The sequence below is a fragment of the Panthera tigris genome, chromosome A3 (genome assembly GCF_018350195.1).
Source record: "Panthera tigris isolate Pti1 chromosome A3, P.tigris_Pti1_mat1.1, whole genome shotgun sequence".
Taxonomy (NCBI): Eukaryota; Metazoa; Chordata; class Mammalia; order Carnivora; family Felidae; genus Panthera; species Panthera tigris.
In genome coordinates, this window is record NC_056662.1 from 47,932,888 (window position 1) to 48,075,718 (window position 142,831).

At 42.0% G+C, this 142,831-nt stretch overlaps 5 protein-coding genes and 1 long non-coding RNA gene across 16 annotated transcripts; 3 read left to right on the plus strand and 3 right to left on the minus strand.

Moving 5' to 3' along the window:
- Positions 1–4,167: 4,167 nt before the first annotated feature.
- Positions 4,168–8,375, plus strand: LOC102964105 (probable cystatin-15). Of its 2 annotated transcripts, none has more exons than XM_042979749.1 (3): positions 4,168–4,472; positions 7,312–7,419; positions 8,175–8,375. In XM_042979749.1, exons 1-3 carry the CDS (start codon positions 4,278–4,280, stop codon positions 8,253–8,255), a joined length of 384 nt encoding a protein of 127 aa, XP_042835683.1. In that variant the 5' UTR covers positions 4,168–4,277; the 3' UTR covers positions 8,256–8,375. The 2 variants fall into 2 exon arrangements, with proteins under 2 accessions (XP_042835683.1, XP_007096636.1); XM_007096574.2 differs by having other exon boundaries at positions 4,170–4,472; positions 7,309–7,419.
- A 15,578-nt stretch (positions 8,376–23,953) lies between these two features.
- Positions 23,954–34,992, plus strand: LOC102964403 (cystatin-8). Of its 2 annotated transcripts, none has more exons than XM_042979750.1 (4): positions 23,954–24,182; positions 24,394–24,743; positions 28,311–28,424; positions 34,816–34,992. In XM_042979750.1, exons 2-4 carry the CDS (start codon positions 24,513–24,515, stop codon positions 34,897–34,899), a joined length of 429 nt encoding a protein of 142 aa, XP_042835684.1. In that variant the 5' UTR covers positions 23,954–24,182; positions 24,394–24,512; the 3' UTR covers positions 34,900–34,992. The 2 variants fall into 2 exon arrangements, with proteins under 2 accessions (XP_042835684.1, XP_042835685.1); XM_042979751.1 differs by having other exon boundaries at positions 24,440–24,743.
- A 3,096-nt stretch (positions 34,993–38,088) lies between these two features.
- LOC122237000 lies at positions 38,089–63,501 on the minus strand. Of its 3 annotated transcripts, none has more exons than XR_006215191.1 (4): positions 63,488–63,501; positions 62,338–62,399; positions 58,154–58,409; positions 38,089–38,260 (listed from the first exon to the last, which is right to left on the minus strand). It is a non-coding gene; the product is annotated as an uncharacterized LOC122237000 (long non-coding RNA). The 3 variants fall into 3 exon arrangements; XR_006215190.1 differs by lacking the exon at positions 38,089–38,260 and adding an exon at positions 55,086–55,560; XR_006215189.1 differs by lacking the exon at positions 38,089–38,260 and adding an exon at positions 56,439–56,700.
- A 96-nt stretch (positions 63,502–63,597) lies between these two features.
- LOC102964684 (cystatin-13-like) lies at positions 63,598–76,318 on the plus strand. Of its 4 annotated transcripts, XM_042981006.1 has the most exons (5): positions 63,598–63,814; positions 65,627–65,699; positions 66,351–66,684; positions 72,291–72,404; positions 76,143–76,318. In XM_042981006.1, the coding sequence occupies exons 3-5, from the start codon at positions 66,457–66,459 to the stop codon at positions 76,224–76,226; spliced, it is 426 nt and encodes a 141-aa protein (XP_042836940.1). In that variant the 5' UTR covers positions 63,598–63,814; positions 65,627–65,699; positions 66,351–66,456; the 3' UTR covers positions 76,227–76,318. The 4 variants fall into 4 exon arrangements, with proteins under 4 accessions (XP_042836940.1, XP_042836942.1, XP_007096638.1 ...); XM_042981008.1 differs by lacking the exon at positions 65,627–65,699 and having other exon boundaries at positions 66,292–66,684; XM_007096576.2 differs by lacking the exon at positions 65,627–65,699.
- A 5,032-nt stretch (positions 76,319–81,350) lies between these two features.
- LOC102952782 (cystatin-9) lies at positions 81,351–87,719 on the minus strand. Of its 4 annotated transcripts, none has more exons than XR_006215625.1 (4): positions 87,402–87,700; positions 85,542–85,661; positions 84,488–84,657; positions 81,551–81,637 (listed from the first exon to the last, which is right to left on the minus strand). XR_006215625.1 is itself a non-coding variant. In XM_042981010.1 (3 exons), exons 1-3 carry the CDS (start codon positions 87,639–87,641, stop codon positions 81,548–81,550), a joined length of 444 nt encoding a protein of 147 aa, XP_042836944.1. In that variant the 5' UTR covers positions 87,642–87,719; the 3' UTR covers positions 81,351–81,547. The 4 variants fall into 4 exon arrangements, 2 of the variants coding, with proteins under 2 accessions (XP_042836944.1, XP_042836943.1); XR_006215626.1 differs by lacking the exon at positions 81,551–81,637 and adding an exon at positions 82,564–82,651; XM_042981010.1 differs by lacking the exons at positions 84,488–84,657; positions 85,542–85,661 and adding an exon at positions 82,538–82,651 and having other exon boundaries at positions 81,351–81,637; positions 87,402–87,719.
- Positions 87,720–137,093: 49,374 nt separating this feature from the next.
- Positions 137,094–141,373, minus strand: LOC102965167 (cystatin-C). The gene is made up of 3 exons (XM_015544020.2): positions 141,012–141,373; positions 138,271–138,384; positions 137,094–137,445 (listed from the first exon to the last, which is right to left on the minus strand). The coding sequence occupies exons 1-3, from the start codon at positions 141,255–141,257 to the stop codon at positions 137,362–137,364; spliced, it is 444 nt and encodes a 147-aa protein (XP_015399506.2). The 5' UTR covers positions 141,258–141,373; the 3' UTR covers positions 137,094–137,361.
- Between the last annotated feature and the right edge of the window lie 1,458 nt (positions 141,374–142,831).

Consider the following 142,831-nt stretch of genomic DNA (forward strand, 5'->3'; position numbering starts at 1 on the left):
GAATTGATCATCCTTATTATTCTTACGTTGACTGTTGGTGCACAGTGTTGAGTCAATCAGACTCTCCAACTCATGGGAGGCTGCCGTCGTGGTTCTTTCAGGGCCCCCACTGGTTGGTTGGTATATTTATTCATTCAGTCATCCATTAATATAACCATCCATCCATCCATCCATCCATTCTTTCATTCATTCTCCAATCTCTCCATGCTCTCATCTATTCCACTCAAAAAGAATGCAGACAATTTTGTGAGGGAACATCCACCTGTATCTTCTTTATTTCAGCTCTGGGGGAAGGCTCACAACGGGGTGGTCCTTCCGAAGAGGGGCCATATCTCATTACAGGGATAGGAGGTGAGTGAGTGAAGCTGACTAAAGGCTTTGCCCTCCATGGACACCAATCAGGACATCTGAGCATGAGCCCCCTGAGGCTTTTCAAGTAGGTTTTCTTCAGAGCCTCTGAGGACAGTTCAGAACATGACACCTCAGTCACCATGTTCCACCTATTCTCTGATATATTGTACCCCCCCCCCTCACAGCCCATACTGGCCTTAAAGGCTGCCAATACCAATCACTACCCCTGGAACAGACATATGGTGATGGACACCTAGCCTGATGAGTAAGTATGTCTTCTGGGATCCTCGTGGGGAGTAGCCCTGAAGGGCTAGAGTGGAGAGAGTGTGGGAGCACCTGGGGGCATGACTGGGACAGAGAGGCAGTGGCAATGACACTTGGAGGAATCCTTCAGAATAGAGGGGTTAGGGATTATCCTACCTACTTTTAGATTTTTAGGGGGTCTAATTTAACTGTGGTTGAAATTCTGTCCCTTTCTTGCTGATGTATTCCCAAGATGAGGCTATAAGCACTCTGGGAAGCTTCACTGGGCACAGCATAAAGATGGTCTGAGTCAGGTTTGGTCCTTTGACCAACCTGTGTATAGAATTTCTGGCATCTCCCCACAATATGATAGGGGCAAATATAAACAAACAAGGTGTGGTCAGCACAGCCAGCATAATACCTGACCTTGGCTTAACATCACTCAGGTTCATAGTGGTCTAGCCATCCATTGATCAGGGGGCTGTGCTGGCTAGGACAGTCAGAGCCTCTCTGAGCACTAATTGGTGCTGCTCACAGGTGCCCCTCATAGGTGAACACCTTTACCTTTGCTCCCATTTCACACTGGGAAGGCCTGGAATCTTGTTCTTTTCAATTATGCTGTGCTTTGAGCTCAGATACACCTTATGTGCACCTGGGGGCTTTGCAAATGTCCCTGTATTAGTGCCATGTCTCCCAGCAGACCCAGCCACTGGGTTATTTTAAACCCTGCACAGGGGCACCTGGGTGGCTCAAATGGTTAAGCATCCAACTTTGGCTCAGGTTATAATCTCATGGTTCATGAGTTCAAGCCCTGCATTGGGCTCTGTGTTGACATCACGAACCTTCGTGATGTCCAAAGGAGCCTTCTTTGGATTTTGTCTCTCTCTCTCTCTCTCTCTCTCTCTCTCTCAAAAATAAATAAATAAATAAATAAACAAAAAAAAATAAGCCTTGCACTGATGATTCTAATGAGCTTCCTATTGGACACAAAGGTGTGAGTGCAGGTTTGTGATTCTGACTGTGGCCTCCTGTAGCTCTCAAAAAGTATGGGACTAGAAACATAGCCGTTTGAGAACTGAAGGTCACAGCTTTGCTTGAATATGAAAGTTACAACAGTTCTATTCTTGGGCCACCTCTTCTTATGGCCTCCAGATTGGTAAAGCCACACCCAGGTCTAGGAGAACAATCAAACCCTGATCCAATAACTGACAGACCCCACCAGGTAAAAATCAGAAAATATATACAAAAATTTAAGAATACATTGATTTTTGATTATTGTTCAGAGTTTAGCTAAACTATTCCAGAGTACTGCAGCCTTGGCATCCACTTTGTGTGGCCAAGGAGACTGAGGGTTCCTAAAAGTGACACTAACCTTTCATATAAGCACAAGCATGTGCCCTAGAGTCAAAAGCAAATGGAAGCACCGGAAGTGACTTCCCGTACAGCCCTTGTGAGCAACAGTCTCCCCTGCCTCCAGAGCCTCCCCTTTGTGTGCCATTACATAAGACCCTTATGAGGTTTACCAGGACCCTGCTCTTAAGAGTTGAATTGCCCAATCTGGCCCTATCCTAAGAACCCCAAAGCATTCTACCCAGTAAAGCCATGTGCTCCAGATCTTTTGGCTCCATCTGTATTGTGCCTTGACCTCCCCATGTGGCCGCTTCATCTTGCTGAGTGCCTCCCCCAGGACCTGTGAGTGATAGTCATCTATTTCAACTTCTCCCATGGTCCCTTGCTGAACTGTGACTTACCATGCCTTACTCTGTGCTCCCCTTTGGTGTTATTTTGACAAATTAATAACAATTATATAGAACATTCACCACCAACTAATAACATATATTCTTCAGCTAATAGAATACTGATCCAAATTGAACATATTCTGATCCATAAAGCAAATCTCAATGAATTTGAAAGAATTGATATTATATGGAATAATTTCTCTGGCTGCAGTGGTGTTAAGATTGAAATTAAGGAGAAAAATGGTTGTTGAGTCAGTAATCCACCTTTAAATAACACATGGGCTGGAGAAGTAATCTCAGTTCTGATTAGGGCATATTATCAAAGGAAATGATTAAAACTTATGATGTGACAAGTATGTATGGTGATGCTGGGGTTCAGCTTCAAGGAAAGCAATGGTTCAGACAGGCACATGCTGAAGATGGACGCTAGGATGACTGCTGATCATAGTCTCTCTCTCAAGAATGAGAGGAAGTTATCACAAAAAAGCATAGTTAAAGGAAAGAAGAAATAAATTGATAGAAAGGGTCAATAAATCCAACAGCTGTCCATTCACAGGCCTCATGAAATCCCTGAACCCCAGTAAGAGAGTTCTAGAAGTGAGGCAGTGACAACCCACGTTAGTAATGTAAAGGGGCCTTGTTATAAATCCTGCAGTTCTCAAAAGGTTACACTGGCCACTCTAGTCATCCTGCTGCCAGGAGTAGAGAGGAAGAACCAGTGTCGGGGCCCTGAGCTCCTCGGGGGAGGAAACACTCAGACTCAGACATATTTGGAGGTAGGTTTTAGAGCCCTTGTGATGATTGTCCTTAGATGCCCATACCTCCAACCATATACTGATGTGCAAAAGGGAAGGTGTTCACAAGAGTGTCTGTCATTTTGGCCACACTCCCATCTCTTCCTGGGGTAGCCCCAGTGTGTATTTATGGCCTGTCCCCACAGCTGTGGCCTTGGCCCCGTACCCTCTCTGGGATCATCATCAATATGTTTGTGTCTATTTACTCCATGCCCAAGTGGAAAAATCCTTCCCTTGCATAGTGTCCTCATACATGTGGGCAGCATGTTGTACTTTCCCTGTCTGCTCACTCCCCATTGCTTTGTATGAAGTCAGGCAAGTACCATAGTACCTCTCCTCTGTGAAAAGCCTGACAACAATGGCATGGCAAAAGCCATGGGATGTCAAAGTTTCAGAGCTGTGTGGAAATGCATGTGGGCTGGGGCTGAGCCAGGTCTGCCCTTCCCAGCTCCTGACCCATGTCCATGGCTGCCATCCAGCAGAGACCTGCTCTGGTCTAGTATACCCCCCTTGTCCTGGGCATTCTCTCCACCCATCCCAGGACATTAGAAATCTCTCTCCCCACTGACAAGTACAGTCAGACCTCATGGCAAGTAGGTCAGTAGGTGCCAGAGGTGATGGAAAGGATGGTACCCCAGCCCCAGTGGTCGCCCTTCCCTGTACCCTCCTGATGCCCCCAGGGGTAATAGGTGGCAGCCATGGTCAGAGGTAGACCTGGCTTTTACCTCAAATCCCCAGGACTCAGGGCCTACCAGTGTTCCTAAGTGTTCCTGTGACTTGCCAGTTGTAGGATACACTGCCATGAGAGGAAGAGAGGTGGCTTCAAGGCCCCCAATCAGGGCCTATTTGGGCTGGGCTGGGGCAGGGGGATGTAGCCCTGCAAACAGAGCATCTTTCATGTGTGTCCCTGTGTCCAAGGCTTATGGAACAAAGGAGTGGAGATTGAGAGCTTCTGCTCTGCTTTCTGTTTGTAAAGATGGGAGGGACAAGGCAGGCAGTGAAGGGGAGGAGCTGGACAGAGCACTGGCCAACGGCCAGGGACTCCTTGGGGTAGAGCTGTGTGGGATGCAGAGCTGCAGAGAGTGGGCCCACACCAGCTGTTACCCTGCCATCTGTGTGCTGCTGGCCTCCAGGGCTGACACCAGACAGCATGCTCCTGAAGGCACCTTTGCTTCTGGGGCTCATTACACTGGTGTCTCATGTCTGTAGTTCTGACTTTGTGGACATTAGTAGGAGAGCAAATCACTTTGCCCTGTGTGTGGAGTTTGCAGTGTTCCATTTCAACCAAGTCTATCCAGATGAGTATGCATACAAGTTGCTGTGGGTACGGCGAAGCCAGCGCAAGGTAAGTGCTGTATCCTCCCTCCCTGTGGCTCCATATTCACCTAGAGACCACACTTAGGAGGGGCGAGTCCTGGATCCACAGGGAAGAGCATTCCTAAATGCCCAGATCTGTTTTTGTCTGTTGTATCATCATTTTAATTTGGCAAATATTGGTAAAAAAACACAAGTTCTCATTAGAAGTGTTCCAGGTTTCCAATTTGTTTTCCTTATGAGTGAGGCCCCTGAATAACAAAGGGGAGAAGGAAAGAAGTGAGCAGAAAGCAAGTACTGAAGACAGAGATCCAGCTGCGGAGTGAAAGAGGGAAGAACAGGGGCTGATGAGGCAGCTGAGAGAAGCTAGAGTGGGACAAACAAGCAAGAAACGCTAAGAAAAGCGGTAGATGGGAAACAAAATCCTGAGAAGGAAAGGCATGACAGCAGTTGAGCTGTGAGGCTCCTGTATGAAGCACTGTGGGTCCAAGCCTGGGTGGGAGATGGCAGAGACGACAGGCAGGGATGTGTTCTCATGTGACTGTTATGCTGGTGAGGACAGGCCAACGGCCCCCAAGTTCATAAGTGAAATAGTGGAAAGCTGGGGCAAGAGCTGCACGTGTGGGGGCCCAGGGCTGAGGGGAGGTGAGAGGTATGGGGAGTGGTCAGGGAAGGCATCTAAATGACAGGTACTCCTGGAAGGACCCAGTCACATGGAGGGTGGGGATAAGGAGGGCAGGCAGCTGTGGAGAGGACCCTAGAGAAACAAGCAACAAGTGTCCCTGGGGATGGCCTGAAATTCCAGGGACTGGATTTGCTATGAAAGAGGTGCAGAGAGGCAGGAGTACAGTGGGAAGTGGGACTAGGGGCACCTTTCAGGGCCCCAGGTGAAGACTTGGGATGTTATCCTTGGAGTTCTGGAGACCCATGGAAGGGGTTCTCTCAGAGGCTCCACAGCCACTGGGATGCAGTGATCACTGGGAAATGGAAGAAGTGTTGGCTTCTGTATCTGTTGGAGGTTGATGTGGAGTGCACTGGTATGAGGGTGTGAAAGAGGCTCAAGGACGGACCCTGGGTGTTTTTCCAGAACACATGGGTGTGCAGTGACTCTATCAACTGAAAAGACACAGCAGGTTTGGAGAAGACACAAATAGATCTGGGAATTTAGGATTCCTGAAACAGCCCAGGCAGAAGAAGGTCTTGTGTTATAGAGCCTTAAAAGCGAGAAAGAGGTTGGGTCTGATAGAAACGTGTCATTAGTCTCTGTCGGGAAAACCTTTCCCACTGCTGTTTATTCTTACCATTTTGTGCTTTCTTTGGACAGAATACATACTGCTGTCCAGAACTCATTCTGTCCATGCCCAGATTCTGGTCCCCGCATGAACTGTCCTGAGCCAGGATAGCCTACCATGCCAGCAGGGCTCTGATGGAGAGGGTCTCAACTCTTCACCACATTCCTGAAGACGGCCCATGCACATAGCCCACCAGATTCCTTCACTCTTTCCCATTTCCTTACCTTCCGCCTCTTCCTTAGACAGCAGCCAGCCCTGGACACCTGGAGGCTTCAGGAGCTCCTTGGGCATAGAGACCACAGTTGCTGCTTCAGCCCCTGTGCCCTGTCCCAGCTCAGGGTCTGGCGAACATGCAAGTGGGGCTGGTGGTGCATGAGTGTGTGTGTGCGTGTGTGTGTTGGTGGTGTGTGTCATGTTGATGGTACATGTCTAGGTATGAGTGGGTATCATGTGTCAGCTGTAAGAACTGAGTCTCAAATGAAGTCAGCTTTCTAGACAATTCCAAATCAGTCCACTGAGAGGCAGATTTCTCCTTATGGTGAATTCTGACTATATTTCTATGTTTGAGTTCTTCCTCTTTTTTTTTTGTTTTACTTAAAAATTTTAATGTTTATATTTGAGAGAGAGAGAGACAGGGAGAGAGAGAGAGAGAGAGAGAGAGAGAGAGAGAGAGAGAACAAGTGGGGGTGGGAGGCAGAGAGTGAGACAGAGATACAGAATCCCAAGCAGGCTCCAGGCTCTGAACTGTCAGCACAGAGCCCAACACAGGGCTCAAACCCATGAAGTGGGAGATCATGACCTGAGCTGAAGTTGGACATTTAACTGACTGAGCCAACCAGGTGCTCCTGTTTGAGTTCTTCTTGTGCTTTTGTGGATTTATTTCTATTTAACAAAATAAAATAATAACTTTTAATAATTCCTGATAGAAGCCTAACAAACACATGGAACAACACTGCTTTGTAAATATCCACCTTAATGAACATTAGCAAGAAGAGCCTTTCTGTATAGCCAGTTCCCACATGAAGAGAGGCAGAGCATTCCCAGCCCCCAGGACCCTCTATGTCCCCATCTAGATGCTGTCCCAAAAGGAATGGCAAGCTCTGATGGCTGATCAGTGGACTAACACACCTGTTATCCTACTGTCCAGAGAAGGACTCACTGGTGTTCTCACATTGTGTCTGGCTGATGCTGTGTAGGTGTCCAATGAGAGATGGGTGGTGCTGTCAGTGTTGCTGCAGACCATGCAGGCACCTTGCTGTGCAGTCTTCCATTCTGTGCATTCATGGTGCTGTGAATGTGAGTAAAAGCTACAGGTCATCAGGAAGAGTGCTACAGGGAAGATTCTAGTGCATGTACATATGGACATCTTCTTATAAGAAAAAAGGGAAAATGAAGAGGAAAAGGTGAAATAAAAAATCATTTAAAATTAGAAAAATAAGAGTCATCACACATACATATGTCCTTATTCATTTACATATGCACATTCACAGTTTTTGCCTGTTTTCCTTATGGTTTTCTGTTTTTCTCATTAATGAAAAGTATTTCACTGCAGTTTCTACAATTTGTTCTTAACAGCAGTTTACTTTGATATATTTAATGGAGTTGGAGTTGGGCCAAACCATTTGCTCAAAACAGGATGAAGATCTGGAAAACTGTCCCTTACAAGAAGGCCCGAGAGAGAAAAAGGTTTGAGAATATGATGAACATTCACATAAAGGAGGGTTGATGGGAGGAGGCTTAGGGAAATTGTCAGGGATGGTCATGGGCCAGAATGAGAGTCTGGCTCCTCTCTCCCCAGGTTCCAGAGCTTCCCATTGAAGGGGGATGTGGTCATTCCAGGCAGACAAGAGCTGCTCCTAGAAGGGCAGCGAGCTGAGCCCTGTACTTACAGCTGGCCTCTATAGTAGCCTTCTTGTGTTATCATCTATGAGCTGATCTTATTCAGGAGACTTGGACCCCAGGCATGAGCCTCAGTCAGGATGATGCTCAGCCAGGATGGGTGCTTATCTCGGTACTCCCATCCCAGACTTGGGGGTAGCATCCTTTCAGGGTAGGTTTGCAGCTGCTGCTGAGTGTTGGCAGCACTAGTTGGACCACCTCCTGGGCAGTCTGCTGGCTCCCTAAGAACTCAGGGGGGCGGGGGCGGGTGCTTAAGGCAGCATAATCTGCACTGACAAGACTCTGAAAGGTCTTGTAATGGTCACGTAATGGTCCCACCACATGCCCTCTCAGGAACCCTTGTTCCACATGTGCAGATTCAGCAACCCCTGCCCATTATTCTGGTGGAATCTTAAGCTCCTCAAGTCCTACCCCAGGTCACTGTTTGTTTTTGCTTTTCATCTTTTGTAGTTTTTCATGCACCTTGAACTCCTATTCAGTCCTTCATGCTAAATGTTCTCCATGTGTGAAACTGTTCTAATCTCATAATTACTTTTTTTTAGGTGGACTGCACCTTTGTTGTGGATATCAGACCATGGCTTTCCCAGTTCTCCCTCCTGAACAGCACCTGTGTGCAGAAATAGGCTGGGAAGGGGCCCCTGGCTCCTCATACAAAAGATCCTTTTCCTCCAGAGAGCAACAGTCAGTCTGTATGTAGTCCCAGGTCTGTTCAGCACCAGGAGAATTAAAAGAATCTCAGAGCACTTTTTGGGTCCCTGTCAGTTTTGCACTTTCCTGAATCATTTTTATTTTATAAATGTTGCTGCTGTGACAAGAAGTACAGAATTGATCATCCTTATTATTCTTACATTGGCTATTGGTGCACAGTGTTGAGTCAATCAGACTCCCCAACTCATGGGAGGCTGCCCTCGTGGTTCTTTCAGGGCCCCCACTGGTTGGTTGGTATATTTATTCATTCAGTCATCCATTAATATAACCATCCATCCGTCCTTCCATCCATCCATCCATCCATCCATCCATGTATCCATTTCTTCACTCATTCTCCAATCTCTCCAACCCCTCATCTATTCCACTCAAAAGGAATGCAATTTTGTGAGGGAACATCCACCTGTATCTTCTTTATTTCAGCACTCACAACGGGGTGGTCCTTCTGAAGTGGGGCCATATCTCATCACAGGGATTGGAGGTGGGTGAATGAAGCTGACAAAAGGCTTTGCCCTTCTTGGACACCCATCAGGGCATCTGCACATAAGCCTCACTGACACATAATTAGATCTTCTCCAAAGCCTCTGATGATAGCTCAGAACACAATAGCTCCAGTCTCTATGTCTCACCTGCTCCCTGAGGCCTGTAACCCCCTGCACCACAGGCTGACCTCCATGGCTGTCAATGCCAATCACTACTCCTGGGACAGCCACTGTGGTTACAGACACCCAACCTGATGAGTAAGTCTGTCTTCTGAGATACTCATGGGGATGGCCTGGAGGGGCAGAGTAAAGAGAGTGTGGGAGCACCTGGGGGAATGACTGGGTCAGAGAGGCAGTAACAATACTGCTTGGAGGAATACTTCAGAATGGAGGGGCTGAGCATCTTTCTTCCTTCTTCCTGGGTTTCTAAGGACTCTGATTTGAGTGGCTCCTTGTTGAAAGTCTGCCTGTTTCCTGGCCCATCTATTTTTGTGAAATGGTCATAGGGATGATGTGACAGAATTTTCCAAGACAATTTTGGACAGTTCCATTGGGTATAGCACAAAAATAGTGGTCTGGTTCAGCTTTGGTTCTTTGACACATCTGTGTATAAAGTTTGTGACCTCTCCCACGCCTTGGTAGGGACATACACAAACTTACAAGGGTAAGTCTGTGTGGCCAACAGATAATAGGTCACTATTACCCATCCTTTCTTGAGAGAACTCAGGTTCTGAGGGATTGTGGCTTCACCTGAGGAAGGCCTAGTGTCCTGTTCTTTCTCACTATGTCTATTGTGTCTTCTGATCCATGAAAACCCCTTGGTTTAATTTTACAAATCTCCTAGAGATCAGGCCATACCCACCCTCTCTACTAAAGAAGAATCTTTGTGAACCAAAATCAGAAATACATACAGTCTCCAGGTGATTGGCACTGTGGCCACATTTGGGAAATAGTTCTCTAAGGAACTGAAATATTTAGAAATGTGTGAAATGTAGCTAGTGTATTTTGTTTGTGACCTATGTCTTTCCTCTGGTTCATGCTTTCATAGAATATAGAATTAAAAACATGGCCCCATTCACTCAACTCATGATCACAGGTCATGGTTTGTGCAAGAGTCTTTGGCAAGGTGGGTAAATGTGCCTGCCACCATTGCCTTTGATGAGCACACATTAGTAACTTTTGAATGATACAGCATTATCCAAGGTGAGTCAGCACCAGGAGCAGCCTGTCCTGTGTCAATGTGTCTTAGAGAGACCTCTCCAGATCCAGCCCAGTCATTCATTGTCCCAAAATCAGTAGGGAGTAAAAATATACTTGAAAGTTACAATATAATCACCCATATAGAAACATTGACATGCATTTCAGAAATTCTCTACTTCCACAAACCCAGAATGTTTTATGGGATTTACTGGTTTGAGGGAGCAGAGGTCTTTGGAATATATCTGTGAGACCCCTTCTGAAATGGGGACTTAAACCAAAATCTCAGCACTGAATTCTCTGGGGAAGCTTCAAAGTGAAAAGGGAGGAGGTGAAAGAGAAATAAAGGAACGATGTTCCCTGCAAGGTTGATGTCATGAAATTTAAGTGATGAGATGATCTCTGTTAACCCTCACCACCAGCACCCTTCCCCATTTCCCTGCCAGGGCCCTGGCAGCTAGTCTCATGATTCTCTACTGTGCTTTTCCTAAACTGAGCTCACAGATTGAACCTAGCTCTTTTTACCCATGTTAACTCTTTGATTTCCAAATGCAAAGATCCATAGACATTATCAAAGAAACAAAGGCTCAGAAATACATGTAACTAGTCATTTGTTATCTCCTTTTTGTGATGCTTTCCAAATATTATTGTCAAAGCAAAATCATATACCACAGAAACTGCTGCTGTTTATAAGTTTTCCTGTCCTCTCTTAGGAAGCTACATTGTCAGCCCAGGAATAGCATCAGTGAATCAAAACCAACAAATCAATGTTCTGAAGCATCATATTTGTTAGGCTGAGCACCTCACCTCTGTCTCCAACTGCCCTAGACACAGATGCCATTCCTCAGCATCTGCCCTATGTCTTCCCAGCGTGCTCATAAAGCTGGTATGACCTCTCCTTCCTCTCCAGTCTCCTGGTCATACCCACTTTCAGAATTTAGTCTTTAGATAATGACATCTATTATCTCTGAAACTGTCTATGTATATTTTATGTAGGCCTGTCCTATGGTTACATCGTATGCATTGCTGTCAGATCAAGGTAAAATATTTTCCAAATCATTCAAAGCCTCAATTAGTTCCACATGTTTAAAACACAGAATGTCCATCACTCAGTCAAAAGCAATCATAAAAAAGACAAGACTTGATGGGTAAATCAAGAGCAAAATTCAATAATAGAAACAAAACTGAAAATATACCTAGACAGTGTAGTTATCAGATATGGGGCTTTAATGTGTCCAAGATGAATAGGTTCAGGGGAGAAAGATGGGTAATACCAGCAAAGAAGTAGAAGCTACCATAAAAGAATAAAAGGAAAGTTCTAGAACTGAAAAATATAGTAATGGAAATGAATAATGCAATAGGCAGGTTAACCTCAGATTCAGAGCAGCTACATGAGAGTTAGACAGCAGGGAGGCAGACCTGAACAGATACAAGATGGGAAGCATGAGAAAGGCAAGGTGAAATCTCCCTCATAGAGGAAGAAACACACCATGGGACAGAAGCAATATTGCTGATTCATAGGGGTACACGTACCCAATATTTATAACAGTGCTTTCAACAATAGCCAAATTATGGAAAGAGCCTAAGTCCACCAACTGATGAATGGGTAAAGATGTGGTTTATATATACAATGAAATACTACTTGGAAATAAGAAAGATTGAAATCCTGCCATTTGCCGTAAGGTGGATGAAACTGGAAGGTATTATGCTAAGTGAAATGTCAGTCGGAGAAAAATATCATGTTTTCACTCATATGTGGAACTTGAGAAACTTAACAGAAGACATGGGGGAAAGGAAGGGGAAAAATAGTTACAGAGAGGGAGGGAGGCAAACCATAACAGACTCTTAAATACAGAGAACAAACGGGGGGGCTGATGGGGGGTGGCAAGGGAGAGGGGAAGTTGTTGGGTGATGGCAGTTGTTGGGATGAGCACTGGGTGTTGTATGTAAGAGATGAATCACGAGAAACTACCCCCAAAACCAAGAGCACACTGTATACACTGTATGTTAGCCAACTTGTATTATACTGAATACATATACAGCCAAATTATATTAAAAAAAGAAAAAAATATAAAGCTTGAGTTCTCTAGAACTGACCAAAGACATCAAGCCATTGATTTAAGCAATGTTATAAACCCTAAGCAGGGTATAATAAAAGAAACCCATAACTGAGAATAAAAGAGTTCAAAGTCAAATTTTAGGAGAAAAAAAATCTTAAAATCAGCCAGAGGTAAAAATATCTCTTATTTTCAAACAAACCATTATCGGGCTTTCAGCTGAGCTCAGGAAACAACGAAATGTCAGAAGATGCCATGCACGTGCTAACTGCTGGAGGAAATTAATTATGGACCTAGAATCCCTCAGCCAGCAAAAACCTCTCTCAAAAATGTATACAAAATCAAGTTATTTTAAACGCATAACGGAGTGTAGTTGTTGCCAGTAGAATTGGTCTAAAATAAACACTGGAGGGAATTCTCTGGGAAGAAGGAAAAACAAGTCCAGATGGAAAAATAGTATGGTAGGAAGAAAGGAGGAACACTCAAAAGGAACAATATGTAAATAAATGTAGGTGATATATTGACTGTAAGAAATAATATTGTATTGAATATTGTTAAATACATATAGAATTAGGGGCGCCTGGGTGGCTTGGTTGGTTAAGCGTCCGACTTCGGCTCAGGTCATGATTTCACGGTCCGTGAGTTCGAGCCCCGGGTTGGGCTCTGTGCTGACAGCTCAGAGCCTGGAGCCTGTTTCAGATTCTGTGTCTCCCTCTCTCTCTGCCCCTCCCCTGTTCATGCTCTGTCTCTCTCTGTCTCAAAAATAAATAAAAATTTAAAAAAATTAAAAAAAACACATATAGAATTAGTATACATGAAAATAGCACAAAGGTGGAACAGGAATCAATGCGACTAGGATGATGTAAATGCACTGGAAACCTTAGTTAAAAGTTAGTTGACTGCTGGAAAAGTACAAGAAGGCAAAACAAAGAGGAAACACTTCTAAACATGAACACAGAGATTTTGGAAAAATGAGAATGGATTAAAGTATACTATGTCAACGCTAACCAAAAAAAAATGTCAGTATAACAGTACTAAGATTCCATAAGCCCTAAGACAGCACTTGAAATAAAGGTGGCCAGTTTACTGATGGAAATGTTTATCTACTAGGAATATGTAACAACTCTAAATATGTAGGCGCCTGTCTCAGAATACCCAAAGCACAAACAGAAAGAATAAAAAGGGGAGATAATCAAATCCACAATCATAGCGAGAAGATACAAAACACACCCCACAGGGGCTGATAAAACTCAGCGGACATAGTACATCAGCCATGTTCTAAAGTTCCTATAGAGAGGTACCAACTTGTCCTTTTTGACTTACACTGAACATCACTTACACACTGATCATGCATACATGCTCTTTTCAAGTGCATATGAAACATTTCCAGAATTGATCAATTGTGTATCACAAAGTAAGTCTCAACAAAATTCACAGGCCTGACACTATGCAGATCATTTAATAACCATGGTGAAATTAAGGTGGAAATCAATATGAAAATGCAAGAGACTTCCAGAGATCAGAAGAAGCTTCCCTTGTTTCTGTGGACCCTTCCCATCCTCTCTGCTGGCTCTCTCCTCAAAGTGACCCAGAGATTAAGGGGGATGGATTTGGAGGATTTGTTGCCTACAGAGAAACTTCTGAGGGGATCCCCTCTGAGGAGACTGGATCCAGGCCAGACTCCTAGAAGTAACTTTTCAGGCTGCAGGTAATTATAAAGGCTCCACCTGGAAGGCTTCATGACAGAAGTTGGCCTCGAGTACCAGCCCTTGCACACATTTGCAGTCTTTGATGAGAACTGCAGGCAAGGGCTCACATGCCCCTCCAACCCACAGGGAAGGTGCTCCACCAAGATACTGCTTTGGGGGACCTCCTAATGGAAAAGGCGCACTTGACACTTTTTTTCACTCGGACTCAGTTCTCAATACTTTCTGACTCCTAGCCCTTCCTCCTCACCCTCTCAAGAACTTGGGAGTCCTCTCTGGCTTGCTTGCTTCCTATTCATTCACTAATTTATTGTCTTTTCCCCCACACCTACTCTAGTCCCCTTCCCCTATTCTTAGGCAACCATTCTCATGCCTTTTATGTGTACCTTCACATCGGTATTTTTGAAAAGTGGGTAGTATTGTTTTGTGTCCAAAATAGTTATTTAATTGGGTTGTACGATATATTTTCTTTTGAATTTGACTTTTTCCTTTTAACATTGTATTTTATAAGATCCATTCTTGGGACACCTGGGTGGCTCAGTTGCTTAAGTGACTGACTCTTGATATTGGCTCAGGTCATGATCTCAGGGTTCCTGAGATCAAGACCTGCGCCAGGCTCTGCGCTTACAACGTCGAGTCAGCTTGGGTTTCTCTCTTCCCCTCTCTCTCTACCCCTACCTCTTCCTCTCAAAATTAAGAAATAAACATTTAAAAATAAATAAACAATCCACTCTTCTTTCTCTGTATACATCCAGTCTAGCTTCCAGACCTGAATCATACTTTACCCATCATTCTCCACCTCCAGAGAGCTTCTGAGTTTCCTATCAAATTTGCTGTAGTGAATGTCTTCTTTTAGGTCATTTATGGATATGCTGAGAAATTCCTTGGATTGGTACTCAGGAACAGACTTGCTGCATCTTGGGCTTTGCAAAACCTCAATTTATCCTCCAGAATGGAGGTGCCAGTCCTCATGCTCCCCAGCAGCTCAGGAGCTCGCTTGTGCCCCCGTGATCAGTCTCACCAAGCTTTCTCATTTTTGATAGCCTAGTAGGTGAAAAGGATTAACCTATTTCACTGGTGATACCTATTTTCACTTCTTTGGTTACCAGTGGGTTTGAATATATTTTTATAGTCTCAGTCTGAGATTTCCCCTCGGACAATGCCTAACTCATAACAGTAGCTCATTTCTTAGTCTCAGATTTGTCAAATGTCTTTGACTTTTGTTAATGGTGTCTTTTGTGAAACAGACATGTTAAGTTTTGTGAGTTTTAACCTGGAGTGTGGCATTTCATACTACAGATTATTAATGTATTTTCAGGCCTTTTCACCTCTGCTTGTTTGGGGCCTTCTTGGTCTATCTAATTTTTGTCTTCTTATCTGTCAGGTAAAAAGCTGACCACTTACTTGTTTTCCCCTGCAGCTGTCTCATTTCTTGCTAGGTTTGTGTTAGGCTGTGCTAGGCCTATCGATATTTTCATGACTGTATCTTCTTGTTCTATTTCTTATTTTGTCCATTTTTGTTCCTATATTAGTAGTTCTATACCCCGTTACAAATAACCACACATTTAGCAGCTTAAAACAATACCCATTTATTACCTTATAGTGTCTGTGGGTCAGACTCATCTGGGTCCTCTGTTCAGGGTCTCTGCAGACTGCATCAGTGTTGGCCAAGACTGAGGATTCATCTGAGAGGGGGTCCTCCTCCAAGTTTACATGGTAGTCGGCAGAATCCAGTTCCTGTGGTTGTAGGTCTGAGACTCTCAGCCATTAGAGGCTGCTATCTTCTGTTAACATGGTCTTCTGCTCAACATGTCCATTTGCTCTTTCAAGGCCAACAGGCAAGTGTCTCTGCTTCTTCTTGTCTCTTCTAGATAATTTTTTAAAAAAAAACAGCTTTCATGAGATATAATTCACAGGCCATACAATTCTCTCATTTAACATGTGCAATCCAGTGGCTTTTCCTACATTCGCAAAGTTTTGCATCCATCACCAGAATCAATCTTAGAACATGTTCATCAATGCAAAAAAGAAATGCCATACTCTTTAGGTATTACCCTCCAGTTCCCAATCTCCCTCTGCCCCAGGCCTATCAGCAACTAGCTTTCTGTCTGCGTAGATTTGCCAACTCTGGACATTTCACATAAATGGAATCATACAATATAATGACTCTGCATCTTTCACTTAACCTAATGTTTCCAAGATTCATTCATGCTATAGTATGTAATCAGTACTTCATCCCTTTTTATTGCCTAGTAATATTCTATTGTGTGGATATGCCACATTACATTTTATTCATTTTTTACTTGATGGACATGTGGGTTGTTTCTACCCTTAATCAGTCATAAGTAATGGTGCTGTGTATACATTTTTGTGTGGACATAATTTTTCTCTTGGGTATATACCTAGAAGTAGTAGGGCTGGAACATATGGTAATTCTATTCTTTAATCATTTGAAGAATTGCCAGTCTGTTTTCCAAGTGGTTGTGCCACTTTACATTCCACTAGGAGTGTATGAGGGTTACAATTTCTCCACATCCTTACTAATACTTGAAATAATCCATCCTTTTTATTCTAATCATCCCAGTGGTGTGAAGTGAGCTCATTGTGGCTTTGATTTGCATCTCCCCAATGGTTCATAAAGTTGAACGTCTTTTCATGTGTTTATTGGACATTTGCATATATTCTTTGAAGAAATTTCCATTTAGATATTTTGCCCATATTTTAATTGGGTTATTTGCCTTTGTATTATTGATTTGTGGTAGTTTAAAAAAATATATATTCTAGATTCAGATCTCTTAAGTCATATGTGATATTCAAAATTTTCTGCCATTATGTGGGTTGTCTTCACTTTCTTGGTAGTGGCTCTTGAAATACAAAAGTTTTCCATTTTGATTATGTCCTTTTATACATTTTTTGGGGTGCTTGTACATTTGGTATTGTTTCAGAAAGGATTGCCTAATCAAAAGTCACAAATAGAGGCACCGGGGTGGCTCAGTCAGTTGGGCTGACTCTTGATTTTGGTTCAGGTCATGATACCAGGGTCATGGGATCCAGCCCTGTGTCTGGCTCCACATCCAATCTACTTGGGTTTCACTCTCTCTCTCTGCCCCTGTGCCCTGCTTGCATGCTCTTTCTCTCTCAAACAAACAAAAAAAGGTTTTAATTTAAAAAAAGTTCTCAAAGATGTATACCAATATTTTCTTTTAAGGGTTTTATTGTTTTAGTTTTTACATTTAGGTCTTTAACCCATTCTGAGTTAATTTTTATATATGGTGTGAAGTAGAGTCCAAGTTCATTCTTCATGTGAATACTGGGTTGCCCCAGTACCACTTGTTGAAAAAAATTGTATTTTCCTATTAAATTGTCTTGGGTCCCACGTCTAAAGCCAATGGCTGTAAAAATTAACTGCATATCCATCCTTATGCTAGGACTGAATTTTTCGGATTGTTGTGGCTTTGGAGTAAAATTTGAGATTAGAAAGAGTGAGTTCTCGAAGTTTGTCCTGTTTTTGCAACTTTTTTTTGTCTAGTTTGGGTTCCTTGTATTTTATGGATAATGGGCCCATGGAGTTCTTTACCATCCTGAAAATGAAACTCTTCTCTAGACCCTCTTTTAAAGGACTCATTTGATTGGATCAGCTCTACTCATAATTTCCCCTTGTATTATCTTAAAGGTCAATGACTAAAGATCTTAATTACTTCTGCAAAATGTCTTCCTCTTTGCCATATAACCTACCCTCATCACAGGAATGGTATCTCACATGTTTACATGTTCTACCCACAATCAATGGTAGGGAAGTATACAGAATGTATATACCAGGGGGTATATCTTGGGGGTCATCTTAGAGTTCTGCTTACCATAGTCTGACTTTTTTTTGCCTTAAGCTTTATTTTGTCATTTTTTAAAGACTGATGCTCTAATTTTCTTTTTGCTTCATATTTGCCTATTTTTTCTGTCCTTTTATTTTTATCTTTTCTGTGCCTTCTTGTCTTAAGTGTATCTTTTGTAGATACCATGCTGTGGGTCTTTTTTAAAAAATGTAATCTGTGAATTTCAACATTTTATTTAATGAACTACTTTTATTACTATTATACTACATGTCTTCTCTGCCATTTTAAACACTTCTCTTTTATTGAATATTCTAATTTTATGTTTTTGCCCTCTTAATCTAATTTTCAATGGGTAAATTGAAGTTTCTTCTGCTGGTTCCATTTTATTTTTGTTCTTTTGATTATTGCCCACTTAACTTCAAAGCCGTTTTCATGCTTATTTACTCCTGTGGCTTCCAGTTCCTGCCAAGGTGGTGAACTACCAGAGGCTATTTGGTCCTTCCCAGGATCAATGCTAGAAAGACTATAGAAATGAGAGAAACTGAGATTCCTGTAAACTAGCAAACCATAAGAAAACAAAAACCATGTGAGACTCTTGTGGAGGCTACAGGTTTACTCTTGTTTTATGGTAATCATTATTTACCTTTTCACCACAGAAATTGGCAGCAACCTCCAGGGCTGCAGGTACCAGGGCTGTGGGGTCAAAATAAGACAAGATTCCCTCCAGAAAGAAGAGCTGGTGAAAACCAGTGGGGTCAAGGTCTGCTTCCAGGAAGCTATGTAGCTCATTTCAAATCTGTGGTGCTATAAAGGGATTAAGACTGGTGGGGATGTTGGTTTGGGGTGAATGTATTCTGCATGTAGGATTTTGCAAATGCAATTGAGAACCTTGAAATGGGGAGATTATCCTGGATTATATGGGTAGACCAGTGTAACCACAAAGGTCCTTGTAATGGGGGAGGCAGGAAGCTCAGAATCATACAGACAGAGATATGAAAATGGAAGTAGCAGACGAGATAGATGAGAGGGAGAGAGAGAGAGAGAGAGAGAGAGAAGTTGACAGAGAGAGGTTTGAAGATGCTTCATGGAGGAAGAGACAGTGAACCAAGGGATATAGGCAGACTCTGAGCTGGAAGAGAGAAGGAAATGCATTTCCCTATAGAGTCTCCAGAAGGAATGCAGACCTGCCTGTACTTTGATTTCAGCCCAGTGAAAAGTGTTCTGGACTTCTGACCTCCAGAACTGTAGAACAATAAATCTGTGTTGTTTGTTTTAAGTTGCTCAGTTTGCGGTAATTTGTTACAGCAGCAACAGGAAACTGAAACAGGTGGATTTTATTTTAGGGTGTCTGCCTCCTCTGAAGGTTGCTTCATCACAATTTAAAGGGGAATTCTTCACTTCAGGGATTGCTTAGTGGAGTGGCACAAAGCAGGTGATAGACAAGGCCTCTAGGGTACCTGGACCTTCATGCTCTGGGATGCATCACCTTTCCTTTCATTAAGTTCACCAAATTTAAAGTCCTAATCCAGGTCACCATTCCAGACAGAGATGCTGACACATCTCAAGGGAATGTGAACTTTCTGGCCAAAATAAATAAAAATCTGAGGACTACAATAATTAGGCTAAACCAAATAAAACCACTGTTTTTATAGATCAATATCAGCCAAATATTAGCAATTCCTTGTGGTTCAACTAAATAAGAGTGATTAAACTATTGGCCGTGGACCACATTTGGCTCATTGCCTGTTTTTTTCTTTAAGTTTTATTTATTTGTTTCTGAAAAAGAGAGAGGGAGGAGAGACAGCGAGAGAGCGAGCAGGAAAGGAGTAGGGAGAGGGATAGAGAATCCCAAGCAGGCTCCACACTGTCAGTGCAGAGCCTGACATTAGGCTCAAACTCACAAACTGTGAGATCATGACCTGAGCTGAAATCAAGAGTTGGATGCTTAACTGACTGAGCCACCCAGGTGCCGCCCCCCAACACTGCATGTTTTTATAAATAGTTTTATTGGAACAGAAATACTTATTTATTTATTGGAACAGAGGCATATTGGCTCTGGTGGCTATCAGGCTACAATGGCTCAGTTAAGAAATTCTTAGAGGCTGCATAAAATATTTTCTATTTGCCTCTTTAGAGAAAAAGTGTTCTGGTCCTTGCTCTATAATATACCATTTGAAGCAGAATTGTCAGACAAGATTGCTGAAAAATTTTAAACAAGCAAGATAAAATGATTAAGAAGGTAAAAAAAGGTTTTTGTAATCTGAAAAAAAAATGGGCAAACATTTATTTAAAAAAAAAAGAACTATGTGGAAATAGTAGATATAAAAAAACCCCAAGGGGTGGATAGGTAAAGCAGAGAAACAGATAGGATATTAAGAGGGACACATATAAGAGAGAAATGAATCACGAGGTGGACAAGCTAGCTGGGAAATGCTCTCAGGAGGCAGCAGGAAATGATAACAAAATAATAAAGAGAAAAATGAACTGATGCAAAGGAGAGAAGTAAAAGGGACAACTGCAACAGTGGGAACATAGAAACCCCAAAGGAGACAAAAATAAAAAGGTAGAAATATTTGAAGGAAGAATGGAGACACATTGTCCAAAATTAAAAGGAAGACAAAATACCTCAGGTATAAAGGCTTTATATCAATCAGCTACAGCTGCAGCCTGAAAATCTCAGTAGCCTATAGCAAAGCATTTACTCCTCCCTGACAAGTATGCAGAATCACAAAAACAGCTTGACTATGTTCAGAGAAGCCCAGAATTAAAATTGTCTAGGTAATATCAACATTATGATGGTGTGTGTGTGTGTGTGTGTGTGTGTGTGTGTGTATACTTGTGAGACCAAAGGGTTATGAGAGTTAGAGGCATGATCTTTTACAAAATCAACAACTATAACTATATATTTCTCTAAAACCTACCCTAGAAATACTGCCTTAATTGTGTGGATTTTAGTGTGTATCATTCTGCTGTTTGCAAAGGAATGCTGTGTACTAACTTACTCCTTACCATCATAGCTAACCACAGCAAGTGTCTAGTACACAGTGCATGGGTCTCAGGGCTGACTGCAGCTTGGCTGATTGTTGTCAAGCCTATTCACAGGGTTGCATGTTCACTTGAGCCTGTCTTTTATAACAAGCCCCACAGATATTCCCTCCACCACATCCCATTGGGGTCAGTGTTGTGGCTGGACTGGCCTTTCTGGTACCATTATGACAGAGGGAAACACCTCAGCAAAATCATCAGGGAACTATGAATAACAAGTTTTATTACTCACAAGTCCTGGAGGGCACGTGACACACCTGGTGGCCACACAGCAAGGTCTCAGAGAGACAGAGAGAGAGACAGAGAGAGAGAGAGAGAGAGAACACGCACAGACCTGGGGCTCCACCTTCATTAGAGGCTGAGGGAGAGGTATCCAGGGTTTCATGGGTTCACTCTTTATTAACAAATTTAAAGCAAAACAGGGGAGGTGGAGGGGCACCTGGCTGGCTCAGCTGGAAGAGCATGTGACTCTTGATCTTGGCATTGTGAATTCTAGATTACTTAATAAATTAAAAAAAAAAACTTTAAAAAAAGGAACGGGAAGTGGAGCATGGGAAGGGAGAAGTGGGGTCATTCACATGGTCAGGTATCGAGGTCACTCAAGGCTCTCTGAAAGAAGGACCTTCATGGTGGGGTGGCCTGCTTCCTTATCTAGTTGTTTGCTAGTAGTTGTGTCTGTAGCTGGCAGTGTTTGAGATAGATGTCTTTGAAATGGATGCCTTGGCAACCAAAACTGAAGACAGGCACTCACATTACAATCAATAAGCTTAATGTCAGGCACTTATACTACCTGGTCTAGGAGGTGTGGTGTGGCTCCACTTTAGGATGATGCAGCTAGGCTTGCTTTCATGTGGGTTCTGAACATTGTTCTGGGGCCTGGACTGGGTGTTCCTACATGACATATTCTCAGTCTATGTCCTAGGGCACCCCCTTACCTTGGAAAACGACCAGAGGACAAGTGGATAAAGGCAGTAATCTTCACATCTCACTATAATCCTGACACATGGTCACTTCTGCCTCCACTGCACAGGCCTAAACCAGCCATATGCCCAAATCCACCACAATGGATGGAGAAATAGATTCAATCCACTGTAGGGGGAGGTCCTGAGAAGACAATGGGTGCGGATGAACCTTTCTTAAACAGGAAGGCTTGGAGGACTTCAGTGATGACTCAGTATGTGACACTTGGTAATATAATGCTAAATGAACAAATCTCAGTCCCAGGAGTCTTACATACACTGTGGTAGTTATCCTTTTACAAAGTACAAACCCAAGCAAAGCTAGGCACGTCAGGTGTGCAAATAAAGGCAGGGATGATAAATATGAAATTCAGATAAGGGTCACTTTGGGGGACACTGGGTATTGTGTATTAAAAAAGGAGCACATATTTTCAGATATTGATAACATTCTAGCTCTTGGTTTGGTCAATGGGTCGTGGGCTTTTCATTGCCTCATACAGCCACACATGGACCAATGCCAGGTGTGTCATGAACAAAGGAAAACATCATGTTTAAGCAAACTCTGGGCAACTCCAGTTCATAAGCAAAGAAAAAGACAAGCAAACAAAAAACTCAAATGCACCATAGAGGCAGAGAAAGTCAAACAAGTGTTTTGGATTTGGTTATTAGGAAATGACTGATGGGCATTTAGCGGAGTTACTCTAACAGCCAAGACTCAGTGGGCCCTGGTGTGGTGAGACTTCCTGTGCCAGAGACCCTCTGAAGTGGACTCTCTTTCTGTTGGGCTGTGTCTCTGGGGTTGGTCCTTGACGATGGAGCCCAGTAAGGGCCTTGGGGTACCTCTCAATCTATATGGGCTCCACTGCTGAGGGGCCTCACCCACCCTATTTCCCTGTGTCATGGGAACCATCAGAGATAGGAAAAAGCTTGTCTCCATTTTACAGATATGGGTGTTGGCTTTCAGAGTTATTAGGTCCCTGGCCTGAGGGCTACCATTGGGTAAAATATAAGTGGAATGGAGATCCATGTGCCCTGATCCTTGCAGGCAGCTATTAGTAGGTGGGAGTAGGTAGGGAGTAGGTGAAAGTAGGCAGGAATAGTAGCTGGGAGTAACTGGGAATAGATGGGAGTAGCTGGGAGAGGCACTTTAGATTTGGGTGGGGACAATGACACTTGTGTTGAGATTTGCAGGTGTATGAACTGCTGGATGGAGGTGACGGATGAACATCCAGCAGAGGCAACATCAAGCCCCAGCAAGGATGCTGGGCCTGAGTATGGAGGCAGGGCACTGCTTGGACCTTGGTGAGGTGGGAGGGGCTATTAGAGATGTGGTTGAAGATGTGGGTGCACACAGCTAAAGTGTGATCAAGATGCCTTCACATTTGTTTTATAAAAAAAAATTTTATCTATGAAGAATTGGTTATTTAGTGTTTTGCATCCTGGTTCATGTGCACAGATACACAAGAAACGTAAATGCAGTACACTAGTTTTCAAACCGACTGTGCACTGAAACCCTAGAAACTTTAAAAAATGATGATTTCCTCATCACTGGGCCCTCTCCGAAGATTGATTTTAATGGTGGGAGTGGCCTCGGTACTCCTTAAAATACCCTAAGTGCCTTTAACATGTAGCAAAATTTGAAAATCATTGATATGTTACTAGCACAGAATTAACAGTTTGGCAGTATATACTAACTTTTAATTTGAATAAAGCTTTTGCATCAATTTTCTATCTAGTCTTCTATTATACAGAAATAACTGTGTAATTTCATAAAGATATTGGAAAAGTATTGTCCACTAAGTACTGTTTATAACAGCTGTAAATGAGAAACAAACCAAACAACCATCAACAGGCAGTCAGTTTAAATACAATAGGGTATATTCACACTGCAATGTTTCACATATTTATGCCTGTCTATGATTTCCTATACATTGCCACTTCTCATGGTCAAGAGCCCATCAGTCTTCTGGCTCTGAGACAAATGCCCACCTCTCTGCCCCTGCAGAAACTTGCTGGACATCGACTTGGGATTTTCACAAGAAGCAGAATCTCTAAGAGCTCAGGGTTGCATGCACCCCTTCTGCTAAGGCATGGTCTTGAGCATCAGGTGGGCTGAGTGACCCTCACCTTGGCAATTACAGCAGAATGAAGTGCTATTGGCCCAAACAGAGGGAGTCCAGAGGCCAAAATTTAGGAAGCTGGGGTCACTGCACAAGTGGGCAGGAAACCTCTGGGGGCCCTCACAGCTTGCCTGTTGTATGTGAACTGCCTGCACTGAAAGACAGTGGCAGTGTCACAGGTGCTGGATTACATCACAAAGTGTGACATGCCTGCAAGGGCATGGACAGGGAAGAGTATCAGAAGTGAGGGAGGCCCCTGACCAGGGCCTAGGCACAAACTGAGCACTAGAGAGCCAGGAGAACCACAGGCTGGGGCGTGGGCCATAGCCAACGGCAAAAGGAGGAGGGGGCAGTCACTGGGTACAGCCAGCTGGAGAACACCTAGAGAGTTGGAGCCAGGAAACCTTGGAGCAGCAACATTTTTCACGGTCACATCTTACAGGCCTGAGGTGCAAAAACAGGAGTGGGGGGGTGAAGTGCACAAGGTAGTTGCTGGCATACCTGGGCCTAAGTGTTCTCCATGAACTGCAGACCACACCTGGGGTATAGAGGGCAGAAGGCTGGTGGCAGGGACTATTTACCTGGCTTCTTGTAGGTTTATTTCCTTGGAGACAGGGATAGCCCTAAAGAGTGAACATAATGGCTCTTTCTTGAATGCAGCTGGGCTGATGCTATTGTAAGATCTTTGAATCTTTGGTGGCAGCAGAAATTGCACCCCACCTGCAGCTCCAGCCCTGAGAGGACGAGGAGGCTCACCTGTGTCCCTGGACGGAGGGACTATGACCAGATCCTGGGAGTTCTGCTTCCTACTGATCACCATTTTGGTGGCCCTGGTGGCCAGCACAGATCCAGACAAGAATAAAGTCAAAGTGTTGAGGGAATTAAAAGTTATCAATGCCTCAAATGCCAACGTGAAGCAATGTCTGTGGTTTGCCATGCAAGAATACAACAAAGAGAGTGAGGATAAGTACATCTTCCAGGTGATCAAGACAGTACAAGCCCAGTTGCAGGTAAAGGTGTTCTCTCCCAATATGCATATTTGGTATGGTGGCACAGACTGAAGCCATACTGAAAGAATGGGGTTGCAAGAAAAACAATGATACATGAAAGTTCTAAATATGTGAGTGTTTAAGTACATACTCACTTGCATGTCGCTATAACATCACTGCACTTTCTATATATGCTTATAGTGTTGTTCTAAGTACTTTATGTGTATTTATTCATTTAGACTCTAAACTGCAAATCAAATGTCCATGATTTGCATTTGCTAGTATTGGGAGACAAATTGAGTGCCATGAATATTTTGCAATAATGCTGCTGAAGGCAACATTTCAATCTAAACACATAGCGTGCATTGTGGGGTTGAAAAGAGACATGTGGCACTATTCAATATGTAAGTAATAAAGTCCTTCCTCCTATATTCTATAATTATTTGAATCCAACATTCATTTAGTGGAAGTACAGACATTCTGATTTAGTGTTCAGAAAAATGTATCCCTCCTCACATGACTATGCATGGTCCAAATGCTAGGAAGCATTGCTTACTTGGATTCCATTGAGGGTGACTTGAAACACATGGCCTTGGGGCACCTGGGTGGCTCAGTAAGTTGAGCGTCCAGCTTCAGTTCAGGTCATGATCTCATGGTTTGTGAGTTTGAGCCCTGCGTCGGGCTCTGTGCTGACAGCTCAGAGCCTGGAGCCTACTTCCAATTCTGTGTCTCCCTCTCTCTCTGCTCCTACCCCGCTCGTGCTCTGTCTCTCTCTCTCTCAAAAATAAACATTAAAAAAAAGAAACACATGGCCTTGCCTGCCATGGTTGAGAAAAATCCCCCAAAGCTGGAATTCATCTGACTGTACCATCCTCAGTCTGTGGGTTGATGCTGTGGCTTGTAATTCCACCGTGAAACTTTTGGAAATGAATTGTAAAGATACTTACCAGAGACGTCATTGTTGGCTGAGTTTACTTCATTTTTTATATTCTCCATATGCCATGTTCACTCGCAGGAACTGAGCCAGTTTCTCTGTTGGTACTTCTGACCCTGTCTCTTTGGGACCATGTGAGCCACCAGCCTATATCTCCAGTACACTATGCTGATAGCACTCTGTTTATTGACTGGGTACATGGCATAATTCACCAGGGCACTCCTGCAGCCCTTTGAAATAAAGAATGGATTCTGACTCTTGTAGCTTCCCCAGGCCCCTTAACAGTTGTCTTTCTTTGATATCCATGTAGCACATGCATTCAGCAAGTTTCTCTCAGCCACTTCTATGCTAACTGCTATAGATGGGGAGGTGAGATGGACAGAAATAATCACATTCCCAGGGAGCCAGCATTCCAGTCAGAAAGAAATAGCACTAAACCTGGAATGAAAGCTGGGGCATCTGACCTGGTGGCGTGGTACCTAGGGGTCTGGGGTCAGGGGAAGGCTTCCTTGAACAGACTCTCACCTGAGGAGCTTGTAAATATCTTACTGTACCTGCTGCATCATCACCAATTTAATGAAGATCCATGTGTGAGACCTAGGTCTCAATAGGTATTAAAACCTTCCAAGTAATCCCAATACACAGTCAAGGCTGAGAACCACCTCCCTAGGGTGTGTTTTTGAAGCTAAACCTGAGGGCAGACTAGGAGGGAATCAGGTGAAGGATGCTGGTGGGAAGTGTTTCTGTTTGGGTTTGCCACAGCAGATGCTAGTGCTAGAAGTCAAGTGCAAGTGGTTTATTTGGGAGGCCATCCTGGGAAGCACCAGGAGGTTGGAGGGGAAAGGAGGTGGGGGAAGTGGTCAGTACAGACAGAGTTACTATGCAGGTGACCACTATTTGCCTCTGGACTTGGTCTTCCTGGGGTTTCAGGAGAGGTTGCATAGCCTGCCTTGGAGTTGAGCCACACTATAAGATAGGAGCTTGGTTGCTTACGTATCAATTCCTGTCTGTCATTGGCTAAGAACTACTCTTGGCTTCTCCTGCTGGTCAGGAAGCCTCCAGGCAGGGAACCCTGGGAAGTGACAGTGTGTTTTGGGAACAGCAAGGCAAGGGCCATGGGCACCACTCACAGCATCTGCTGCAGGACAGGAGCAGGGGGGGATGGTGGGAAGGTGCACAGGGTTTGGGAAGATCAATCAGGCATAGAAGGCTGCCATTGGGAAGGAGCATGGCCCACTTCAGCAACTCAAAGGAGCCAGTGTGACTGGTAGGGACCAGACCATGCAGGGTCTTGAAAGCCATGGGCAAAATCTTTTATTCTATCTTAGGAATGCTGAGATGCCAAATAAACATTAGGTCAGGGAGTTCCAGGGATCCATGTGATTAGACTGTTTTTTTTTTTAAGTTTATTTATTTATTTTGAGAGAGAGTGTGTGCACAACTTGCAAGAGTGGGGGAGAGGCAGAGAGAGAGAGAGAGAGAGAGAGAGAGAGAGAGAATCCCAAGCAGGCTCTACCCTGACAGCATGGTGATTATCTTGCCTGATAATTGGATGGTCACTTAGTTCCTCTGCTTAGTTTCCTTCCCTGAAAACAATGGTAGTGACAGCCTCACTGTAGGGGGTTAGTGTGTGGGCATGTGCCAAGCCCCAAGAACAGTGTTATGCAGGGAGCAAGCACTCCGTGAGCATTAGCAAGTGTTAGGACTTGATAAGAAGTGCTGTGGGTGTTTGGGTTTGCCTCCATGGTATTTTTGAGGTTCCCTAAGGACCAACTTCATTCTCAAACCAGCAGCTCTTGATGTTATCTAACCAGCTTCTCCCATGCAGGCTAAAGTCACCTTGTTAATTCTTTGAAATGTAACTAAAACTTAATACCACCTTATTAAAGGCTGCAGATAGCAATGAAGAAAGACACTCCTTTTTTCCTCCTACTATAATCTTTTAAAACCAGATGAAAGTTGATTTAAATGGGCATGATGAGTAGCTTTAACCAGAGTCAGTCATTAATGAGTTCAGTAACTACTGATGCCTTGCTGTAGACCTACTGTTTGTCTGCTTACTAAACACTCAACAGAGAACAATATGACAAACTCCAACAAGCATGACACTTTTAAGGGTTGCTTCCTAAGATGGGGGGAAGCCCTCCAAAGCAGGAGATGTCACCAGAAAACAGACTATGAAGGGAGGTGTGGGAAAGGAATCAGGGAGGGGCATCCAGTGTGGCCACAGGGCCTGTCCTCCTATCTGTTCAGTGTAAACCTGTAACATTTTGGGCTCAAGAGAGCTGATGGTTCTGGTGACTCATCCTTCTCCCCCATCTCATGCAGCATGCCCTGGACTTTGGGACAGAAATGGAATTAGAAAGTCTTGCCTTCAAGGAGGCCCTACACTGAAAAGGAGACTTTTCCCTGAGCATACAGCTCCAGGTAGTGGTTTCCAATGTCTAACTGGTATCAGCATGCAAAGGAATCTAGGCAGTGGATGTCATAGACCTTCCTCTAAAGATATATTTGAGAGAGAAGGGGTAAGGAGTAGGAGATAGGGAGAGAGGATAAGGGGGAGAGCATTTTTTTAAAGATTTTTTTTGGCTAAAACTTTAACAAAGTAAAATAAAAGTTTTTTTGAATAAAATTGCACAATTGCTAATTGACAGGTCACAGATCGTTTGGAATACTTTATTGATGTTGAAATTGCCCGCAGCAATTGCAGAAAGCTTTCAAATGGTACTGAAAACTGTGTCATTCAAGAGAACACCAAACTGGAAAAGGTAGGTGACTAACATTCTGTGATGGTCTTGGCTGCTCTGAGCCCTAGTAAGAAGAACTTGGGGTGCACACACCCTCTCTCTAAGGTCTGGATCACTCCCCAAGTTTTTGTCTAGAGATGGGCAACCTTGTGACTTTTAGAGCAGAGGCAACAGAATGATGGAATGTGGTGGATCCCTCTAAGTCTTTCCCCACCCCTCATCCTAGGGACAAAATGCTGTCAGGATCATTCTTATTGTGAAAGTTTCATCAACTCTGGCCTCCTGGTGCAGAAAAACTTTCCAACACACGTTCACTGAAAGTCTATCCTCTTTGACCAAGATGAGCAACCTAACCATTGGTGGCCCCACAGTTGCTCATCCTTGTGAAGGCACAAAAGGAAACTTGTTCATTCACTTAGCTACTCACCAAAGCTTACTTTGCACCAGGTGCTATTTTGGGTGCTGAAGATTAAGCAGTGACTAGGCCAGACAGTGTTCCCATCCTTCCAGACTTACAGTTGATTCTTGCCAGGGTCAGCCATGATTTCCAGGAAGGTCATAGAAGAGCCCAAAGATCCCCACCAACAGGCTGACCTGACTCAGGAGCTTTTAGCATTAAGCCTGTATTTCTGATCTCAGAGGTGGGGAGAGCCCCAGATTCATGCAAGAGATTGGTGAAGGCCCCAGACCTTCTGCAGGTTTGACCAAGAGGTGTGTCTTTGCCTTTGTTTACACCAGTGGTTCTTTAAGTGAGCAGGCACCAGAATCACCTGGAAGCCTCGATAAACCCAGAAGACTGGGTCTTACTTGCAGAGTTTTGGATTCAGTATGTCTTCAGTAGGTTTGGAGTGGGATCCCAACATTTACATTCTTAACAAGTTTCCAGCCGCTGCTGCTGCTGCTGGCTGTGGGACCATACTTGGAGAACCACTATTTCATGTAGCCATGGAACAGGAAATTGCAAGGGCCCATTAACAAAGTGTACTTCTGCTATGTCTCACTAAAGCTGACACTGTATGCTCAAACTGAACAAATCCAATCATTTCCAGTTAATAGTAGACACCTATCAGGGCAAACATTTAAACAGGGAGTATGTCTTCATGCCATCTGGCTTTTATATTGCTTTTCTTTATCTTTTACTCTTAGTAGAAGTATGGGTGATTCAAATTTATATTCTCTACAGAGCCCATTAGGATTATAGAAAAGTTGTTCCTTTTTTACCTATTTATAGAAAATCTTAGAATTAAGGAGAATTGTCCTCAAGGAGCTCACTTATTTTATCTAAAGCTTCCATGGACCATCCCAAATTTTAAGGTGCATGTTTTTAAGCACACACATTTGTCAATAATGAAAACTATTTTTTTTCTTTCCAAGTCTTTGGAATAACACTGAAGAATAGTAATGCTGGGAAGTTTTTCTTATTCCTGGCTTTGATTATGGTGCTTTCAGTATTTATATCTTATTTTAAATATTATATCAAGTGCTGATTTCTGGAATTCTTCCAATTCCTTCTGCCAAGAGTTATTTTTTTTTAATTAAGAATGTTTCATCTATCAATTATTCTTTCAGTGTCTACCAAGTATATTGAATAATTGTTCTTCTTTGATCCATTAGTGTAATAAAATAATTAATTCACTAATAGTCATTCTTACATGTCTAGAATATGGCCTTTTTTGAAGGGGACTTTATAGCTTGGATTGTCAGTGTTTTTTTCTCCATGTTGACTGACTGCAGGTTGTTCAAAGTGGTGACAATTACATAGGTAACTGATATATAAGCTTGTTCAGGGAATCTCTATCTTCATTATGTCTTCTGGACAATTGCACATGAATATGGCATGGCACACTCCTTATTCCTTTGACCCAGACAGCTTTGCTGAGCTTGGTGTCAATATGCACATTCATCTCTTTCACGTCAAATTTGTAGCTCTCTCTGAATTTTCTGGGGGCACACTTCTTGAAGGTCACTCCGTAGATGTTCTATGAACATGGATGGTGTATTCTCTGGTCACATCATTGATGCCAGAACAGTCTTTCTTCTTGCTGCCTTTCTTTGTGGGAGCTATTCTGTTAGGCCCAGTTTGGAAATGAAGAGCATGATGGATTGTCTGCCTTTGTCTTTTAGAACATGGTGGGATTTGGGGGCGGGGGGAGGAGTTAAGATGGTGAAGTAAGGGGACTGGGATTTTCCTTGTCCCTCAAACATAGCTGTATTGAGATCACATCACCTGGAACACCCAGGAAATAAATCTGCAGAGTGGCAGAAGGATCTCCACAGTTGGACAGCTTGGCAGGGTCAAGTTGTGTGTGTATGTGAGTTGGGGGAGATAAAATGGAAAACTTATGAAGGAGAGGGAACCCTTTCTGTGGAGACACAAAAGGAAGAGAGAGAGGGGTTGTGAAAGTGTGGCATTGAGTTAGCACAAGAGGAAAACCTCTTTGGGCCATAGACCAGGGAGCAAGAAGTACCGAGTGTACTAGTTCTTTTTTGCAAACAGCCTTTAGAACTGTTTCAAAACTCCAAGGTTTTGAAAGTGTGTGACTTTTTCCAGAGTGGATCCATGGCACGTGCTCCTGGGGAAGAGGGAGCTAGCCCTGGAGTACATAGTGTGGATTAACAATCTCCAGGGTGCACGGGAGAGAACAGTCTCCTTCCTGGAGTGCTTTGGCAAGAGGGTTTATTGTCTCCCTAAGGACAGAACCCCTGCAGACGCCAGCCAAAGGCCTTTCATCAGCAGGGTGGAAAGCCTCTACTCCAGAGGAGGGGCGCAGGTCTGCACTATGCCAGGTCCTTTAAGACTTCAGGTTTTGAATCCCAGCTGAATGCCAAGGACAAGCTACAGGAGAATTGTGGCACAGGGCAAGCTCACTGCCCTCGCTATTTTGTGAAGGCTACCTGAACAGCAGGATTGAGACACCTGGTCTGGGAAGGAGAGATTGGGATGATGCCATTTCCCCCCCAACACCAGCAGGGTGGGACTTCGTAGAGCAGCACAGTGGCCCCCGGTGGAGGCAAGACACCAAACACTGCTTCTCTGTGTCTGGCAAATGCTGATTTATTGGGTCAAGACTGAACCAAAGCAGCTGGCCTCTCCTCCAGACCAGCAGAGCCACCAGCCCCAGGCACCAACAGGCAACTCTTTCTTTTCTCCCTTTCTTTCCTCTATCTTCTTTTTTTCTCTTGGAATCAGGCTCATAGTTTCTGATTTTTTTGTCATTTCTTATTTTATATATAAGAAAAATTTTAATATATTGTATATATAATTTTATATATTATATATAGGCTATATATAATATATATAAAATATATTATATATAAATTATATATAATACATATACATAGTACATATAATACATATATAATATTATATATAATATATATAATACATATATATGTATATATACATATATAATATTATATATATATATATATATATATATCTCAGTCTTTTCTATTCTTTTCCATCTTTTCTATTTTCTTCTGCCTTTTTTCTTCCCTTCTCTTTCCTTGAAATCAGTCATAGCTTTTTGATTCTCTGTTTGGTTTTCTTTTCTCCTCTTTCCTTTTTTTGTTTTTATGGGATCAGCCTCACTCTTATTATCCAGAGTTACTTCAACAAATCAAAGCACACACCCTAAAGGTCCAAACACTCCACCACTGCAAGCAAGGAGGAACTGTCCAGAGGACTGACCAGTGGGATACAGTAGCCAAAACACAACAGCAGAGTGCACACAGTATACACCAGAAACACTTCTGGAGTGCCAGGCCCTGAACAGAGTATGACCCCTTTTTCATACAGTAGTACTTTCAGGTGCAGGACACATAACAAGCTTTTAAAAAGTGCCAAAGACAGAAACTTAGCCCAAATGGCAAGACAGAGGAATTATCCCTCAAAGAAAAGTCAAGAAGAAATAACAGCCAAATTATTGCTCATATAACTGAATAAGAATTTAAAACAACAGTCATAAAACAACATATTGGCTTGAAAAAAGCATTGAACGCACCAGAGAAACCCTTGCTGCAGAGATCAGAGACCTAAGAACTAGGCAGGATGAATTAAAAAAAATGCTTTAACTTCAGATGAAAAATAAACTAGATACAGTGACAATGAGGACTGAAGAAGAAGAAGAGAGAATAGATGAAATAGAAAATATGGAAAATAATGAAGCTGAAAAAAAGAGGGAAAGGAAATTACTAGATCATGAGGGGAGAATTAGAGAACTAAGTGATTCCATGAAGCAAAACAACATCTATATCATAGGAGTCCCAGAAGAAGAGGGAGAAAAAGGGACAAAAGGTTTGTTTGAACAAATTGTAGCTGAGAACCTCCCTAATCTGGGGAAGAAAACAGGCACCAAGTCCAAGAGACATAGAGAACTCCCTTCAAAATCAATAGAATATGGTGAGATTCAACATGCTACTTTTTTTATTTAGGAATTTTGATTATATATACATTAAGTACTCTTAAACTTCCCTAATGTTAAAAAATCAGGGGTGCTTGGCTGGCTTAATTGGTAGAGTGTGTGACTCTCGATCTTGGGTTGTGGATTTGAGGCCCTCATTGGGTGTAGAGATTACTTAAAAAAAAAAAAAAGAATCATTTGCAGCATGTGGTGAACACACACACACACACACACACACACACATTCCATGACCTCATCCCAAACCTACTGAATCAGAATTTTCAGATACAGACACTCCACATATTTCATATCACTGGGAATGTCTGAGAAACAGTGCATCAGGGACATTAAATATTTAATATGTAACTGCCTTTAATTTGCTAGTATTTTGTTTTAAGATTTTTGTTTTAGATACATTTGAACTTTTTAGCGTTTATTTTTGAGACAGAGAGCATGAGTGAGGGAGGAGCAGAGAGAGAGAGGGAGACACAGAATCTGAAGTAGGCTCTAGGCTCTGAGCTGTCAGCACAGAGCCCACAAACCATGAGATCATGACCTGAGCTGAAGTCGGATGCCCAATTGACTGAGCCACCCACACACCCCTCCATTATATATTTTTTAATTAAAAATTTTTTAAAATTTAAATTCAAGTTAACATACTAACTGTAGTCTTGGCTTCAGGAGTAGAACCCAGTGATTCATCTCTTACATATGACACCCAGTGTTCATTCTGAAAAGGTACCTTCCTTAAGGCCCATCACCCATTTAACCCATCTTCCCACCCAACACCCCTCCAGCAACCCTCAGCTTTTTCTCTTTATTTAAGAGCTATATTTTAGTTTCAGGATTTTTCTGGTCTGGAATAATAAGAATGAGGGCTCTCCATTTTTTGTGTGTGTGTTCTTATCAATTTAGAGATCATGGGAGCTTTTGGTTCCCAAGATTTGGTATAATTTGTCTATAAAGCCATCTTGGTTTGGTATTTTTTGTCTGGGTTTCTGGGGGAAAAGGCCTCTTTAGTCCTTCTTTGCATGTGTCCAATATTCAGCAGATATCAAGCTTCCCTTCTCTGACTCCTAACAGCTCATTGGGAGTACCTCAATGCTTCCAGGTATTTAGGATGCTCTTTGCTGTTTTTCCAGTATTTCTATATATGTATGATCTCTATCTATCATCTATCTATCTATCTATCTATCTATCATCTATCTATCTATCTATCTTCTATCTATCATCTGTAATCTGTCTATATATCTACTTATCTATCCATCCACCCATTGATCTATCACACACACATAGAATATTCATTTGTTATTTCAATAGTATTTTGAAATGGAGAGAAGAGGGGCACCTGGGTGGCTCAGTCGGTTAAGCGTCTGACTCCGGCTCAGGTCATGATCTCATGGTTTGTGAGTTCGAGCCCCGCGTCAGGCTCTGTGCTGGCACCTCAGAGCCTGGATTCTGTTTCAGATTCTGTGTCTCCCTCTCTCTCTGGCCCTTCCTCTCTCTCTCTCTCTCTCTCTCTCTCTCTCTCTCTCTCTCTCAAAAGTAAATAAACATTAAAAAAATTTGAAATGGAGAGAAGAGCTCTTTGGAATAAAAGATGGTAGGTGCTAGAAACCCTTTAAACTGGTCTTGTTATTAGACAAAAGGCTTGTTATTAGAACAAAAGACATTATTTAATTAAGATAATATATGTTAGTTTATATCTGACATAAAATTGCTTTATTTACATTGTGGAAAATATTAAAGGGAATTAAAATCAATTTTATATCTTATCTCCCAGAAAAACACCATGATTGTTAGTATTTGCTGTGTATCCATGGTTGGTTTGGGAACAGAGACCCTTCCAGGTATCTGCTGTTGGTTAGAAACATCTAGCAGATTCCTGGGAGTATTCCTTGATGGCTGGTGACCTATCCTCTAGCATATTCCTAAGCTAACACCTAGCAACAGGACACTTTTTTTCTTTTTGGCATTACTGATTTTGTTGTGGTTGTGGTCTTTTTCAGAAAGTAATGTGTAGTTTTTTGGTCGGAGCACTCCCCTGGAATGGTGAATTCACGGTGATGAAGAAGCAGTGTGTGGATGCTTAGGGGGTTCTGGAACTCGCCCCTACCACCATCTCTACCTTTCTCTGTAAAGAGAAAAATGGCATGCACTGGTATTACCATTGTGGTTTCCTCATGCATGCCTCTATGCTTGTTTTGGTTCCTAGTTTCCTAGTTTCTTATTAGGTGATGACAAAAGAAGGGTATGTCCAATTCTTTTTTTTTTTTTTTTTTGCCTCAAGAGAGGCCCCTTGACTTTGGCCAGCTTGGTGGCTCACCACCAGGAATAAGTTTGTCCCTGACTACAAAGTTTGGAGTGAAGTATGATTCCATTCTCACTGCAAATCTGAGGAGGGATCCCTTTTTGATTAGGTAACAACTCCTTCCAGAGGTCTTAAGCCAGTGGGTGTTAACTCAGCAGATTCCTTCTGGATACCTCCTTTAACCTGAGGCTCCTTCCTCCTGAGGGTCCTGAGCCCACAGGTCACCTGGGTTGGGAGAAACCCTTTGGAGGAACAGTCTTTCCCTTCAGGGTCTCTGTGAAGTAGGGAATGTGTGTTTTTTCTCATGTAAATGTCAACAGTGGTCATACAGAGAGAGGGGGAGGGCAATAATGCCTTCATAATAAGCTGCATTGTTGTTGTTGTTGTGTGTGTGTAGAGATAGAGAGAGACTGAGAAAGAGGGAGGGAGGGAAAGAGAGAGAGAGATGATTGGGAATGTGGAGAAGGAAATAGGAAAACAGGGATGATAGCAGGAGATGAAATTCTCTTGAAGAAAATCATCATTAAAAATAAGTCTGTCTAGGGGTTCATGGGTAGGCTCAGTTGGTTAAGCATCTAACTCTTGATTTCAGCTCAGGGTATGATCTCACAATTGTGAGATTGAACTCTGCATCAGGCTCTGTGCTGCGCATGGAGCCTGCTTGGGATTCTCTCTCTCCCTCTGCTCCTCACCTGCTTGTGCTCCCTTTCTCAGAATAAATAAATAAACTTAAACAAGTCTGTCCAGTGGGGAATTATTTAATGGGTACTGAGCTTTGCAAGATGAAAGGGTTGTGGAGATTAGTTACAGAATAGGGTGAATATACTTAATACTACTGAACTGCACATTTAAAAAGGGTTAAGATGGTTGGGGCACCTGGGTGGCTGCTCAGTTGGTTAAGCATCTGACTCTTGATTTCTGCTCAGTCTATGATCTCAGAGTTCATGAGATTGAAAGCCCCACATGCAGCCCCACATAGGGTTCTGCGCTGATAGCACTGAGCCTGTTTGAGATTCTCTCTCTTCCTCTCTGCCCCTCCTCTGCTTGTGCTCTCTCTCTCAACTCTCTTTCTCTCAAAACAAATAAACTTTAAAAAAATGGTTAATATGGTAGATTTTATGTGTACTTACCATGATTAAAATTTTTAAAAAATAAGTGTATATGGATGTTTTAACTGTGGTGTTGGGTGTGATTCCAGAGGCCAACTAAATTTCAAATGTGCACATGCACTGGCCAGGCTTCACATCACAGGGCCTGGCAGGTGGTAGGGATTGCAGTATTTCTGCCCCAGAGTGAAAGAGGCCATGAAACTCAAAGGCCATTCCTTTTGTCTCTAGTCCCTGTGTTTTACCTAATGGATGTTTCACATGTGACAAAACATACCATTTGGAGTGGCAGGGGACTCACCTTGCAAAGACCTTGCTCTTCCTCTGGCTGTCTCGGCTCTTCCCTCATCAGCCCCCCATGGTTCTCTTCCAGGCACACCCACCTCCATGCCCACTTTTCTCTGAGGAAGTGCTGCCCTGCTTTCTCTTCCCCTTCTCAATATCCTTATTAGGGTTTGGATCTTAAACATATTTTTGCATTACTTGGATTTACTTATTACAGGACCTACTTATTATAGGACCGTACTTATCCTGATTAAAAAGGGTTCTTTCCTTTAGGCCAGGAGATCTCTATCAAAAATCCCTCCCACCCCCACCCCTCCACCTTGGATACACTGATGGAACACCCCATATGAGAGCAGCAGACCCAGCACCCAGTTTTAGGGGGCTTGCAGGACGGGTCAGCTTACAGCTTTGTGGGTCTCTGCTGTTTGTGGAACAGTGTAAGTACATGTAAGTATCTTAGGAAAGACTGTTTTTGGAACAACATTGTGGAATTGTCTTTTCTTATGGGCAGGTGGGCGAGAAGCACAGGGAATCAGACATCTGGAGTAGGCAGGACCAGAGACGTGCTTTGTGTGCACATGTGCTTATGTGCAGGGGTCTATTTCTAAGTATATTTTAACTAACATTAAAGTTTTATTTAATTTAACCTCATCTCTTTTCAACCTATCTCTCCAAATCTCTTTTATTTCCTCTCTTTGAACATTAAATAAAATGCAAGGCTTTCCTTTGCTGGATTTCGTGTCCTTTTTGCTAAGATGTTATTATTGTGCTCTCTCTCTCTCTCTCCAACACACACACACACACGTTCACTTCCCCTGTGGAGGAGGAGAGGAGTCCCCCAAGCTAGTGCCTGAAGTCTCCACTAGGTTCTACTAAAACTCCACCTGTGGGGCCTGGACCCCAAGCTCTGTCTGTCTGGGTCTGGGACACAGGAGCACTAGGGCCATGGGAGGCCATGGACATCTGGGAAATGGGGCTTAACCAGAAAAGCCACATGGCCTTGGATGCTGCCCAGGATCAGCACTGATTTTGGCAGTGGGGGGGGGGTGTCCCATGCCCATTCTTGCAGGGTGACCAGTCATGGGCATTCTGTGTGTGAGAGCAAGGAATGAATGCATTTAGTCCAATCCTGGGCTGGGTGATTGACACCCCACAAGCTAGTGGGAAATGAGGTCAGAGGCAGGGGCCTGCCAGGACCAGAAGTGAGTGCTCTGGGGACACATGGACAGCAGTGGAAGGGAGCTCAGGGCCTCAGACCTAGGAAAAGGCCAAGTGGGCCATGTGGAGAGTGCAGCCTGGTCTTGCTCTCCATCTCAGAAGATGTGAGCGTTGTCCCAGATCTGTCACTTTCTATTGTAGTACCTTTACCACTGAACCTACTCTTGGTCTGTACACCATGATCTGGGAGAGCATCTGGACTGCCTGGCTCCCAAGGCCTGCTGGAATGGAAGCAAAGTCATTTGCCATGTGAGCCTTCTATGCAGTTGGTACATCTAGATACAGTAGATGTATTTCTAGTGTCTCCAGAGGAGTCAGGGACAGTTGATCAAGACCCAGGGACAGATGGCAGCTGGTGAGAGTGTGGGAAGTGTGGAGGGGCACCATCTCCATTTCCATGCTCTGTGGTGGGGGCTTCATGGGGGTGGGCCTCCTGGCCAAGCTCTGGAAATGGACCCAAGGCTCAGAGAAGAGGCTGGACCTCTTCCCCTCCCCCAGTGCCATGTTCTTTACTCCTTGCTCTTCTCTCGTTCTCTGTTAAAAAAAAATTACCTGAAACTTAGAATAAGCTACAGAGAAGTCAGCACGTGCTTTCCATGCCATTTTGAACATTGTTCGGTGGGTCTAATGGGGATTATTGAGTTATCCAGGGAATGTAACTCTGTTTTATGTTCTGTTCATTATTGAGTAAAGACCAGACTCTGAAGTTATATGTTTACTTGTGGGTCTTTTTGTCCCTGAGAGGTGCAAATGATTACTGTCTAATAGAAAAGTTCACCCCACTGGTTATGGTTTTATTGCTCTCTGAGAAATAAGCTCATTTTGTAACTAACCTAGGAATTCCCCCTTGACATTCTATATTTGTGAGTAAGTGGATCAGGTTTGTAATCTTCTGAAAATTATGTTTTGACACTTCCATGTGACCCTCCCAAAGTTCTCCACATGCCAGACATTGGGTATGTCCCATAGCATTCAGGACCTGCTGCCCTCCCTCTTTGAGTTCCATCCCTCACCAGGTTGACTCAGGGAGACTCTGAAATAGGCCTCCTCACACACCTACCACTTGCCATGGAGGGGAGTAGTGGGACCACTGGATCACTGGGACCACAGTGATAAATAAAAATATTAGTGAGTCAAAAACTGTCCTGATGGATGTAAACACTGGCCCCTTGTTCAGTGGCTTAGAAGCTGTCAGCTGGGAATTCAGAGAAAATGACACCAAGAATGTCATATTTGGCCCTTGCTAAATACCTCCTCCTATCCAGGTAGTTAGGTAAGGTTTCACATTGCCTTTATTGCCCCCCCCCCCCCCCATTGCAGATAGGGACTTTTGGTTTATGAACTTAGGATGCCAGGAGGCAAGAAAATGAGCAGCCTGCTCTTGGAGCAATAGACTTTCCTGTTTTCCGGTTCCAAACTTTTCAGAGTTTTTGTTTGTTTGTTTGTTTCTAACACACATCTGGATTCCCCAGAAACAGAGACATTATGAGTGAACACCAGAGAGCACTGACTGCAAGTCCCATTGGCCTGAAGAGCCATATTTCTTCCCTGCTAACCTGATTCCTAGGGATTTGTCACCTGCACCAACGGTGTAGCTAGACTACCCAGGTGCAGCTGGCAAAACCCCAAATATGACAAAGACTCAGGAACTAGGCCTTGTGCCAGAGATAGGGTGACAAAAACCTCAGGGCCCCATAAAAGCCATTTCTTATTGTCAAATTAGCCACTGACTTTGATTTTGAAAGAGAACCACACTAGTGTATCCCTGTAAGCTGCTGGAAAGCCAGCATTTGCTGAAGCATGGGTCCAGAAAACCACATGTCCAGAGTAGAGATCTGACCAGAGCATGTACATTGAAAATTGCCTTCACACACACACATCATTTTAAAAATAGAATTAAATAAAACAGAAAGGATGGTGCAGGGATGTTCTAGTAAACTAGTAAGTGTCGTTGAGGTAGTTTTCATGAGGGAGAATTTAATGACCCAGAATCTGGCTCCCACTGCAAAAAGAACACATTGCCTTCTTAAAAAGAAGATGAAAAAAGATTAATTAGCTTTTGTGGAAAAAAAAGAAGGGAGAAAAACAAGTTTCCTATGGCAAATGTCAAACTTGTAAAAAAGTGTTTTTTGTTTTTTTTTTGGGAAGATACTGATCTATGCACTGAAAACAAATCAGGGTAAATACATAGTTTATAAGTTTTAGCAGTAAGTGTTAGCAGAATAGAAAAATAGGTAGCATTTACAAACCCATAAGTGGGAAATCCAGAGGAATGCCAACAATACACCCAAACCAAACCCAGGAGATAAAGCATAATAAAGAGGAGCACCAAACTAAGAAAATCAAAATGTGGTTGGAATTTGTAAATTGATAAAATGGAGACTCTTGAATTTTGTAAGAGTATGTTAAAAACAAGAAAACAGGCCCTTATATAACTATAGTTATATAGCCCTTAACTATGGTTTGGGCTCTCCCAGAAATGGAATCTTAAAATGGTCATCAGAAATCTTCTGATCAGCACTAGTAATGCAATCTGACTGCCATCCTCTAATGGAAAGTGGTCTGGTGATAACCAGCCTGTTTGTTTTTGCCCACTGTAACCTCCTTGTTCCTGCTCCTTCCTGCCTATAAAAGTCTTTCATTTTGTACAGTTCCTCTGAGTTCTTTTCTATCTGCTGGATTGGATGCTGCTCGACTCATGAATCACTGAATAAAGCCAATAAGATGTTTAAACTTTACTCAGCTGAATTTTATTTTCTAACAACTGTCACACCTGTAGGATATTCATAAGAGACACATCTACCACAAACTAATCCCAGCATGTTGAAGATTTGTTGATGGGCAAAGAAACCAAAAGAACTAGTAATTAAAGAACAAAGGAGAGAAAATATTAATATCAGGGATAGTAGAATTTAGGCAAAGAGCATTAAGTGGGATGAAGAAGAATTCTTCCCCTGTAAAATTTATTCTAAGATACCAAGAAAATACAAATACACTGTCACTGATGGACACCCAAGTCAAATAGTACAGAAATAATGAAATCACAAATAGAATAGAAGATTGAGAAATCTCTTTCAATAAGTTAGCACATCAAGTAGGGGGAAAATATGAAAAAACTAGATGATATAAATAAAATAATGAGGCCCTTTTGTTTCTGAGGGACATAAAAATTTGGACTTTGCTCTACTCTCTGAGGGAAGAGGAAGGAGAGAGAGAGAAGCCCAGGACTGTGGGGCTTGAGAAAATGGCCAGGAGACCCCAGATGGCACCCGTTCAGGTTGAGGGATAGAAAAGATGGCTCTACTGCTGACTGTGGGTGCTTTGTTCTCCCTGTCGGTTGTCCTTGGAAAATAGCACCTCCATCAAGTGTGCCCAAGGCTCCTGATTTCATGGCAGGGCCTGAAGGTGGCATGTTCCCAGCAACTCCCAGTCTCCCTCTCCATCACCTCCTAGCTCAGCCAGTGCCAATATGTGACTGTTATCATGACACCAACCCCTACCCTTGAGTATTCAAAGGGCCATCAAGGGCACTTGTGCATAACCAGGACCATTTCTCTTCTTATTTAATGCATTTTCTTCACTTTCAAGAGTAGATAATTAGATATTGATTTCTGTAGAGCAAAGGGACATGACAAAAGTCCTCTTTTGCCCTGTTTGCCAGCCTTCCAATGGATGTGCTGGGGGTGGGTCACCTCACTGCCAACAACTTCATCCAGGCCAGTGAGAGGGGCCCTTCAGTCCTCCCCAAGGAATCAGACATCTCCTATGGGCCTATCGGTATGGCTCATCAGGAAGGAGAGGACACTTTCAGTGCCTGAATGGCCCCTCTGTGGGCCTGGTGACATTATTAGTGGTGGGGATAGGACAGCCCCCGCTTTTGTGCTTCCAATCATGCCCAGAGCCATTTTATTCTCTCCCAGGAGGCCCTGCTCACTCCACACCATGACCCAGGAAGTGTTCCCACCCTGGGGTTGGTACCCCCTTGGCAGGGACTTTTCACACACCTTTGTTTTTACTCTTGACCAGGGCTGTTCCCCAGTGACTGACAGTCTTCCAGATCACTGGCTGCATCCCTGGGGGCCTGGCCTGGGCCATAGAGGGATGAGAGCCTAGGAGCCACAGGAGTTGGAAAACAGAGGCAACTGGGAAATGGGGCATGAAAAGAGGACTTGGTGGTCTGGGTTACTACCCTTGGCTGTGGAACCAGGCTTGGTGGTAGGAGGTGGAGGGTGGGTGGAGGCTGCTCCTTTCCCCACAAATGTTTTACCATCTGTGCAGGCAGGCAGTGCCTGGCTACATGGTGACTAGTGCTAGCCAATAGTCTTCTTTCTCAGACATGAGGATATGTGAGCACAAGGAAAATGAGTTTTCAAAGTCATAGCCAGGCCACAGGAGCCTCACTGGCCATGGAAACGAGGTCAAAAATAGGGTTGGCTTTGTTGTCCCCTCATGGATACCAGCATCTCTGAGCCCCAGGCTGCTGAAACCCATAGGGGCAGGGGTACAGTAGGGAGCCAGCTCAGAAGACAGGAGTTCTTGTCCCAAGTTGTCCATTTTAAGGCCTTCACCACATAAGTTGGTCTCAGTTGGCTCACCTTCAACTTGGGAGAATGATATGCCTGCCTGTCTCAGCAGGGTGGTTGACAACTAGGAGAGGGAGTGGGAATGCAGGTACTAGGTCAGCTTCAGTGCACTTCACGTGGTGGCAGGGCTGAGCGTCCCCTGTCTGGCTGTGGGTCTGTTAGGACATTTACATTTGTGGGTCATCAGTAGTCACCACTCAGATCAGGGCAGTGGCCTTGGGGACAGATGATAGAAGTGGCAAGATCTGAGTCCTTGCCTCTGTTGCCTCCTCCCGCTTACTCTAGGCTTTGTCCCACCAAAGAGTTGAAAAATGTTAGTTCTATGCTCTCCTTTATTCCTGAGCTGACATAGAGCTTGATTGTCGCAACTTCGAAGTAGGCCAGGGACAAAAGAGAGACTGCAATGCTCTTGGCCAAAGAACAGAGAGTCCTTGGATTGGCAATAGGGAGGGCTTGAGTTTGGGAGCTTTCCAGCTTTTGTTTAGATACAAGGGCACATCTGTAGCATGCACCCTCTTATCCATGTGAATGGGGATATGAATTTGTGAGCCACTCTTAGAAAAAGAATTGCCAGAGGGTAATGGTCTCATTCCCTGCCCCGCACAGCCTCCCATCTTGGAGACTGTAGTGATGGCCCCCCAGAGCTTCCTGACACAGTGGGCTTACCCCAAGGCATGCGCATGCGTTCAGGTGCCCAGTTTGCTCTGATCTGTTCTGTTGGGAACTCATGGCCTACACCTGACCCCTTTTGCAGTGTGCATACAAAAGAAACTCCTTCAGCGCTCACTCACTCAGCCTCTCCTTTCCACTGGAAAAAGAGAAGGGATGTAGGACTGTTCTCATTGCCAAGATGGGGAGCTTGACCTATGGTGGAACTAGCTTCAATTTGCTTCGTGTTACAGCAAGTTTCACCAATACTAGAAGGCCCTGAGCCAGGCTACAGGTGAGAGAATTGTTCTAAAGTCCCTGGACTTCCTCCTGCCAAAAAGAGATTTTATTTGAAATGAGGGTGATTTCTGCAGAATCCTTCCCAATTCAGGCACCCTTGTAACAAAGCTTAAAGGCACTGCTATAAGAAGAATCAAGTCAGACTATCATAGCTGGAATTATAAGACATAGCTAGAATTATAAGTCAGCTGCTCCAAAGAGAGAGCAGAATGCCAGGAAGGATAGGCAACTTTTCCAAAATGGGATGAGATCCCAGGTGTCCTGACTCCAGGGCTGGTATGTCCTGTGTTTTGCTGGATTGGCAACATCCCTGGCTGTTACTGCTTCAGTAGCTCAGCATGGCCAGTAAACAATGGACAACCTGAAGGAATGGATGATAGGACCACTTTACTTCCCAGGCTCATTTGCTTCTCAAAGTCATTAATCCAAATGTAACAGGGCTCCCTTGAGGCAGAATTTGAAGCCTTAGTTACACAACCTGTTACAAGGGGTCTCTCTCTGGGAAATGGCTAGCATCCATGCCCCTGGGAAGATCTTCAGTTGTACAGGTGAAGAAGACTTAAGGGTGGTCAAAGCAGAGGGAAAGAGGCCTGGAGAGAGAGAGAGACAGAGAGAGAGAGAGAGAGAGAGAGAGAGAAATAAACAACAAAATTCAGTAATGTTACCTGGTCCTATAGCCTGGGTGGTTCCAGAATTTCTGCAAAGAATGGGTTCACCCATAGCAATCTGGGTGGAAGAGGAGTTGGAGGACTTGTCTAGATCTGCTTTCCCACAGTTTATGTAGGAATGAGAAAGGTACAATTGTTCATATCAAGTGGAGAAAATACTGATCGATATAACCATGGAAAAAGGGGCACCAAGACCCTTGGCTTCCACCATAGCCCACCATACTTCTTACTGGACATTTTATAAATGAAAAATATAATAGATGAAATTAAAAAGAAAAAAAAACACTGAATGTATGGGCTCACTATAAGAATGGAGGGCACGGAGAAAATTATACTAAGCTTTAAATAGAATAATAGAGGGGTGCCTAGGTGGCTCAGTCGGTTAAGCTTCAGACTTCAGTTCAGGTCATGATCTCTTGGTTTGTGAGTTTGAGCTCCATGTCAGGCTCTGTGCTGACAGCTCAGAGCCTGGAGCCTGCTTGGGATTCTGTCTGTCTGTCTGTCTCTCTTTGCCCCTCCCCTGCTCATCCTCTGTCTCTCTATGTCTCAAAAATGAATAAAAAACATTAAAAAAAAAAGAATAATAGATACCTGAACAACAGAGAGAATATAGGCTTAAAAAAAAAAAAAAAAAAAAAGAACAGAGCTCAGGGACCTGTATGACCACAAAAAGGTCTCAAATTTGTTTCATCAGAGTCTTAGAAAGGGGGAAAGAGGGCATAAATGAAAAAAAAACTTTAAAATAAAATGGCTGAAAATTTCCTAAATTTAGCTAGAGGCATAACTGTACAAATTCTAGAAACTGAGCAAATCACAAACAGAATAACTCCAACAAAATCTACACAAAAATTGTAACTTAAACTTCTAAAAACTACAGATAAATAAAACAAATCTTTAAACCAGTCAGAGAAAAATGACATTCTAACTATAGAGGAAAACCAATTTGAGGGGCAGCTTATTTCTCATTGGAAACCTTGGAGCAAGAAAGAACTGGTATAAATTTTTTCCATCAAAGCATGTAAACCCAGTATCCTATATACGGTAAAAGAAAATACTTTAGGAATGAAGGGGTAATCAAGGCATTCTCAGATGAATGAAAACAAAGAAAATTTGTTGCCAGGAGACATACACTAAAATTATCACTGAAGAAAGTTCTCTAAACAGAAAAGAAACAGAAGAAGAGAAACCCTTAGGACATCACAAAAGAAAAAAGAACACAGGAAACAAAAATGTAGGTAAATAAATAGGCTTTTCTTCTACTCTTGAGTTTTCTAATTATATTTGGTGGTTGAAGTGAAATCATAACATTGTCTGAAGTGGTTCTAAATATATGTAGAGGAGATACTTAAGATAACATATTAAGTGGGAAGTTAATAAGATATAGAGAAATGTAAAGGTTCCTATACTTCACTTGAACTGGTAAAATGATGGAGCCAGCAACAGTGATAATTATGTGTGTGTGTGTGTGTGTGTGTGTGTGTGTGTGTATATATATATATATATATATAATTACTTCCAGTAACCACTAAAGAAGCTGTCACTTCTTTCGAGATATCACCCCAAAACAAGGCAAATACAAATGAGATTTGAAAACATTTGTCAAGTAATTCATAGGAAGGAAGAATCAATGAAACGGAAAAGAGAGAGAGAGAGGGAGAGAAAGGACAACAGAAAATAAAATAACAGACCTAAGTTTTAACATACTAATAATTACATTAAATTAAATTTAAATAGTCTAAATACACAAATTAAAAGATGGAGACTGGCAGAGTGGATTTCAAAGCATCACTCCAAATGACCTATCAGACAAAGGGTTAGTATCCAAAATCTATCAAGAACTTATCAAACTCAACACCCCAAAAACAAATGATCCAGTGAAGAAATGAGCAAAAGACGTGAATAGACACTTCTCCAAAGAAGACATCCAGATGGCCAGCCGACACATGAAAAAATGCTCAACATCACTCATCATCAGGGAAATACAAATCAAAGCCACAATGAAATATCATCCCACACCTTTCAGAATGGCTAACATTAACTACTCAGACAACAACAGATGTTGGTGAGGATGCAGAGAGAGAAGATCTCTTTTGGACTGCTGGTGGGAATGTAAACTGGTGCAGCCACTCTGGAAAACAGAATGGAGGTTCCTCAAAAAACTAAAAATAGAACTACCCTACGACCCAGCAATTGCACTACTAGGTATTTATCGAAGGGGTACAGGTATGCTGTTTCAAAGGGGCACATGCATCCCAATGTTTATAGCAGCACTATCAACAATAGCCAAAGTATGGAAAGAGGCCAAATGTCCACAAATGGTTGAATAGATAAAGAAGATGTGGTATATATACACAATGGGGTATTACTCAGCAATCAAAAAGAATGAAATCTTGCCATTTGCAACTATGTGGATGGAACTAGAGGGTATTATGCTAAGCGAAATTAGTCAGTTAGAGAAAGACAAATATCATAAGACTTCACTCATATGAGGACTTTAAGACACAGAACAAATGAACATAAGGGAAGGGAAGCAAAAATAATATGAAAACAGGGAGGGGGACAAAACATAAGAGAGTCTTAAATATGGAGAACAGAGGGTTACTGGAAGGGTTGTGGGAGGGGACATGGACTAAATGGGTAAGGGACATACTCCTGAAATCATTGTTGCACTGTATGCTAACTTACTTGGATGTAAATTAAAAAAAAAGAAATTAAATTTAAAAAAAGAAAAAAAAGTAAAAACATCACTCAACTATATGCTGTCCAAAAGAAACTCACTTTGAGTCTAATCATGTAGGAAAGTTGAAAGTAAAGGATGGATAAAATATGTGAGGCAAACATTAAGCAAAGGAAAACAGGACTGGCTATATAAATATCAGAGAAAGTAGACTTCTGAGAAAAAAAAATTAAAAGAGACAGAGAGGGACATAATGTAATGATAAAAAAGTCAAGAAGGTATAACAATCCTAAATGTGCATGCACCACACAACAGAGGTTCAAAATATGTGAAACAAAACTAATAGAACTGAGTAAGAGAAATACCTAATTCCATAATTACAGTTAAAGACTTCAGTTGTCTTTAACTTTGTCAACAATAGATGGAACAAATGATAGAAAAACTATACATAAAATCAGCAAGGATACAGAAGAAACTGACAATTTCCCTGACCAACAGGAATAATCAACATTCATAAACAGCTGACTACACATTCTTTTCAAGCGTCCACAGAACATGTACTGAGATGGACCACATTATGGGCCATAACACACACTTTATAAATTAAAAAAAAAAAAACTTATAAAAAAATCTTATGGGGCACCTGGGTGGCTCATTCTGTTAAATGCCTGACTTTTAATTTCACCTCAGGTCCTCAGATCTCACCGTTTGTGAGTTTGATCCCCACATCAGGCTCTGTGTTGACAGCGCCAAGACTGCTCCAGATTTTATCTTCCTCTCTCTCTGCCTTTCCTCCACTTGGTCTCTATCTCTCTCTCAAAAACAAATTAACAAAAAAGTCTTAAAATCAAACAGAATATGTTTTCTGACCACATGGAATCAAACTAAAAATCAATAACAGGAAGATCACAGGAAAATCTCCAAACACTTGGAGACTAAACAGCACAGTTCCAAATAATTCATGGTCCAAAGAAGAAGTTTCAATGGAAATAAAAAATACATTGAACTGAATTAAAATGAAAATACAACATATTTAAATTGTGAGACACAGCAAAAACTGCTGAGAGGGAAAATTATAGCACTAAATGCATGTATTAGAAAAAAAGAAAACTCACCAATCAATAATGAAAATTCTCACCTAAAGAACCTAGAAAAAGAAGAGCAAAATAAATCCAATACAAGCAAAAGGGAGGGAATAATGAAAAAAATCAATGAAATTGAAAACAAAACAAAACAAAAAACCAACGAAACAGAGTTGCTTGTTTGAAAAGATCAATAAAATTGACTAACTTCTAGCAAGACTGTCTAAAAAGTGAGAAAAGTCACAAATTACTAATAACACAGGGGAAGACAGTATCACTACAGACCCAGTTATAAAAAGAATAAGGGAATGAACAACTTTATTTACATACATTTGACAACTTAGATGAAATGAACCAATTCCTCAAAAAACACAAACTACCAGAACTCAACCAAAAGATATATAGATGGCAAATAAGGTCATGCAATGTGTTCAACATTACTAGCCATTAGGGAAATTGTAATTAAAGTTCAATGAGATACCACTATACATTATCAGAATGGCTGGAGAAAAAAGAGTGACACTGCCAAATACTGCTGAGAAGGCAGAAAAGCTGGGTAATTCCAATCAACATTGCTTGTGGGAACGTAATACTGTAAAGCCCCTCTGGAAAACTGTTTAGCAGTTTCTTTAAAAATTGTGGGGCACCTGGGTGGCTCAGTCGGTTGAGCATTTGACTCTTGATTTCTGCTCAGATAATGATTCCAGGGTGGTGGGACCCATATTCCAGGGTGGTGGGACTCGAGATGTATTGGGCTTCACACTGAGTGTAGAGCCTGCTTAAGGTTCTCTGTTCATCTGCCCACCCCCTTCTCCCTCTGTCTCTAAAATCATAACAAAAAAATTAGATGTGCAATTACCATAAGACCCAACAATTTCACTCCTGGAATTTACCCCAGAAAATGAACTTGTATCCACACAAAGATGTGAATATGAATGTTTATGGCAACTTTATTCATAATAGCCCCAAACTGGAAACCATTCAGACACTTTTCAGTGAATGGCACACCCTTACTATGAATACTGAAGAATAAAAAGGAATAAACTATTGACACAGGTAACCACCTAGAGGAATTTCCAGAGAATTATGATGAGTGAAAAAAATCCCAAAGATTGTATATTGCCTGTTTCCATCATATAATATTCTTAAAGTGACAAAATTACAGAAATAAGGAACAGATTAATGGTTTCCAGGGATTGAGGTGGGGATGGAAGCATGATGAAGTGGTGAAGCTATACAGGCGTCCTTGTGGTGATGGAAATGTTCTGTATTTTGACTGCCTCACTGTCAATATCCTGGTTGTGATGTTGGAGTATAGTTTTGTAAGATGCTACCATTGGAGGAAACTGGGTAAAGGATACACAGAATCTGTGATTATTTCTTACAACTGCAAGTGAACTGGAGTTATCTCAAAATAAATAAGTTTAAGTTTTAAGAAGTTTTTAAAAAAAGTCCCGAGAACTTGGTATTCACTTCTCTCTCCTAACAAAGAACAAGCTCAATAGATTGACAAACCAACAACCCTTCATGGATTCAGAAGAGATTGGAAGATACAGGACAAACTGCTGCCCCCAATATTGGAGAGACCCAGAGGCAAGTACAGGGGGTTATGGTTTACCAGAACAGACACTAGCAGAAACTGCTGCTGGAGCCAGTGTCAGAGAAGGCAAGCCTAAACTTCAGTTGACAAACTGCTAGAGGCTCAGTGAGCACAGCTCTGAGAAAAACTCCAGGGAAGCCCAGGCATTGCAGTTATGAGACGGGTGTCCACACAATATTGTGAGATTGACCACTGGCAATTCAACCTGATTCCCACAGTAAATAGAGAAAATCCCCCTCCTGTTTGAGGCAGGAGGAAGGAAAAGGAACCATTTGAAATACCCGAGTCCTCAGTTCTTTTTTTAAAATAAAAAATAAATTGTAAGTAGTTAATATACAATGCAATATTATTTTCAGAAGTAGAATTCAACGATTCATCACTTACATAAAACACTCAGTGCTCATCACAAGGGCCCTCATTAATACCCATCACCCATCTAGCCCATCTCCCACACACCTCCCTCCACCAACCTTCAGTTTATTCTCTATTGTTAAGAGTATCTTGTAGTGTGTTTCCCTATCTTCTCTTCCTCCCCTTCCCATCTGTTCATCTGTTTTGTTTCTTAAATTTCACATATGAGTGAAATCATATATTTGTCTTTCTCTGATTGACTTACTTCACTTACATAATACATTCTAATTCATCCACACCATGGCAAATGGCAAGATTTCATTTTATTTGATGGCTGAGTAATATTCCATTGTGTATCTATATCTATATCTATCTATATCTATATCTATATCTATATCTATATCTATATCTATATCTATATCTATATCTATCTATATCTATCTATCTATCTATATCTATCTATCTATCTATCTATCTATCTATCTATATATCTATATATCTATATATCTATATATATCACATCTTTATCCACTCAGTCAATGGACACCTGGGCTCTCTTCATAGTTTGGCTATTGTTGATAATGCTGCTACAAACGTTGGAGTGCATGTATCCCTTCAAATCTGTATTTGGGAATCCTTTGGGTAAATACCTAATAGTACAATTGTCAGATCATAGGATAGTGTATTTTTAGTTTTTTGAAGAACACCCATAATGTTTTCCAGAGTGGTTGCACGAGTTTGCATTTCCACCAGCAGTGCAAGAGGTTTCCCCTTTCTCAGCATCCTCACTAACACCTGTGGTTTCTTTTGTTGTTAATTTTATTTATTTTTATTTAAAATTTTAATGATTTTTTAAAACCTTATTTATTGTGCAAAATATCATGGTAAATAATGCAAAAGTATGGCTCAGTGAACAAATTTTTACAAATCCAGCACCTGTGTAACCAACACCTATGGTTAGAAATAGAATATTGCTACCTAATTGCCTAGTGGTTTTGAATTTCACATAAATAGAATTATTCACTATATAGTTTTTTTTAAATATCTGGCTTCTTTTGTTTATTTTGTCTGTACATTCATTCATGTTATAATGTATGGCATGTTTCAGTACTATTCCATTGTTTCCATATACCCACTGTACTTTTCCACTTTCCTTTTGGTGGAAATTTGGATTGATTCCAGCTTTTGGCTCTTTTTTTTTTTTTACATTTTAAAAAATTTGCATTTAATTTTTATTTTAATTTACATCCAAGTTAGTTAGCATATAGTGCAACAATGATTTCAGTAGATTTCTTAATGCTCTTTACCCATTTAGCCCACCCCCGCCCCGCACAACCCCTCCAGCAACCCTCTGTTTTTTCTCCATATTTAAGACTCTCTTATGTTTTGTCCCCCTCCCTGTTTTCATATTATTTTTGCTTCCCTTCCCTTATGTTCATCTGTTCTGTGTCTTAAAGTCCTCATATGAGTGAAGTCTTATGATATTTGTCTTTCTCTAACTGACTAATTTCGCTTAGCATAATACCCTCTAGTTCCATCCACATAGTTGCAAATGGCAAGATTTCATTCTTTTTGATTGCTGAGTAATACCCCATTGTGTATATATACCACATCTTCTTTATCTATTCAACCATTTGTGGACATTTGGCCTCTTTCCATACTTTGGCTATTGTTGATAGTGCTGCTATAAACATTGGGATGCATGTGCCCCTTTGAAACAGCATACCTGTACCCCTTCGATAAATACCTAGTAGTGCAATTGCTGGGTCGTAGGGTAGTTCTATTTTTAGTTTTTTGAGGAACCTCCATTCTGTTTTCCAGAGTGGCTGCACCAGTTTACATTCCCACCAGCAGTCCAAAAGAGATCTTCTCTCTCTGCATCCTCACCAACATCTGTTGTTGTCTGAGTAGTTAACGTTAGCCATTCTGACAGGTGTGAGATGGTATTTCATTGTGGTTTTGATTTGTATTTCCCTGATGATGAGTGATGTTGAGCATTTTTTCATGTGTCGGCTGGCCATCTGGATGTCTTCTTTGGAGAAGTGTCTATTCACGTCTTTTGCTCATTTCTTCACTGGATCATTTGTTTTTGGGGTGTTGAGTTTGATAAGTTCTTGATAGATTTTGGATACTAACCCTTTATCTGATGTGTTGTTTGAAAATATTTTCTCCCATTCCGTTGGTTGCCTTTTGGTTTTGCTGATTGTTTCCTTCACTGTGCAGAAGCTTTTTATTTTGATCAGGTCTCAATAGTTCATTTTTGCTTTTGTTTCCCTTGTCTTTGGAGACGTGTTGAGTAAGAAGTTGCTGCGGGCAAGGCTAAAGAAGTTTTTACCTGCTTTCTCCTCTAGGATTTTGATGGCTTCCTGTCTTATGTTTAGGTCTTTCATCTATTTTGAGTTTATTTTTGTGTATGGTGTAAGAAAGTGGTCTAGGTTCATTTTTCTGTATGTCGCTCTCCAGTTTTCCCAACACCACTTGCTGAAGAGGCTGTCTTTATTCCATTCAATATTATTTCCTGATTTGTCAAAGATTAGTTGGTAATACGATTGCGGATCCATTTCTGGGTTCTCTATTCTGTTCCATCCATCTGAGTGTCTGTGTTCTTGTGCCAGTACCATACTGTCTTGATTACAACTTTATAATACAGCTTGAAGTCCGGGATTGTGATGCCTCCTGCTTTGGTTTTCTTTTTCAAAATTGCTTGGGCTATTCGGGGTCTTTTGCAGTTTCATACAAATTTTAGGATTGTTTGTTCTAGTTCTGTGAAGAATGCTAGTGTTGTTAATTTTAGCCATTCTGACAGGTGCGAGGTGGTGTCTCATTGTGGTTTTGATTTGTATTTCCCTGATGATGTGATGTTGAGTATTTTTTCATGTGTCTGTTAGTCATGTGGATGTCTTCTTTGGAAAAATGTCTATTCATGGCTTCTACCCATTTCTTAACTGGGTTGTTTTTTGGGTGTCAAGTTTGATAAATTCTTTACAGGTTTTAGATACAAACCCTTTATCAGATGTATAGTTTGCAAATATCTTCTCCCGTTATGTAGACTACCTTTTAGTTTTGTTGATTGTTTCCTTTGCTGTGCAGAAGCTTTTTATCTTGATGAAGTCCCAAAAGCTCATGTTTGCTTTCATTTTTATCTTGATGAAGTCCCAAAAGCTCATGTTTGCTTTCATTTCCCTGCCTTCTATGACATGTCTAGTAAGAAGTTGCTCTGGCTGAGGTCAGAGAGGTTGCTGCCTGTGTTGTCCTGTAGGATTTTGATGGTTTCCTGTCTCATATTTAGATCTTTCACCAATTTTAAGTTCCTTTTTGTTTTGATATAAGAAAGTGGTACAGTTTCATTTTTATGCATGTCACTGTCCATTTTTCTCAACATCACTTGTTGAAGAGACTGTCTTTTTTCCATTGGATGTTCTTTCCTGCTTTATCAAAGAAGAGTTGACCATATAGTTTTTTGGGTCCATTTATGGGTTTTTTATTCTGCTCTATTGATCTATGTGTCTATTTTTGTGCCATGCCATATGTCTTGATGATTACAGCTTTGTAAGACAGCTTGGAATCTGGAATTGTGATACCTTCAGTTTTATTTTTCTTTTTCAGGATTTCTTTGTTTATTCAGTGTCTTTTCTGGTTCCATACAAATTTTAGGATTGTTCTATATAGCTCTGCAAAGAATGCTGTTGGTGTTTTGATAGAGGTTGCATTAAATATGTATATTACTTTGGGTAGTATAGTCATTTTAACAATGTTTGTTCTTCTGATCCATGAGAATGGAATGTTTTACCAATTTTTTTGTGTCTTCTTCACTTTCTTTCATAGTCTTTCAATAGTTTTCAGCATATAGATCTTTTGTGTCTTTGGCTAGGTTTATTCCTAGGTATCTTATTGCTTTTAGTGCAGTTGTAAATGGGATTGGTTCCTTGATTTATTTATTTTTCTGCTTTGTTATTGGTGTATATAAATGCAACAGATTTCTGCATGTTGATCTTATATTCTGAGACTTTGCTGAATTCATGTATTCATTCTAGAAACTTTTTGGTGGAGTCTGTCAGGTTTGCAACATAATGTATTATGTCATATGCAAATAGTGGAAGTTTGACTTCTTCCTTGTTGATTTGTATGCCATTTAATTTTTTGTTGTTGTCCTATTGCTGAGGCTAAGACTTCCAGTACTATGTTAAATAGCAGTGGTAAGAATGGATGTGATTGTCTTATTCCTGACCTTAGGGGAAAGGCTCTCAGTTTTTCCCCATTGAGGATGATATTAACTGTGGGTCTTTTGTAGATGGCCTTTTTGGTGTTGAGTTATGTTCCATCTGTCCCTGCTTTGTTGAGAGTTTTTATCAAGAATGGATGCTGTATTTTGTCAAATGCCTTTCTGCATTTATTGACAAGATCATATGGTTCTTATTCTTTCTTTTATTAATGTGGTGCATCATGTACATTGATTTGTGAATATTGAATCAGCCCTACAGCCCAGAGTGAATCATACTTGATCATGGTGAATAATTATTTTAATGTATTGTTGAATTCAATATGCTAGTATCTTGTTGAGAATTTTTACATCCAGATTCATCAAGGATATAGACACAACCAATATCTACAGGCCTATGCCAATATCCCTGATAAGCTCTCTGTCCTTAACCAGGCATTCCCTCAGGGGAAACAAGTTAACCAGGGCTTGGCCTGCTGGGGATATTGTCAGATCCTCATTGACACTGGGAAGGGAACTATACATCTTCTAGCTGGCTTTAGCCATGCTGTCCCCACCTATGTGGGGTGACAACAGGGGAGCCATTTGTGAAGTTCACAGATGAAAGGCACAGGATCACTGAAAAACAGATTTAACCCTGGGACTATAGAGCATTTCCCTCCCCCACACCCACCACTACACTCTTGAAGGCATGTTTACTATAGTTCACTTTACCCAAGACATTGAGTCCGGCTACCAAGAAAAAGTTGGAGTGACATCTCTAAGAGGCAACATGGGAGACCCTGCATCCATCATTCCACAAAGGGCATCAATTAGACAGCTCTCTGTGAACAAAAACACCTCTGGGATCCACTTAAGAAACTTCAACGTCCTGAAACCTGCCAGTACCACACAGGAAGGGTAGGAACACAGCTCTTTCTTACCTGCATCATCTCACACCCATAGCCTGTATGGTTCAGCTGGAAAGGGTTCCCTTTGCTGAGAAAGAACAGTTTAAAAGGCACAAACACATGTAATGACTTCTTAAGTATATGAGAAAATGCTGAGTGCAATCCAGGATACAGCAGCTGTCAAAAGGCCAGCATGAGCTATGCTTAAAAATCAATGTTATCTTCAATATTATCAATATTATCACATCACGAATTTAATTATTTAATAATTTATTCAATTATTATAAAAAGTAATAATGATTTCCACAGCACCTGTTAGACTTGGTTAGGATGGTGGGTGAGCAGAATTAAGTAAAGCCTTTCTAAATTTCTGTTGTTTGAATAGAGGCTAGCATTATTGATAACCTAGTGACAAAACAAAAGGCATATGAAAAATTACATTTCTTTCCTTCTTTTTTTTTTTTTTGGAGGGGCTTAAAAGAACACTTATTTTTACCATGTAGTTCTGGGGCCAGAAGTCCAAAATGGATTGGCAAGGCTGTATCTCTTCTGGAGGCTCTGGGGGAGAATTCATTTGTTTGTCTTTTCCATTTTCTGGAGGTCACCTGCATTTGGCTCTTGGTTGTCTCTCCAATCTCCAAATTCAGCAATGCAGCATCCTTGCACCAACCTTTTCTTCTTTCACATCTGTCTCTGTCACATCCTCACTCGTTCTCTTGCCTCCCACTTTCCCTCATAAGCAGTCTTGTGTTTACGTTGCACCTGCCTGATAATCTTGGATAATTGTCCCTTTCAAGATCTTCATGAGTTATATTTCTTAATACATAAAACCAATAGAAAAGAATTAAAATGAAAAATTTCTAATTACGTTCATGATTAAAGAAAATAAAATAGCTGTGTAAGGATTAAAAGTGTATCCATTAGAGATCATAAAAATGTGAGTGGATTAAATTCCTTCTTCAAAAGCAGATAATTTCATATTTTTTAATGTCCAGAAATATAACATTTACAAGAGATAACTGTCAATCTAAATGACAAAGAAAGATTGTAGGTGAATAGATGGATGAAAATAGGACACAGGAACTAGAATAGATGCTGGTTTAGAAAGTTTTAGAAAATGCAGTGAGGAAGAACTGGTGCAAATACTAGCAAATAGGTTAAAGAAATCTCTTTTTGTATGACTGTTTTTCTGGAGAATCTAAGAGAGTCTGGTGAAAAATATACCCAGTCACTGGACTTGTATAAGTTATCTGAGCAGGTGTGCACCCTACCATCCATGCTTTATGGAAGCCCAGCCCTGACTGTCATGTTTAGAACAGTGTGACTATGCAGGAGACCTTAGAAAATATCTCTTGACAATACTTAATGTCATAAAAGATGACTCATCCTGAAAATGTAGTTAATTCTGAACTTAAATGCACCCCAAATTATATATATGCTTCAAAATAGAGACAGCAGAAGTCAGAAGAACCACCAGATGGCACAGACACATCTCCAATGATAGTGGGTGTCTGTGCAGGTACCTGTCCCAGCAAGTGAGAACACGCAGCCCTGAACCAGAAAGGCCAAAAAGGGAGGCACCCAGGTAGAGCCTGCCACCCTCCTGGAGTGGGTTTGTGGGACCAGGAACCATTTTTCAGGAGGTTCCAGCCCATTGTTGAGGATTGACTGTGGGTTAAAGATAGCAGGTGAAGGAGCAGGAACAGAGCCCAGCCCCCCTTTCCTCAGGAAGGGGATGAGGAACATCCAAAGCCTTGGAAGGTACAAGACACATGTCTGTATTTTGGTCTCTGTCTTGGTTTTTGAGAGCTCCCAGGCCTCACTGAATCCCTAACCTTGACTCAGAACTGTCCTCTTGTTCCTACTTGCTTTCCATTTGGTTCACACTTTCCTCCCTGTTTCTCTTTTCCTCTTCTCTCATTTTCTTTTCCACTTCCTTCTCATCTCTCCACTGGCCTTGATGTGGGAACAAGGTATATGTCAATCACTAAGTCCATGTACAGAAGCTTATCTTCCTGGTTTTGGGAATTTAATGAGTTACATACACTGCTAATGTTCTCTCTCTCTCTCTCTCTCTCTCTCTCTCTCTCTCCCTCTCTCTTTCTCTCTCTGTCACACACACACACACACACACACACACACACATGAGATTTTTCTACAGTGCTTGAGGGAGTTTCTGCTTATTACATTTGCATGCATGGTGACTATGTGATTTTTCAAGAAAATATTTAAGCAATAAATTGGATGTGTGCAAAGAGATATGCACAGAATGATCATTATGCTGCTAATAATACTAGCAATGATTCAGATGACATGTGTTCAGAATAGAGGCTAGACTAAATCAATCATGGGACATTATTCAGCCATCACATGTGGAAAGGTCTTGTTTATGTGATGGGGAAAGAGGGACATGGCAACAGACAACAGACCAATGAACAAATGAATAACATTATTTCCAGTATTCATAAGTGCTAATAGAATGGGTTAGTGGGTTAGAGATTGATTGGCAAGGGGGTAGGAAGGGTGAGGACTACCCGAAACCGGTGTATCATGCAGATACCTGACATTCCATTTGCCCCACATTCAACTGTCATGTTTCCTGCCCAAACCTTCTCCAGTCTCCACCTTAGCTCATGACACACCATCTGCTGCATAAGCCACTTATTATCTAGGGTCATGTTTGACTTTTGATTCTTCTTTTTCCAGGCCTGGTTAGCTCAACCAGCTCATAACTCCAGGCATTACTTGCCCCTTTGTTTGCTTATACTCCAGCAGCAGCCATCTCCTACCAACTGCAATATCCCAACCTTTTCACTGAGAATCAAACCTCTGCCACTGTTGTTTTATTTCAATCAATCATCTCTCATCATACAGAGAATATTTTAAAAATTAGAAATCACCTGGATCAAAGCAAGAATTCCTAAGTCTCTTAATGCAGCATCTTGAGAATTCACCAATATTTGAAGGGTCCTTGTCTAAGAACTTGTCTCTAAATTATCAAGCTCTGAAAGAGAATCTTTACTATGAAGCTGGCAAAATCCTTGCCATTTCCTTGGTTCATGGCGGTCCTTCACCTGGTTTCTTTTCTAAAACCTTGTTTAACTGCCTTGCTTATGGACCAGAAAATACCCAACCAATTTTAGACGATGTTTCAGACTTTGACGTGGCGCAAATGATAATCAGGGTAAATACTGCAACAACTGTGGCTGACTTAAACTCAATAGTAAATGAATGCTATAACTATCTCTAGCTTATTGGATGTCTAAGACTTATAACATCAATAAGTGACAAATACATGTTGGCAAAAGATATACTAGTTTACCATGTAATTAAGAGAGTCCAAGCACACTTTGAAAGTTTTAAGCAGGGTCTGAAAACTCTTGGTGTTTTGGAGAAAATTCAGACTTACCCAGAAGCACTTTATAGCATCTTCTGTCATAAACCTGAGAATCTTTCTGCAGAAATCCTTAGTGATCTTTTTACAGTCCTCACATTATCCAACGTACAGTCTTTGGGGTTTTGGAACAGTTATTTACAGGCCGTTGAGGATGGTAAATCTGCAGTAACAATGGAATACATTCTTATTTTTGCAACTGGTTGCAATTCCATTCCACCTGCTGGATTTAAACCCACTCCTTCAACTGAGTGTCTTCATATGAATTTTCCTGTTGGAAACAAGTGTAATAAATGTTTAGCTCTTCCAATCATGGACTTTGCCATAAAAAACACTCTAAGACTAGAAAAGGAAGAAAGTACTCACTACATTGGACATTAAATGTTTTGAACAAAGGCATCCTTCTTTAAAAGCTGCTATTGATACTTTTTGTTTCAGGAATCTGTCCATAATCATTTTTGAACAAACTTGTCAACTTCTTGGCCCAATAAAATTTATGATATGAACATTAAAAAAAATAGAAATCATACCATGGCAGTCCTCTATAACGCCATATTTAAGCATCTATTGTTTTGTTTTTCAAGTTTTTGGATCATCCAACAGGCAAAGCACAGTTGTGGGAAGAGGGACAAATTAGGATTTGAACAACATATGGTGGGACAGAGGGATAAAGGAGGTAATTGAATAGATGGGGCTGCTAACACCCTTATCCTATGGAGATAGGTTCAAAAGAAGTTCCTGGAAGTTGACGAATCAAAAGAGGTTTGATTATATTTTTAAACTTATACAAGTAACAAGTAGAATATCTATCGATTGATCCATCAATCAGTCCATCCATCAATCGATCCGTCCATCAGTCCATCAATTGATTGATCAATTGATCCATTGATCCATCCATCCATTCATCCATCCATCCATCCATTCATCCATCCATCCATCCAATGAGCAGAAGGGGAAAGATAAAGAGCTAGCATGTGCACCAAACCCTCATCTTTTGTATCAAGAACTCACAATATCTTTTATGAGTCATGTGGAATGGAACTGAGAGGTTAAGAGTGGATTAGGTACTTGCTTTTCTGCATCTTAAGGTCTTCTCTACATTTATTTTTGCTATGGAGCTTTGAAATTTTTATAGAAGTTATTCCACTTTATTATTAGTTCTATTTTATTATTAAGAGCTAGAGCATTATGGAAATAATTAACTTAGAATATGATGTTCCTGTGTATTCCCATACATCAGGCACTGGCCTGTGAATGGTTCAAACCTTAAAATTTCCTTTTCTTTTTTTTTTGAGCTTGACAAATCATGATGTATTCATAACAAATCCAGACCTTTCTCTGCTTAATGTTTTACACCTTGCTTATTTATATAGAGCAGATATCATTCCTTGTTAATACATGCCCATGCTTTGATTGATTTTTTTAGATCTCATTTCATAGATATTACATATATTTTGGTTTATTAAGTTTTTATCATAATTACAGTGTAGTTAACATATAGTGTTATATTGGTATCAGGTGTATTATATAGTGATTCAACAATTTCATACATCACTCAGTGCTCATCACAAGTTCACTCCTTCATCTCCATCATCTGTTTCACCCATCCCTCCACCCACCTCCCCTCTGGTAACTATCAGTTTGTTCTCTGTGGTTAAGAGTCTATTTCTTGATTTCTCTCTCTCTCTCTCATTCATTCTTTCTTTTTTTTCCTTTGCTTGTTTGTTTTGTTTCTCAAATTCCACATATAAGTGAAATTATATGGTATTTGTCTTTCTTTGACAGACTTATTTCACTAAGCATTATACTCTAGCTCCACCCATGTTCTTGCAAATTACAAGATTTTATTCTTTTTTTATGGATGTATTATATATATATACATATATATATGTATATATATATGTATATATATCTCACATCTTCTTTATCCAGTCATATATATATATATATATATATATATATATACACACACGTATATATATGTATATGTATATATATACCTATACCGCACATCACATCTTCTTTATCCAGTCATTTATTGATGGACACCTGGGTTACTTCCATAATTTGGCTATTGTAAATAATGCTGCAATAAATATAGGGGTGCGCATATTCTTTTGAATTAGTATTTTTGTATTCTTTGGGTCAATACCTAGTAGTGTGATTACTAGATTTTAGGGTAGTTCTATTTTTAATTTTTTGAGGAATTTCCACACTGTTTTCCACAGTGCCTGCAGAATATTAAACATTTTATTTAGTAGTCTACTATAGATACATATTTGGGCTGTTTTCCTCATGTCTTTTTTTTTTTTTGATTAGAAACTGTAATACAGTGAATAATTTTCAATTTTGTGCTGATAGTAAAGTATTTCTGTGAGACAATGTCCCAGATTGTGGAACACTGTGCTGAATAATATGTAACTTTTAAATGTTTAACAGTTATTGCTAAATCACTGTTAACAAAGACTGTTTGATTCCTACTCTGTCAGTGCAGATGAAGGTGCTTTATCAACAGGGCATTGTCATTGTGTTTAATTTTCCCCCCATGTATGGGAGAATAGTGACATTTCATTGCTGGGTTAACTTGAATTTTTATTGTTGAAGTTAAACTTATTTCCACATGAGTATCACAGACATATATATTTCCTTTCTGTGATTTGTGTGTTCATGACTTTTTTTCTGAGTTTCCTATTGGATTCTTGTCTTAAAAAATTACTCCTAAAAGCACTTTGATATTATGGAAATTAAAATTTACTGTGTCACATTTGTCAAGTTCTTAGCACTTGTCTTACTTCCTTCCCACTAAGATGACTATAATCAAAAAGACAATAACCAGTTTTGGCAAGGATGCACGGAAATTAGAAACCTTATATGCTGCCGATGGGAATGTAAAATGGTGCACCCACTTTGGAAAACCATCCAGTAGTTCATCAAAAAATTAAATATAGAGTTACAATGCAACCCAATAATTCCATTCTTAGGTATATACTCAAGTGTCCATACAAAAGCTTAGAATAAAGATTCATAACAGTATTATTCATAATAACCAAAAATTGGTGTCAAAAGGAAATTCAATGAATAAGTTTGAAGGTCTAATTGGATTTACTAAATGATTCATGAGTTAGGCATTACCTGTCTAGAAAGTAGAAGGGAACTCTGCTGAGTTAAACAAACAAACAAATAAACAAGTGTTTTTAAAGGTAGAGGGCAATAGAAGAAGAAGAAGAAGAAGAAGAAGAAGAAGAAAGAGGAGGAGGAGGAAGAGGAGGAAGAGAAGAGGCACAGGAAGAAGGGAGAGGGAGATGAAGAAGGGGTAGAGGAGGATGAGGGGTAGGAGAAGAAGAAAGGAATTTATTTGCAAGGAATAAGTTTAAGCAAAGTCGCCCTTCTAAGGAAAAAAAAAAGGGGGCCTATCAGTTAATTTCCTAGTGCTGACCAGGAAATTCCATGTTGACTGGTTAGATTCCATCTCTATGTGGTTGAAACTGTAGTTAGGTTAGGTATTAAGTCTTGGTTTACTTACTTGGGGCCTTAACCTAAGTGATGATATTTGGACCTGTGGTTTTCTTTTTAACAGTAGAAACAATCAAAATGTGCACTAATTGGTGAATAGATCAATGAAATGTGGTGTACACATACAAGAGAATATTACTTGGCAATAAAAAGAAATGAAGTAGCAAGACATGCTATAACATGGATGACTTGAAAAAATGCTAAGTAAAAGAAGCCATGACCAGTAAAAGGTCAGGTATCATATGATTCCATTTATATGAAATGTCCAGAATAGGTAAATCAATAGAGAAAGAGATTAATGGTTGTCTAGGGCTAAAGGGGGTCAAGAGGCTTGGGTGACAGCTTAGTAGTGCTGGGTTTCTTTTTGGGGTAATGAAAATGTAAACTTGATTGTGGGTTTGGACATTAAACTCTGTGAATATGCTACAAACTACTGAATTGTTTACATACATGGATGCATGGTATGGGAATTAGATTTAGATAAAGTTGTTTAGAAGACTACCCTACACATGAGTAGTGAGCCCAGATGCATCCCAGTTGCACTTCGAACACAAGGGACACTTTGAGTGACAAGCACCCAGCTGGGCCTTTCTTCAAATCCTGATGCTGAAGTCATGAGCAAAATGACCTGTGGGTCCACACCCATCACAGCATCATCCACTCTCCCACCCCACAGCCCCTCTTACCTTATGAATACCACCTTCTTCAGAAGATATGGGGTCACAAATGCCTGGGTTCCTGTCCAGACCTATGGCACAGATGTCAGGTATAATGTGGATCAACAGAGGTGGCTACAGAGAGGCCTCACCACAGGCCAGTTGTTTTCTAACAATTGATGTGTGGCCAAGGGGAGAAATGGATTCCTTTTGAGTATATTGTCTGCTTGAATTCTTGGTTCACTTTGAGCCAAGCCAATGGGGAAATTGTCTTTTACTTTTGGATTTTAAAGAGCTTTTTCCATAAAAGAGAATTTAGTCCTTTGCCAAATATGAAACATCTTCCAAATAACTTAGTCTGTGTTCCCATTAATCTCTTGACTCTGTGTACATATGTGTATGCACAACAAAATGTGTGGCCAAATGAGTCGCTCTTTACCATTTTGGTGTCTGGGTTTTATGCATGCTTAGAAAGGTCTCCTCAAATAGAGCACACAGTTGTGTTTGTGTTAACACCTGTTAGCCAGGTGACTCAAGTTTTATGTGCCTAAGATTTCCTGTTTGGAGTTTTAGCTTATATATCTCAGGTATGACCCTCATTATGCTGATTTATATTTTGTTCTGGAAACACAAATATTAATTCCCAGGTTTCTGAATTCTTGGGAGCTCCCTCATTGTCTTTGTAAGCTCTAACTACAGAGTGGGATGGAGGGTGCTCCTCAGTGGAGCCTGGCTTGGGGCCTGAGAATCACTACCAGAAGAGGGAACCCCAACAAGGGGGAGGGAGGCAGAATGGGGAATGCTTATCCGGGACAAGATTAATGATGGAAATATAGCTAATGGGTCTGCTCATTTGTTCATCCTATAGAGGTATGTTATGTGAGCACTGCCATTGCCAAATGATGCCTTCTACTTGGTGTTTCTGGGGCAGCTCCTGGCAAGCCATAGGTACCACCTCTTCAAGGGCCTCTTGGTCCCAGATTCCCTAAGACTGGCAGTGTGGTGCCTCATCCTGCCTCTAGGACTATGGAGTCATATAACAGAATCCTGACAGAAATGGCCATGGAGGTGCTTTAATTCCCAAGGGGTCAATTCCAAAGCCCAGGAATTTAGAAAGCAAGCAGGTATGGAACAGGCAAGATTTCTGCACTAGGGGCAGATACTGGTGGCTCTTACTGACCTTGTGGGCCTCTGAGAGCTGAGTAACCAATCAGAGGTGCCCCACACTTGAACAGCATCAGAGGGGCTGGGCTTACCTCACAAAGGGGTCATAGATGTGACCACCTGGCCAGGGAGTGCAACCAGAGGGCAGAAGCACCCTTGAGCTCAGGTCTGACTGACACCCTGACCAGAGGCATGAACTGAATGTGTTGGGGCTGGAGAGTGGCTCACGAAGGGAGCTGCTTAGAGCTCAAGTCCTCAGGAAGGAGAAAGATACCACCTGTGGGTGAGGACAGCCAGCTTAAGCCTCAGCAAGCAGGAAAGTGGTGAAGAGCTTAGTTCTAAGGTACATCTGGGGTGTAGCTGGTGGGGAAGGACTGTGATGCCTGGGTGGCCTCCAAGTGTGCCCTGGGCAATTCATTCAGATATCATGGAGCAGAGAAACTCATAGGCCAAAGTTGGCTGCTTGAGCAAGTCCCATGTGTATCAAGTCAGTGCAAACCATCAGGTGAAAGGCTAGGAAAGGAAAGGGAGCAGATTAACACACTCCACATATGGAAGAAAGCAGGGGAGATGGAAAGGCCATCTTGCCAGGACCTTGGGCAACTCTCTGCTGCCTCAGGCTCCCCACTGATGGGGTTATGGTGTCCACAGTGGGGGTTTGATCAAAGTTGCACAGCAGGTCAGAAGCACACCCTGGCACTGAGGAGACACACAGGCAGGTCTGCCTGTCACAGCCAGACATCCTGAGGATTTTGTTGGTGGTTCCTAGGGTGAGGACACATGGGGCCAGGATAGCATCATTGTTGTGTGGTTGACATAAGACATCATAAATATTCTGTGTTCCATGGAACTCATGTGTAGTTAGTGTCTGATGGATATCAGGTGTCTTTTCGTTCTGCCATCACATTCTTTGTTCAACTTAGGCAAGATGTACTTACTGCTTGTCTGTGATGAACACAACTTGTGGATTCTGCCTTTGCTTCTGCTGGGGGAGGAAAAATTTCCTGTCTCCTTCAAGATTCTTCTAACCAGACTAAGAACCAAATTGACTTGCAACAAATTGACAGGAGAAAAATAAAATTTAATTTCATATACATGGGGAACCCACACAGATATGGAAATTCCAAAGACAGGCAAACTGAGGTATGCATGTGATTCTGAATTAAGGAAAAAGGGGCAGGGTCTGGAACTTCAAGAGGAAGGGATGTAATCCTCAGGAAGAATGAAAAAGAATAGATGTTTGGTAAACAAATCTTTGTTGGGCCCACAGAAACAATGGAACACAGAGTGGGCTTTGATCCAACAGGCCTTGCTAGGTTCCTTCCTGTCTACCATACCTTGTTCACAGCATAATATAGTTGTTTGTGGTGGTAGCTCTCTTTCTGGAGCAGGCCCTCTATCTAAATTCTTTTTGGGCAATTGAGGGAGGGAAGGAAGTAAAGAATTTTTCCTGAATCTACTAGATTTTGATTGTTTTTTACTTTTAATTTTTAGTTTTTTAAAGTTTATTTATTTAGGGGTACCTGGGTGGCTCAGTGGGTTAAACGTCCAACTTTGGCTCAGGTCATGATCTCACAGTTTGTGGGTTTGAGCCCCACATTGGGCTCTGTGCTGAAAGCTCAGAGCCTGGAGCCTGCTTCAGATTCTGTGTCTCTCTCTTGCTTCGCCTCTCCCTCTCTAGTGCTCTCTCTCTCTCAAAAATGAATAAACATTAATAAAATAAAAAAATAAAAAAGTAAAGTTTATTTATTTATTTTGAGAGAGAGAGAGAGAGAGAGAGAGAGAGAGAGAGAGAGAGAGAGAAAGAGAGAGAGCTCAAGCAGGGAAAGGGCAGAGAGAGAGGGAGAGAAAGAGAGAGGGAGAGAGAGAATCCTAAGCAGGCTCTGCACTGTCAGCGTGAAGCCTTAACATGGGGCTTGATCATGAACCATGAGATCATGACTGGAGCCAAAATCAAGAGTTGGAGCCACCTGGGAGCCCTGGTTTTGATTGTTTTTTAAATCAAAATAATCTTCATGCTAAAGTGGCTCATTTTGAGGTGGTCTGATCTTGATCCCTACATCTCTCAAGCGATTTGTTTCTTCATTACCTATATTTAACACATTAACTGTTGTGCCTCTGTCTCATGAACTACATCCTGATTCACCTTCTGTAGTAGAATGGAATCTCCTCAAAAACAAATTTACACTACAAGCTGTGATCTACACATTCTCATCTGTTAGACTGAGGTAAGTATGAAGGTATGTGTCAGGCAGGCAAAAGTTATGACAGTCAAACAGCCTGAGGCATTTACTTGAACTCTCTGAGTCCCACTTTATTCCTGTGTAAAAAGGGGCTACTCGTTATGTGGCCCCAAAGGGGATGGTTCAATAAGAGAAACATGTAACACCCTTATTATGAGGCCTGGCAAGACTCAATAATACTCCATAAATAGATCTCAGTGTGACTGATAGTGAGCCTGACTGGAAACAGGGGAGATGCAGGGGGTACTTTTGAGGCAGGACAAAGGCTCTGGCTGAGGATTTTCATACATGCTCCTGGAGAGGAAATAATAAGATGAGTTTTGAGACCAATGTTCTCCCTGTGGCAGTGTGTCTGTTGCAGGTCCTTATCCCATTCTGTGCATAGAAACCTGATACAGGAAGGCACCTGCAGTGGATGTGTTGGGACCTCACAGACAAGGAGGCAGGAATCTCCTGGTAGGGAAGGGAAAGGTTGTGAGTGCATGGAGGCATGCATCCTTCCAGAAAGAAACAGCCAAAATGGGAAAATACTCTGAATTGTGATTGTGATTTCTCACTCCTCTTCTCTTTGGGAAAGGAGAAAGAGAAGCCCAGAAGACACAAAGATAACAGAAGTTATCCCTGTTTCACTCCTAGCAGTGCCAGGAAGATCTAGGGGTGCAGAAGCAGCAGGGCCAGCTCAGCCCAGTCCAGCCCTGGAAGGAAAAAAGGAACAAGGTGTGTGCCCCTTGGCTGAGGTGCCATGGCCAGACTCTGCCAGAGCCTGCTGCTCCTGGTGGCCACTGTGGCCCTTGTATCCAGAAGTGTTCATGCCTGGGGCAGGCCAAAGGTGGTGAGGAAATTCCAAGACATCCCTGAAACGTACGTCTATGTGCAACAAGCACTGTGGTTCGCCATGAAAGAATTTAATAAGACCAGCAAAGACAAGTACAGCTACAAGGTGGTGAAGGTCCTGAAATCCCAGGAGCAGGTCAGTGAGCATTTTCTTCTTGCTCTTTCTCTCCAAGATGCAGTCATGGGGGTACCATTATCCATGGAGGGCCACAGAGACCAGGGAGTGGAAAAGAGCTGAGAAACGTCTTTAGCCAAATATATATTAATTTTATTTTAGGGTTTTTTGGAGGAAAATTAATTAGGATTCATCCTTTATTATTCCAGGATGAAAAATAAAATATCCATTAAAATAACAAAATTGATTACAGTCATATCAGAAAGCATAGGTAAGAACCCAAGAAGGGCTCTTGAAGGGCCCAGTTTGGGATAGTTTGGGCTGGTATCATCAAAATGAGTAATTACAGGCATGGATTGTAACAGTGAAAAAGCAAAGAGTGCACGTCCAGCTTTTGCTGAAAAAAAGGAACCAGGACAGAGAAGGGAAGGCTCTTCTTTAAAGGAAAATGCCTACCTCTAGATGTAAAAGACTATGTAAGTAGCAAATCATAATGGCAACAACTACTTCAGGCAAACATCATCGATGAATCCTACATCCACTTGGTGGGACAGTGTGGAGGACAAATTGCTGGAGGGATTCTTTCATTAATTATAAGAGAGAAAATATACCCTTACAATTAGGAAATCTGGTGAATGCCTGGCTCACCCAATGCTCATCACCAACACTGGGACAAATTGACATCATGTGTCCCTGATGTGATGTCATGGAAAGGACACAACCTTATCTTTCTATGGTGTTCTTGTCTAAAATCCATCCCCTGAAAGAAGAGAAGGAAAAACAAAATAAAATAAAATAAAATAAAATAAAATAAACAAAACAAAACAAAACAAAATAAAGACAGAGAAGGAGGCAAACCATAAGAGACTCTTAACTATAGAGAACAAACTGAGGGTTGCTAGAGGGGATATGGGTGGGGGTACAGGCTAAACAGGTGATGGGGATTAAGGAGTGATGTTGTGATAAGCACTGGGTGTTATATGTAAGTGATGAATCACTAAATTCTACTCCTGAAGCCAATACTACACTATATGTTAACTACTTGAACTTAACTAAAAACTTGGGAGAAAAAAAATCCATCCCCTGAAGGTAATACGAAGGAACAGTTAGACAAATCCATATTATAGAGCATTATGTAAGACCTCTTAAAAATATCAGTGTCATGAAAGACAAGGAGAAAAAGCAGGAAAACTGCTAGATTAAAGGAGATGTAAGAAACAGGACAACTAAATTCAATGCGTGGTCTTGTCTTATCTCTTGAATAATTAAAAAAAAACATATAAAAGATGTTATTGGACTAGTTGGAGGAATTGGAATATGGACTGTATCATAGAAGAGAGTACCAATGCTGTCTCCTGAGAACGATGATTGGACTGTGGTTTGGGAAAACCCCAGAGAGTAATCAGTAGACACACAGAAGGAAAGGGGGTTCAGCCAGTCTGGCTGGACTTTAAGAAAGGGAAGAGAGAGTGGCTAATGGGGCATGGGGGCTACCCTGCAACATCAAAGTGACATGTAGTACAGGGATGCATTTTTTGCTTTTCTTCCTTTTTTGCTAGCTCTGTCCCCTCTTGCCCCTCTTCCTTCTAACCTTTGCTGTACATCCCTCCAGGTCACCAGGAACCTACTCAGGTTACTCTTTTCTTAACAGGGTCAGGAGAGAAGGCTCATTTGGCAGCTTCATCCTCTATGAGGCTGGGACATTTGACCCCTTGTCCATCCTCAACACACACACAGACTTTGACTCTCTTCCTCACCACTGGGTGGCCAAAGTAAAGCCTCATAAATATCAATTGTCTTTGGGTCTCATTTATAGTTAGTGCCTGTCCTTAATGAAGTTCCCACCTTGTCCAAAACTATACTTTCATGGACTTCTCTTTATCTGTGCTTTTTCACTTCCACAAATAAATGGTTCTGCTTAACAGGCAGGTATTTAACCAAATATACTGCAAATTCTCATGTCCTCCAAATTATAAATTATTTTGTACTGTGTGCTATTTTTTTCCCCATGAATGTACATTTTATTTCTCAGCTCATGGTAACTCTTGAATGCAGGTAAGAATTCAAAAGAATCAAATTGAAACAGATTCAAAAAGAGGCTAGAACAGAGGTATTTGAAATTCCTTGGAGCACCTAGGTGGCTCAGTCAGTTAAGTGTCTGACTTCACCTCAGGTCATGATCTCACAATTTGTCAGTTCGAGCCCCTCATTGGGCTTTGTGCTGACAGCTCAGAGCCTGGAGCCTGCTTCAGATTCTGTCTCCCTCTCTCCCTCCCCCTCCCCCACTTGCTCTCTCTCTCTCTGTCTCTCAAAAATAAATAAATGTTAAACAAAACAAAAGCAAAAAGAAAAGTGCTTGGTGATAATTCAGATTAAACTTAGTAACACACACACACAGGTTCTATATAAAGAAAAGAGCTTTATTTTACTGGATGATTTAACTTAAATGTACAAAGATCTATATCAGGAGTTAGACAATTATAGCCTCCAGCCAAGTCTGGCTTGCTGCTTATTTTGTATGCCCCATGAACTAAGAATGGTTAAAAGAAATAAAAATAGTATTTTGTGATATGAAAATTACATAAAATTTAAATTTCTGTGTCTATAAATAAATTTTTATTGAGCATTGTCACCTGAATTATTTGAGTGCTGTCTAAGGCTACTTTTGCACTGCAATGAGAAGACTGTGTGTTCTGAGCCTAAAATATTCACCCTCCAGTTCTTAAAGAAGTTTGCAACCATTTGCTCTAGTTCACAGTTGACTAAGGCTCTGCTGTAGATTTTGTGCGAGGTGAATGATGGTAAAAATGAGCACCATGGGTCCAATTATATGCTAATTTGTTTCAAGAAATACAGTGCAGTACTGTAAATATATTTTCTCTTCCTTATGACTTTTTTAAATAGAATTTTGTTTACTCTAGCTTACTTTATTGCAAGGATACAGTATAGAATATATATGACACACAAAATATGTGTTAATTGATTGTTTATGTTATTGTTAAGGCTTCTATTAGTAGTTAAGTTATTGAGGAGTCAAAATTTCCACTTGGATTTTTGACTGTGCCTGTAACCCCCACGTTGTTCAAGGGTAAACTCTGGTTGGTTTTCCTTTTCCTTCTCTCTTTTGTTTTAAAGTTTATTTAAGAGAGAGAGAGAGAGAGAGAGACAGAGACAGAGACAGAGACAGAGAGGGAGAGAGAAAATCCCAAGCAGGCTCTTTTCTGTCACTGCCAAGACCAATGTGGGGTTCCATATTAATAACCACGAGATCATGACCAAAGCCAAAATTGAGTCAGAAGCTTTTTTTTTAACATGAAATTTAATGTCAAATTGGTTTCCTTACAACACCCAGTGCTCCTCCCAACAGATGCCCTCCTCAATGCCCATCACCCACCCTCCTCTCCCTCCCCATCAACTCTCAGTTTATTCTCAGTTTTTAAGAGTCTCTTATGGTTTGGCTCTCTCCCTCTGTAACTTTATTTTTCCTTCCCCTCGCCCATGGTCTTCTGTTAAGTTTCTCAGGATCCACATAAGAGTGAAGACATATGGTATCTGTCTTTCTCTGTATGACTTATTTCACTTAGCCTAACACTCTCCAGTTCCATCCCTGTTGCTACAAATGGCCATATTTCATTCTTTCTCATTGCCAAGTAGTATTCCATTGTGTATATAAACCACAATTTCTTTATCCATTCGTCAGCTGATGGACATTTAGGCTCTTTCCATAATTTGGCTATTGTTGAAAGTGCTGCTATAAACATTGGGGTACAAGTGCCCCTATGCATCAGCACTCCTGTATCCCTTAGGTAAATTCCTAGCAGTGCTATTGCTGGGTCATAGGGTAGATCTATTTTTAATTTTTTGAGGACTCTCCACACTGTTTTCCGGAGTGGCTGCACCAGTTTGCATTCCCACTAACAGTGCAAGAGGGTTCTCATTTCTCCACATCCTCTCCAGCATCTAGAGTCTCCTGATTTGTTCATTTTAGCCAGAGAGTCAGAAACTTAACTACCCAGCAGCCCTGGGGCCTGGTTGCTTTTCATATGCTCATTCAAATCTCACAACTCATTACGTAGAAACTACTTTCTTCCACTTTAAAAAGGAAACGGGCACTGAAGTGTTTAGTAATTTGCTCAGGGACACACAGCTAGTATGTAGAAAAGCCAAGATTTAAACCCAGGATATCTGCTAGGAATGAGCACATGTTACTGATTAAATGATATGAATGAAGTGTGAGTAGTAGGACACCATAGCCGGAGGGTCAGAGGGCCTGTCTATGGCAGGGCTGCCTCAGCAGCCAGGACCCCCATTCCCCTCCCTTTTCTGGGCAATTAGGGGTCAAGATAGGGCTGGTGGTCAGTTGGTGGCTATTGAGTACGATTCAGAGCAGTTTGTTTTTATAATAATTTTAACTTGGAAGTATTACTCAGACATAAAGCAGTGTTTCTTAAGTGGGCGTGGATTTTGCTTGGTAGGGAATTTTTGGCAGTATCTGGAGGCATCTTTGGTCATCACAACCAGAGGGGGCTGCTGCTGACATCTAGTGGGCAGAGACCAGGGATGCTGCTAAGCACCCTACAGTTCCCAGGACAGCCCCCACCACAAAGATCGATCCAGTCCCAAAAGCTGATTGTATTGACATTAAGAAACTTGTTATCCCATCATAAAAACAAACTCTAGGAGTATGTTTGGATGTTGCTGAGTTAAAAAATGGAAATGAAGACTCAATTTCTGACTCATCATTTCCTGAGGGCAGTTGGCTCTGTCCTTACAAACATTTTATATACACATATATACATAACTGAAAAAATGTAAAGTATATATGATATTCAAGAATCCATACTTAGAATTCTGCCCTCCACAACCATTTTGTTTTAATGTCTGGGCAACTTTTTTGAATGTCCAAAATGCTTACTGTATTTTCTGAATTGTCTCTGATTCTTCTAGGGTCAATTATTCTGTTTAACTTAGTCATTCTCTTTAATACTTTCTCTCCCTTAAGTCTTGTAAAATCTTACCTTGTTCTCACTTTTAAATAATGAAAGTCTCCATTTGCCATTGTGCATTTCAATTTCCCCATGGGTCCCTCTGGAATACAAGGACTGGTGGGGGGTTCTGCACAGGTAAAGAAGAGGACCTGAAGTCAGAGACTTAGGAGAGTGTATCACAAGGGGTTGTTAAAAATACCGAGGAGAGAAGCTAGAGAGAGAAGCAATACCTCCAAGTAAATTTGAGTTCTGAGATGTCTTGTCTTCTTCCCCCAATATCTATTGACTAAGTATGAAGATATTTTAAACTCTGCTGTTTATTTACCTGGCTCCAATAAGCAAACCATTACCTTTCTGGGGAAAGCATTTTTGGGGGGATAGTTTTCTTGCCTTATCTTGGGGACAGTTGTCATTATTTAACATTCAACATCGTGATGAGAGACAGAAGGAGAGGGATCAAGGGAAGAACCCCTGCCCCTCCAGTTATCCCAAAATTTCTGGCAAGGAAACTGTAGGAGGGAGGCAGACAGGGAGACAGTCTTTGCTGTAAGTAGTCAACGACATGCTCGTTTATCAGAGATGACAGTTGATATCATGTATTCGTTTATGATCTCTAATTTTTAAATTGCTCCTTGACAGGTCACAGAGAGTTTGGATTACTTTCTTGAAGTCAAAATTGCCCGAACAATGTGCAAGAAAATTTCAGGAGAAAATGAAAACTGCTTATTACAACAGGACCCCCAAATGCAAAAGGTATATGCCTCAAGTGGGGACAGTCCTTAGTTAGGTCTGTGTACCAGACTGAGAACATCAATAGGACCAATCCTGCTTTGATTTTCTAGTTTCCTTTCTAAACCATATTCTAAATCATATTCAGGATCCAGGATGGCCAGATTCTAGACACAGAGATTGTTTCTATCGTTTTTATTGGTGTTTGTTTGTTTATTTTTTTGTTTTGTTTTTTGCTGATACCACCTTCCCCTAACCCCCACCAGCACACATATAGACACCTAGTGGCTTAAAGCAACACCTGTTCATTATTTCTCACTATTGTGCAAGTTGGGCTAGGTTCAGGTGGACAGATGTAAATTTCCTTTTCACTTTTTCAAATTTGCTTTGGTTATCTTTTCATAGAAGATCCATTTTTTCTTTTTCATAATTGAAGCTGCATAAAGAAGCATGTATATTTCTGTGTCTTCACAGAAGACACCTATTTAGTATATACTTAAAGTTGGCATGACACATGGCTAAGCAAAAATAATGGCAGACTAGTGGTTCCTGAAAATTGCCCAAATGTGCAAATAAAGCACATCTTCATATTCCAATGAATAGTAGGTATTCTAATGAATACCAAATGAAAGTCGATGGCTACATCTAGAAAGTTGGCTATTATTATAAATTATTAGAACTTCTTTTCAATTAAGTAATATTTTTATTTTTTAAGGTTTTTAAAGTTTATTTATTTATTTTGAGAAATAGAGAAAGACAGTGTGAACAGGACAGGGGCAGAGAGAGAGAGAGAGAGAGAGAGGTGTTCTTAACCAGTTTTTTAAAAAAAGATATTTAATCTGTGTATGTAGAGTTTTGCGTGTTTTTCAAAAGGTACACAAATTTTGGAACTTTCTCTTGTTCTTTTATTTCCCACTCAACAATATGTTTTGAGATTTGTTATGTTAGTACAATCTAATATTATTTATGCCAAATGATTTCTTGGGTCATTTAATGTATATAGAAATTGGCTAAAATTATTTGTATTAGTGCATATTAAGCTCTTATATGACTGTATCACATTGTATGTAACTATCTTGCTATTTTACATACCTGTGGTTGTCTTAAATTTTCACTTTTAACAAGTGAAGCAGTGACTGTTGAGACAGGTGCTGACTGAGCAGGTTTGGGACTTTCCCCCGGGGCAGGGGGGGCTCGGGAGTGGGGCCACCATACTGCCACACATGCAGCTTAAGCGTTCGTGGGCTACCACATGTGACTTACAAACTGTTTTACTCTCCAAAGTGGCTGAACCAGCATACCTTTCATCAGTGGTGTGTGTTGTTGTTCATGTTCCCTCAGCACTTGGGGTCGAGTCTTAAATGTTTTCATTCTGATGTATGAGAAAGGTGATCTTGTCACCTTTTCACATTGTCACTTCCTGATTTCTAGTAAGGTTGAGATGTTTTAATATCCCTAGTAATCATTAAGATTTTCTTTTTAATATCTTTTTTTTTTCTGGAGCAATCTGTGGGTCCCTGTCAGGAACCACAGCCAACCCTTTGGAACCCTCTGACCTCAACTCCTCATGCCTCCCACTTCCTGCCTCTGTCTCTCCTTGGCTGAACCCAACTGGAAGCCAGAGGGTGACCATTGATGTGGTCTCTATAGGTCAGAGGGCAAGAGTGCCCACTGACACAGCTCTTGGAGGGCAAAGGCACCCTTGGCACAGACAGTAGAGGTCATAGGGTAAAGGTGCCCATTGACACAGCCCATAGAAGTCATTGGGCTTTCGAGACATGCCAGGTAGAAATAGGAGTGCAGACATGGAGAGACACATGGAGAAGAGCCAGCATGGGGGCAGGGATGGAGACAGCAAGATCAGTAGGAGTCTGTGATGTTGGTTAGGATGCTAGAGGTACTGGGTTCTGGATGTCTGTGAAAGGCTTGGTTCTAATTTCTGATGGATTGGCCATGGAGACTGAGAGAAGAATTGAGGATGACTTCAAGTCTTGTGGGGTTTAGAGACAGTTTGCTTGCTTGGTTTCCTCTTATGATCTCATCCTCTACATGGAGCTTCTGCTGCTCAGAAGACTTCATCACCTTGATTGCATCCACTTCTTATCACATGGAGAATCCTCTCTGTCTCTGTCCTTGCACAGGGTCCTTTCTCATTTCATAGAACTCTTATAGATTTGACCTAAACACTTCCTTCAATTATTTGTTGGGATTTAGAAATGAAGAAAAGGCAAACATCTGAGCTCTTTAGAATATAAATTTAAAACTTGATATGATTTTAAATAGTTATTGGCCTGATTCATTTCATGTAGAAAATTTGGAACCTTCAAAAGTATTAAATTACTTAAAATCAACTATAAATACCCTTATGTAGAGTTTACCACTGTCAATATATTGTTATTTATATTAACTTTCCTATATTTTATATTTGTATTTTTGTGCAGTTGGGATCATACTCTCTACTGTATTATAATCTAGATTTTCACTTAATAATAAGTTCTAAGAATTTCTAAAACTGTAAAATTATGTGAGAGCATCATATAGTGAAACTGTGATTTCATTTAATGGTTTTACACATTTTTCTAAGCCAATTCCTGAGAATTGGTTAAGTTTTCCTAATTTTTAGCTATTACGAACAGTGCTTTAATTAATATCCTTTATTTCTATTTGAATGTATATCTGCTTATTGTTTCCATGCAGGTAAAGTTCCTGGAAGTTGAACTACTCATTTAGTAATTTTTCGCTTCTTAAAGATTTTTGATATACATTGTTTAAATGTCCTCTAGAATTGATCCTGATATTTTGTTTTTCAATTTCTCTTCTTTCTGATTGTTTCCTGTCTACTTTGGCTGATCCAGAAATTAATCAATTAGTTAACTCTCTGATAAATCCACTCTCTCCCCTTCCTACCACAGCTGGGAACCAGCTGAACCCATCCCAGATGCCACTCTAGCTGGGATGCATCCCTGGATTGGCTTTAGTTCTCCAATGGTCTGTCTGGATTGCTGGTAGCTTGGTCCTATTTTATTCCTCAAGCTGATTTTTTATCAGTACTTGTATATCAGTATTTGTATCTTATATAACTTCAATTCTATTGGATGTTGCCATTCATGTTTCCATTGATATAGTGGAGGCATTCCTAGTTTATATTTTTATTCTAACTGAATAAAGATTTTAGTTGAACTCATCCCACACCAGGAACCTGAAGTTCTGCTCTTCTGCAGGCCCTGGGAAGAGCTCTGTGTGTCCCCTTAGCTCCCTGGCTGCAGTCTTTGCTTCTCATCTCTGGCCTGATTTTGACCAGCCTAATCAAGGGATACAAGACTCTATACTATTCTTGTTGGGTTGTAGCTCCTGGGTAGGATTCACTGGGCTTTCCATGCAACATGGAGTCTCAGTGGGCTGCAGGGAAGTCAGGGTGGCTAGATGAGCAACAGATCTGGAGATGAGGATTTCTGAGAATAATCAGTTTCTGGGGTCCAGCTATTCTGGGGTCCAGCTATCCATGATGGCTCAGACATCCGTGATGGCTTCCGATCACATGGAGATGAATTGGCAGTGGTCCTTCCTGGTGAATGAGGCTGGTTCCTCTGCCAGACAGCCTCAGGTTCAACAGTTCCAGAGACTGTGGAGGCATGACTGGCTCAGGCAGCCTTTAGCCACCCTGAAGCCAAATCCTGGTACCTGGAAATAGAAACATATGTTTATTTGTTTGCTTTTTATTTTTCTTTCTTATAAGCTGATTATTCTTTTTGTCTTTTTTAGATGTTTTATTGCACCTTTATTGTTGCAACCAAACCTTGGAAATTTGAGTTCACTATGCTGAAGAAACAATGCAAAGAGGTATAATTATCTTCTAGCATATTCAGCTGCTCTCACTTCCATTTTAAAGAAGCAAAGACACTTGCAAAACATTTAAATAAACTGACCCATTGACTTCATTTTTGTGACTTTTTTGCTTTTTTATCAGCTCTTTAGGGGCTGATACTGAGAACATAATGCCTTTTTACAGTCTTGATCAGCTTGTTCTAATTGACTCTGTCATCTACTAGCAGGACAATCTGCTACCAATAAACGGAAGAATGTATGAACCTGTTTCCAATATCTCATTGAACTCTGAGGACAAATTACTTTTCACTGACAGTTGTTTCTGGCGAACTAACTGGAGGACAGCTGTTTCTGGAGAACTAACTAAGCTCAACTGTTTTGAGCTTGTGGGTTATTTCATCAAGGTTCTGAGGGTCTGACTTATTTGGGAGTGTTCCTTCCATGGATTTCCACAAAAATCTCCATGCCTAGGACTCCAGGGAAGATACAGTCCAATGGTTTAGAAACAGTTTTAGACAACCAATCCAACTGGAAGATAGTTGGGTCATTTTTAGATTTGCAATGTACTTTTGGTTTTGACGTGAAGCAGAAAAAATGCAAGGGGATTGATGTTTCATGGATAGTAAGCTGTTTTGTGTATGTGTGTGTGCACAGTTTTATGTGTTAGTTATCTAATGCTGCATGTCTAATCACCCTGCCCCTAGTGGCTTAAGAAATTTAAGTCTCTCAGGGTGTCAGTGGGTCAGGGATCTGAGGGAGACTTGGTGGGGTGTTTCCAGGTGTCACTGTCTCTCTTGAGTGAGTGTCTGAGTATCTACACTCAGTCATTGACTACACTGCCCTCACATGAGGGTTAATTTGGCTCTGGAGAATCCACTTCTCAGGTGGCTCACACTCATGACTACAAGTTGATGTTGGCCATTGACAGGAGATCTCTGTTCTCCTCCATGTCAGTCTCTCCACAGGGCTGCTATGTGCTTCATATGGCTTCCTCCAGATAGAATGTTCTGAGAGACCAAGATGGAAGCCAAAGGGCATTGAGCCCTTTGTGATCCAGCTTCAGATGTCACACACGATCACCTCTTCCTTGTACTATTTGCCACCCAGATTAGTTCTGGTTCAGTGTTGGGGGGACTCTACAAGGGTGTGAGACCAGGAGATGAGGATCAGTGGAGGCCATGTTGGAGGTTGGCTACCACTGTGTGTGTGTGTGTGTGTGTAGATGTGGGCTAAGATAATGAAGATAGTTAACATGACCAGAAAGCGGCACTTTCTGAAACCTGGATGTGGAAACTGCAGCACTAATGTGCAGGTCAAGGCCAGCCAGGGCAGTGTCAGTAGTAGCACAGGAGCTACTTAGATGACACATGTCATCTTAGACATATGAGAGATAGTGAAGATCAGAGGCCACCTGGCTGACAGGTAAACACTACCCACACTGAGCCTCTTTGTCTGAAGGCTTTCTCTCCACCTGTGGGAGGTGGCTGGAGTGCTGTGGAGGGAATGCCTCAGCCTTTGTACCCCTGGAAGAAAACACTGAGGCATATTCTATCCAGTCTCCGAGAGGTAAAAAGACAAAAGCCCTAGTTGCCCACATTGTTAATCTGCTCACTGTTGTATGCTGCTTCCCATTCCTACTTCCCCATTGTCTTCTGGTATTTTCTACAATTACCTCCAAATAAACAACTTGCACTTGAATTTCTGTCTTAAGGTCAGATTCTGGAGGAAACAACCTCATAGTGGAGTTCAGATCCACTGTGAGGGACAGCGTGGGACCACCTGAGCTATGTCTGGGGGAAGCCAGGCAACAGGACACAGTTTGTCTGCACCTTCTCACCTCAGCCAGCAGTGGTGTCCTGGGGAAGGCACACCCTGGCCTCCATCCTCCTCCACATGGTCATGGAGCTCTGGGGACACAGTCAGAGTGGGTCTCATCACATTGCTCCCCCTACCTTGGGATGAGGATCCCTATACCTGCAGCACCTATATCTTGTACTTCTCTGCCCACCTCTGCACTTAAGCCCGCAACCACTGTGGGTGAACAGCCTGAACTGCCAGCACACTTTCTCTCTTGCTCTATAACTGGAGTTAGCCAGCCCCACTTGTTCCCATGAGCAGCCCCTGGCACATGACTTTCTCCCCTAGCCCTGACAATAAGGTTCCATACATGGAAAGACCTAACACATTCACACACCCTTGACTGTTTGCATCTTATCCATAATACCTGAAACATCTGGGGCAAATCAGACTGTACTAACCACAGTCAAGTCATCTGGATAATATTAGTGGGATACTGCTTTGGGTTTAACTCTCCAAAACTACCTGGGCCCTTCTGATGCACTGAGTTAGTAAGAATGAAGAATCAGGATCAAGACAGTTACATTGACTGAGATTTCTGAGTTTTTATTTCGACAGTTGGCAGGGGTATATGTGAGCATGAAGAGAACTGGAATGTGTGGATGTACAGGCTCTGAGACACTTGAGTGTCTGAATATTGGCTCATTCCCTTCCAAGATTCGAAGGCTCATTAAGGCTAAGCCTGGGCCACTGGTGTGTGTGGGGAGGCAGCTGCCAAAGAGAAATTGCATCCTTCTCTCACACTTCTCTGGAAATTGTGCTCTTTAGAAGACACATGGAAGCCAGAAGCATTGGCTTTGCCACCATGTCCTAGTTTTCCCTTTGATCATGAGAAATTTTGAAAAAAAGAGAGTCAAAAATGTACCTTGAAGCAGGGCATGCTCCTTTCCTGGGCTAGACAAGGGCCAGGGAGAAACCCATGTCTGAATCTCATGTAAGGTATTGAGATCTGAGGGGCGTCAGCATCAGGGACTGGAGTAGATATCTGGAATGTACAGAGTCATGCTAAGGCTCACGCATATGGCAAGGACTGCAGGCTGCTGGGATGTATTCTCATGTACATCACCTGCCAGCTCCCCCTCCCCCAGGTTCCAACCCCCCTTATCCTTTTGGCCCCAATGGGAGAAGCCTGGGCATCCTCCAAGGCCTCCTCAAGCTTTCCACTTTGTTGTTACTTTGTGTTCAGTCCTGTATTTACTTGAGGCTATATCATGACCCTGACACCCTGGAAAAGTTGAGGAAAGTGTCAATGTCCCTGGTAGTTGGTGAAGTGGCCACAGAGCAGAACACTATTAATATGTGAAGAGCATTTGATAGCCACTACAGCTATTTTCAAGGCTTCAGGTCTTGACCCAGAGACTGAGGCTGACAGGTCAACCAACAGCTAGGGTGGTGGAGTCAACACTTGACTCACGTTTCAGGAGAAGAAGAAGCCCTCCTGAGACTAAGCCATGGACTGGGCCTCTTTTCCTTTCTGGGAATTGAGACCTGGCCAGGCAGCTGAATTATGTTTCTAGCAACTTGCTGCCTCTGTCTCTGCCTCTGACAGGGCTTTGCCTAAGGACCTACCTATGGCAACAGTGAGTATGCAGAAACCCATTTCCCTGTACCTTTAACACACAGACTCTGGAAAAGAAGCAGGCAGGACCACCCCAAACCAATAAGGGATGGACAGGGTAAGGGAGAGGGGTGTTCCCACAAGAACTAGTCTCTCAGTCCTACACTTATTAAAAAGCTGGAACACCTGAAACATGTACTCACCCTCAGGGCCTTGGGCACAGTAGAAACTGTGACAAAATCCCTACTCTCTGTAGATTCCCATGGGAGAAGGAGGGGCGGAACGATTAACGAAGCCCCACAAATGTGATCTGGTACAAAATTTAGTGAGACCCTGCCAGGAACCACAACTTGATGCCTTACCTTGTTGGCTCCACTCCCCCAGTTCCAGGAGGTGGGATGAGCTCACAAAGGGCCTGGACAGTTACCTCTCCCATTCCCACCACAGGAGACTGTCTCCTAGAGCTACATGATGGTACTTCAGTAGAATTAGTGGAATTGACTGTGGAAAATATGTTGGGATCACAGTGGATAAAGAGGCCCCTTTATGCTTCCCTCTGTGGATTGAGGCACAACTCAGAACAGACCAATGTGGGAGCAGGCAGGAGGGTGGTGGGTGGGAGGATCTTCAGAAAAATCTACTCAAGTCTGGGACTAGGTGGGGGTGCTGTGGGACAAGAGCACAGCTGTGTCCATGCTGAGTGATGCTCAGCCAGCAGCAAGGATGCCCACTGCCAGGCTCTCCCCCGTCTCTGGAATAATAGGAAGCCCATCCAGGTCTCTATGGAGGATAAGCCCTGAAGACATCTAATACCACATGTCTGCTGAATCCCCAGTGAGACCCTGTGAGGCAGGCTGGAGGATGTAGATAATTCATTTGGGAGATGATCACAAGGGCACACACAAAAAAAAAAAGGGAGGCAGAAGAGGGAGAAGTCAATGTGGCTGTTGTTATGGGTCACTGAGCAGCCATGGGTTTTGTCCTGCAGGAGAGTGTGATACCCTGTGGATCTTGCCTCTGACAGCCTCTCTGAGGCTGGGATATTGGGCCCTTCCACACTACAGCCCCACCTGGGGATGGAATGTTGCCTTACTTCTCCCCACTGAGGTGTGCCTGCTCTGCTTCTGGAGTGCCACTTGCACAGAGGAAGCCTTGAGCAGAAATTGAGGGAGACAAGGACATTGGGGTGAAGCAGGGAATGTCAGCCACCGGGTAGTCCAACTGCATGGGCACTGAAGGGATGACTGGTTAGGTGGTGCTGCCACAGCTTGAGAACCAAATGTGGCCCCTGCCTGTGTGTAAATACAGTCTGACTGGAATACAACACCCTTATTTGTGTTCATATTGTCTATGGTACTTTCAAGGCGACACTGGGGAGTTGAAAACAAGACCATTGGACCCTCAAAGGACAAAAGTTTGCCAAATTTTCTTCTAGAAGATTCACAAGACAGGTGCCACATTTGTCCTGAGGGCCAAGGGCCTGTCTGGGTTCATATTTTACTTTGGGTTGCCTTCAGAGTCATGGTCATTGCACATCTGGAGATGTAGGTCATCCCCCATGAGCCCAGAACAGCAGCTCAGAAGCACTTGTGCTTCTAGATTGTGCCACCTGGAACTGGCCCAGAGGTCGTAGAGGGAAGAAAACTCACACACTTGGGACCATGAGGTTTCCCTGATGGATGATTCCTTCACTTGCTCATCCCCTCCTTCTGGAACCCTGACACACAAAGCTTCTTGAAATGCTGATTTTTAATAATCTATTCTATATGAAAAAAATGGACAATGAGGAATTTCCATAATGGCTGGAAGTGAGATCCAGGCACTTGCTAGAAAACAAACAGAGCTGGTGTTGCACAGCCACTGAAGAGACACCTATAAGGAGCAACTGGATCCAGAACAGCCACAGTCAGGCAGGGTATAGCAGCACTCAATGGAAGCTCTCGAAGCAAACATTGTACAGGTGTTTGAAGGTGGTTTCCCAGGGTATAGTGGCAATGGTGAAGAAGCCGTTGAAAGTCTGAGGGATCAAGCACAGGTGGAAGGTGAATGGAGAGTGGTGGAAAACAGAGACTCTAGCTCTCAACACAGCACACATCCCAACCACACCTCCTGAGATGAGCAGCTGGGGATGCAGGCTGTGGACCTCAGGTGCATCTCTGCCTGAGCCCTGTCTGTTTTGTGCCTGGGGCCTTGTCCTGACCTCAAGGGCTCCTGTACCATGTTCTCATCCTTAGACAAGTGGACATCAGGGGAACACTCAGGTGGATGCAGTGTGACCCAGGCCCCTAGTAGAGCATTAGGGTGCTCTCTCCCAGGGGATGCTATGTCAGAGTAGCCCCTTGTACCAGGTGGTCATGTCCCCGAGCTGGGGTTCACCTTGAACTTTTCCCCTGGAGCAGCAGCTGATAGATCAGTGGGATGCAGGTCAGGGCATGGGAGGGAGGAGTGTGGGATTCTCCTCAACCCTCACACCCTCATGCACTCGGCAGAGACAAGAGAACCTCAGAAATAGCCACAACAGGCCAGGTGATGTAGCCCATCCTGACATGCCCCTCTCCTGAAGGCAGGAGAGGGAGATGGATAAAGCTCAGAGAAGGGACTTCCTGTCTCAGCCCCAGGAGACATGGACCCTTGTGGCCAGGAGCAACCTGACCCCACTATGGCCCGTGGGACAGGTGCTAGAATGAGGTGAGTGGACAGAGTCAGTTATGACATTGGCTAGGGGCCTACCAGTGGACCCTGGGCCTGGCCTGCCTGGCTCATTCCTACTGCAGCACCAGCCATGAGTGTGACAGGGCCGGTTTCTCCCTCACTCCTTTGTGTCCCAAGGAATGGCACTGTTATCTACTCCCCCTCCCCCGCTGCCCCAAGCTGTAACGTCAGCTATGTAACACAAGGGGTCTTCTGTGTGTCTTACATTGTTCAGCTCTGGGCTTTCTTGGAAGGGACAGTTGTCAATGTCATCATCAAATTTCCCACATTTGGTTCTGCAAAGCTCCAGCTCCATGGAGAAGGCCAAGCTCTCTTCTATCTGTGGTACATGGAGACATTAGATGCCAACCCACCATGGTTCTGTTGAGCAGCTGCTAGTGTAGATCCATGCAGTGTAGGGAGAGCTCAAACACTCCCCCACTAGGGAGATGCCTCTGGGGCTGGGTCAACTTGCTGGGGGTAAGGCCAAGCTTGGGGAATTCACAGCAAAGAGGCCTGTGATTGGTATTCAGGCCAGGGGGAGACGCCATCTGAGTCATACACCATTAATACATCACACCCTGGATCTCCAAGTCCCTAGACGCCCCTGGGAGACCCGGCCTGACATCCAGTATGCTTCTGAAGCTGCAGCAGCACTCCTGGGGCACAGGTGCCCAGTGCCCAGTGTCTAGGTTGGTGTTGGCTCTGTAGAGTTTGTTGAGTAACATCAGTCCCAGAGTGGGAGACTCATCTACAGCCCCATTGTCACACCTGCCACCTGCCAAACAATAGGAAAAGGCCCTGCAGTGCTGATGGGATACTCCCATGTAGGCGTGCACACACCCACACATGAACATGGCTTCTGGATACTTCTTGTCTTATTACAAAGCGCTGCTGGAATTCTCTCTACTCCTCTCCACTCTATTCTGCTTCATTCCATCCCATACCCTCCCTCCACCTTCCATTTTCCACAATACCCAAACTCAGTGCAAGTGCAGATCTGGGAAACCCACAGCAGAGGTGCAGCCTGAGAGAGCTTGGGTGGCAGACCCAGCCGGGAGCTGGCACTGCAGCGTGTGTGAGTGTGTATGTCTGTGAATGAGTGTGTGTGTGCACATTGGGGGCCCAGGACTTTCCTCTATCTCTCTCTGGACCTTTTCCCTGAGGGCCAGAGGGAAGGGCAGTAGGAGCTCCACCCTGCATGAGCTCCAGCCTCTGTGGACGCTGCAGTGGCTCCCTGTGGCTCAGCCTAGAATCATACATTCCTGGGAGGTCCATCCAGGTCTCTGTAGAGGATGAGCCCTGAAGATGTCTGCTGTAGAGGATGAGCCCTGTAGCATACATGTCTGCTGTAAGTCCCCAGGGAGACCCTGCAATGAAGACTTTCTGGGGCAAGTAGTGCATTTAGGAAGTGATGACAGGGGACACAGAGAGGAAGGGAAGCAGAGGAGGGAGAAAGTTAATGTGGCTGTTTTATGAGTCACTGAGCAGCCACGAGTTTTGTCCTGCTGAAGTGTGTGAGAACCCTGTGGTTCTCATCTCTGGCTGCCAGTCTGAGGTTGGGACCCTAAGCCCTTCCCCACTGAAGCTTTTCCTGGGGGTGAAGTGCTGTCCATAGTCCTTATCTTTCCCCACTGAGATGTGTGTCCTGTGCTGGTGAAGTGCCACTGGTACAGAGAAAGCCTTGCTAACCAAAGCTAGGGGTGGAAGAAGATATTGATGTGGAGTATGGAGTGTCAAGTCCTGGGGTCACCAGCTACACTGGCACTAGAGGAAAATCTGTGTGGGGGTGGGAGGCATCCATGGCCTTGAGGACCAAATCCGATCCTTGCCTGTGTGTGTGTAGATACAGTCTCACTGAAAGACAACATTGTAATATGTGTTCACATTCTCTATGGAGCTTTAAAAGCAACATTGAGACAATGATAATAAGACTAATGACTTACTAAAGCAGAGGTCCTAGAGGGAAGAGAACTCACACACTTAGGACTATGATGTTTCCCTGCTGGATGATTTCTTCACTTGCTCGTCCCATCCTTCTGGAACCATGCCACACAAAGCTTCTTGGAATGCTAAGTTTAATGATTTTTCTATATGAAGTAATGAGGAATTTTCACAATGCCCCAATAGGAGATACCAGATATTTACAAATAAAGAGAACAAAACTTGGACCTACTCAACCACTGAAAGGCCACCCACAGGACATCACTGGTGTCCCAGAGGAGAGCAGCCAGAGCTAGATGGGCTGGACTCTCATTTGTGGAAGCCATCCAAGCAGGTCTTGTTCCAGAGTTCAAACAGTGTTAACCAGGGCTCACTGGCGATGGTGAAAAAGCAGGTGATGATCTGAGGGTCAAGCACAGGGATGGAAGGTGAGTGGAGAGTGGTTAGAAACAGTAGCTTCAGCATTAAACACAGCACACATCCCAATCACACATCACAGGATGAGCAGCTGTGGGGCAGGCTGTGGCCCTCAGGTGCATCCCCTTGCCTGTTCTGGACCTGGGCCCTTGTCCTGATCTCAGGGACTCCTGTGTCATTTTCTCATCTTTAGGCCAGTGGTCTCCAGGGGACATTTAGGCTGACCCAGTGTAACCCAGACCCTTAGTAGAGCATTGGGGTGCTCTCTCCCAGGGGGTGCTAGCTCAGAAGAGCCCATCACTCCAGGTGAGGTATATCCCAGAGCTGGGGTTCACCTTGACCATTTCCCCTGGAGCTGCAGCTGATAAGTCAGTGGAACCTGGTCAAGGCATGGGAAGGAGGGTCATGGGTCCCTCCTCAATCCCCATGCCATTGATTCTTTTCTCAGTGGGACCTGAGAAAGCCATTTTGGCAAAGGTCATGTTGCCCATCTCAATATGCTCCCCATGAATTATTTAGAAAAAGGAGGTCAATAAAGACCAGAGAAGGGATATCCTATGGCCTTCCCAGGAGACCTGAATCCTCGTGACCAGGAGCAATCTGATACCACTGTGGCTTTGGGGACAGGCAGCTAGCATGGGGTGAGTATTCAGAATCAGTTCCCAGATTGGCTAGGGACCTACAAGTGGATCTTGGGGCTGGCTTTCCCAGCTGGCTCCAACTGCAGCACCAGCCATGGGTGTGACAAGGCCTGAAGCTCCCTCACTCCTCTGTGTCTCAAGGAATGGCACTGTCATCTTCACCACCTCCCCTCAGCTCCATGCTGCATCCTCAGCTGTGTAACCCAAAGGACCTGCTGTGTGTCTTACATTGTTCTTCTCTGAACTTGCTTGAAAGGGACAGTTGTCAATGTCTTCATCAAATTTCCCACATCTTGTTCTTCTAAGCTGAAGCTCAAAAGAGAATGCCAATGTGCTGTCCTCCTTGAACTGTTACAGACATGGACATTAACATGAGAACCCACCTCATGGTACCCTTGAGCAACTGCTACTGTAGATCCATGCAGTGTAGAGACAGCCCCAAACACTCCTCCACTAAGGAGCTTCCTTTGGGGCTGTGTCAGCTTGCTGGGGGTAAGGCCAAGCTTGGGGAATTCAGAGCAAAGAGGCCTGTGGTTGATATTCAGGCCAGGGGGAAATGCCAGCTGAGTCATTCAGCATTAATACATCACACCCACTGCCCCATGTCCCCAAATACCCCAAGGAGACCGAGCCTGACGTCCAGCATGCTTCTAAAGCTACAACAGCACCCCTTGGGCACAGGTGCCCAGGGCCTGGCAGGGTGTTGTCTCTGTAAGAGTTTGCTGAGTAACAGCCCCAGAGTGGGAGGCACATCTACAGCCCCATTGTCACACCTGTCACCTGCCTGGCAATAGGAAAATGCCCTGCAATGCTGCCGGAACACTCACATGTACAGACACATGTGTGAGCACACACGCACACACACACACATAACACACACACACACACACACGCACATGAACATGGCTTCTGGATACCTCTTGTTCTAATACAAAGTACATTCTGATTTTTTTTTATCTCTTCTCCACTCTATTATGCTTCATTCCATCCCATAACCCCCACTCCACTCTCCATTTCCCCCAACTCCCAAACTGAGTGCAAGTGCAGATCTAGGAAACCCACAGTAGAGAGAGCCCAGCCTGAGAGAGCTTGGGTGGCAGACCCAGCTGGAAGCTGGCATTGCAGTGTCCACAGAGGGTGGAGCTCATGCAGGGTGGAGCTCCCACTGCCCTTCCCTCAGGCTCTCAGGGCAGAGGTCCAGAGGGAGAGAGAGGAAGGTCCTGGGCTCCCAATGTACACACACAATTCTCTCACAGACATACATACTTACATACACTTGCTGTATGTTCACACTCACAGACATACCACACACTAACCCACACTCACTCACACTCATACCTACACACACAAAAAGTCACACACTCACTCAAAAATTAATACTAACACACATATACACTTGCACTCAAATTCACTGAGACACTCACACCCACACTTACACACCCCAAACCCCTTCATACACACAACCAGACCTGTTCCTGTTAGAGCCCCTGTGAAAATGGCATTCTTGGCTGCATTCTGTAGACTCTCCATTATAAGAACAGTACTCCAGGATTGAGAACCATGGTCTAGGAAGAGTATGGGAGGAGTGCAGAGAAGAGGCCCTGAGGTCACAGTGGCTGCTCTGGATGAGGAAGAATCCTTTCTCCCTGGATCCTCCATCCCCACTCCCTCCTCTCTTGGTGTCTGTTCTCTGTTCCTGTTTGCATATGTTTTCTTAGAATATTTCTTCATTATGTCTCCTCTGCATTTCTCAATCTGTCTCCTTCTCCTCCTTTCTGTCTTGGTCTTTGCCTTACTCAGGATCATTTCATAGGACTACCATTCCATAGTCCATATTTTGATCATCAATAAGTAACTTCTAAAAATGATGAAGAGGAAAACATCTTACATGTGGTATACATTGAGCTGGGTGTTTGCATTTTTAAATTGTTTCTTTCATAAAACTGTAACTAACTGTGGTGTTTGTATTTTTGCTGTATTACGGACTTCAGATGGTGAACAATATCCCTAGATAGGACCCCTGACTGCACCTCTGATACTGACTTCATAGCAAGTGCTGGTAATTAGGCCAGAAGATGTGGTACATACCTGCTCTCTCCTGGGCTTTAAGATGCGCACCAGCCTGTAGGCATTTGTATCGTTGCTCTGCAGGTTGAATATGTGTATGGCATATTCCACAGTTGCAAGTAAGTAGCTCATCGTAGGTTTTTCATCTTCACTCTCTACTTCTTCCAGGAACTCAGAACCTAAGAGAAGCAGCAGCATGGCCCAGGGCAGAGCCCACCGGCACCGCCAGTTTGGAATGACTACAGATACTTGGACACCCATGGCCTTTGTCCTTCTAGCTCAGGCTCCCACTGAGCCTCCTTGGGCATTGGTCCAGTATATCAGCTTCAGAGCAACTCCTCCCTCTGGATCTCCTCTCTGCTATTATACCCTGTCCCTTCCCACATGTCACCCTGACTCCCCCATCCCAAGCTGCATAATTGCCTCCTGTCTAGAGAGGGGGGCAAGCTCAGGCAGGGTGGTTTGAAAAGAACCAGCAGTGAGAGGGAGGGGTCCCCTGTAGCTGATTTCCAGACAACCTCTCCCTCAGCACCTCACTGGAGAGGGACTTCATTTGTATGCCCCAGAATCACAGGCTGAAACAAGGACACAAGAGCAAGAGGTAGAAGTGGAAGGTGATCCCAGGGCAAAACAGTAGAACAAGAGCCACTGAAACAAGGACAGAGCCAAAAGGTTGAGTTAGTTGCCAAGAGTTAGCTTTGGGGGAGACAGAAGGCATCCTGTCCAGAGAAAATGGGTATCCTGTGAAGGAAAGACCATGGAGGTCTTGATGGGTCCATGTGTCTGTGTCCCTCCTCAGCTTCTCAGCCCACCTTGAGCAGGAGAGCAGATAAGGCTCATTGACTCCTGGGATTATGCCAGGCTATGGGAGTTTGAGATCCCAGAAGCAGGAGGTTCCAGCTGAGCTCACTGCATCTCCCTTTGCACTTCTCAGCCATGTGCTCAGCCTGGGGGCCTGGCTGGATGATGTAAGAGTCCTCTCTCCAAAGGTGTTGCAGCAGGGTGACCCTTGACACACCCTGGGCCTATAGATCCCTTTGTAGGAATTTGCTCTAGGGGAGGGAGGGTGGAGTAAGAGACAGACCCAGAGCGAAGCCAGTGAGCTTCGAGATAGCTGAGCTGTGACCAGTAGGTGAGCATAGGTGCCCTCTAGTGGCCTTGGTTCTCAGGGTTCAGTGGACACAATCTCTTGTGTGCAGTCTGGGTTCTAGAGAAAGACCCTCACAGCCTCCATCTGGAATAGCAAATGAGGCCCTGGAAGAACTAAAGAACACATCTTTCCAAACAAGGCTTCAGCTCTGTGCCTGTGAAAGGCTTCAGCACATGTCTGCAGCTACTTGTGAACTCAGGGGGACCAGAATGTCCTGAAGGCCTGTGGACACCCAGGACCCTGGACCTTTTCCTCACTCAGGATTCTGACCCAGTCAAGTCTGGCAAGGCTGGAGAGTTTGCATCTTCACCTGCTCCTGGGGGATGCTGCTGGTCCTGGTCCTGGACCACATTTTGGGGAGCACAGTTCTGAGTGAGTCCCTGGAGAGGATGCCGCTGAATCACAATAAGTCACCCAAGTGTAGGGCATGGGCCCAAGCTGAGGCTGGTTTGTAGAGGCTGCAGTGGATCAGGGAAGGGGTTGCCACTCCTTGCCTGCTGTAAGATTTCAGACCCCCAGGCCTCAGTGACCATATGGCCCTATGGATGGAAAAAAGGCTGCTTTGAAGCTGGCAGCCTGTTCTCATGCACAGAGGCCCTCAGAGCTGGCGTCCTTCCCAGGATGAGGCCTCTCAAAACTCATTCTCACATTAAACAATGCCCATGAATTGACTGATTCATTTTTTTTCTATAGTCAGCTATTGTGATAAGTGTTGTGCCAAATATTTCTTTTTTATGTAGTAAAACCTTGGTTTGTGAGCATAATTCATTTTGGAGTGATGCTTGTAATAGAAAGCACTTGTATATCACAGTGAATTTCAAGAACCATTGGCTCAGTTGTGATCATGTGATGTTTGGCATCACATAGTACTTGTATGACAAGACATCACTTGTTTATCAAGTTAAAATTTATTAGAAATGTTTGCTCAGGTTGCAGAACACTTGCAGAACAAGTTACTCGGAATCCAAGGTTTTACTGTTTTTATTTTTATACCTGAGTATTCTTTCTTTGTAAGCAAATTTTCCAGATGTTCAATTGCTTATTTTATATTGTTTAACTTATTCAGAATTTTGAATACACATTTTTTAAATGTCCCCTGTAATTGTTCTTGAAAAAAATTTTTCCCAAGTCATATTGATGATGATTCTATCTACATTGGCTTCTCCAGACAGTAAGCAATTGCTTTACCCTCTGATAAGTCCAAATCTCAATCACTGACCTTTCTAGGAATACTCTGTACCAGTTTATCCATCCTGGAAGCCCCTCCAGCCTTGATATAGGTTGCTTGGTGCTATTTTCCCCTTCAGAGTTACCCTACACCTTTATATTTTTTAAAACTGCAATATACCTGATGCTGCCATATATGTTTCCATGTCATGGAGGTATTCTTATTTTCCTCAGAGATGTGGAGAGCTTTGGTGAGTCTCACACACATGGCAGGGACTTCAGACAGCTGGAGTAGGTCCTTATGTACATTACTAGACAGTCCATCGTCCCCTGCTCTAGCATTCTTCCTCCTTTCTTTGTTACATAAGGGGGAAGGCTAGGCAGCTATTCACCACTTCATTGCTACTTTGTGTGCAGTCCTGTATTTATTTTACCTAGGATGTGTCCAGACTCTGACACCGTGGGAATGCCGAGAGTAGTGTCCAGTGTCCAGTGTGCAGAAGAGACCACAGAGCTGAGCTTTTGATAACCAACATAGGTATGCTCTTCTAATGTCCCACATGATTCCCGACTACAGGCCTGGGAATTCATTCCTGAGAATGTTTGTCAGAAATCTTGGCTTTCAGGTGGTTCCAGGGAATGGAAATTGCCCCTACCAACACATAGTGTCAGGTGTTCATGTCCAGATATGTCTTGCCTTCCAAGGTTGCCCAGTGTTCTGGCTGTTATCATTGTGCGGGACCAATTTCTAGCCCCCGTTGGTGAAGCTTGGGAACAAAGCCTGTCCCCACAGCCTATGAGTCCAGGGCACAGAGCCAGGCTGTTGCGTTGGCAGATGCCCACAGCCGGTGAGGCATCACTGGAGGTGGCATTAGCTCTGACCCTTACATGGGCAAGTGTATAGTCTAAAACAGCATTTCCTTCAGATTATTGCTTTCACGCACTGTCCACTTCCAGCAAATGTGAGGCAGGCCTCCCAGTGTGCTAAATTAGTAATGCCCCTCTGCAGTGAGCTCCCTGAGTGTTCCTGCCTGACCTGGGGCCATTTCCATCAAGCGTTGGGCTCCAGTGATTTTTAGGCAAATTCCCCACAGTCAGGGTTGCATATTGCCCCTCTCTTAGGATATGTCTGTATAAATGTCCATTCTTAGGTCATTCAAACATTGTCATTCTCTGTTTTAAGATGATTATTTCTACGGCATTGATTTCAAAATGATCAGTGAGGATCATCTCTCTGCTGGTAAGATATTCCATTCTAGAACATCTCTGTAGAATAATCTCATGACAAAAAGAGTCAAGGGCATAAAAGTGGTTCTGTCCACCATCTCATTATTGACACGGAAACAACAATATCCCAAGGAAGTATTTAAAATCTAGTCTTAAGTGCTTGTTCCAAGACTGAGGTATGGTGTGTGTGTGTGGCATGGGGACTGTAGCTGCAGGGTGATTCGTTGCTCAGATGGTACTAGGATTTAAAAGGTTCACAATGAAATCAAGGTGGCCTGTCTCAAGTCTTTCCTGCCGTTGCCCCAATAGACTCATTGACCATCATATTAGACTCATTGACCATCATATTACAATGTGGTTAATAACAATTCTTGTCTTTAGCTCACAAAAGAGTTTGACTGTTGTAGAAGAAACAAAAAGAGGACACATTGATATTTCAGTTTGGCTTTTGAACAGTGGAGACCCTCTTTCTTGCTGGATTAAGGATGGGAGGATGAGACTCAGGTTGTCCCTAGATCTCATCTCAGCATGCTGCGGAGGCTGAGGCACAGGATCGGATCATGCAAGGACATCAGGCAATAGAAGGAGTACCCAAGGGAAAAAAGTCAATTGTTGTGGGCTCCAAAGAAGCAACTTTCCTAACTAGTGGGGAGAGGGGGCTTTGCATTTTAGTTTCAACCAGGTCTGTGTGTCTATCTATCTATCTATCTATCTATCTATCTGTCTATCTATCTATCATCATCATTATATATCTCTATCTATCATCTATCTATCATCTGTCAATTATCTATCTTTCACATCATTTTATACACACACACACACACACACACACACACACACACATTCTTTTTCTTGGTTAAATCAACCTTAATTATCATTTCAATGTCTGTGGGTCAGAAATTCAAGTGTGACTTAGCTGGTACATCTTGCCCAGAGTTTCATGATGCTATGGTTGAGATGAGATGACAGCAGGGGTTGTTGTCACCTAAAGACTTGACTGGGCTGGATGATCTACTTCTAAGAGATCTGTCCCTATGACTGTTGGTTGGAGGCCACACTTCCTAACCAGTTGTGTTAGGAATACTCATGGGCCTTTTTTTTTCTTTTTTGACATAAAAAGAAAATTTTTTATTTACTTTTTTCATTTTTTCAAAATTTATATCCAAGTTAGTTAGCATATAGTGCAATAATTATTTCAGGAGTAGAGTCCAGTGGTTCCTCCCCTACATATAACCCCAGTGCTCGTCCCAACAGTTAACTGTCCTCCTTAATGCCCCTTGACCATTTATCCCATTCCCCCACCCAAAACTCCTCCAGCAACTCTCAGTTTGTTCTCTGTGTTTATGAGTCTCTTATGTTTTGTCCTCCTCCATGTTTTTATATTATTTTTGCTTCCCTTCCCTTATGTTCATCTGTTTTGTATCTTAAATTCCACATATGAGTGAAGTCATATGACATTTGTCCTTCTCTGATTTCGCTTAGCATAAGTGAAATGCTCTAGTTCCATTCACATTGATGCAAATGACAAGATTTCATTCTTTTTGATTGCTGAGTAATATTCCATTGTATATATATGCCACATCTTTTTTAAATTTTATTTTTAATTTTTAAAAATTTATATCATAATTAGTTCGCACATAGTGAAACAATGATTTTAGGAGTAGATTCCTTAATGCCCCTTACCCATTTAGCCCATCCCCCCTCCCACAACCCCTCCAGCAACCCTGTTTGTTCTCCATATTTATGAGTCTCTTCTGTTTTGTCCCCTCCCTGTTTTTATATTATTTTTGTTTTCCTTCCCTTATGTTCATCTGTTTTGTCTCTTAAAGTCCTCATATGAGTGAAATCATATGATTTTTGTCTTTCTCTGACTAATTTCACTTAGCGCAATACCCTCCAGTTCCATCCACGTAGTTGCAAATGGCAAGATTTCATTCTTTTTGTTTGCCGAGTAATACTTCATTGTGTGTGTGTGTGTGTGTGTGTGTGTGTGTATACACACACACACATCTTCTTTACCCATTCATCAATTGATGGACATTTGGGCTCTTTTCATACTTTGGCTATTGTTGATAGTGCTGCTATAAACATGGGGGTGCATGTGTCCCTTCAAAACATTACACCTGTATCCCGTGGATAAATGCCTAGTAGTGCAATTGCTGGGTCTTGAGATAGTTCTATTTTTAGTTTTTTGAGGAACTTCCATACTGTTTTCCAGAGTGGCTGCACCAGCTTGCATTGCCACCAACAATGCAAAAGAGATCCTCTTTCTCTGCATCCTCGCCAACATCTGTTGTTGCCTCAGTTGTTAATGTTAGCCATTCTGACAGGTGTAAGGTGGTATCTCATGTGGTTTTGATTTGTATTTCCCTGATGATGAGTGATATTGTGCATTTTTTCATGTGTCGGTTGGCCATCTGGATGTCTTCCTTGGAGAAGTGTCTATTCATGTCTTTTGCCCATTTCTTCACTAGATTATTTGTTTTTTGGGTGTTGAGTTTGATAAGTTCCTTATAGATTTTGCATACTAACCCTTTATCTGATATGTCATTTGAAAATATCTTCTCCCATTCTGTCGGTTGCTTTTTAGTTTTGCTGATTGGTTCCTTCACTGTGCAGAAGCTTTTTATTTTGATGAGGTCCCACTAGTTCATTTTGCTTTTGTTTCCCTTGCTTACGGAGACGTGTTGAATAAGAAGTTGCTGTGGGCAAGATCAAAGAGGTTTTTGCTTGCTTTCTCCTCAAGGATTTTGATTGCTTCCTGCTTTCATTGAGGTATTTCATCCATTTTGAGTTTATTTTTGTGTATGGTATAAGAAAGTGGTCCAGGTTCATTCTTCTGCATGTCGCTGTCCAGTTTTCCCAGCACCACTTGCTGAAAAGACTGTCATTGTTCCATTGGATATTCTTTCCTGCATTGTCAGAGATTTGTTCATCATACGTTTGTGGGTTCATTTCTGGGTTGTCTATTCTGTTCCATTGATTTGAGTGTCTGTTCTTGTGCCAGTACCATACTGTCCTAATGATTACAACTTTGTAGTACAGCTTGAAGTCTGGGATTGTGATGCCTCCTGCTTTGGTTTTATTTTTCAAGATTGTTTTGGCTATTTGGGGTCTTTTATGGTTCCATACAAATGTTAGGATTATATGTTCTAGCTCTGTGAAGAATGCTGGTGCTACTTTGATAGGGATTGCGTTGAATATGTAGATTGTTTTGGGTACTATCGGCATTTTAACAATATTTGTTCTTCCTATCCATGAGCATGGAATCTTTTTCCATTTCTTTGTATCTTCTTCAATTTCTTTCATCAGCTTTCTATAGTTTTCAGTGTATAGATTTTTCACCTTTTTGGTTAGATTTATTGCTAGGTATTTTATGGTTTTTTGGTGCAACTGTAAATGGGATCGATTCCTTGATTTCTCTTTCCATTGCTTCATTGTTGGTGTATAGGAATGCAACTGATTTCTGTGCATTGATTTTATATCCTGCAACTTTGCTGAATTCATGAATCAATTCTAGCAGTTTTTTTGTATAATCTTTTGGGTTTTCCATATAGAGTATCATGTCATCTGCAAAGGGTGAAAGTTTGACCTCCTCCTGGCTGATTTGGATGCCTTTTATTTCTTTGTGTTGTCTGATTGCAAAGGCTAAGACTTCCAATACTATGTTGAATAACAGTGGCGAGAGTGGACATCCCTTGTCTTTTTCCTGACCTTAGGGGGAAAGCTCTCACTTTTTCCCCATTGACGATGATATTAGCATCGGGTTGTTCATATATGGCTTTTATGATCTCGAGGTATGCTCTTTCTATCCCTACTTTCTTGAGGGTTTTTATCAAGAAAGGATGCTGTATTTTGTCAAATACTTTCTCTACATCTATTGAGAGGATCATATGGTTCTTGTCCTTTCTTTTATTGATGTGATGAATCACATTAATTGTTTTGTGGATATTGAACCAGCCTTGCATCCTAGGTATAAATCCCACTTTGTCGTAGTGAATAATTTTCTTAATGTATTGTTGGATCTGGTTGGCTAATATCTTGTTGAGGATTTTTGCATCCATGTTCACCAGGGAAATTGGTCTATAGTTCGCCTTTTTAGTGGGGTCTCTGTCTGGTTTTGAAATCAAGGTAATGCTGGCTTCATAGAAAGAATTTGGAAGTTTTCCTTTCATTTCTATTTTTTGGAACAGTTTCAAAAGAATAGGTGTTAATTCTTTCTTAAATGTTTGGTAGAATTCCCCTGGAAAGCCTTCTGGCCCTGGACTCTTGTTTTTTGGCAGAGTTTTGATTATTAATTCAATTTCCTTACTGGTTATGGGTCTGTTCAAATTTTCTATTTCTTCCTGTTTCAGTTTTGGTAGTGTGTATGTTTCTATAAATTTGTCCATTTCTTCCAGATTACCCATTTTATTGGAATATAATTGCTCATGATATTCTCTTATTATGGTTTTTATTTCTGTTGTGTTGGATGTGACCTCTCCTCTTTCATTCTTGACTTTATTTGGGCCCTTTCCTTTTTCTTTTTGATCAAACTGGCTAGTGGTTTATCAATTCTGTTAATTCTTTCAAAGAACCAGCTTCTGTTTTCACTGATCCATTCTACTGTTTTCTGTTTTTTTGGGGTTTTTTTGGTTTTGATAATATTAATTTCTGCTATAATCTTTATTATTTCCTGTCTTCTTCTGGTTTGGGGTTTTATTTGTTGTTCTTTTTCCAGCTCCTTAAGGCGTAAGGTGAGGTTGTGTATCAGATCTTTCTTCCTTCTTTAGGGAGGCCTGGATTGCTATATGCTTTCCTCTTATGACTGCCTTTGCTGTGTCCCAGAGGTTTTGGGTTGTGGTGCTATCATTTTCATTGACTTCCATATGCTTTTTTAATTTCCTCTTTAACTGTTTGTTTAGTCTATTCATTATTTAGTAGGATGTTCTTCAGTCTCCAAGTATTTGTTACCTTTCCAAATTTTTTCTTGTGGTTGATTTCAAGTTTCATAATGTTGTGGTCTGAAAATATGCATGGTATGATCTCAGTCTTTGTACTTACTTAGGGCTGATTTGTGTCCCAGTGTATGGTCTGTTCTGGAGAATGTTCCATGTGCACAGGAGAAGAATGTATATTCTGCTGCTTTAGGATGAAATGTTCTGAATATATCTGTTAAGTCCATCCGGTCCAGTGTGTCATTCAAAGCCATTGTTTCCTTATTGATTTTTTGATTACATGATCTGTCCATTGTTGTGAGTGGGGTGTTGAAGTCTCCTACTATTATGGTATTACTATCGATGAGTTTCTTTATGTTTGTGATTAATTGATTTATATATTTGTGTTCCTCCACATTTGGTGCATAAATGTTTACAATTCTTAGGTCTTCTTGGTGGATAGACCCCTTGGTTATGATATAATGCCTTTCTGCATATCTTGATCCAGTCTTTATTTTGAAGTCTAGATTGTCTGATATAAGTATGGCTACTTGGGCTTTCTTTTGTTGACCATTAGCACAATAAATGGTTCTCCATCCCCTTATTTTCAATCTGAAGGTGTCTTTAGGTCTAAAGTGGGTCTCTTGTAAACAGCATATAGATGGATCTTGTTTTCTTATTCATCCTGTTACCCTATGTCTTTTGATTGGAGCATTGAGTCCATTGACGTTTAGAGTGAGTACTGAAAGAAATGAATTTATTGCCATTATGATGCTTGTAGAGTTGGAGTTTCTGGTGGTGTTCTCTGGTCCTTTCTAATCTTTTGTTGCTTTTGGTATTTATGTATATATATATATATGTGTATATATATATATGTGTATATATATATGTGTGTGTATATATATATGTGTGTATATATATATTTAATCTTTTCTCCCCTCATAAAGTTCCCCTTAAAATTTCTTGCAGGGCTGGTTTAGTGGTCACAAACTCCTTTAATTTTTGTTTCTCTGGGAAACTTTTTATCTCTCCTTCTATTTTGAATGACAGCCTTGTTGGATAAAGAATCCTTGGCTGCATATTTTTCCGATTCAGCACACTGAATATATCCCACCACTCCTTTCTGGCCTGCCACATTTCTGTGGATAGGTCTGCTGCAAACCTGATCTGTCTTCCCTTGTAGGTTAAGAACCTTTTTTCCCTTGCTGTTTTCATGATTCTCTCCTTGCCTGAGTATTTTGTGAATTTGACAATGATATGCCTTGTTGATGGTCGGTTTTTGTTGAATCTAATGGGGGTCCTCTGTGCTTCCTGGATTTTGATGTCTGTGTCTTTCCCCAGGTTAGAAAAGTTTTCTGCTATGATTTGCTCACATAACCCTTCTACCCCTATTTCTCTCTCTTCCTTTTCTGGGACCTCTATGATTCTGATGTTCCTTTTTAATGAGTCACTAATTTCTCTAATTCTTAAATCATGCTCTTTTGCCTTAATCTCCCTCTTTTTTTCTGCTTCATTATTCTCCATAAGTTTGTCCTCTATATCGCTGATTCTCTGTTCTGCCTCATCCATCCTTGCTGCCCCTGCATTCATCCATGATTGCAGCTCAGTTACAGCATTTTTAATTACATTCTGGCTATTTTTTGCTTCTTTTATCTATGCAGAAAGGGATTCTACTCTATTTTCAACTGTAGCTAATATTCTTATCGTGATTCTAAATTCTGGTTCAGACATCTTGCTTGTATCTGTGTTGGTTAAATGCCTGGCTGTCATTTCTTCGTGCTCTTTCTTTTGGGGTAAATTCATTCATTTTGTCATTTTGAAGGGAGAAAAGGAACTAATGAGGTAGAAAAATTGAAATAAAAAAATTAAAATTAAAAAATATTGAAATTAAAAATTAAAACACACACAGACACAAATCAAATAGATGATGCTAGATCCTAGGTGTGTTTTGGTCTGGGTGTTGAAAGTGGTTTGACATATTAGAGAAAAGAAAAAAGAAAAAAAATGAGGTGGGAAGAAAAGAAAAGGAAATCGTTTGAGAATTTGAAAAAATGAATACACCGAAGTGGACTAAAATGAGATGGTAAGGGTAAAACATAATTTGAAAAAATATACACAAAAGTAAAGAGTATAGTAAAAAAAAAAGTAAAGAAAAATATTTTAATAAAAATTAAAAATAAATATGATTTTTTTGTTTTCTGCATTTAAGAAAAAAGACAATAAATGAAAAGGAGAAAAAAGATGAAAAAATAAAAAGTAAATAAAAAAAATAAATCGTTTGAAAATTTGAAAAAGTGAATACAGTGTGGTAGACTAAAATAAAATGATGAAGTAAAATTGATTTTTAAAAAATGTACTTAAAAGCAAAAAATACAGTAATGAAAATTAAATAAGAATATTATTAATTGAAATTGAAAGTAAAAATGATGTTTTTTCTTTCTGCATTCAAGAAAAAGAAAAGAAATGAAAAAGAGAAAAAAAGAAAAAGAAAGAAAAAAGAAAAAAAAGGAAATTGACTGAAAATTTGAAAAGGTGAATACACTGAAGTAGACTAAAATAAAATGATGGAAGTAAAGTAGAATTTGAAAAAAAATTACACAAAAATAAAAAAAATATGGTAATGAAAATTAGAGAATGATATTTTTAACAAAAATTGAAAATAATAATGAATTTTTTCTCTTTCTGTATTCAAGAAAAAGAAAAGAATTGTGAGAGAAATAAAAATGAAAAAAAAAACAAGAAAATTGAATAGATGAACCTGCTAGCAGATTGAAGTAGGACTAAAATTGCTTCGTTTTCTCCTAGAAGTCAGTCTGTGTAGCTCTTTATAGTCCATAAATTAAGCCGGTGGTGAGACTTGTGTTCTTGAAGAACGAAATTGGCCCAGTTGGGCGGGGCTCAGTGTAACAGCTCTGCTCTCCACTAGATGGAGGTGATAGCTTACTGGAGTGGATTGTTGCGGAGCTTGTAGGTGCGTATGCACATGCGTGGGAGTGGTGTAAATGGCGCCACCCAGCTACACAGTCTGTTCTCTTGGATCAGCAATCGCACACCTGTCCTCTGTCTTCAGCTCTTGTCCAATCCCTGGTTTTTCACTCTTGTGACCAGGTCCCAGGCAGTACCTCTCTCCCAAGTTTTGTCTCAGATGCGGCTGTTTTCCCCAGCCCCTTACTTCTGAAGGACTGTGGCTCTGACCCGTTCTGCTCCTCTGCGGGAGGGTCTCATAGGAGAAATGGCCAAATGAGCAATGGACGAATGTTGGCTGCTCCCAGGAACACCTGCTGGACCCTGCTGCTGCCAGTGCCCCGAGACTGCAGCCAGGTGCCAGCCTGTCCCAGAAAATGTTTGCAAGACAGTGTAGCAGCAGCATTTCAGGGATTATGGAAAAATCACCACACACATCTGGCACCAGGCCAGACCCTTAATGACCTTTATCCAGCACCAGCAAATGTGGCCACCTTCTGGAGTCTGCTGGGACCAGGTGGCTTCAACAGTCTCTACCAAATGTCCTTATAGCAGTGGAACTGCTTTTGCCTGTGTAGCCTGAGAACCTCCCAGACACCACTCTGTTCCTGGGGATTCGCTCTTCCCACCAGAGCACCACCAGGTATCAAGCTGCGGAGTTGCAGCCTTTGTGCTCCCCTTGTTTACAGTCTTAATGGAATTTAAACCCTCTCCTTTCTCCTTTCTCCCTTCTCCCTTTTTAGTTTAGTCCCTGTGGCTATTTCCAGTTTTCCACTTTCTCTCCAGCTGCTTTTGGGGAGGGTGCTTTTCCCGTATTCTCCCCCCTTCCCCAGTCTCCGTTTTCTCTCTGCCCGCAAAAGGGGTTCCCTACCCTTCATGGCTTCTCACTTCCCAAGTTCAGCTCTCCGCACCAAGTACCTGCTGAATTCTGTGGTTCAGGTTGTGCAGATTGTTGTGTTAATCCTCCAATCAGTTTTCTAGGTGTGTAGGATGGTTTAGTGTTGGTCTGGCTGTATTTCATGGATGCAAAACACACAAAAGGCTTCTGTGCTGTTTTGCCATCTTGGCTCCTCTATATATGCCACATCTTCTTTATCTATTCATCTGTCAGTGGACATTTGGGCTCTTTCCATACTTTGGCTATTGTCAGTAGTACTGCTATAAACATTGGAGTGCCTGTCTCTTCAAAACACCATACCTGTATCCTTCAGATGAATACTTAGTAGTGCAATCGCTGGGTTGTAGGATAGTTCTATTTTTAATTTTTTGAGGAACCTCCATACTGTTTCCCAGAATGGCTGCACTAGTTGGCATTCCTGTCAGCAGTGCAAAAGTGTTCATCTTTCTCCACATCTTGGCCAACATCTGTTGTTGCCTGAGTTGTTCATTTTAGCCATTCTGACAGGTATGAGGTGGTATCTCATTGTGATTTTGATTTGCATTTCCATCATGATGAGTGATATTCAGCAAGTTTTCATGTGTCTGTTAACTATGTGAATGTCTTCTTTGGAAAAGTGTCCCATCGTGAGTTTTGCCCATTTCTTCACTGGATTATTTGTTTTTTGGGTGTTGAGTTTAATAAGCTCTTTATAGATTTTGGATACTAACCCTTTATCTGATATGTTATTTGCAAATATCTTCTCATGGGCCTTTCTGTAGGTATGCTCCACACCACACCTGGCTCAACCCAAAGCAGTGATCCAAGAAAAAGCTAGGGACTAAGGAAAGCAGGAAACCTCATTGCCATTTATAAGCCAGTACCTGAAGTTGTAGACTGTCACTTCTACTTTATTTATCAGTTAGAAGCAAGACACTGAATACAGCCAACAGAAATTGGGAAAGGAAGCAGACTACATGTCTTGAAGACATGTCAAAGAATGTCAGACTTTGTGAACAGATCACTAAACTGCAGAATATCTACACAGAAAATGTATGAAGGTAGCAAAATAAATATTTTACATATGTCTTATGCAGCCACTCTGGAAAACAGTGTGGAGGTTCCTCAAAAAATTAAAAATAGATCTACCCTATGACCCAGCAATAGCACTGCTAGGAATTTACCCAAGGGATACAGGAGTGCTGATGCATAGGGGCACTTGTACCCCAATGTTTATAGTAGCACTTTCAACAATAGCCAAGTTATGGAAAGAGTCTAAATGTCCATCAAATGATGAATGGATAAAGAAGTGGCTTATATATACAATAGAATACTACTTGGCAATGAGAAAGAATGAAATATGGCCTTTTGTAGCAACGTGAATGGAACTGGAGAGTGTTATGTTAAGTGAAATAAGTCATACAGAGAAAGACAGATACCATATGTTTTCACTCTTATATGGATCCTGAGAAACTTAACAGAAGACCATGGGGGAGAGGAAGGGAAAAAAAAAGTTAGAGAGGGAAGGAGGCAAACTATAAGAGACTTAAAAACTGAGAATAAACTGAGAGTTGATAGGGGATTGGAAGGAGGGGAAAGTGGGTGATGTGCATTGAGGAGGGCACCTGTTGGGATGAGTACTGGGTGTTGTATGGAAACCAATTTGACAATAAATTTCATATTAAAAAAACAATATGTCTTAAATGCCTATCAAATCCACTAGGGAAAAAATCAACATGAAAACTGAGAAGAGAAAAAGGAAAAATTTGGAGAGAGGACAAACTTGAGAGAATAGAAGGCAAAGTGCATAAGACTGAGAAATAAATATAAAGGGCCAATGAGCAAGGTACAGGGAACACAAAAGACAGACAGTGATGAAAGAGGCAGAACAACTCTCCAGAAGACTCTGTCTTGTCCTGGGAGGATGCCCTCTGTGAGAGCATGTTCTCCGGAGTCTGCATTCTCAAGGTGGGTCTGCCGGCTTCTTAGTGCTCCCGCTGAAAGCCCAGGCTGAGTTCTTGGTGATCTCAGAAGCAAAGGCCAGCAGAAGCTGGTGCAGATGTTAATTATAGTCTATGAAAGGGAAAGCAGCAACATTAGGGCTGATGAATATACATGCCTCAATGTCAGAAGTTGATAGGGAATTCCTCATGGATCAGAAGTTAGGCTGTAAGTCATGAAAAGTATATTGGCAATGTTGGTGTCTATCCCTTTTTGCATTGAGTGATATTCAATGGAAATGCATTTAAGACTTTATCAAACCGTGAGTATGTGGTTTGAACTCACTGAGTCCGGAAGGGGCCTGCATAGAACACAGGGGGCTCAGTGAGTGTGGCTGAGCCATGCCCCCCTAGGATTCTTGGCTAGTGTATATCCGGCAGGCAGAAAGGGCTGATCTGCTGGGGTTCCCTCATTACAGTCTTCACTCAGAGCTCTCATCTCCCATCCCTGAATAGACCTGAGGTGCTTAGAGCTCCAAGCAGCCTCCATGCCCCTAAGCAGCCTCATTTCCAGGCCAGGGTTCCTCTGGAACTTCCTCTCCTTATTCTGTAGGCTTCTGGGAGAGTGGTTTAGCTTCTTCTTGCATCCTTGATAATTTTTATGCCTTTTTCCTGATTTGGGAGCTTATCTGGCCTGGGGCACTGAGCCAACTCATTCCCTGCCTATGCCTTGTCTTAACCTCGGAACTTTGGGGGCAGAAAGATAGGAGGTAAGCTGCCCTTGCATCCAGATCTGTCTCCCTGTAATTCAGGGAGCTGTATATGGTGACTGTCCCCAAGGTTTATTCCAGGGGTGAAGCAAGGTAACCCAATGGTCTTATGTCTTTCTTGGGGTAAAGTTTATAGCCGCTTGACTTAAATCAAGGTCTATACACTCAGTGATCCTCAGAGATTCTCAGGGGAAAGTCCAAGAGCCCAGTGTTGGGGCAGGTGGTGACTTGAGAAACTCACCACTGGAAGTTTGGAACTGACCCCAAAGCCAGGCCTGTCTCAAGAGTTCCCAGGGCTCAGGCACCATCCTGCAACACTTGGCCATGGTTCAGTGCTTCCCTGAGCTCTACTCTGCCTCTGTAGTGCTTCAGCCAAGGTCAAAGAGGTTTATGCTTGTGTTCTCCTCTAGGATTTTGATGGTTTCTTGTCTCACATTTAGGTCTTTCATCCATTTTGAATTTATTTTTGTGTATGGTGTAGGAAAGTGGTCCAGTTTCATTGTTCTGCTTGTCATTGTCCAGTTTTCCTATCACCATTTGCTGAAGAGATTGTCTTTTCTGTGTTGGAGATTCTTTTCTGCTTTGTGGAAGATTTGTTGACTATATGGTTGTGGGTCCATTACTGGGTTCTGTATTCTGTTCCATTGATATATGTATCAGTTTTTGTGCCAGTTACATACTATCTTGATAACTACAGCTTTAAAATTTAGCCAGAAATTTGGAATCGTGATGCCTCCGTTTTTTTTTCCAAATTTCTTTGGTTCTTCAGGGTCTTTTGTGGTTCCATACAAATTTTAGGATTGTTTATTTTAACTCTGCAAAGAATGCTAGTAGTATTTTGATAGGGATTGCATTAAATATGTAGATTGCTTTCGGTAGTATAGACATTATAGCCATGTTTGTTCTTCTAATCTATGAGTATGGAATGCTTTTCCATTTCTCTGTGTCCTCTTAAATTTCTTTCATAGGTATGCTATCGTTTTCAGAGACCTTTCTTGCTTCTTGCAATATACTTACCTCTTAGTACTGCTTTTGCTGCATCCCGAAGGTTTTAGACTGTCACATATTCATTTTCATTTGTTTTCTTATACTATTTTATTTCTCCCTTAATTTCCTGGTTAACCCATTCATTCTTTAGTAGAATGTTCTTTAATCTTCATGTATTTGAGGGATTTCCAATTTTTTCTTGTTTTTCTTTTGATTGATTTCTAATTTCATAGCATTGTGTTTTGAAAATATGATCACAATATTTTTGTACTTATTGAGGGTTGATTTATGACCCAGTATGTGACCTCTTCTGGAGAATGTTCCATGTGTACTTGAAAAGAATGTGTATTCCACTCCTTGAGGATGAAATGTTCTGAATATATCTGTTAGGTTCATCTGGTCCAGTGTGTCATTCAAAGTCATTGTTTCCTTGTTGATTTTTTGCTTAGATGATCTTCTCATTGTTGTAAGTGTCATGTTAAGTGCCCTAGTTTTGCTGTATTCTTATCAATGAATTTCTTTATGCAAAACCTTATATTTCTGGAAGCATTCCTTTCAGAAATCAGAAAATGTCAGCCATGGCCAGGAACAAACCACCAGCTCTTCTCTGTGGAGCCAAAGGTGAGGCAGCAGGTGAGCAAAAGCCGTCATCTCTGTTCTGGACACGTGGCATTCCTCCTCCTGAGCTCCCTCCCTCTGACCTCATAGCTCAACACCTACCAGGTGGTCTAACTCACTATCCAGCCTGATTCAGCCCCACCCTCCAACTGTCCTGCACCATCTTGCTCAGGATTGCTTGTTTTGTTTCCAGACCACTTACTAAGGGCCCTGCACTTACAGCTTAATATTCCCTCATGGGGCTCTACCCCGATAACTCAAGATTGCTCATGTTCTTGTACTGGGAAACAAGAATGTGCCCAGAGTCTATGTGAGCAAAAGAGGAAAACAGCACCAGAGAGAACCCCAGGACTCATCACAGAATACAATGATCACAGTTAGGTCAAAGGAAAACACTGAGGGAGCAGGAAATATGCAAGTATGGCAGAGCTTCTTTCCACCCTGGCCCTCCCTTCACCTGGTTCTTCCATCTGGAGTGCTCTTCTTGCTTGAGTCTTCGGGAGACTTTGAGTCCTGATCATTTAAGGCATGCATCTCTGCATCTCATTTAAACTACCAGAAAATTTAAACTGATGAAGAAGAGTAACAACTGAATGTATAAATGGCCAAAGGAAGAATAAAAATGTTAATGTTACCTTAAAATAGGTGAGGCCTCAATCAGGAATCACTTGCAGTATGCGTGGGTGGAAAATCACCAGGGCAGTTTCTCCTCCTTTCACCCATCCAGCCTGCAGTGTGATCATGAGCTAGTGGTCTTGCCTAGTGCACATAGGTGGAACCCACCAGCCTCTTGTCTCAGGGAAGCTATGCTCCCACTGAGCCAGAGTGCTGCCCCACTCACCACTCCATTCCTCACTTTTGGAAACTGTCCTTTGCCTTTCTTGTGACCAGAGCTGGCTGTTCCATCTCTTTCATTTCTGTTTACATGAACATAGAGGCTTTTTGTGAACTTTGGTCTATACAGCTGACCCTTGAACAATGTGGAGGTTAGGAGCACCAACCTCTGTGCAGCCTATAACTTTTGACTCCCCAAAAACTTAGCTATGATTGACAGGAAGGCTTACTGATAATTTAACAGTTGGTTAATTTGTATTTTGTGTGTTATATGTATTGTACACTGTATAAGGTCAGCTAGAGAAAAGAAAATGTTAGTAATAAAATCACAAGGAAGAGAAAAATATGTTGATAGCAGTGTATGATATTATTTATTGAAGGAACCCCACCTATATGTGGACCCATGCAGCTCAAATCCATGTTGTTCAAGGGTTAGCTATATGTGGACAAAGTGGATTTGAAAACTGAAACAAGGAGAAAAACAGCCAATCCTGTTATAAATGTGACTGTAGTTGCTGAGATCTTGTCTCCTAAAACATCTTTCTTTCACTCCAACAGGTCCTGAACTGTCTCACTTTTGTCTAAGGTGCACCTGCACCCACCTTCTCCTTCAACAAGTCTCTGCGTGCCCAGAACAGAATTTTCTCCTAACATTGCCCATTATTTTTCTTTTGTATGTACTTTATTTTTTTATTTTAAAATATTCTAAATAAATTTAACAAATATGAAATGGTACTCCACCACTTTTACTGGGTAAAATGTAGGCCCACCTCAGCAGAACTGAAACTGCAAATAACAGGGCCTTCAACAAGCAAGAGGTTTATTTTTCTCTTAATAAGGACGGTAGCTGATATTCATGTGTGCTCACTCTTGCCAGGCACTGTCCCAGGCTCTCTACACGTATTGTCCCATTGATGCTTACAGGGAGAAAGTCAGCCAAAATGATGTATAACATTAAATTACAGGCTTTTAGCATTTTTCATAAATAATATCATACTGCATTTCTTGCAACTTTATGCTTTACTCAAATCGTATCGGCGAGGTTGCCCATGTGGGCACTTGTCAATCTAGTTCTTCCACTGGCATTGCTTTTGAGTAATGCATTAGAACCTTGTCATAATTGACCATTGTTGATGAAATCATTCTCTGCTGGGTGACACTGGGTCGACCTACTCTTTTCCTGTTAGAGTTGGTCCTGCAACAGGCACCTTCATCCTGGTGTCCACATGCAGATGTGTTAGTTACTCTGGGGTGGACCTCTGAAGGAATATTGTTAGGATATGGGATAACCCCTCCTTTAGCCTCATCAAGGATCACTGTGCTAATGATTTCTGTTATTATACAGATTAAACTGAAGACATTACATTATACAGATTAAGTTGAAGTCAGTTCAGTGTATCAACATCTTTGTTGAGGGTTGGTGTTCTTTTTATGTTTATTTTTAAAATCCTTTCTCATATTATCCTATATTTTCTTTGAACTGTGTTATTTTCATTGATTTTTTCCTTTAGGTGTGTGATCCAGCTGGAGTTTGAGTGTGTGTTAGGTGTAAAGTAGGGATCTGAGGCTTGACACCTGTCCCCAGGTGCACAGGTGGCTTTTTGGCGTTGTTCATGGAACAATTTTTCTTTACTCTCAGATTCCAAAATCATATCTATCTTATGCCTCTTTTCCAGACATGTTGGTTCCTTTTCAGTTTCCTTTATATTCTTTTGGCTGGGTTAAGAAGGTATAGGCCTAACATAAGCAGGTGATTATTTAACCTTGGCCAGAAAAGGGAATAAAATGTCAGGACACATTAGTAGGACTTGGCCTTGCTTACTGCACAGGGCTGTTCCCTTCCAGCCCCAAACTTGTGGTTGTGGCCTTAGGTCAGTAGGCCTGTGGCCCTTTGTACTCTGCACTTAGAGTCTGGCTTTGGGGAAGGTGGTCTGGGTTTTATTCCAGGTTTTAGGAAGGTCTTCCTTGATGAGCCATTATAAGCTATGCTGTTGTTAGTATCCCCAGCACCCTATTCCTTTATCATTTGGAAACATGAAATTTGTTCTTTTATCCTTTTCTGAACTTTTTTAAGTTTTATTCTTCAAGAAGTTTGTATTGCAAAGAAGTTGGAATTACCTCTTGGATATAGGCAAGTCCTTGCCCAGAAGAGCAAGAGAAAAACCTGGGGATGCAGACTGAGAATATGGGTTGATTATGAACAAGCTGTACCATCATTGTATCCATTTATAGAAGCTCAAGTTTTCAGATGATTTGCATCATCAGTATGATGTAATTTATAGAAACCATGGAAGGAGGCAAAGCTGAGTTGACGAGGTCTTTGGAGTTGGACACACCTGAGTTTGGGTCCCCTTTGCACCTCTTGCTGGTTGCAGTCCTGGGGCACATTTTTACTTTACATGAACTTCTGTTTCCACAACCGTGAAATTAGAATCATCTGGTATCTCACCCAAGGGGTTGTTATGAAATGAATGAGACAATGGTACATAAGCCAATGGCAGAATGTCTGGCAGAACTCGGTGCTCAACAAATGATATTTGTGGTGCTTGATTCTTCTCCTTGATTATTGGAAAATTGTCCCTCAGGGCCCAAGCTGGTTCTAACAATTATCATACCCAGCAGGAGATGACTGGAGCCAAGGTGTGCACTATTACATATTCTGAGATGTGGGACCAGGGCGTGTGTGGGGAAGGCAGGGGAACAGAGGTTTCCATGGCTCTGTTACCATCTATCAGGCTCCCTGGGATGGTGTGGACATAGGAACAGACACTGTTGTTTGGCTCTAAGTTTAGACTTATAGTCTGATTCATGTTGAGATCAGAGCTCAAAAAAACTTATTCTGGAGAATCAAGTATGATGGTTTTCTCTTTGAGAGGCTCTGCCGACCAAAGTCACCCTCTTAAGCTTCAAATTGGTGTTGAGAAGCTTGGGTTCAAGTCGTTGTGTTCTGACCTTGCAGCTGGGAACTCCCTGCCCCATACTCAGCTTTCCTGAAGCCCCTTCCCCTCGTCTGTGACATGGTCTTGTGTCAAGTTACATGCAAGGCATGTACAGAGATGCTGTATGGCCTCTTACACACAATTTAACTGCTGCCTTGTGTATTACCCTTGATCTCTACCCCCATGCTGAAGTCCAAGCACCCTTGGGATCTTCTTGTTCTCTACTGGGAGCAAATTTTATTGCATTATAAAATAAGAAATAAGCAATAGAACCTCAAAAATCTCCATCCAACTGCTCCATTTTATTTCACACTGGCTCTTTGTCACAGGAGCCCTGTCTGCACTGCCTATCGAGGTTGTCCTGCCTTAGACATTTTACTCACATTGTGCACAGTGTTCTCAATTCTTTTCAATTTGGCAGTTTGGGGCAATGTTTACTGCTACTTCTTTCAAAACAGTCTTTTTAAACTTGGCCAATTTGACAAATCTGTCCTTTTTGCCTTCCTTAATGGTTATCCATGCATGGACAACGGCTGCTTTCTCCCTGAAATAGTTCCATTCAGAGTTCCTTTCGGGTCTTCTGCAGCAGTTTCCGTTGACTCAGCCAAATTTCCACTTCCTCAATTAGTGTCGTTTGGAGATCAACCACAAATGTCCAACATTGGCACTTATTTTGGAAACATAAAACAGTCAACTTGCTGCAAAGATAACACTTCCTTTTGGGGAACAAAATACTAAACCAGTCCATTTTCCACCTTTTTTACTTTTCTAGGCACATCAGCTGTCCTTGACTAAGCTAATGTCTTTCTTAAGCCTCAGGGAAATCCATGTGAATTCAGGCTAAGGAATTAGGTTTGGGATATATATCTCCATTGTCCACATACATAGTAGTTCAAATTAAAAGATAGCAAATAGTGGTATTGAAGTATAAACATCAAATATTGGAGATGGGGTTATGTCTGTGTTGATCAATTGCTACCTTTCATATCAGAGACCTGACAGATCTTGTCCAACACTGAAAAATATGGTTAGGGTGATATAAGCCTGTAGCCTAGACAAGTCATAAGGGAAGGCACTAGAGGAACTGGAGGATACCTGCCTGCTCTCGGGGCCGGGACAGTAGCTTGGAGCAGAGGAGACTATTGTTTTTCATCTTAAGTTCAGCTATGCTTCCTATTCTATGCAGACATTACTTTGACAAAAATAAAATAATGGTTCTCAGCTTTTTTTTTTTTTTCATCTTCCTGACTGTAAAGGGAAGCTGTCAGAGTCAATAGGATGATACAGTTTGGGGATCAGGGAAAGAAGGGTGGCGTAGGGTGAAAGAGTGCATTAGGGGGTGCTCCATTCTCTTTAGGGGATGCTCCCTCTTCCTTTGGGGTGTTCCATTCTCCTTATGGGTACCCAAGTGAGCAGCAGGACAGAAGGGCAGGAAAGCCCCTGAAAAATACAGTGAGTCATTTGGGGAATAATTTGTGGCACTTGTCTTTAGTTTTACAATTAAATGGTCTAAGATAATCCTGGAAAATTCTTCATTCACTACCACATGTATCAAGAGCTTGAAGCCTGGGTCTTCACAGTCAGATTCTGAGGTTGTGGAATCTGCCTTCAGGCTCTCCTGTCTAAATCTATCTCTGTGCTCCTGTCTCTGCTTCTGGACGTTTTTCCTCAGAGCTTGCACACTATCCTGCCTCATGATATTGCAAGATTTCTTTGGAAAAATTGATTCACAACAATGTTTATGCACTCTACCACTAAACACACACACACACACACACACACACACACACACACACACACAACCAAAAAAAAAATGCCAACCAACTGAACAAACAAAAATACCCAAAGAACCAAAGGATTCCTTAGTGAAAATTCAGAGTACTGAATTCAGCCCAGCACAGGTGTGCTCTAGCCCCAGAGGCTCACACGTTCTACTGTGTCCTTAGATGGGTTACTAAAGTCTTGGAGGTGTGACCAATCTCAAAGTCTACTTGGGTCCTAGAGGGCATGGGCAGGGACTATTTGGTCCAAATCCTCCTTACGCTACAGGGAGACCACCGAGCTCCACCAGACTTACACTCAAACTCTTCAACTTCAATTGCAGGTTACATTCAGTGTTACTTGCCATTGGCAACAATCTGAAATCTGACTCCCTTTCAGAACACCTGGAGAGTTTAAAAATGTATAGAGATTCTGAGGTCTTATCTGATAGACTCAGACCCTCTGGCAGTGGGGCATGGGAATCTACATTTTTTTAAAAACAAACTCTCCAAGTGAGTCTGATGCAGCAGGAAGGGCATCATCTATAGGCCAGCCTTTGGAAACCACTGAGCGGAAGGTCTCAAGGGTCCTCTGACCTCTCCTGTGTCACCATCTTTTGATGCAATGAATGCATCCCTAAGCACAAGACAACATGTTAATAGGAGGAGGATCTGAAGTTTCTTCAGGGTTACCCACAGCTCACTGCATAAGGAGTGTCCTGCCCATGTCATGCCTCTTGCAAGTCATGGATCTTTTGGGCACTGAAAGGAGCTCTCATGGGAAGAGCACACACCGTTCCTTCTTATTGTGACCCTCTTTGGGTCCTAGCCCAGCAAGTCCCTATTGGAGAACATCAGAGCCTTTTGTGGGAGATGAGAACTGTCCTCAGAAATCCACACTCCAAACCCTGCTCTGATCATCCTAGTCTTAGTGATGGGTAATGAATGAACTTGCCATTTTGGAAAATTGTTTCTGGCATGAGGCGAGACTTCAGTGTCTGCAACCACTGAAAAGGAAGTGATCAATGCAAGAAACACTCTAGGGGAAAATTAATTTGCCTGAATTTGGAGGTTTTTTCCCCCATTTTTTTTATTGTGGTAAAATATATGTAACATAAAATGTACTACCTTAGCCATTTTAAGAGGCATTGAGTACATTCACATTGCTGTTGAAATCATCACCATCATCATCTCCAGGACTTTTCATCTTCCCCATCTGTATGCATTGCACAGCTCTCCATTCTACCTTCCCCCCATTCCCTGGCAGCCACCACTAGACTTTCCATCCCTATGAATTTGATTACTCCAGGCCCTTCATATAAGTGGGATCATAGAGTGATTATCTTGTTGTGACTTAGCATAATGTCCTCAAGTTTCATCCATGTAGCAGGTGTCAGAATTTCCTTCCTTTTTAAAGCTGAATGATATCCAACTGGATGTATATACCACATTTTGTTTATCCATTCATTGGTCCATGGACACTTGTGCTGTTCCACCTTTTGGCTGTCGTAAGGGTGCTATGAAGATGGGCATACAAATACTTCTTTGAGTCTCTACTTCCAATTTTGGAGGGTATATGCCCAGAAGTGGAATTGCTGTACTGTTTGATGACTCCATTTTTAATTTATTGAGAAATCACCACACTCACCATACTATTTTCCGTAACAGCTATACCATTTTACATTCCCACAACAGTGGACTGAATTTCCAATTTTTCTGCATCCTCATCAGCATTTTTTGTTGTTGTTTTGCTTTGTTTTTTCTTATCATTTCTGTTAATACTTAATGGGTGTGAAATGGTATGTCATTGTGGTTTTGATTTGAATTTCCCTAATGATTAGTGATGCTGATTATTTTTATGGGATTATTAGTCATTTGCATATTTTCTTTGAATAAATGTCTGCTCAAGTCTTTGTCCATCTTTGAATAGAGTTTGTTTTTTTTTGTTGTTGTTGTTGACTTGTAGGGGTTCTTTGTATTTTCTGGATATTAATGCCTTTTAGATATGTGATTTGAAAATACTTCCTCTTGTTCCTTGGATTGTTTTTTCACTTTGTTGATAATGCCCTTTGATGCACAAAAGCATCCAATTTATTTATTTTTTTTCTTTTGTCCCCTGTGCTTTTGATCCAAGAAATCATCGCCAAATCGAGTATCATGAAGATTTTCCCCAATGTTTCCTTCTGAGAGTTTTATGTTTTATCTCTTACATTTAGGTCTTATATCCATTTTGAGTTAACTTTTGTATATGGTGTTAGGTAAAGTCCAACCTCATTCTTTTACATGTGGATATCCAGTTTTCCCAGCTTGTGCAGTATCCTTGCCTTGTTTTAGCCATTTGTTGAAAAGACTCTCTTTTTCCAACTGAGTGGCTTTGGTATCCTTCTCAAAAATCATTTGACCATATATGCAAAAGTTTGTTTCTAGGCTCTCCATTTTATTCCATTGGTCTTTATGTCTTTTTTTTTTTTTTTTTTAATGTCAGGATGGCATTGCTTTAAGTTTGTAGTCCATTTTGAAATTAGGAAATGTGAGACCTCCAACTTTGTTCTTTTTTGAAATTGCTTTGGTTATGTAGGGTCTCTTAAGGTTAGATTCATTATAAAATGGATTTTTCTATTTCTACAAAATGTCATTGAGATTCTGATGGGGATTAGTTTGTGCAGATTATTTGAGATAGTGTTGCCATCTTAATGATATTGTCATATCTTCCATGGATACAAGATGTCTTTCCATTTATTTGTGTCTGTTTTAATTTCTTTCATCAACACCCTGTACTCATCAGTATATAAGTCTTTGATCTCCTTAGTGAAGTTTATGTCTAAGTATTTTATTTTTGATGCGTTTGAAATAAAATGGTTTTCTTTCTTTTTCAGATTGTTCGTTATTAGTGTATAGAAATGCAAATAATTTTTTATGTTGATTTTGTATCTACAACTGCTGAATTTATTAGTTCGAACGTGTGTGTGATCTCTAGGGTATTGTACATATAACATCATGTCATATGCAAACAGATATAATTGTACTTTCTCTTTTCCAATATGAATGGTTTTTGTCTTTGTTCCTTGCCTAATAGCTCTGGCTAGAACTTCCAGTACTACATTGACTAGAAGTTGGAAAGGCAGACATCTTTGTGTTGTTCTGATCTGAGAGGATAAGCTTTTATTCTTTTACCATTGAGAATGAGGTTAGCTGTGGGTTTTTCATGTATGACCTTTAATATGTTGAAGTAGTTTTCCTCTGTCTCTATTTTTCATTTTTATCATTAAAAATTTGAATTTTCTGGGGCGCCTGGGTGGCCAGTCAGTTGAGCGTCTGCCTTCGGCTCAGGTCATGATCCCACAGTTGACGAGTTCGAGCCCCACGTCAGGCTCTGTGCTGACAGCCTGGAGCCTGCTTCGGATTCTGTGTCTCCCTCTATCTCTGCCCCTCCCCCACTCATGCTCTGTCTCTCTCTGTCTCAAAAATAAATAAACATTAAAAAAATCTAAATGTGATGAATTTTTAAAAGAGAGGGTTTTTTTAAATGTTTATTTTTGAGAGAAAGAGAGAGAATGCAAGAGCAATCTTCTATGCTCTGTTTATTCCTGTTTTTTCCTTAGTCTTGGAAACACTGATCTTTTTACTGCCTTTACAGTTTTGCTTTTTCCAGAATGTCATCTGGCTGGAATCCCACATACTTTCCCAATATTTTTCATATTGGCTTCTTTCACTTACTAATACGCATTTAAGTTTCCCCCATGGCTTGATGACTCATTTTCTCGTAGCAATACATAATATTCTGTTGTGTGGATGTACCCAGCATATTTATCTGTTCACCTACTGAAAGGTGAATGCCATTTGTTCCTGGGCTTTTCTTTGTTAGGAAGTTTTTGATTACTGACTCAATCATGAAGATTGTTTTAATATGGAGAGGGGTGAGAAAAGAGAGAGGAGGAGAAGTCAACACAGGTTTCAGTTTGGGTAGTAAAGAAAATGATGGCTGTATTAACAGAGATAAGGAAATTAAGGAAAGAAGGTGATTAGGGACAAAGAAGGGAAAAGAGAAAGAAGGTACATTAAAAAAAAAGAGGTAGGTTAAGAGTGCAGGAGGGAGAGAGGAATAAAAAGATGAATGTCTGTAGTAGCACGTGGTGCACTATAACCCACTTAGTTATCCTAGCCTTGTTGCCCATGAAGGGATGTCCTGAAATAAAGGAAGCTAATTTGGTCATTTAGTAAAAGTCAATTCTTTTCATCGGTATCAGTAATCCTTCCCAATTAAAGTTAAGAGAGGGCTACATGATCTCCCCTTCCTCCCAACCGCATCACACAGCTATAGAAACAAGCCTCAGATCCAACTTTTCCAAACACACATTATTAACATGCAGGCACCAAGCAGTCCTGTGGGCTCTCCCTGTGGCTCACTCTCCGTTCTCTAGCTGGTGTTTACTTGAGAAGGTGACACAGGAATGAAGACATTATGTGGGCCAGCTTCCCTTCTCTGGGCGTGGCTCAGCATGAGGACCTCCAGGAAATGGAGTGTCACAGGGCCAGCACAGCCACCCACTTTGAGCATTGCTGCGAGATGCTGGAGTTTCTGGGCTTGCCTCCTTTATCCGAGGGTGGCAGACTCTGTGCAACTTTTCTTCAGCCAAAACATTATACCATTTTCACACACACACAAATTCTATCAGTTTTTATTCTGATTAAACCTTCTGGTGTAGGTTTCAATAATAGTAGATGTTACTTTGCTGGCCATTTTGCTAATTAGTGACTTCTGATTTCAATCTCCACCCTGGGATGGAGATTCCTGATGAAGCCCTGAGCACTCAGCTGTTTTTAGATTGTGGCAAATTTATCGCTGTGAACACATACACTTTCCACTGTTTATGCTGAAATAATTTGAAATGCATTACCATACTTACCAGCACTATCAATAGAAATATGCGAGTCATGTGTATAGTTTCAAAGTATCGTGGAGCTGCATTTTCAAAAGGAAAAAGAATCAGGTGAAGTTATTTAATAATATAGTTTTATCGATCAAATGTATCCAAAACATTATCATTTCAATAGGCAACCAACATAAAAAAATTAATAAGATGCTCTGTAGTACCAAGTTTATCTTGATCCAGACACCAAATTTCCAGCAGTTAAATTTAAATGTAATCCTACCAAAACAACAGAATTGTGTTTAATGAAAAAAGTTTTATACGGCTCAGTTTTAAAATTCAAAACAAAGTAACAAATTAAAGATTCAGTTTCTCAGTCACACATGCTACAGTTCAAGTGCTCAATTGCCACAAGTGGATAGAAAACGTGTGCGTCATCACAGCAACCTGTCAAATGGCCCCAGTACAGACAGAAGACAACACAGTATCTGTTTCTCAGTGTGGAACCTCAGGATTGGGATATTTTCATCACGTCCTGGGGCTGCCCACGTTTCCATGTGGGGTTGGATATTAGTTTGTGTCTGACTTTCTCTACATCCAAATGAAATTCTCCAACAAGAGGTTGGGAACGGTATTTGAACTAGAGATTGGGAAATAGAATTCATCTGAAATGATGTGCTAATTACATTTTTAAAACCAGATAGGAGCTCTGAGAGAGAAGGGAAAAGAGAAAAACAGAGGGCCACAGCCATTTGGAATAGGATACAGGGAAAAAACAATTGTCAAAGGGAAAAAATATCAGCGAGAAGGAATAAGGGCCGCACTTAGGGTCAGGGGTTAATTTTATAGGTAGAGGAATGCTTTGTCCACATATTTTTAAAACACAGGTAAGAATGTTAAGGAAAAGGTAAGGAAGAAGAGCTTTAGGGAATTAGCGGAAAATGTAGTCATTCCCCTGGAAATAGAATGTGCTTGTGTTTAAGTTTCTTGTCCTAATGGTCACTTAGAGTTTTAGTTAACCTTTGGCCCCCAAGGGAATTTCTTATTTGAAAATGTAGCACCAAAGAGCAAAAACGTGTACCTGGAATGATAGCACTATTGCCCCACACCTGGTCTGTTCTGCCAGTGATTTTTCCGTTGTCTGATTCCCACTTATCCACGTTTGGGGTGTTGACTCACAAATCCTAAAAACCTGAAAGCATATACCCTAATTTCTTTAAGATATAGTGTCTCCTGCCTTCCCAAACCAAATGAAGGATCTAACCCATCAGAGAACCAATCCCCCTCTCTCCCTCCCTTTGCTCATACACACGTATTTAAAGAAGGAACAAAACTATTAAGTGGTGGAAAATATTTTGCACACATGCAAGCTGGGTTTAAATTTGTAACTGTATCTTGAACAAGGGTCTGTGACTACCTTCTCCAATTGTCAGCAACTGCTGCCTCTAAGCTTCACAGGTCCCCCTCCAGTCTCTGCCCTGGCGCTGGCCATGAACCTCTGCAGCACTTTCGGGCCAGCGACCAGCTGCCCTCTGTTGGGCTCTGCCAAGTTGGGGTGGGGGGTAGGGTGGCACCAGCAGGAGACTTGTCTAGCTAGAGGAAACAGGGGGAGAGATGTCTGAAAGGAGATTGCTCTCAGAAGGCTGTGCATATCCCAAGGAAGTGGATCCAGGACACATAAAAGAAGGAAGGTATTTCATGGAGGTGGAGATTCCCTCCTTGATTCTAAGTCACATATAAGGGTGATGGTATATTTTGCATTCATACAAGATCAGTTCAATTTCATGGACATTGACGTTTAACTTATAGAATATAGAAAGCAGTGACACAGATACATTTTATTTATGTGAATAACAATTGGGTCCATTTGCTCATTCTTGCTATATTGTATGTATTCTGTTTAACAATAGAATTCTTGAGCTGTGACTTGGCACAAGACCATCTGCCTGGACACCAGTTCTCAGATCCCTTGCAGCTGGGGGTGCCCAGTGAGTTATGACTGGCTAGGAGGTGTGGGCAGAAGGAATGTGGATCCATGAGCGTCATAAACTCCTCTCCCTGATCTTTTTTCTCCTTTAAGCTTTTATTTGATATAATTTAAAACTTCTAAGGAAGCTGTAAACATAGTACAAAAGCTCCCATATATCCAGGTTCATTAATTATTAACATTTTTTGCCACATTTTTGTTATTTTTTTCTTCGTGTGTACATTTTACAATTATGTAATACCCCAAAATACTTTAGTTGTCTTTTCTAAAAATATGGACATTCTTTTCAGAAACACAAGACAATTATAAGTATCAGGAAACTTAACCTGATATAGCATTAATGGTTAATCTACAGTCCACATACAGATTTTGTTCAACTAATATCCATCATAGAAATGATTTTCCCCAGACCAAGATGCAATCCAGGGTCACACATTGAATTTACTTTGTTTTATTTTATTTCAGCTTTATTGAAGTATAATTGGTATGCAAAAAGTGCACATAATTAATGTACATAATTTGGTGAGTTTGGACATATGCATACATTCATGTTACAATCACTACAGTTCAGGTAATAAACATATCCATCACCTCCAAAAGTCTTCTTGCGCCCTCCTCTTTTGTAATAAGAACACTTAAAATAAAATCTACTCTCTTAACAAATTTTTAAGAATACAATACCTTATTGTTAACCATAGGCATTATGTTTGTACAGCAGATCTCTGGAACTTACTTCCCTTGTAAAATTAGCTTTGTACCCTTTGAACAGCAAATTTGCATACTCCCCCACCCCTAGAAACCATCATTCTGTTGTCTACCTCTTTGACTATGTTAGATGCCTCAAGTAAGAGGAATCATACTGTATTTGTCCTTCTGTGAGTAACTTATTTCACTTGGTATGTCTTCTAGATCCGTCCACAGTGTCACAAATGGTAAGATTTACTTCTTTTAAAAGGAGGAATTACATAGTTCATTGTGTGTGTGTGTGTGTGTGTGTGTGTGTGTATGTGTGTGTGTGTGTGTGTGTGTGGTGTAATATATACTGTATTTTCTTTATCCATTTATCTGTTGATGGACATTTAAATTGTTTCCATATCTTGGTCATTGTGAATAATGTGATAAAGAGATATCTCTTTGAGATCCTGATTTCAGTTATTTTGTATATCTACTCAGAAGTGGGACTGCTGGATCATATGAAACTTCTGTTATTAAGTTTTTGAGGAATCTACATACTATTTTCCACAGCAGCTGCATCATTTTATATTACTACTAACACTGTATAATTTCCAGTTTCACTATAACCTCCCCAATGCTTATCTTTTGTTTTTTTGATAACAGCCATCTTAAGCAATGTGAAGTGACATCTCATTGTGATTTTTATTTGCATCTCCCTGATGATTAGTGATATTGGGCATCTTTTTATAGAACTCTTAACTGTTTATATGTCTATTCAAGTTCTTTGGTCATTTTTAAATTGGGCTTTTTATTTATTTATGCTATTGAGCTTTATGAGTTTCTTATACATTATGAAATTACATTATGGAAATTAACTCCTTATCAGATATATGGTTTGCAGCTGATTTCTCCCATTATGTAGATTGCCTTTTGACTCTGATGATTGTTTCATTTGTTGTGCAGAAGCTTTTCAGTTTGATATTGTCCCACTTGTTTATTGTTGCTTTTGTTGCCTATGCTTTTGGTATCACATTCAAAACATTATTGCTGAAGACCTGTGTCAAGAAACTTTCTGTAATGTTTCTTCTGGGAACTTGGGGTAACAAATCTGCGTCCAAACCTTTAATCCATTTTTAGTTAATTTTTGTTATGGTGAAAGATAAGGGTCTGATTTCATTCTTTTGGACATAGACATCCAGTTTTCTCAACATCATTTATTAAAGAGATTATCTGTTCCCAATTGTTTATTCTTGGCACCATTAACAAAAATCAGTAGAATGTATACACGTGGGCTTATTTCTGAGCTTTTTATTCTGTTCCATTGGTCAGTATGTTTATTTTATACCAGTACCATGCTGTTTTGATCACAATACCTTTGTAATATGTTTTGAAACCAGAAAGTGTGATGCCTTCAGCTTTGGATCTTTTCATGGATCTTTTATGGTTCCTTAGGAATTTTCAGGTTGTTTTTACTACTTATATAAAAATATATTTGGGATACTGATAGGGCTTACATTGGACCTGTAAATTTGCTTGGGTAGTATACACATTTTAATAATACTAGTTCTTCTAATCCATGAACATGGACTGTTTTCCATTTATTTGTTTTTGCTTTCATTTTGTTCATTAGTATTTTATAGTTTTAAGTGTACATGTCTTTTACCTCTTCAGTTAGGTTTATTTCTAAGTATTTTATTCTTTTGGTACTCTTGTCAGTGGGATTTTTTAAATTTCATTTTTGGTAGTTCATTATTGGTGTATAGAAAGGCAACTGATTTTTTTGTGTGTTGATTTTGTATCCTACAACTTTGTTTAGTTTATTTTTTTGTTCTAATAGTTGTTGTTGTTGCATCTTTAAGTTTTCTACATATTTCTGGTTATTACTGAGGGCATCTTGCCATCATAATAAGAACCACAAAGACCAGTCCAGCCATAACACTGGTTCTGAAAGACAAACCTGGGCCCAGGTGAGTATCCTCTCAAATTTTTAAGCTCATATTATGGCCCAAAACAGCCTTCTTGCTGATGTCACTGCACTCCTTGCTCTAATTCTAAAAATAATTTTTTATATTCTCAGTGATATCACTGTAAAGCTAAAGGCCAGAAATACCACTGAAAGACCTCTGTATGGAACATTCTGTCCCTAGAATGATATTTCTTTGGAAATGTAAGCAAGAACAGAAGTGTTTCATTCTTCAGATTAGCTTCCAAAACTGGAACAGAGGAAGAATAAGAACAAAAATGAAGAAAACCAATGGTGATATTAAATTTTAGGTATCTCCTTGACTTTGCTATTTAGTAAACCCCTAGTCTAGACATTGTTGGAGGTATGAATAACATCTTCAGTTACCTGACTTTAAGTAAAGGAGATTACCTTTGGCAATGTTATAGATAAGTCCTGTCCAACCACTGTTTAGTGCCTTAAGAGCAAAATCTGAGCTTCCCAGAAGGAATTCTGCCTTAAGATAATAACATAAATTCTTCCTGAGTTTCCAGGCTGCTGGCCTTCCTGACAAATTCCAGACTTGCTGGCCCCTATAATCACATGAGCCAATTACTTAAAATAAATTTCTTACTACATATACATAAAACTTATTGACTCAGTTTCTCTGGAGAACACTAACTGATATACCCACCAATTTAGCTAAAGGAAGAGTCTTCCCTAGGAATTTAAGTACCTGGATCAATGAGACTGACATGAAACACAAAATGGATTTGAAGGCCAGGAAAGGGAAATAGAGACCAGTGTGCATAATTGCTCTTGAAGGGGGCACTAAAAAGGTGAGGTAAAGGTGACATATGTTATAACTGAATTAGAAACAGTGCCTGGAGCCAAAGGCATCCCACTGGTGAAAAGAAGAGAGGTTTCAGGACAGACTGGAATGACACCTGTAGAGGAGGGGGAAGATCCATGAAACTATGGGGATGGGGAAGGGTGCTGCACAAAGAGTACCCACAGTAAGAAGAGTTGAGGGATTGTTCCCTAAAACCATGAGAATCACCTGAGGAGTGTGACTTCAGCAGTCTGGGTGGAGTCTGGGGGTCAGCATGTGTCCAATGCTCTTAGGTGATTCTTTGTGCAGCCAGGGTGAAGACAACAGCTTAGATTGGATTTGTCAATCAATTTCATCAACGTAAACTCATTAGAGTTCTCTTGCTGGGTTTCCAGGTGATGTGGACACTATAGGTGGAGATGCAAGTTTGCTTCACTTCCAGGAGAGTGTGCTTGATGAACAGAAGGAAACTAGGGAGAGTGCAGCAGAGACAGGACACACTTACCACAGGGAGCGGAGGTGAATGGACGTTGTGATGGGAAATGTCTCCTTAGATGCAAATTATCCATCTCAGGAAGAGATAATGGACAAGACTTGTTTCAATAGCAGATGACTTTGACAGACTAGCTCTTACTGATTTATATCTTTCTAGAGGGTACCACTCGGGCAAAATATAGTGTAAAAAGAGGAAATGAGCAGGATTTGAAAGCAAGGAGAAAGTAAAAGCAAGAAAGGGAGGCACTCAGTCTGGCAAATAACACAAGCCCCACCAGAGTCAGGAAAAGTTAGTGACCAATCTGAGAAGTAGGTAAAGCCATCAAAACTTACCTGATCCTTACTGCAAAGCAAGGGCAAGAGTGAGAAATTCTGCTCCAGTTGGGGATTGACCTCCTCCAACATGAAAGCAGTGGTTTACAAACCTTACCCTGTATCAGAATCACCTAATTACATAATATGTAAATTAGTTGCATATTTCTGTGTAATGAATTACTGCAAAACTTAGAAGCTTTAGACAGTAACCTTTTATTACCTAAGTTTCTGTGGGTTAAGAATGCGTGTACAGCTTAATTGGGTGCCTCTGGCTCAAGGTCCCTGTGAGGTTATAGCCAAGCTGTTGGCCAGAGCTGTGGTCTCTGATGGAGGCCTGTCTGGCGTTGTTTGGTGGGGGGACTGCAGCCAAACTTCCTCATGTGGCTGCTGGCAAGATGTTTTCCCATCATGTGAGTGTCTCCACAGTTTTCCTGAGTGTCTTTTCATCACAGAAGCTAGTGATCTGAGAGCTAGAGAGCCAGGGAGTACCCAAGATGGAAGTCACAGTCTTTATGGACTGTATAGACTAGCTTTGCCAGTAACATGTCTTCATTTCTGCTGTAGCCTTTTCATTGCAAACTAGTCACTAAGACCAGCCCATGCTCAGGGGTAGGGGGCTGATTACACAAGGGTGTGCAGACCAGGAGAAGATCATGGGGGCCACCCAGGAGGCTGCCTGTTTATTAACACACAGATTATTGGACCCTCCCCCAGAGTTTCTGATTCATCAGGGTTGGGGTGGGCCCTGAGAATTTGCATTGCTAACAAATTCCTGGCTGCAGTTACTGCTGCTGCAGCTGATCCAAGAACCACACTTTGGGAATTGCTGCTTTCAACCCTATACCCAATCATAGTGAGAATCAGGCTCTAGCTGCTGTAGGAAGTTGGACTTTACCCAAGCACTGAAACTGGGAATCTCAATGGTTCAGATTTTGGCTGAGTCTGAGTTGAATAAGAATTTAGGGAGGATAGTTTATAAACTTTGACTTAAAATTTTGGATGTTTTACGTCACACAAGAATAAGAGAATTCTGCCTGGGGCTTTAATTCCTTTGGATTTTAATGTTTTAGCACTTCACCTTGCAAGGGGAGTTAGTCTTGAACTTTAATTTTTCCTGGGAATGAGTTAATAAGGGTGGGGGGAGGTATGGTGGGAAATTTCTATGTTGATTTATAATGAGAGTACAATTGTTTAATTGTACTTGTTTAATTTTGTTGAGGCTTGAATGGACAATGTGGCTGGAAATTATTTGAAATGGGAAAGAACACAGAGTAAACATTTGGCTTGGATAAATGGAGCTTCGGGATGGATTTTTTCGAATAGCTTTATTCTGATATAATTCACATACCACACTATTCAACTATTTAATGTGTATAGTTCAGCAGTTCTCTGTCTATTCACAGAAATGGGCAAATATCTCTACAATCTAACTTTAGAACATTTTCATTACCCTCAAAGAAGGCCTTTACCCTTTAGCACCATCCACTTCTCTGCTTTCCCCCACCCCACCACTGCCTCCAGCCTTAGGCAACCACCAGTCTACATTTTGTCTTTATAAATTTGTTCCTTCTAGCCATTTGACATCATTCAATATGTGGTCCTTTTGTTGCTGACTTTTTTTAAATACTGTAATGTTTTCAAGATTCATCCATGTTGTAGCATCTATGAGAACTTAATTTTTGTATTGCACAACCATATTCTATTGTATAGATGTACTTCATTTTATTTACTCATTCATCAATTGACAGACATTTGTGAGTTCTTCCTCTTTTTTTTTTGAGATTATGGATAGCACTGCTACTCACATTCATGTGTAAGTCTTTATGTGGTCATGTTTTCATTTATATTGGGTATCTGTATCAGAGCAGAATTGCTGGGTGGTATAGTAACCATTTGTGTAAACTTTTGAAGAACTACCAAACTGTTTACCAAAGCAGCTGCACCATTTTACATTCCTACCAACAGTACCAGGTTCCAATTTGTTATTGTCTGTTTTGTTTTTGTTTGATTTTTAATTTTTTTTTACTATAGCCATATAGTGGGTGTGAAGTGATATCCCATTTTGATTTGCATTTCCCTAATGGCTAATGATGAGCATTTGTGTGTGTGTGTGTGTGTGTGTGTACTTCTTTGTCATTTGCATATCTTCTTTGGAGAAATGTGTATTCAAATCCTTTGGGATTTTTAAAATTAGGTTGTCTTTTTAAAAATTTAATTGGGTTACTTTTTAATTTTTAAAATTAGGTTTATTTATTTAAAAATTGGTTAGTTGTCTTTTTATTGAGTTGTAATATATTCAGGAAACAAGTTCCATTCTAGCTATATTATTTGCAAATGTTCTCTCCCATTCTGTGGTTGTCTTTTGTCTTTGTTCATGGGATTGTCAAATGACTAAACTAAAACAATTTAGTAGTAAGTGTCATGTCCTATATACAAGGAAAAACTGCATGAATTGGGAGACCACAGTGCCACTGAAGTGGTGGCACACTCTTCCTGGGGAATTTTGGTCAAGGGAAAGTTTTATATAACATTAGGAGCAGCAACATGGAGACAGGGCATAATTGGCTGAGGATGCATATCTGGCCTTATTTGGAAAGATCAAAGAACAAGAAAATAAGTATAAAGCTCAGAGTTGGACTGGCGTTTGGGGTTTGGCTGACTGGATGCTTTGTGTTTCTGGTCAAGTGGAGACTCTACAGAACATGAAAGTTAGGTTTGCTGATGTGGCATCCTGAGCAGCAGTGGCTCTATCTTGAATCTAAAAATTTGTTTCAACAGCTTTGCTTCACTTTTGATCATCCTCTTGACCATTCAAGAGTTCTGAGAAGATACTGGCTTTAGTGTAACTCTCAGTTATCGTTGCCTCTGGGGTGTCAGAGTAGTAGTTACAAGAGATGTCAAGCTTGTATTCTTGGAGCTGGTTACACTCTTCTGTTTTCTTTCATTGTTTTAGTTGGTCAGAGGCCATTTATCACCTGGTCAATGATTGCCTACATGCATTTAAAACTTTTGAGGGCACCCGTGTGGTTCAGTCGGGTCAGTGTACAACTCTTGATTTCAGCTCAGGTCATGATCCCATGGTCATGGAATCAAGCCCTGCATTGGGCTCCACCCTGAGAATGTAAGAATTAGGAAAAGGGTGGTTAGAGAGGGAAAAAGGGAAGGAAAAATATGTTCTTGATCCAACATCTTGGGTGGAGCAGCCTTCTTCAATGTTGGCTACTTCTCTTTCTCATCAATTTGATTCTGAATCTCTAGCACTTGTGAAGGACAAGATGTCAGATGGTTTTGAAATATGGACCCAAGTTTCAATACCCTGTAACTTGGCAGCAGTGTCAGTGGTCAAGAGTACTTGGTAGGATCCTTTTTTTAATAGCTATGTTATTTTCTGTATTTGCCTTCAAAGTCTTTAATGTCACTTTGATTAAATGGATAACTAAGTATTGTTTCAGAGTGACCTATGATCCTATCTGATCAAGTGTTTTAAAAACCTTTTGATATTTTTGACTAACCTCTCTCTCTCCCTCTGCCTCTTCCCCCTGCTTGCACTTTCTCTGGCAAAAAAACAAAAAACAAAACAAAACAAAACAAAAAAAACAAACAAACCCAAAAACCAAAAAAACACCCTTTGAGGGAATGTAGTGTATTAGGGAGATAATAATAATTATTAGCAATAAAATTATACCCATGGAGGGGCTCCTGGGTGGCTCAGTCGGTTAACCATCCGACTTTGGCTCAGGTCATGAACTTGCAGTTTGTGGGTTCAAGCCCCATGTCAGACCCTGTGCTGACAGCTCAAAGCCTGGAGCCTGCTTCAGATTCTATGTCTCTCTGTCTCTCTCTCTCTCTCTCTCTCTCTCTTTCTGTGCCCCTCCCCCACTCATGCTCTGTCTGTTTCTTTCTTTCTCAAAAATAAACATTAAAAAATATTTTTTTAAAAATGATACCCATGGTTTGGAGAGCACTCCTGAGACAGGGTCCCCATGAACCAAACCAGCTAGAATCAAGTAAGTCAAGAAATGATCCCAAAGAAGGGGATACATCTTTAAATTAATTGTCCTCTTATGTATTTCACGTAACTGTATCTCTACCTTCCCAGAAGTATTTATCCAGATATAGCAGGTGTTGGTTATTACACAAATTCCTTCTTGATCTGCAAGTAGCTAATCCCAAGCTAGTCTACTGTCAGGACAACTTTACAAGCAAATCCAATGAACTCTGCCAGGAAGCTCTAGCTTTGGTGGACCCTGATCTTTTCCTTAGAGTCAAAAATGTCCTCCCAGGGTTAAGGAGGCCAACATTATAGAGAAGGAGTGGAGTGCTCCAGTGAAGCTAAAGCACTGGAAATCAGAAGTGTGTGACAGGCAGAACTACAGAACTACCACCATCATGGCATTTGCAATAGTCATTTGGAGGTTGGATTACCCCCCTGCCCACCCTAGCAATAGCCTGAGATGTGTAAATAATGGCATTATCTTTCCAGGCCAGAGCAAGTAGAAAAGGTGGAAAAAGATCTTCATAGTGTAGGATATTTTCCATGAACCTCACTTTTGCAAAAGCATCTAAGTGAAACAATAACTTTCTGTAAATTACAAAAGATTTAAAAATGGCCATGGTTAAAGATCTCACGAGAGTTCATTATAGTGCAATTGACCCCAAAATTTTATTTCTGTAACACATAACATTTTACGATGATAACTGGAATTATGAGCAGTAACATTATACCATGACAGATTTTTAGGAATTTTATACAATCTCTGGAATCTTTATATTAAAACATATACTGAATAGATGCTAGAGAGGATGAGGAGAAATAGGAACCCTCTTGCACTGTTGGTGGGAATGCAAACTGGTGCAACCATTCTGGAAAACAGTGTGGAGGTTCCTCAAAAAATTAAAAATAGATCTACCCTATGACCCAGCAATAGCACTGCTAGGAATTTACCCAAGGGATACAGGAGTGCTGATGCATAGGGGCACTTGTACCCCAATGTTTATAGCAGTACTTTCAACAATAGCCAAATTATGGAAAGAGCCTAAATGTCCATCAAGTGATGAATGGATAAAGAAATTGTGGTTTATATACACAATGGAATACTACTTGGCAATGAGAAAGAATGAAATATGGCCATTTGTAGCAACGTGGATGGAACTGGAGAGTGTTATGCTAAGTGAAATAAGTCATACAGAGAAAGACAGATACCATATGTCTTCACTCTTATGTGGATCCTGAGAAACTTAACAGAAGACCATGGGGGAGGGGAAGGGAAAAAATAGAGAGGGAGGGAGCCAAAGCATAAGAGACTCTTAAAAACTGAGAATAAACTGAGGGTTGATGGAGGGTGGGAGGGAAGGGAAAGTGGGTGATGTGCATTGAGGAGGACACCTGTTGGGATGAGCACTGGGTGTTGTATGGAAACCAATTTGATAATAAATTTCACATTAAAATATGAAAATAAATTTGACAATAATTTCATATTAAAATATGAAATATTTAAAAAATTTTTAATGTTTGTTTATTTTTGAGAGAGAGAGAGAGACAGAATGTGATGGAGGGGGGAAGAGAGAGAGGGAGACACAGATTCTGAAGCAGGCTCCAGGCCCGAGCTGTCAACACAGAGCCTGATGTGGGGCTAGAACTCATTAACTATAGGATCATGATCTGAGCCAAAGTTGGACACTTAAATGACTGAGCCACCCAGGCGTCCCAATTTAGTCTCTTTTTATAAGGAGAGAGAACGAACAAATCTTTTCAAGTGTTCAGAGTCCCCGTAGAAAATCCCATAGTTAGTTTGAGGTCAAAAAGATTTCATTTATAATTTGTTTTTCAGTTTATCAAAAATATCAAAAGGTTTCAAAACACTTGATCAGATAGAATCATAGGTCACTGTGAAACAATACTTAGTTATCCATTTAATCAAAGTGACACTCAAGACTTTGAAGGCATATATGGAAACTTATATAGCTATAAAAAATAAAAACAAAAACAAACCCCAAAAAACAAAAAAAAAATCCCCAAAACGTAGGTCTTTTAATATTGAGAAGACTGGATTTTCTCAAATAATCAAATACCTGATAAAGACATGAAGGACAGTAAGTTATTTTGGTAAGATACAACTTTTTGTTTTGTTTTGTTTTCTAGCAGATTACTTAAAAGATAAAGAAAAATATTTGTAATTTCGTATTAAGAGAAGACTGATAATCTTAAAAAAAACACTGTCTTTTTAGAGAGAAAATCAAATTTTAATTTTGTTTCAGTGTACTTTTGAAATTAAAATTCATTCATTATAAACAAATAAATCCATTCCAATCTTAGCCAGCTTGCCTACACATAAATTTCTTTTTCCAAGATTTCTTTTTCACAAACCTACAACTTCTTTTATTTCCATTTATGTTCCCCCCTCCTTTTCTTATTCTAAAACAAACAGTCGTAGTTATCTATTTTTCATACACAGTTGTTGTGGGGCACCTGTACCAGAGGCACAGGCCTTGAGAGCATTCACCCCAAGGCAGAACAAAGGAGATAGAAGTTTACTGAAGACACCTCAAGGGAGCTGTGGGCAGGACAGAAAAGGAGAGACAGTTGGCCAAGAGGAAGCAGTGGTGAGGGGCTATGGTTATAGGGTGAAGTGAGGGAGTACAGGGATCTACAGAATTTTCCTTTTTTGGTGATCTTAGGAAGTGTGCATGGTTTTAAGTAGCCCATTGGTTGATTTGGGCCTATGACTTATTGAGCCTGTTTGTGTCAGCTCTGGGTCCCTATGGGCTCTGTTGTCTTGTCAGGTTTGCACTGCTCAAGCCTGTTGCCTAAAAGCAGCCTCTACAGTTATTTCATTTCACTCATTATTTCTAAGAAGTTTTAATTGGTTAGAATTCTTTTTTTTATGTTTATTTATTAAACAGAGAGAGGGAGAGAGAGAATCCCAAGCATGCTCTGCAGTGTCCATGCAGAGCCCGAAGCAGGGCTTGAACTGAGGAACCCTGAGATCATGACCTGAGCTGAAATCAAGAGTTGGACACCTAAACAACTGAGTCACCCAGGCGTCCCTAATTGAGTAGAATTCTTAAACCTTATAATTCTTAATTCCTAGTGAAAACAAAGATGTAAGCAATTGTGGACGCTGGGTTACACTAGCATTCTGTAGATTAGCAAGTTTGTAAATATGCTTCACAATTTCTAAAAATATATTTTTCCTCATAGTAAAATTTTCAATGTGGCAGCATACGTGTTTACTGAAAGACCCAAATATCTTTACTTCCTTTGTAATAAGTAATCAAAAGTAGATAAATTTGTGTTCAATATTTAAAATTTGAGGATTTTATCTTACTTGGAAGATATCTAGATATTCAATGCATATTCATCATTTAACTTCACTTAGTATAACTTTAAGCTTTCAAGTTATCAAAAATATTTTAGCAACTATTTTTAAGTATACATATAATAAGCACAGTTGAAAAATTCACTATAAACTTGTATCTTACTTATATCTAATTTACCTATTCTCAATAATGCATAGTTTATTTATTAAAAAAAAAAATCATGAGACACAAACTGTTAACCATCATCTTAAGCTATCTTTCTTGCTCACAGATTTTGGCAGGTACAGCATAAGCTTGACTCCTAGAAACCTAGGTGGAACAAAACTTATATGTCCACATTGTATTTAATGCTGGTAACTCTGAAGACACACCTGTCTTAATAAAACCAACCAGCAAACTTTTATTTGCTGAAGATTATCTTGATCACATGAAGTTGAAAAACATTTGGGTTAATTTATATATTTCTGAGAGTATATTTCTTTACTTCTTAAAAAAATTTTTGAGAGAATATTTCTATCTATACAGTACACTTTAATAGAGCACTTTTCTTTAAGCCAATTAAATAGAGCTCTTTACAAATTAATTTTGACAATATCATCTGGAGGTACAAAAAACTCCATGGATCTATATAACATGCATATATAAACATATAGACAGAAACAGATCTTATAGTTTTTGTTTCAAATTTTTAGTCCGCGAAACAGGTACAATAATTCAAACTTGCTGCTTTATAAAAGTACAATTGGTTCCAAACTGTGTTTCTGGCAGATGGAATAATTTAAGGCTACCTGCTCAGCTGGCTTAAGCTTTTCAGTAATATTTGTGGCAAAGATTTACAAATATATTTGCCCATACTAGCCTTTATTCCACCTCTGATAAGAATTACCTACCTTAAATTTGCATTTCAAAGATATAGAACACTCCTAGAGAAGACTGGGTAGAAAATTTACATCTCAAAGGCAGAGGAAAATAATGCAAGTATCTGCAAGCGGCTTTTTGTTTCCTAAGTCCAGATATTTTACAATGCCTACAAGCCTTTTGAGATTAATAAGGAAGGTTTTGTGGTTGGTGAAACGGACAGTGGGCTTTTTTTTTTATTTAAAATTTTTTAATGTTTATTTATTTCTGAGACAGAGAGAGACAGAGCATGAGTGAGGGAGGGGCAGAGAGAGAAGGAGACACAGAATCTGACACAGGCTCCAAGCTCCAAGCTGTCAGCACATAGCCCAACGGGGGGCTCAAACTCAGACCTCGAGATCATGACCTGAGCCAAAGTCGGACACTCAACCGACTGAGCCACCCAGGCGCCCCCGGACAGGTGGGCTTTGAATTGCTTCTAGAGCTGCGTTTCTGTTTTCCTAAAAACTTAATTTATAAAATAAGACAGGTGTAATTCCTTGAAGAATTGTTTTGCAATCTGAATGCTGTCAAGGAGCTGAGCCAACTATTCAACTATATCATCTTCTATTTGCTTTTTTACAATCTTCAATGAAAATGGGAATCAAAAAATTCTTATGTTCTATATTTAGGGACATTTGTCTTTGGAACGCCTTTCTTTCCCTCTAGGTACCTAGTTTCATTTAGCTTAGGGAAGAGGGCCTAAAATAAATTTTCCATCAGCCTCCAAATATTAGCTTCCAATCTGGTCAACTTCTGAACATAGAACTATTTCAAAAAAACTAAATATTAACTTCCAATCTGGCCAACTTTTGACCATAGAACTATTTTAAAAAAAAATCCTTTCCTGTATCTTGCTAGGTTTCATCTGGGGCAAACAGTAAATACTCTTGACAGTATTGAACAACTCCATGGATATAAGAGAAGTCCCCAAAAAGGGTGCAAAAGATACTACCCTCACAAGATTTAGAGCCTGAATATATCCAAAAGGAAGAAAGACTTAGGTAATCTCCCTGAGAATTGGCAACAGTTGGCAGGACCCTAGATGCAAATGGAGTGCAGCCCCCATTTCTGTCTGGCCTTATTTTGGGGGCCTCCAAACTGATGGTGGATAAGCCAAATTCTCAGGACATGAAACAAAAAACAAACAAACAGCAACAACAACAAAACAAGAGGCAATAGCTGTCCCTGGGAAAGAGAATGATAATTAACTGATGGACATCTATAAACCAGATTCACGAGGAAACGTCTGAACTTGGAAATAAAAGGACAACATGAAACTTTGCTTTCCCCTCTTGACTGGATACTAGAGGCAGACACCCAGGAGAGTTGACTATAGTAGGAATTCTTACCCTTGGCTGGCTTCTGCCACTTTTTCCAGAAGGCTTTGGAGCAAGTGGGTTTAAAGTAGGGAGTATAGCCCCTTTCTTCCAGAATTTGCCAAGGTTTTCCATTAATTTTAACTTTAGTTTGCCTTTAGCCATTTAAGGAAGTAACTGGTGACATTTCACTTGAAAATCTCTCACTAGAATCCCATCAACCATGGGAGTGGTCCATCTGGAGGACTCTCCTGTGAGCATAGTGTCTCAGTTGATGGCAAATAGACACTGATTTCTTGGCCAATGTTTTGATGATGGACCCATGTGAGGGTGCAATGGGGAAGGCCCACATGTTGTTTTAGGTTTCTGGCCTTTGAGCTACTGCAGCTGTAAGACCACTAACAGGGAAGCATTTTGTTTCAGTTTTGCAGTCTCTCCACTTTGAGAAGAAACAGTCAAGAGGTATCACAGGACTGTCAGTTCTGATGAATGGTGAGTTCAGTCTTTGCCTGCTTTATCAGTTAGGACTCATGATAACAAGTGCTAGAAAACCCAAAGAAGGGGGAGGACTGTTTCACATAACCAAGACGTCCAGAGGCAGGGCTGACATCAGGCATTTCTTGGTGCAAGGATTCATGTTTGCCATCTCTTGACTCTGTTCCGATGTTCCTGTAATTTGTTTTATTTTCAAATAGCTGCTCTGAACCTCCTATTTTCTCATTGCCATGCCCAGCAAAAAAGAGGGAGCTTGCTTTTCAAATAGTAGAAACAAAATTACACTATTAAGTCTCATGATCCACAGGTGGCCAGACTTGGATCACATGCCATCTTTAAGTCAGTCACTAAGGCTTGTGGAAGATTGGTTGCTCTGACTGTTTTAGCCAAGATCAGATTCTCCAAGCCATGGCCTAAAGGGTGAAGTCTGCTTCTCTGGAAACTGGTAGAGTGAGGGAAGGAGGATGCATCACCACAAGGATTGCCTTCTCATCATTATCATAAGAACCAGGCACTCACTGGTTTGTGAGTCAGCACCAACCTCAGGGATTATTTGTTGCCTTCACGTGGGGAGTGTGACCAGTAAGGAATGCACACCGCCCATGGGGTAAACATTTCTTAACACCATTTATCACCAAGTAGCCATTCAGGAAAGATGGACATTTTTCTTAGTCTATTCCTCAGGAGCCTAGATTTGGGTAAAAGCAAAAGAAATGTTGCTCTTCATGATTAAAAGTACCTCACAAAAAAGTTGGATCCTGTACACTAGGAGGCCCTATATTTTCTGAACACCTTCATGGCTGTGGGAAAATCCAGAAAGGGCTGAAGTGTTTTACCCTACAGAGGGAGAAGTTGGACTTGCTGAGGGGTCTGGAGGGAAGGGATAGGGTGGACAAATAGAAAATGCTAAAGGAAAGAGGAATCAGTAAGACAAATAAGGCCAGTGGCTCTGTGGGGTGAAGGGCAAATGACAACCACCTCTGGAAGTGAGGCCAAGGGCATTGCAAAATCAGGGATGCCAGGGTCAAGAAACCTGCCGAGCTGCCTGAAATCTGCACAAATTTCAGTGACCTAATGCACAGTTTGGGTGAAGGACATTTTCATTTGTTTTGTTTGGTTGTGTTTTATTTACTGGGAATCAAGGAGGGGGCGGAGTTGTACATCTGGGGTGATACTCGGCACCAAAGACATGTTTAGATGCAGGTGTGACCTTGAGACAGGACCACTCGACTTGCTGCCCTTTGCAGATGTTTTAGGAACAGTTGCACTTTGACAGGAAATCAAATTGGGTTATAGTTCAGTGATTCCTTGGTGAATCAATTGGTTAATATTACAAAATCCTAGTGCCCAGCCTGGATGTATTAAGTCAGAATTTCTCTGAGTGGTGCCAGACAGCAGTATTTGTCAAGATCTCCACATGATTGCATGTGCAGTCACATTTGAGACTATGTACACACCTTATCTGGTCTCAGGGTGCTGGACACCCTGGCTGACATCCAAATGACCCCTGAGTGTATCTGACCCTGGGCTGAATAAACTTCAGGAACTGTGATCCTGGAGTGACCCACTGGGAGCCCCAGTGCCAAGGGTGAGAGAACAGATATAGGTGATTTGAAGAGAATCTGTTTCTTATTTTGGCTATCATTTGAGGCACTGCTGCTCGGTTTTATGTGTGTTTGTTAGCATAACAGAGCAGAATGAAAAGGAATGTGTGTTTTTACTATTGTCTCCAAGTACGCGTCTCTCCAGCTCGGACCTGTAGGCTTGGGACAGGGTTGGCCTTTTCCTCTAGCTGCATCTTCTAATGGGGCTTGTCACTTTTCACCTTGTGCAAGTTCACTCCTGTCCTTCATCTGCTGGCAGTGATAGACCATAAAACCCCAGATCTCTAAGTGTCTATAAATTATGAGCCACCAAGATACAAGGAAATCAGGTAAGATGAATCATTTTCATCTATATCAGTAGTGGCTGGTGAGAGATACAATAGGGAAATATTCCTGGCAAAAATATAAAATACCCAGGTATAGATTTCCCAGGAAATATGAAAGATGCATAAAAACTTACTTTATAGTACCAGAGAACATAATAAAAGCATAAATACATTGCAGAATATCCAACATTCTAAAATGAAAAGCTAAAATATTAAATTTTGTCTTTTTCCCCCAAATTGAAATATAAATTCAATATAGGGCTAGTTCAAAACACAGCGATTCTACTTTTTCAGCTTGAAATAAATTTTTTTTTAATTTTTTTTGTTTTAAGTTTATTTTTGAGACAGAGAGAGACAGAGCATGAACGGGGGAGGGTCAGAGAGAGTGGGGGACACAGAATCAGAAGCGGGCTTCAGGCTCTGAGCCATCAGCCCAGAGCCCGACGCGGGGCTCGAACTCACGGACTGCGAGATCGTGACCTGAGCCGAAGTCGGACGCTTAACCGACTGAGCCACCCAGGCGCCCCAAGCTTGAAATAAATTTTAATCACAAAGAATAAATAAACATATTCAGGAATAAGATTTAGAAAAAAATGAAGAGAATGGTCATTACCTAACAGATATTAAAATATTCTATTTAAAACAGAGTAGTTGGCAAGGAAAAATAAACCCAGCTAGATTTAAGACAGAGACATAGAAACTGACAGGATGCTATGGGAATTTGCTATACAAATGATGGCTTTTGGAAGCAGTTCTTGGAAACCACACACACACACACACACACACACACACACACACAGAGCTTATTTGAAAAATTAAGTTAAACTCTACCACATAAATAAAAGCTATTAACATTCTGACTGGAATAAAAATATGTATTAATGTAGCAAACTGAACTGTTGAAAGTGCTGTATAGACATAAACACATTAATTCCCATAATTCCATGAGGAGGGACTCCTACTGTACCTTTGCTGATAACAAATGAGGCTCAGGGAGAGTAAGGAGCTTAGGCAGATCACACAGCCAATGGCATTTTCACCCAGGCATCTGATTCTAGGGTCCCTGGGCTTCACCCCACTCAATATACAGGTGTATATGCATACACACACACACACACACACACACGCACGGGTGTGTCCCAGACACTACCGCTGTGTAACAAATCACCCTAACACTTGGAGGTATGGTACAACCATTTGCTCATGGTTTTGTGGACCAGGGATTTGGGAAGGCAACAGGTGGGTAATTCTTGCTTGGGGGCTGTCATGTGACTGCAGTCAGATAACAGCCAGGGTTGCAGTCATCCAAAAGCTCAGTTGGGCTGGACATCCATGGTGACCCATTCACTTAAGCGGTAGGTGATACCAACTTTGGCTGGGAGCCCAGCTGGGGTGTGTCAGGTGGGCACCTGCAGGGGGCATCTCCAACATGATGGAATTGGGGAGTCAGGCTCTTTACAGGGATGCTGGCATCCCACAGGGCAGATATCCAGGAACGCTGGCAGAAGCCCCGGGACCTTCTCTGATCCTGCCTTGGAGGTCACAGGGTCACTTCTGCAGTATTCACTTGAAGCCTCTACAAATTCACCGAGAGTGGTGGTTCACAACCCTTTTAGAAGCTTCCCTGGTGTAATGTGAAACTGTCCCTGTACTGAAAGGGCAGGGAGAGGCCGAGAAAGAAGCAGGTCCCTCCAGGTTAATAGATGGCAGTTTTAATAAGCAAAGAGAACTCACCTATGAGGCTTCTCTTAGGTGGCACCGAGATGAATGGACTCCACACCCACCTGGCAAATCTTAAACGTTTATAAAACAGGCCCTAACTGGTGTCAGTCACATATACCATCCAGATGGCCTCAGCACCACATCACCATCTCCAGGCAATCTCCTTAGAGCAGTGTCTGGGAGCTGAAAAGTCCAATGGAACCCACATTCCAAGGACAGGGGAGGGGCTGAGGAGCCTCCAAGGGCCCAGGTCCAGCTCACAGGTTAATCCTCAGTCAAATCTCTTCAATGATGTTCCCCAAGTAATGATGCAGCTCACAGACCTTACCTCTGAATAAAAAGAGTGTCAGAGATTATGGATGCCATGTTTTAAACCACAATATGTAATTAGATCAATGAAAAAAGATAAAGAAACCTATTGAGTGTTTGCTTAGGGCCAAGCACTATACTAAAGCTATTTATGTAAGTAATTTTACATAAATTCTACTTACAGTTATATTTAAAGTAAATAAATATAAAAAATCGTGCAGATTAAAGTTGCAGGGGCTGTACTTCCACCCCTGGACATATGGGTCTATGTGATGTCAGGTCATAGGGCCTTCTTGATCACACCACTTCACCCAAAACTCAGGGCTGTGGCATCCATGGGCCTGCCCATCCCCCTGGGGCACCCAGGGTGCCACCAACCTGAACTCATGTGGTGTGGGCTGTGGAACTCAAGGCCTGGATAGTGGGAGAATGCGTGGAGAATTTGAGATGAGCCAAACTGTGTGTACAGCTCTCCATCCCCTACCCCCAACTTCTACAAGAGAATAGTAGTGTGCCTACAAAAGGATGGCTTTATAGGAAATCAGCATTTCATCATGGTGCCAGCATGTAACCTAAGATTCTTCACCAAGTTAGGGAAGACCCTGCATGGAGGCTACGGCCTCTTCTGTGGGCACCACTTCTGTGTACAGTTTGCTCTGTCAGGACCCCTCCTTCTCAACATATCCCCAAGTCCATGCGGCCCTGCAGGGACCATACCCAGGCTCACACTCCGCCTTTCAAGGCCTGTACACAGTGCTTTGTCTCTCTGATCCCAGCCCCTTTCTTTAAGTGCGGTGTCCATTGAGAAGAGACTGTAAAACAACCAAAGCATTTATTTGGGGTCTTAAAGATTGTAATCAAGGAGACACAGAGGCCACTAAAATCCAAAGTGTGTTCCAAACTTGGAACTTAAAGTGCAGGATTATGGAAGCAAAAACCCATGGTTTCATAACTTGTTTTGAAAGAATTATGACTGGTGCTGGCAGAGTTCACACTTACTGTCTCATACATGGTTGGCCATTTGGCAAACAGGTGTCACAGTATCTTTATTTCAGTCCAAAGTAGAAGGATGTGTTCCAGGTGGCCCAGCTGCAATTGACAAGTGTTGAGAAAATGTACATAGAAGACAGTGGTACACGGGCAATGTGCACTGTGAACTGTATTTCGAATGATTCTCTTAGCAATTGTGCATCTTCTTCCATAATGGTGAACATGAGACAAGGCACACAATCTTGTTGGGGCCCATCTAATCACCAGGAGGAGGCACACAGGATGGGGACAATCCCCACCCCTTCCCAGCACTGTGCTGAGTTCTGCCTTTGCTGGGTACAGCAGCCGCCCCTGGGGTGCTGGCACTCAGGACCATCTGGGTGGGTCCCCTTTGTCATTTCACCCTCTGTGTTCATGGCAATGAGCCAACCAGATCATCATTCATGCTGCGGTGTGTGTGGAAGATTTGGGGAACATGGCCCCAACATTACTAGCCCCTTGAGAGGGCTTCACCCCTTTGCAGGAAATGGTCAATATAAGGACAGTGCAGGGATTGGGGTATGCTTTTGGTACTCTTTTGTTTAGGACTAGATCGTTTCTATCTTGGGGTCCTAAGGTATCCATTAGTCTACAGAATGATGGTGGACTAAGGGTAACATTTCCTATTAATTACATTGTCCTCAGATTAAGAAGCAAGCCCACTCTATGTCAATCCAGGTTATGGTTTCAATTCTACAACCCTTATATGAAACTCTACTACACAAGGACTTACTTTAAATAGGACCCCAGAAAATGTGCAGGGTGTAAAACCATTTACAAACTACTTCCCACAATATATCTGAAGAAGGTGTTGCTTTCAGTCTCATTTCACTCTGGATTCTGACCTTGATTCTGACTGGTATTTCCCCAATAGTTACATACACACATAATACTTTGTCTTTGTCTCCTGGAGGTGACTTGTAGTCTTTTGTGGAAAGTAGACATAAATCATTTATCTAGTCTGTAGAGAACTTGACTAGTGAAAATCAGCCCAGGAGTGTGTTGAACTCAGCACATGTGGTTGAAATCTATTACCTGGCAGATCCCTACTCAGGGTGGCCCTGGGCTATGGGCTCCATCTGACCCCTCCCTCCTGCCCATTCCTGCTCACCATCTGAATTCTTTTCAAACACAGCAGCCAAGTTTTCAGGATCAGCAGCCTAGTTTCCCTCCTCTCCTCTGTGATTACCAGGAGTCACTACAGCTAAGGGCTGGGTTCCCAGGCTGCTCCTGGTTCAATCATCTCTCAAAGTGGCAGCATGCCTCCACCACTGCCCCCCCGGCCCCACACACACCCCGGGGAAACTGTCAGTTCTCAGATCCTTGCCTATCCTCTAAAATCAGTTGGGACTAGGAACTCTTCATAAAGACACTGCCCAAATCCTTTTTATATGTATATTCCCGAGATAGGAAATAACTCAAGAGATAGCTGATGTTACCTTTTATTGATGAAGACAGAGCAGAACAAGTGCACTACATACTGGTGCATTTGGAAAACAATTAAAAGAAAGGAGTTACAGTCACTTAGCATGTTCAAAAAATGCCCCAGAACCCTTTTCTATTTGTCTCCTGAGACCAGCACATTGAGGGGACATCACCTGGACAGGGCCACCCTTCCAAGGATTAGGAGTTCTACAAGGGGGGAGCGGGGTGGGAGAAGGGGGCCAGAGCAACCCAGCCTGTCACAGGGTCCTCTATGCATCCTGGCAGCTGGACTTCACCAGGGATGTCTTGCCCATCCAGGGTACAGTATATATCTGGAAAGAGCAGAGCGTTTTCTGTGAAAGGGAAAAGAGAGGGATAGTTAGGGTTACAGTGCAAAAGGAACAAGTCCAGCCTCGAGATGTCAGAAGAGCAGGTAAAGAACAGTGGCAAGAGTCTCAACCCCCACCTTGCAGAGCCCCAGCACACTAAGCAGGGCTCTGCAGTGACGTCTCGGGCACCATGCCCATCCCTAAAGTCCAAGAGATGAGATCCTGTCCCTTACCTCCAACCAGCAGGATTCCACTAACTCGTTCCCCCTGCACATTCCTTTAAGGAGCAGCGTGTGGAAGGCTCCAGAGCCCCCAAGGGACAGGGCACTGCCCCCAAGTTCCCTGACCTCCAATGGGCCAGCACTAGGACAGGTGCAGAGGGAAGAACCCAGGGGCTGGGATCAGAGTTCAGGAAACACAGGAAAGCCGCAGGGAATGGGGAAGGTATGGGGGCAGTACAGTTTTCCCCAGAGGCCAAGACCCAGGAAGGAGACTAGTATTTGGTGGGCAGGGCAGCACCAGAGGGTTTTGGCTGCTTATAGGCCTCTGATTCCCTCTAATCCGTTTAGGTGGCTGGTGCTGAGATTAAGGGGTTACCTCTCTTCCTCTCTCTCTCTCTCCAGCAAACACCCCACAGCTGCTCCTTATCCCACAGGCACATACATGGTGCCCCCTATTCACCAGCTAAAACCCATTTAGAAAGTCAAATTAGTCATGTGCACACACATGTATTCCATGCACCCAACACTGGCACACCCCCACCCCCAGCAATCACACATGATGCATCCCACAGGCATAGGCTCACCCCCACCCCTCTGCCGTGCTTGGCTGCCTCCTCCAGGCACATACCCTTATCAGGTGTGGCTGGTCATGAAAGGGACAGGTGTCCAAGTTGGGCTGGGACTTGGTACATCTGGTTCGTCCAATCTCCACGTCCAAGAAGTAGTTCATCCCAGCCACAACCTGCATACCGGGAGAGCAGGATTTATTTACAATACCCCCCAATTTCACACAAGTTACCTTCCTGCTATTGGGCCCTTACACCAGCATTCACTGCTGCCAAAGCAGGTATCCCAGAAACCACAGCCACCTCCTGAGGGCTGGCCCAGCTGCTGTGCTCAGACTCTCATTGTAATTTGTTCATAGAGGGGCTCCAGAAGGTCTCAGGCAGCCTGGCAGGAGGAGAAGCAGGAAGATGGAAGGTGGAAGCCAGGGTCCAAAATTCTGTTAACCGGGTTCAGGAGAGAAGGCACACTCTGGGGAGCCAGCACAGAGTCAGCTAATAAACTCCAGCACCAGGAGCCAGGGCAGGAACTAAGCCCACAGTGAGGGCTCTGCACTGGAGCAAACAGAGTAGATTTGGTTCTGAAAGACAGTCATGTGATGGGTGCAATTAAGCTAAATTCCAATTAATAGGATCAACCCCATAAATATTCACATTACCTCAGTGTAACAAAGGTTTATTTATTCCTTTATTTCACAGTAAGAAATGACATGCCTCCCTCTCTCTCTCAATGATACACACACAGACACACACACACACACACACACACACACACACACACACACACACAGAGTTTAGGCCAATCAATAAAACACTGATCCTGGAATGTCTACATTTTAAGTGTGATTTTTGACGGAAATAATTCTGAAGTGTGTCATACACCTGCCTGTCTTTTACACTGGAGATTTCAGGATAGAGGCAAACCTTGTCCTCACACATGGCATCCCACAGACAGGCCTCCTTAGAACTTGGAGAAACATGGCAGCCCGAGACCAGGATCCACATCCTACCTGGTAGAACCATAAGCAGGTCCCATGATCTCTCTGCTGTCACTTACCCCTGTGAGCTGTGGCACCAAGCTAGTGTCACACTGGAGAGCAGCAGGCTGGGGGCAACCTAGTGAACAGGGAGCACATGTCCCATCTAAAGGATACAGTGCCAGCCAAATGCTACAGGAGGAGAAATGGTCAGTTCTGGGCCCACCTTCTGAAGTTTTAAGAGAAGGTGCGTGGGTCCTAAATGCTGGCATGCACTACCAGGCTTTCATTGCTGTGAGGCTCTATTCTGCTCTCAAATGGGCCCCAAGCCAGCTGGCCCAAATCCTTGCCCTCCTTAGAGGATGAACACAGAGCCGCAGAGCCACAGTGCCCCTTCCTCATACTCCCTCCCACCCGTCTCTGGATTCCCATGGCTATGTTCTTTATCTGACCAGAACTCCAGGACAGGCTAGCAGAGGCAGGGGTCAGGAGCAATCCACTCAACTACCTCTGGATGTTGGCGATGATGGGGCAATATCAGGTTAGGGAATGTGATGGCACACACGAGAGGCTGCTCCCCATGGACGTGACCTGTGGAGAGAAGCAACCCTCCAGGAGCCTTTCCTCCAGGATCTCAGGACAGATTTGAATTCATATGCCAGACCCTTTGCTCTGGGATGCACTGGGTACCACAGGCCAGCTCACTGACCCATCTGTGTTTGCTGACAACCTCTGGGTGCTGAGGGAGGATGTTTGGCGTGGGCCCCAAACTCCATTGTAGGATGAGGACATGGAGGCCAAGTTAGTTTAGTGGCATCTATCGAGAGGAGACTCAGAGAACAGGTCACTTCTACATGGCCCCAATCATCTCAAGAAAACATGTGGCCAGCCCAAACTGAGCCCCAGTGTGCACCACAACTGGTTGGACCCTTCAAAAATGCCAAGGTCATAGATGGAGAGAATGCTCCAGAGTAAAGAAGGCTGCAAGACAGTGCCTGCACCACATGATCTGGCAGTCCTGAGCCATAAAGGACATCAGTGGGACAACCAGTGACATTTGTATAAGGTCTGAGTTTTAGATAATTGTCAGTGTTGATTCTGATTTCCAAAATGTTATTGTGCGCTCCTCAGAAAATGCCCTTCTTTCTAGGAAATACACAGAGAAGTGTTAACTCTCAAAAGATTCAAAAATACAAATGCACGTATCCCCATACACACATGTATGTGCCTACTGGAAAGCAAAATGGCATAATTTTAACATACAAGGAATCTAGCTGTAGAATCTACAAGGATTTTATGCACTTATTTTTGCTACTGCTCTGTAAGTCTGAAAAGTTAAAGTTAAAAGGAAAAAGTGCTTTAAAAAAATCCTTTAGTGGCAAAGCCAGGAGGGCAGCTGGGCATGGGGTCTGATTTTCCTTTGCTCGTGGTCATTTAGTGACAGCTCACACTGGGCCCCCGTGTCCCGTGAGGCTGGGGCATGGACACAGTGGGACTGGATAGGGGCCTTGACCCCCGCACCGCAGCCTTCTGGCCAGGATTGGAGCTTGAAACCTGAAATGAAGGCCATGGGGGTGACCCAGTGTGCCACCGGGGTCCCTGGCACTCCCGGAGACATGCATGCGAAGGGCTGGCTGTGAGGGACCAGAGAGACAAGGGACACAGCCCTCTGAGATGCAAGGGAACGTCTGTGGTCCCCGCCCAACCCCTAGAGGCTCGGAGACTGATCCAAGACGCTGGGCCGGCAGATAGGGTCCTTGCTGGTGACGTCAGGCAGCCGCGCCCTCTACTCAGGGCCGCGCAGCCCCCACAGCCCGGCTCGTACGCACCTGCTTTCGGGCACGCACCACCCGCATCGCACGGCTGTGGTACGCGTCGTTGCTCGCCTTGTTGTACTCGCTGAGGGCGAAGTTCAGCGCCTGCTGCACGCCCTCCTCGTTGACGTCGGCGTCCAACGGGGCGCCCACCAGCGCAGACTTGTTGTTTCTCCTGCCGGTCCCGGGACTCACAGCCAGGGCCAGAGTCAGGCCCACAGCGGCTAGCAGGAGCAGCGGGGTGCGCAAGGACCCGGCCATGGTGTGTTCGCGATTGACAGCGCACAGGTTACCGTAGGAAGTGATCCAACGTAGATAAGCAGCACCCAGCTGGCCGCCGCGCTTTTATTCCCTCAGCCCCACCCTTGGGCCTCCCCGCCCTCCCCGGCTCCGCCTTTTCCGCCCCCACCTACCCCTCTCCGCGGAAGTCCTGACCCTGCTCCCGGGTCCGGCCTCTACTTCCTGTACTTCCCTAACCCAGCGCCTCCTTGGCAGTCCCAGCCCTCTAGCCTTAGTTCGGGCCCCTTTGACCGCACTTCTGGCCTTATTCTTCGGGTTAGGTTCGTTTTCTCTCCCCCAAGCTCCGCCCTTCCTCTCAGCGTCTCTCCTCCATCTAAATCCCGCCCCTCTACAGTGTGCTAGCCTTGGCCCTCCCAGCCCCGCCCCTCAGCTTCTATCCCTCCACCTAAGTCCTCCTCCCATCGCGCCTGCCCTGTCCCTGAGTCCAGCTCCACCCAGCCAGCCCTGACCCCTGCTCTGGACGGAGGGCTCCCAAGCCTAGCTCACTGTGGTCTTGCAGAAGGTGTCACTCCTCCCAGAGCCTGCAGTGCTTGTAACCCCCAGCCCTGTCTCCTGTGAAGGGGGAAATAGCGCTCTGGCTTCCTGGGGGTTGAGCATTGCATCTCAGTCTAGGAATCCCCAGAGTAGGGGGGAGGTTTAGGACGGAGAAAAAGGAAGAGCCTGTCTCCCTTCTGTTCTGGGGAACTCTTTTGCAAAACATAAATTAATTAACCTTTATTTGGAAAAAGGTCATTGGGTTATCTTTTTCACAATTCATTTATTTATTCAACTGACAAATCTTTGGGACTTTTCTCTGGCCACGAGGTATCGGGTTTGTAGGTTGAGGATGGGCTAGTGAGCCTTGGACTTGTCGGAGGGCAACTGCCCAATAGAGATGCAATGTGAATCGTGTGTGACTTTGCATTTTCTAATACATTAAAAGTAAAAAGACAGGTGAGTTTAAGCTTACTATTTTTGATTTCACCCAATATATCCAAAATATTATTTCAACATACACTGGCAATTGTTTAATGAGATATTTTATGTGTGCGTATCTTTGTGTGTATGTTAAGTATATGGAATCCTGTGTGTATGCTTTACATTCAGAGCAGGTGTCAATTTAGACTGGTCCCATTTCAAGCATCCCATGGTCAAATGAATGTATGTGGCTGTGATGTTGCACAGTCCAGGTTTAGGGTGTGTGGGGGTGGGGTGGGGAGGCAATGATCAGTAATTAGGATCAGGGCATGATACGTACTCTGTTGAAAGTGAAATAGAAGGGTTTGATAGAGAAAGGTGCTACTAAGTATGGCCAAGGAAACCTCTTGGAGAAGAGAGGCATTTCAGCTGAAACCTAAAGGAAAAGAAGTCTGGCCAAGATCAGGGAGAGATACTGAGAGGGCATCATCTGCTGGGCACTGTATGGATTAACAGAGCCCCCAGTTCAAGACTGTATAGGTCTGGGCTCCAGTATATCTTCTGCAGGAAGTGGTCAAAGGCTCTTTTAGTTATATAGAAAGGAGGAGATACACAGAGCAGGGAAAGAGAGGGCTTCC

What these genes read in the sequence shown, in the direction of transcription:
- LOC102964105 (XM_007096574.2), top strand. Translation starts at nt 4,278, where the DNA reads ATGCTCCTGAAGGCACCTTTGCTTCTGGGGCTCATTACACTGGTGTCT. An exon ending in TACGGCGAAGCCAGCGCAAG is followed by an intron (nt 4,473 to 7,308) that starts GTAAGTGCTGTA and finishes TGTTCTTAACAG; the next exon opens with CAGTTTACTTTGATATATTT. An exon ending in AAGGCCCGAGAGAGAAAAAG is followed by an intron (nt 7,420 to 8,174) that starts GTTTGAGAATAT and finishes ACTTTTTTTTAG; the next exon opens with GTGGACTGCACCTTTGTTGT.
- LOC102952782 (XM_042981009.1), bottom strand. Translation starts at nt 87,641, where the DNA reads ATGGGTGTCCAAGTATCTGTAGTCATTCCAAACTGGCGGTGCCGGTGG. An exon ending in TAAAGCCCAGGAGAGAGCAG is followed by an intron (nt 85,662 to 87,401) that starts GTATGTACCACA and finishes TGTCTGTAACAG; the next exon opens with TTCAAGGAGGACAGCACATT. An exon ending in CAAGTTCAGAGAAGAACAAT is followed by an intron (nt 84,658 to 85,541) that starts GTAAGACACACA and finishes CTTGACCCTCAG; the next exon opens with ATCATCACCTGCTTTTTCAC.
- LOC102964684 (XM_042981006.1), top strand. Translation starts at nt 66,457, where the DNA reads ATGGCCAGACTCTGCCAGAGCCTGCTGCTCCTGGTGGCCACTGTGGCC. An exon ending in TCCTGAAATCCCAGGAGCAG is followed by an intron (nt 66,685 to 72,290) that starts GTCAGTGAGCAT and finishes GCTCCTTGACAG; the next exon opens with GTCACAGAGAGTTTGGATTA. An exon ending in AGGACCCCCAAATGCAAAAG is followed by an intron (nt 72,405 to 76,142) that starts GTATATGCCTCA and finishes TGTCTTTTTTAG; the next exon opens with ATGTTTTATTGCACCTTTAT.
- LOC102965167 (XM_015544020.2), bottom strand. Translation starts at nt 141,257, where the DNA reads ATGGCCGGGTCCTTGCGCACCCCGCTGCTCCTGCTAGCCGCTGTGGGC. An exon ending in TGGTGCGTGCCCGAAAGCAG is followed by an intron (nt 138,385 to 141,011) that starts GTGCGTACGAGC and finishes CCCGGTATGCAG; the next exon opens with GTTGTGGCTGGGATGAACTA. An exon ending in ACCAGCCACACCTGATAAGG is followed by an intron (nt 137,446 to 138,270) that starts GTATGTGCCTGG and finishes TCCCTTTCACAG; the next exon opens with AAAACGCTCTGCTCTTTCCA.
- LOC102964403 (XM_042979750.1), top strand. Translation starts at nt 24,513, where the DNA reads ATGACCAGATCCTGGGAGTTCTGCTTCCTACTGATCACCATTTTGGTG. An exon ending in CAGTACAAGCCCAGTTGCAG is followed by an intron (nt 24,744 to 28,310) that starts GTAAAGGTGTTC and finishes GCTAATTGACAG; the next exon opens with GTCACAGATCGTTTGGAATA. An exon ending in AGAACACCAAACTGGAAAAG is followed by an intron (nt 28,425 to 34,815) that starts GTAGGTGACTAA and finishes GGTCTTTTTCAG; the next exon opens with AAAGTAATGTGTAGTTTTTT.